Here is a 144,179-nt window from a genome sequence, read left to right on the forward strand (position 1 = left end):
GAAACAGGTCACCTTGGTGTTGTTCACTTAGTCTAGAGACCATTTTTTTGTCTTGAGACACTCATTTGGCGCAGAAAGTCAAATAAATCACCAGAACCTGAGGGATTAAATAAATCAACCCTAAGCAAAGACCCTACAACTTAGGAGAAACAAACTACTAAGGTTTGCAGAGTTGCATCTCTGGGACTCAGAGAACCTTTAAATATAAAAAGGAATTAAACTTTAGTGATAGCATTCTAGGCTTTGGCAGAAGTCAGCCCAGGGGAAGATGTAGCTGCCCCAGCTTAATACTCTGTCCCAACCAGGGACAAGGCCAGAACATTCAAATCAGGGAAGGGGGACTTCTAGTACAGCCCTATCAGATTTCCTCCTACTGCCAACCCTGGTGGTTGGAGATTTTATTTTATTAAGAAAAGCAGCGTTCTGGTGTCTTTCAGTTCATTAAAAGGCCACACAGTTAATTAATGTCAGAGCTGCCAACCCTCTGTACGTGGGAGGCCTGAGCCAGGCCTCCCAGGTAGACTCTTCTGGTTATTTGGAAAACACTTTGGCTTGAAGCTGGAGGTTCTGGAATTGCCGTAGAGTGTTGCTGCAACACAACAGGATAAACTCAGAAGAACAAGCCAGAGGCCAGCCTGTGGATCCACAGCCCTGCCCTCAGCTACAGGGGGAGGCTATAGGGGAAATGTGTCCTTGTCTGGCTTCAGAGAAGGAGTTGAGAATACTCAACTCTCAACTCTTGTGCCCACAGCTCAACTCTCATGGTCTCTAAAGGCCATCGGGCCCACAGCAAGGGTGGTGTGCTCTGTGCTGAGGATATTGAAATCCATGCTGAGCAGTTCCTCTTTCCTCACAGCCCCTCAAAGTCAGCCCTCTGGCTCCTAGAAGCTGATCACCTTCCCAGAGACAGCTGATGAGTGGGACATAGGAAGAAGAGAGGTGCTGAAGGTGAAGCCAGTCCTTGATAATTATTATCATTCCATCCCCTGCCATCATCTTGCTTTTCTCATATTGTTTATAGGATGGGAGAATGTACCAGACACATAGATCATGGTAGCTGTCATACACACCATTCCCGCCTAAGAAAAACTGCCCAGTCACAGCCCCCAAGGAGAGAAGTGTCCCAAAGTTGTCCCTCATTCAGCGTTTGCCTTGTTCTTAGCCATGTGACCCACACCTCCTCTTGACTAGCTGTGATTGGACAGGGGCAGACGCCTTGCCCAAGACCTCCTATCCAGGGACTAGTGGGGTTGTCTGATGTGGCCCAGCTTACCAACTCTGCCCAAATGATAATTCAAATTAGCAATTAGATCAACTGAATTATCTTTCCCTCTGCGAAAACTAATCTTAGGGTCTAAAGAGAATTTCTTTTATAGAAACATGATCTCACTGTGTTGGCCAGGCTGGTCACAAGCTCCTGGCCTCAAGTGATCTCCTGCCTTGGCCTCCCAAAGTGCTGGGATTACAGGCATGAGCCACCGCGCCTGGCCAGGAAACTGATTTTAGAGATAAAGAGAAAATGAGCCAACTGGTAGCAGAACAAAAGTCACAAGGAAACATTTAGAAGAGGTGAGTGAAGAGTGAAGGCAGAGAGTCGTATTGATGCCAGAGCCCTAGGACCAGTGGTTCTGAACCCAAACATCTCTGCACACACACCCACAGCGGCTGGCGGCATACCTTGCACAGGTGGCTAACACATTGTGCTCAAGGTAGAAAATGCACCTTTTGTTGCAACTGAGGATATGTATTGTTACAACAGTGCTTGTTGGACAGAATGTTGAGAAGAATACTCCTTGTAGAATGGGAGAATCCCAAACACACACATCGGAGGGAAGAGGTAGAGTATAATGACAAGTGTGTGCCAACACAACCAAGTTTCCCAGAATGTGTGAAAACTCTGTCTTGTGAGGACAGAAGAGAGCACAGTTGGGGCCGTAACAGTTATTCTCAAAGATATGGGCTTGCAGAGTAACCAAGTTAATGCTATAATAACCAGGGATATAATTTAATACCTCTAAAGGCTTGCCAAAAATTCTGGGATTTGAACATGTGCCATTGTATTAGTCAGGACCTTTTGGTTTCAAGTAACAGAAACCCAACTCAAAATTAACTTACAAAGGAATCTGATGGTTCATGTCATTGAAAAATCTAGGGATAGAACAGACTTCAATGATGGCTGGCTACAAATGCCCAACATCATCAGGAATTATTATTTCTCTCTCTCTTCTTATGTTTCTTTCCTCCAGTTGGCATTATTCTTCGGTTGGCAGGCTCTTCCGACACTCAACAAGGTAACCAATATTGGCTTCATGCTTCATATTGACTTCCTTCCAGCTTAGCAGCATCAGCAGATAAGGAGTAATTCCCTAGATCTGCAGCACAAGTCCCGGGGTAGTTCTCACTGGTCCACCTTGGAACATGTATCCATCCCTGAACCAATTAACAGAGCCAGGGAGAAGCTGTGATCTGATTGGCCTGGCCTGGGTCATATGCCCAGTTCTGGAGCCAGGGCATGATGTCACGCAAATCCTCGCCTGTCTGGTCACAGGCTTGATCCCACTGCCTTTGGTGCGTGTTACTATTATCATCTCTGCCTCTGCTGCCTCTGGGGTGCCATGTCCCTCCACCATGTTCCACCCCATCACCAAGAACAATCCCATGCAGCAGCTTCTCCCTCACTTTTCACTCTTCTGCACTGAAACCTCATCGTATTACATCCACTCCACAGAGCCTATGTCACGTGCCTGTGTCCTAGCTGCAGAGGAGTCTGAGTAACTGAGTTCTGATCTCCACCCTGGTGAGGTGGCACCCCTCACATGGCATATTTTCCAAATTTAAGAAGGTTCTTCAAATGATGATGGGCTGGCACCAATATAACTAATACCTATTATGCTACACCACCCTTCGAGAAGTCAGATCTTCTGCTTCTTCTGGGTTCTGGACAGACTGAGTAATGCAGCCAACTCTTTATTTTCACATGTGATATCCCAATAAAACCATGATTCTCTGTTCTTTGCAACCAGAAAGAAAGCCAGTTAACAAACACAATTGGCCAATGTAATTTGGACAAAATTTAGCCTGGAGACAGTGGTTTTCATCCCAGCAGGATTGGCTCACAGAAGCTCATGGCTTCTTTACAAGGAAAGGCTCCAGTGGGGCTTTTGAGGGTGTCTGGAAAGCATGGCCACATGGAGCCCTCCCAGGAGTACCAGCCCACAGACATTTAATAGGCCTTGTTCCAGAACTCTGCAAATGCCACACTGGGCTACCACTTAACCACAAGTCATCCCCAGTGATTAACAAGAAGCTGGGTTGCAGATAGGGACCCCCTAGCAAGGGTCTTGCTAGTCCAATAATTTCCCTTCAGAGTCTGAAATCCTCTGGCAGCGCTTCCCAGGGGACTGAACTCTCTGACCTTCCTCCTGTGGCGTCTGCTGCTCCATCAGGAGCTGAACTGTGGCGTCTGCTGCTCCATCAGGAGCTGAAGCCAATCAGTAAGAAATCATTTTTGAGTATCAACGATGTCTCAGGCATTGTGCTCACACTGGACATGCTCTGTCTCCAGGGAGCCTTCAGACAAGGAAGTTGGCCAAGGCTTAAATGGCATGAGAGGAGGCCAGGGAGGGAACAAAATGTTCAAGTGCTATTATCCAGAAAGAGATGCATTGTTTTCATTTCTAAGCAGATTTATTGATCAGGGTCACTATGGACAGCAAGGTCTTTGACCTAATATAGAAGTATAATCGTTCTATTTTCTGAGCAGGTCAACAACAAAGAAATTTCTCTGACTGGAGAATTCATTTGTGTAAAAGCCGTCTGAAGATTTCACCATTAAATACGTTTAGTTATATTGAATAAATGAAGAGAATAAAATTAGAGGAAATAGTGACCACTTCAGAAAATCTAGATGGTGCAGAGCCAGTTGGATATGCATACCTGGTTCGTCTTGGGTGAACATTAGAAAGCCCAGTCTTTCTTTTTTTCTTTTTTTCGAGACAGAGTCTCGCTCTGTTGCCCAGGCTGGAGTGCAGTGGCACAGTCTTGGTTCACTGCAACCTCCTCCTGGCTTCAAGCGATTCTCCTGGCTCAGCCTCCTGAGTAGCTGGGATTACAGGCATGTGCTACCATACCCGACTAATTTTTGTATTTTTAGTAGAGACTGGGTTTCAGCATGTTGGCCAGGCTGGTCTCGAACGCCTGGCGTCAAGTGATCTGCCCACCTACAGCCTCCCAAAGTGCTGCGATTACAGGCATGAGCTACCGTGTCCAACCTGGAAGTCCAGTCTTTTACCAATGGCCCCCGGCCCCACCCCTGACTCTCCTCAGAATACTGACATGTTTCACAAAGTGGGAGGGTAGATAGTTGTTCAAAATATGCGCGCTTACAGCAAGGGAAAAGAGGAAATGTCTGATTTGGACCCCAAATCTCCTCCAGGAACCTAGTCACCCCGTGGCCCACCGCCCTTGCTATTTCTGCAGAGGCGGCAGGTGCCCCAGGAGACCACTAGGTGTCGCTGTGAACCTGTGCGAGCGAGGCCTCACCCTGCGGGCGCACACCAACGCGGTCTGTTTTCAATCAACACCTTGTCAGTTTTTCTCCCCGAGGCCCCAGGGGTGTGCTAGGAATTTTTATTTCTTGAGAAATACTGTGATTCAGCTGCCCTTTGTTGGCCCTGCTGGAGAGAATGAAGGTTGTGCTTGCTCCTGCCAGCCCCCCAGGCAAGGGAGTCCCCTGCAAGCTCTCCAGGCCACCAGCCTCTCTCTATCTCCCTACCTCCCATTATTCCTCTTTATTCTCCTTTTTATCTTTCTCTCTCGGTGCCTGGTAACACCGATGTGCTGCTCAGGGAAAGGTCGCCATCCCGGAGGCCTCCTTCAACCCTTCTAAATTTCACCAGCTCCTAAATAAACTAGCTTGCAAATTCTGTCCTTATCCTCCCCTTCTGAATCTGCTCCCAGCCTTGCCCCTTTCTTTCAAAGCAACCACAAGATTGAGGCAGTGTTGGGGATGGGAGCAACAAGAGGCTCAGCTATCTTTTTAATTTCCTTTTTTTTTTTTTTCTGACACAGGGTTTTACTCTGTTGCCCAGGCTGGAGTGCAATGACACGCTCACAGCTTCCTGCAGCCTTGACTTACTGGGCTCAAGCAATCCTCCCACTGCAGACTCCCTAGTAGCTGGGACTACAGGCCTGAGCCACCATGTGCGGCCAATTTGTGTATTTTTGGTAGAGCTGGGGTTTCGCCATGTTGGCCAGGCTGGTCTCAAACTCCTGGACTCAAGTGATCTGCCTGCCTCGGCCTCCCAAAGTGCTGGGATTACAGGCGTGAGCCACCACACCTGGCCAAGGCTCAGCTATTCTTACTAGGCTTGTCAGACTCTACTCCTGGCACACAGGGGCTTAAAAGTCAGATCTGCTTTCAGATCCTACCTTCTTCTGCCACTTACTAGCTGTGTGACCTCCCACCCTTTCTGAGCCCCAGTTCTTCATATGTAAACTAAATTTACACATATAAATTCTACATTAAATAGAATTATAAATGTGAAGACCCCACGTGATCTGGCATGTAGCAGGCATTCCATAAATGTAAAGTGATTTTCCTTATGACTACAGGGATACTTACCCAGTTCTGAGCCCAGCTGGGTGCTGTCTTGGTCAGTGGCCATAGTTTGCTTGGCAAAATGCCAGGATAGCTGTCCTGGGCCCTTCAGGAAAAGGCCACCTGTGGGTGGGGCAGCCGCTCACTCCCTCCTCCAGAAGGCTTGGTGCCGCCACATTCCCTGGTTTCCAGCTACCACATTGCTGCTGTGGTATTTTGGGGTGGCCACAGGGTGGAATCTTGACTTTGGATGCCCTGTGCCTGCTCTCCTCAGGCATTGAGGCCACATACCCTGAAAAGCTTGGGAGAAGGTGGAGGGAAGGGAGACCCAGTCTTTTACCAGAGGCGTTTCTGGACCATTCACTGGACGCTAAATGGCAAATAGAGGAGTCACGCCCCTGCTGGCCAACATAGGTCACTGCAGCCCCTCAGCCTTTGGGAAGAGGCTGTCGCTGAGTGATTAGGATCTCTGCTTGGAAGGCACTTTACAGCCAGGATGAGGCTGCTTTTGTGGAGCAGCAGATATGTAGGGGATGTGTGAAGAACAGCGAAAAGAATAAACATTGCCTCTTGCATTGCCCAAAGCAGTGTGCTGGGCTTGGCAGGGGTGCAGGAGGCCAGGGGCTGTTGCAGACCCCTAACTCAAGCCTCAAAAGACAGGACATGCTCAGAACACGTTGCTCCTGCAGACACTGGTGTTGACTCTGAACCTGTGAAGATTTCTGCAGCCATGAGCAGCACTAGACTTTCAGGGTAGAGAGCTGTTCAACCAGAGGATCTATCTGGAGGTCCAGTCACCTGACCCCTTTTCGCATCAGAACACAAATCAAAGGCCATCAGGTCTCCTGATGTCCTTCCTGCCTAGGCTCAGAGGAGACACACTGGGTTGCCATCCTGGCTCTGTCACCTCTGGACAAGTCTCCTAATCTCTCCAACCTTTAGCTTTCTCATCTGTAAAGTGGATACAATCCTCAAGACGCAGACCACTCTCAGAGGCGTGTCATGAGGATTATAGATGGTGCAGGTGGAGGGCCCGCTTGTGGTAGGCATACACTGCCCTCATGAGGTTTCCAGAGACCTCTCTGCAGGCTGCTAAGGTGTGGCGGGAGCTGTTGCTGTTAACCTTGGTGAGGTCTGCCAGCACTCCAGACCAGACTCCTCAAACCAAAGCAGACGGGAGCTGGGAAGAGCTGAATGCCCCACACTGCAGCCTGGCCTAAGGGTGCCTCACTTGTCTGTTTGAAAAACTTATGAAACCCTTGAGCATTGCTTGTGGGAATTTACAATGGTGCAGCCACAGTGGAAAGCAGTCTGGCAGTTTGTCAACAAGGTAAATATAGTTACCACGTCACCCAGTAATTCCATTCCTAGGTATAAACCTAGGAAATAAGAACAAATGTCCACAGAAGAACTTGTATGCAAATACTCATTGCAGCATTATTTATAGTAGCCAGAAAATGGAAACAACCCAAATATCCATCAACTGACAAATGGATAAATAAAATGCGGTATATCCATGCAATGGGCTATTATTCGGCCATAAAAATGAATGAATGGACCTACAATGTGGATGAATCTAAGCCAGACACAAAAGGACAAACATTGTATGATTCCATTTCTATGAAATGTCCAGTATAGGCAAATCCATAGAGAGAGAAAGTGGTTTAGCGGTGCCAGTGCCTGGGGATGGGGAATGACTGTTAATGTGTGTGAAGTTTATTTTGGGGATGATGAAAATGTTTTGGAATTACATAGCAGTGATGGTTGCACAACTCCATGAATATCTAAAAACCACTGAATTCTATGGCATGTGAGTTAAATTGCAATAAAATTGTTATTTTAAAAAGGACCCTTAGCCTGCCAGCTGGAGTGTGCTCTGACCGTGGACCAGCAAATGAGGTGGGCCGTGCGGGGAGTGCAACTCTTATGAGCCTTGCCTATAAATCAGATTAAGCGACTGCCTCCCTCAGCTGCGCCAGGTTCTGAAGGGCTGCAGCAGCCACAGGCTGTCTCTGAACACCACCGTAATGAAAAGGCTGCTGAGGGCACTGCGGCTCAGAGCATGAGCAGCACGATGCTCACTCCAGGCCCTGGGCCAGCCTCACCCAGATAGCCCAGCTTGCAGTCACATGGGAAGAATCAGAGTTTACGAGTGTGCCCTGCCTCGGTCTCAACCCTGATAGGGATCATGTTTTCCATACCAGGCATCAGAACTGATTGTATGGTTTGTACCCATAGGGACAGTGGGATACCCCATTTTAAGTGAGATCTGCCTCCAGAAATTTGGGCATCAGGCTCCGGTTTTCCAGGACACACACATCGCCTTCTGTTCCCCCAAACAGACAAGTTTTCTAGGAACTTCAACTCTCTGGGGAGTCCTAGACAGAAGTCAGAGTTTCCTACAACACAGGTCTCCTGATGTTTAATCAGAACTGTACTTTTTCAGAGTAACAGCCAATCGAATGCATCGTTCAGCTTGAGGGCTGCCTGCAACCACCTTCACAGCCGGGCACAGAGTCCAGACCTCGAAATCACCGGGTAAGCCTGTTTCCTGTTTCCTTGGGGCATTGACTGGCATCTTGTTGGGAAGTGCAATGTGGCAGGAACACTGACCAGTCTCTTCACTCTACCCACACACTATGTGTGCACCATGACTGCCATCTCCTGCTGCAGACCAAGCATGGGGCAGTCACACTCAGGAGAGTCACTCAGTGTTACCTAAAATGGCTGTATCTGGTAGCTTCCACTGAGGGACGGGCTCATGCCTGCTGGGGAGCCTTGATCTCATACAGGAACAGGGCTTAAGAGAACTCAGGACTTCATTCATATCCGGGACACTCCTTCACAAAGGTACCACAAGGTTTCTACTGTCCTCCACCTCTGCCCCTTGAACCCAGCCCCCACCATCTCATATCTGGATGAATCCAACAGCTACAGAGCTGGTCTTTCTACTTCTACCCTTGTTCTCTCCCTTCCTTAAGTCTCTTCTCAAATCAGCAGACAGATGCTTTCAAAACATAAGTTGTGTCACTCCTCTGCTCAACACCATGCAATGGCTCCCATCATACTGAGAGTAAAAGCCAAAGTCCTTACAGCGGCCCACAAGGCCCTATGTGATACGCGAACTCCTCTCCACACACATCCCCCAACCCACACACCCCCACTCGCCACAACACACACACTCACCCGCCCCCGTCTCCCCACTGACCCCTCTCTGAAGTCCCATCCTCCAGCTTCATGCTCATCGCTCTGTTCCTCCTGCTGTTCTTCCACTTCACGTTGCCTTGCACTAACTGCCTGGAAGGTTCTTTCCTGTTATCTGTGCAGCCCCTGCCCCACACATCCACCACTTGAATCTCCCCTTACCACAGGGGCCTTCCTTGGCCACCTGTTTAAAGTGGCCATCCTCCATAACCTCTGACCCTGTTTATTTTTCTTAATGACACTTAACACCATTCACATATCTCATATATATATATACACACACACACTCTTATATTTATATATAAGATATCATATGTGTATATATATCTAATCTGTTTGTCTATCATCTCAGTGGGAATAAACAAAGACCAACCCTATGATAAAGTGAGGGCCATATATTCCAAGCTTGCTATATTAAGGGAGTCAGCAACTGGCACTTGCCTTTGGCGAGAGGCCCAAAGGCAGGCAGAGGAGAGGGAGAGCTTCATGGTGGAAACCGGGGAAGGCTTCAGGTGAGCCCTACTTACAGGCTGTTGGCAGGAGGAAGCTGGAGGTGGGCTAGAGGCAGGGCCGCCTATGTGATTGGTTAGGGTGCATATTTGGCTTTCTGGGTCCTAATTAGGACTCGGGAACAAAAATAGGGAAACTATCAGTTATTAACGAAGTTCTGGCCATTTGGGGCCCACTGGTACATGGGTTGTTTAGCTTCCTAGATTATCACTAGAGATAGCAGTTTGGCCTCCCGAAAGTCTGATAGCAGGCTGGTTTCGTGCATTGTTCATTATACTACCGTAATTATCTGTAATAATTGTAGATAAGGGAGTGGGTTTCCTGGGCAGGTTCCCTGCTGCAGGTTGTGGGGCAGTGTTCTGTTTTTATACAGAGTCCAGCCATCTCTCTGTGGTTCTGTTGTACATTCAGTCTTTTATACCTCATTAGAATATAAACACTAAGAATACTGTTTTATTTGCTATCGTATCCCCAGAGCCTAGAATAGTGCCAGTTACCTAGCAGGTATGCAGAAACTATCTGTTGTTGATTATGATCATGTTTATCTAGCTCTAGTTAGAAAAGTTGTGATTTTGCTACATGATGTGGAAAATAGGCCAACCACAAGCCTGCTTCATTCAATCCAGTTGTACAAATGTTTGTTGAGTGCTTGCTACATATCCAGGAGGCTCTGTGTTAGGCCACTCCAGGTTACACAAGACAAGTATTAGCTGAAAATGGATTGACGACCAGGATTCTAAATACTTTCGCCTTTCCTCTAAATTTCCCTTCAAGTTTAAATTCAACTTCACCTATAATACCACTGCAGGTTCCAGGCCCATTATTCTTTCAGAGGCTGTGCGGGCCCACGTCTAGTTTCTCCAGCACTCACTGCATGTGGAGCTCATTTAGCTCCTCTCAGAAAGGGCCTGTGTGGCAGCCGGTTGTCTTTTGAATGAGCTGATTATCTTCTCAGTTGGGTTATTCCCTGAGAGCCAGAGCCACACCTTGCCCCTAGTACAGGTGACACATAGGAGGGTCCCGGGGTGATGGGAATCTCCTCCACTCCCCATTTTTGACCTTTGCCCTGAACTCCAAATCAAATATCTCACTGATGGTTTGTACCCATGGGGACAGTGGGATACACCATTTTAAGTGAAATCCATCTCACTTTCATCTTCTGCACACAGAGGTCACACTGGCTCAGAGCTGCCATCTGGAGGTGCATTAACTGTCCTGATAGCCCAAGACTGGGAGCCCTACTTGGACATCTCAACTATTTTCTGACAAGGGCTTTCTGTTTTATTTTATTTTATTTTATTTTAAGGTTCTGAATTATCTCTTCCTCTGGGGAAAGATTCCAGGGATTTTATTCCAGGCTAATTTATCTTTCAAGTAGAACACTCAAGGATCCAAGAAGCAAATAGGCCAGGATGCAGCTGGAACTAGAATTCTGTGGAATAGCTTATCAGCAGGCCACATTCAGCTGTAGAAACAGAATGGAGGCTGCTGAAGGGCAGGGATGGAGGCTGCTGTGTTTCCTAATGAGTCAACGCTTGGCACATGGTAGTTGCTCCGTAGTTATTTACTGAATGAATAGGAAGGATAAACACACTCTAAGTTTGAAATGAGAAATCCCAAGTTTAAATAGCAATAATTTTCTTCAATGTTCCCTCATTTTGTAGCTTAATTTTCACAGCCGTTACAAAACACATTAAGTAAAAAGGCAAACAGTGAGAACCCCAGGTGTGAAAGGGGGCTCTGGGGAGCAGAAGTGTCACTTCCCAGTTTCTTCTTGTGGGCCACCCGTGCTTGCCGCACAGGCTGAGTTGCAGACCCTGCTTTCTACTGAGCACAACAAAAAGCTCCAATGTCACAATCTACTGTGCAGTTTCAAAGTCTTCAACAATTATGATTGCTACGTGATCTAATTCCTGAATGTATTTACCCCAGTTTTATAATGAATCAGAATGAGAAAAGTAAACATTGGCTATAATCAACTCATACCTGTTTAAGGCCTTGGGAGGAAGATGGGAGAAAACTTTCACCAGATCCACGATGGTTGCTGTCTTCATTTTATTCAGATAATTCTTTTTCCCCAAAACCTGGTCAACATTGGGAAACTGGCTGTCTGCAACCAGTCAGACTGATTGCCAGTCAAGCCTTCGTTGCAACGTTGTAACTTCACCTTAGCCTCTGATTGGTTGCTTTTGGCAACCAATCAGATGTTTGCACAGGTGTGTGCCCTTTGTAACTCCACTTCAGTCTCTGATTGGTTGCTTTCTGCAACCAATCAGACGGATTGTGGGCCGCCACTTCATTTCCATGAGGTGAGCATGAAGTGGCCAACAGGAGACCTCTAAGGGGTATATGGACTGGGAAGACTCTGCATCTGGGCCCTTGAGTCACTGCTCAGGCCTGTTCCCACACTGTGGAGTGTACTTTGGTTTTCAATAAATCCCTGCTTTTATTCTTTCATTGCTTCATTCTTTCTTTGCTTTGCTGGGCGTTTTGTTCCATTCTTTGTTCAAAACACCAAGAACCTGGACAACTTGCAGTCAAGACCCTCCACTGATGACACTTTGACTTCTGGATTTCGCCGAACCAAATAGCCAGATATACGAAAGAAAATGGGCGGCAGGTGTTCTCTCCTCCCGGTGCACTCTTGCCCCTATTTCTTGAGTTTCTCCGGGCCTGCCTTGAGACTAAGAAGACTCTCAGCTCTCCCTGCCCATCACCAGAGAAGACACTGAGCTCTTCAGAGAGGCCCCAGGCTTCAGGAAGTCCCTCTTGGTGCCTGACTTAAATCTCTTCTCTGGCCATTAAGCACAATTCCCTCTTGCCCTGTCATCACTGGAGAAGAAAGAACAGCTGCTTACCACTCTCCTTTTAATCTTTTTTTTTTGAAACAGAGTTTTGCCCTTGTCGTGGAAGCTGAAGTGCAATGGCGCAATCTCGGCTCACTGCAACCTCTGCCTCCTGGGTTCAAGCGATTCTCCTGCCTCAGCCTCCTGAGTAGCTGGGATTACAGGTGCCTGCTAACACGCCCAGCTAATTTTTGTATTTTTAGTAGAGACAGGGTTTCACCATGTTGGCCAGGCTGGTCTGAAACTCGTGACCTCAGGTGATCCACCTGCCTCACCCTCCCAGAGTGCTGGGATTACAGGCATGAGCCACCGCGCCCGGCCCTTTTAATCGTTCTTAATGGGCTTATAAGCGGTTATTAAGTCCCCCTTCAGCCTTCTCAGAGCCTCATTTTACTTGCATTGAAGCTGAGAGCTTCCGAGGAAAGCATTTGACTCCGGGCCCCAAAGATTTGCAATGTCTTAAATGGGCAATCAGCCACTTCACTCACTTTAACCTGCATAAATGAACAGTCCTGCCTTCTTTTGCAAAGTATAAAGTCATTCAAAGGAATTCCCTGGCAACCAACCCTTATTAATAAATCACGCCCAATCTAGGCCAGGACAGGGCATTTCGCAAATGCTTCTTTTGCTTGAGAAGTGACACTGGCACTAGGTACACAGTAAACAAGCTGCTGCTCTCTCTGAAGCTCTGCATTTGCTGGATGGATCCAGTCAGTCTCCCACAGGACCCTGTGGGCCTGGTAGGCTCTCACCTGACTCCCCAGTTGGGAAGGGAGTGCTTCCCCAATGAACTCTCACCTGGATCTTTCTTAGGGTTACTGGACTAGGGTCACAGCAGCTGGGCGCAGGGCATAGAGCTCGAGTGAGACTTGCTCAGGCTCTGCTAGGCACACATTGGAAAGTTTCATTTTCTATTCCGTCATAATACCATTTATTTCCAGTTCATTGTTCATGCCTACAGGTGAAAGTCTGAGTTGTATGTCTAGACAGGGCTTCCAGTATGTCCTCACTCAGAATCCCACAGTTCCTTCCGATCATAGGAAGTGGGAAGGAGCAAGGCAGGTAAGTTGTAAGGCTGATGGTGTTTCAGCTTTGAGGAAAAAGTGATTTCACTTCAATAGTAATTTTAACCAGAATGGCTAAAATTAAAAGGACTGACAATCCCAAGTGTTGGCAAGGATACAGAGCAATTGCAACTCTTAGTGTTTGCTGCTGGAGTGTGAATCAGAGCCACCACTTTGGAACTCTTTGGCAGCATCCAGCAATTGCTCCAGCAATCCCACTCTTAGGTATATGAGCAAAAGAAGTGAGTGTTTATGTTCACCAAAATACACATGCAAGAAAGTGCATAGTGTTGTAATTCACTTTTTTTTTTTTTTGAGACGGAGTCTTGCTCTGTCGCCCAGGCTGGAGTGCAGTGGCACAATCTCTACTCACTGAAGCCTCTTAGCTTCAAGCAATTCTCCCTGCCTCAGCCTACCAAGTAGCTGGATTACATGCTCCCACCACCACACTGAGCTAATTTTTGTATTTTTTAGTAGAGACGAGGTTTTGCCATCTAGGCCAGTCTGGTCTTGAACTCCTGACCTTAGGTGATCTGCCCACCTTGGCAAAGTGCTGGGATTACAGGCGTGAGCCACCATGCCCCACCTGTAGTTCACTTTTAAGTACATTTTTTAAAAGTAAAAAATTTGAAGCAGCTGCCACCCTAGTGTAGAATGGATAAATAAGTTGTGCTATAATCATAGAATGAAATCAGACACAACAATGAAGAGAACTGAAGTACTGCTAGACAGGACAACATGGATGAATCTTATATGCAGGATGCTGATCTGGACACACAAGAGCACATCTGTGTGATTCCACTTATATGAAATTCAAAAAAGGCAAAACTAATCTCTGATGATAAAGATCAGAATAGTGGCTGCCTGTGGGAGGAGTGTTGAACAGATCTAATGTGTTCAGTCATCTAGTTGAACACATTAGATCTGTGTACTTTGACTATAAGTTATACAGTACCACAAGAGAAAACAAAAGAAGGTGCCTACTGCGTTTTCTTCTTCCCAGATGACCAACTCTTAATGTATTCATCTGTTTTTTCACTGTTCTGCTTCTTTTGAAGAAGATTTGAGGTGACTTACAAAGGTATATGGTATATTTATAAGTGAAGAAATCTGGGTGATGTTAAAACCAGGGCAGGAAAATAAGGTGGAAACCAGATGTAAGGATGGTCTTCACTATTTGTGTCAGGAAGTCCTGTGAACTTCCTATGGTGAACAGAATAGAGCTTCCTAGCAGTCAATGCAAAGAAGAAACACAATTCCACACCCCAAAGTTAACAGTCCTGCTGATCAGAAGCACAGGTAGTTCTGAGATCTGATAGAAAATGTTCCTGTATCATTTCAGAACAGGAAACTATGTGATCAAATCCCTTTCTATTTGTTTAAAAATTTGTCAGATATCTCATGTTTGACCCTGGATGTCTGAATCCCCTCAGCCCACATTGTCCCACCTACGCCATGCCCACACTGTCCCCATAGAATTTAGGGTGAGGCAGCATCCCAGTGATTGACAGGCCCCTGTTTACTTTCCTGGGTGTGGTTTGGGGGAAGCCCTGTTAATGAAGGCTGGATTTCTGTTCTTTGGGGTGCCCAGCTTGCCATCCTCATTTCTGGAACCCAGACCAGCATCCTCAGCCCACGCTTTGCCACTCAGCTCATCTTTTCCCCGGTTGGCGCTTCTTAGTGGCCCCATCCCTTCCCCAGCAGTGACTCTGCATGGGGCCGCTCCCTGGGAGCTGAGCTCTTTCCATTTTGGCATTTGGGTTAGTGGATCTTTCCACTTTCTGGATCCAGTTTTTGAGTTGAATGCATATATTTCCCCGGTCACTAGTGAAGAAAAAAACACAACAATCACATAAACCAGAAAATTCCAATGACTGTCTCTTCCCCCACTTCTACCCCGCTCTGTTCTGACTCCCAAGGGAAGATGAAGCACACTAGAAGATGTGAATCACTGACACCGACAGCAGACATGTGAATAGCACTGCAGTCTCCAACAGCCTGCCCTTGTCACAAGCCATGCTGCTTGGACCACACAGGTAGCAAACAGCAAACCTGTCTGGATAGAAAGGCTTAGGAGCATCTCAAGGACATCTCAATTGCAGGATGAGAAGGCTGTGTAAATCTTGAACTCCATGCAAGCTTTGGATAAATTAGGTTCAGTTTCTAATGGGATTACCCATTACTTTCTGATTCGTTTTGTTTGTTTTAAAAGACCCCTGAATTCCTGCTATAAAAAGGAATTCACCAAGTGAGAAGGAAAAGGCTGATTTTTATTTATGTTAGGTTAGCAGCAATTTGTAGACACAGACACACAAATCTGGTCCCACTTGAGATGATGCAAGGAAGCCATTTTTATTGTGTCCAAGCCAGCAGACGCTAATTGATTTAGGCCAGTTGGCTCATGTCTTTCTTTTTTTTTTTTCTCTCAACTACACAAAAACACAAAAATCCTCCTCTGCCTTTTGCTCTGGAAGATCAGGTTTAAGGCAAGCCCTTGCTTCTTGTCATTTCCATACAGCATGAGTGGCCTCTCAGCTCAGGATCCCACCAGCACTTATGCTAATGTGGGCACATTATGGTAACAAGCACCTAATAATAGAGGGAAATTTAATTCCAGCAGCAGCAGCAGCGGCGGCGGCAGCCTCTCACTGGAGAGGAGCCATCCTCCTTAGGAGGAGGACCGGTGCCGTTTGCATATGAGGGTGGCAGGAAGCCAACACACTTGCCTCCTGAATTTGGTTTCCTTCCTTTTATTCACGTCTATAATTGAGCCTTTGTAAGTGGAGGGATGAGTGTAAAGGAGCTAAATTTGGAGCTGATTTCACGGGGGTGATGAGAGCTCTGGAGGCCAGCTCTACCTTATGTTCATCTTGCCGACCAAGAAGAAATTTTTGGCCCTGATCTAGGGAAAAAAGAAACTACACTTGCCATTTCTCTGTATCTTCCACTACTAATAAAATGCTATTAGAAGCATCCAGGAAGAATGTGGATGGGGGCGGGGGGCGCAATGAGTACCAAAAAGCAGGAAAAAACCGTGGATTCCTGGATTCACCAGTTGCCTCAGCTGGTTCGTAATTTAGGAAGGGAGGCAAGAAAGAGGCATGGCCCTTGAACGTGAGCCTTTAGGTGGAGACCCACTGAGGCCTCACGAGTGTGATCCTGTAATTGAGCATCTGCAAGCCAGCTGGGTTCACAGCTGATCTCACGTTGTATTAGCCTGGAAGAGTCAGCACTGTATAGGCGACATAGCCAAACGGATTGACAAAATGAGTTAAAAGCAGGAAATTGGATAAGGTCCTCCATGCTTCTACCAGTCTGGAATATGAAAAGCATTCTTACAGTGGTATTGCCACTTAATTACTTGGATTTATGACTTCTCCATCAAAGACTGTTCATCTGGATAGTTTCCTAAGGAGAAGACAGAGACGGCATCAAACATAACCCTACATTCCTCCGCCCAGGCAAAGCCATGCATCCTCACAACCCAAGTTCCTTACCCAAAGCCTTCTTGACTTCTAAGTCTTTAATAGGCACTGTACTAGATGCTGGGGACACAGCAGTGAACAAGGCAGGCATGGGCACTGCCTGTACAAAGCTTGCCAGTTACAAACAGGTGCTGCAATGCAGAGTGATAAGGCTCTGATGGGGAGATGTAGGCTGTCATGGGGCACAGGTAGGGGTAGAGGAGACATTTAAACCACACTTGGGGGTTAAGGAAGCATCCTGAGTAAATAAAATCTAAGTGTAGAAGGAAGAGTGGAAATGCCACACAGCATGGCTAAGACCTACATTTTGTCAGTGGATCGCTGTCAGGCATTGTCAAGGTGGACACAGGTGAGCTCCTAGGCATCTGTACCTCTGGCTCTGGCACTCCGGCCCTCCCCTGCGGCGGCCTCCCATTGCCTAGGCCAATGCAATGTCGCATCTGGGCCTCACCTAAGTCCTGTGCTCCAGGTCTCTTCTCTTCCCTGATATGTCCTCGGTGCCACCCTCCAGGACCTGACTTCTGCCTAATGCACCTGTCTCTCGTCCCCATAGAAACACCCCTTCCCTCACATGCTGCCCTCTAGAGGTGCCAAAGTCAGGGTCGCTAGCACAGTAGCAGGGATTGTGTTTGGAGTTTGGCTAGCTTTCCAATCCCCAGGTTTTATCACTTAAAGGATCCCCTACCTAGTTCCCCACAACTCCCCAACTCTGAAGAGAGAGGAAATGGGGATTACACAGGCTTCATCAATTTGACCAGCTAAGCAGCCCCACTTTTTGTGGTCACGGGTATTTATTTAATAGACTTATTTAATATTACATAGTTCTAGAGCAATCTCTAAGTGGCATCCCCAAGGGTACTCGCCTTAGACAATAAGACCCAGGAGACCAGAGACTGCCTCTTCTTCCTGTTTGTACACTGGCCAGAACATAGAAAACTTAGGGGATGGATGTGCCTGAAGCCAAAATTCCAGCGCCCTGCATTGACTTCCTCATGGGAGGAGCCATTGAATTATCATGCAACAAATTCATGAAGCTTGGACCATGACAAAGCCTTACTCATGAGGGTAGGGAAGAGCTGGAGGGAGCCACCTTCAAGTTCTTTCACTTCACTTCCCAGGGGGTAGATAAGGTTATGTCAGAGAGAGAGAGAGAGAGAGAGAGAGAGGTGGAGGAGAGGGAACTTTCCAGCTATCCTGTAACACTTTGCATTTGTGTGACACTTAACAATTTTCAAACTATTCCTCCATCTGTTATCTCAGGGCAGATGTCCTCACCCCCCATTTTACAGGCGAGGAACCTAAAGCTCAGCAAGGCGAGGGAAGTCCCCAAGGTGATAAGGCTAAGTGGGCAGAGCCAACCCCGGACCAGGCAGGGCCCTTTCTCTGTCGCTTTTCTGCATGATACTGGAAAAGCAAAGGAAATTTAAATCAGCTGGGTGCAGTGGCTCATGTCTATAATCCCAGTGCTTTGGGAGGCCGCAGTGGGTGAATCACTTGATGTCAGGAGTTCAAGACCAGCCTGGCCAATATGGTGAAACCCCATCTCTACTAATAATACAAAAAATTGTCCAGGTGTGGTGGCACATGTCTGTAATCCCAGCTACTTGGGAGGCTGAGGCATGAAAATTGCTTGAGTCGAGGAGGCAGTGGTTGCAGTGAGCCGAGATTATGCTATTCCACTCCAGCCTGAGCTACAGAGTGAAATTGTGTCTCAAAAAAAAAAGAAAGAAAGAAAGAAAGAAAATTTAAATATCATTGGAGGCTGAAGCACTAGTTTTGGTCTTTAAGCTTCACTCCCCCAACTCACTCTCGTGGAGAGCTGGTATAGATAATAAACACTACTACTCAATATTTATGAAATCCAGTTCTTCTGCAAATAGATCAGCAGGCATGTTCAGTGGAGGGAACAGATTCTATCAGGAGCTCGTCACACAGCAATCTGTTCCAGTAGCCAAATGCAAGCACCTCTCTGAATGATAAGCATGCCCACAAGGCTGTGTCAGGCCTGCCTTCGGGGGAGATGGGGCCCCTATCCCCCAGTGTCTATGCCCGGTGCCCCACTGCCCATACTCACCACCACAACGTCTCTCTTTGCAGTCTTCGTTTCTGCAGAGAACAGAACAGGCAGAAGTTAAGCTTCTTGGGCATTAAATTGACCTTAAAATTCCACCCCCACAATGGTATTTCCCCTAAATAGGCTTCGATCTCAGTCTTGCAGACACAGCAAAGAATTGTTCTGTCTGTAGATGTGTTTGTTGACAGCTTTCCATCTTCTCAGAAAAAAATGCATACACATACGTATATACACACACAACAGTAGGTTTTTTTACTCTTTTTCTAGCTTGTTATCAATGGACCTAGAAAACTAGCTTTTAAATGGCTTTTAAGATAAGAAAGAAAGATTGGATTGGATACCTCTTTTCATAAGGTGGGAGTTTTATGCATTCATTCCCCAAGCCCTTTTATTTTATTTCATTGTTTTATTTTATTTTGAGGCAGGATCTCACTCTTGTCGCCCAGGCTGGAGCGCGGTGGCACACTCACAACTCGTTGCAGCCTTGACCTCCCAAGCTCAAGCCATCCTCTCAGCTACCTCCCCAGTAGCTAAGACTGCAGGCGTACACTACCACACCCAGCTAATTTTTTAAATTTTTTTCTACAGACAGGGTTTCACTATGTTGCCCAGGCTGGTCTCGAACTTCTGGGCTCAAGTGATCCTCTAGCCTCGGCCTCCCAGAGTGCTGGGATTATAAGTGTGAGCCACCATGCCCAGCCCCCAGCCCCTTTTTAAAAAGTGGGATTAGAGACAGTTTGTGAAAATCTCATTTATTAAAATCATCACTCTCAATATGATCAATAACCACTATAATCAAATTTCTAACCCTGTTGAGACAAGCCTTAAGCATGTCAGACACATGCCTGTGAATGAAGTGATTAAAGCAAGCATTTTTTTTTTTTTTAATTAAAACACTGTCCAATTCTTTGTCCTGTCTCCCCAACACTCTGGAGTCTACTTGAGGCCGGGCCAGGACACCTCCTCAGACCTGGAGCTGCTCAGATGGACCTTCCCCGCACCCCCCCACAATGTACCCACTTCCCTGAAGTCATTCAGCTTTCTTGGCCCATCTCACCACCCCCATCTCCCCTTTCTCACTAGTCTAATCTAAATAATTTGTGGAAATGATCAAATCCATTAGAATCTGGGTATCAAGTATTATCTGGTTTTTTTGTTTTGTTTTGTTTTGTTGAGACAGAGTCTTGCTATGTCTCCCAGTCTGGAGGGCAGTGGTGCAATCTCGGCTCACTGCAACCTCTGCCTGCCAGGTTCAAGCAATTCTCTTGCCTCAGCCTCCCAAGTAGGTGGGACTACAGGTGTGTGCCACCATGCCCGGCTAATTTTTTGTATTTTTAGTAGAGACAGGGTTTCACCATGCTGGCCAGGCTGGTCTCAAACTCCTGACCTTGTGATCTACCCGCCTCAGACTCTCAAAGTGCTGGGATTATAGGTGTGAGCCACCACACCCGGCCTTATTTGTTCTTTCAAAAGAGGCCTGTGTCCAGCACAAAGCATTAGCTGTCCTCAGGACACCCTCCGTGGGCAGCAGTAAGCAGGTCTTGTCTACATTTAACACGCGGAGAGTTCTTTCCTCCTGTGCCATGCAGCAAGGGACAGACCTAGGTGTTCAACTGAGCTGATTGGAGAGGGCGCTAGGTAGGGCACAGACAGGACCAAATTGAGAGATCCAGGTGGGCCAAGATACTGTGCCTCTGCCCTTCCCATTCTCCAGCTGCAACCAACCTCCACTTCCTTCCATCCGCAGAAGATGTAGCTGAAAATGCTCCAAGACGTGATCGCAGCCTGATTCTCTGCCGAGTAGGAACCTTTTTATGTAGCACAACAGAGCAAGCAAAAAACAACAGACGAGGGAAACAGGTACGAACCGATTTCCTTTCTTTGTCCTATGCAGGGGAAAAAAGAGGGGATATTAATTCACTTGAAAGTATGCTGCACTGGCACGTACATGACACCATGGGGTTCTTTGGGCAACTATGGCCTTTGAGATACAGGGGTTGACTGAAAGAGGTGCCAGGGATAGGGACAAGAAAGACTAGACCACCACACCTGCTTCAAACAAAGCAGCTTCATCACTATTGGCTTTGGACTAGGGACGTTCTGAGAATTTGATGAGTTAAAAAGTATCCCCTTATAAACTTCAGGGAATACATTGTCTCTGATGAGAACACCTGGTGAGGACATGACTGCCCTAGTCAGACTGCCCAGCAAGTCTTCCTGCCCCATCCCTTTCTCCCTAAGAGCCAGCAGAGCAGAAGGCTTGGCTCACAGCAGGGAGACTTGAGAGCTGGCAGTTACATTTTGGTTTCCTGTCACACGAAGAGCTGGACTTGGACCCCACGACCCTTCCCACGATCACCTTGGATTCTATAACTCTGTAACTCTAATTTTCTTCTTTGCTCTTTGACAAAAGTTGGCTGTCATATGGTGTAACTAATTTCCAGAGAGGTTGAGTCTGAGTCTGGTTTTCTAGCTAGTTTTGCTTTTTTAAGTCAACCATGTTGAAAACAATTAATATTTACAACCTAAGTTAAAAGAACCAGCTTCAAGGTACATATTTAACATTTAGCCATAAATTACATGAGAGTTACAGTGTCTATTGGATTTGTTTCTTCAAGAACTTCTATCCAAATCGCATTACAGTACACCACCATCCTTACAAGCAATTACTCTTTTAGAGCTGTTTTTATAAAAAAATCAATTTGTGAATAGAGTTCAAACAAAAATGCCTTTTTTAATTTCAGCAGATGCTCGAGGATTTCTTACCTTGAAGTCAAGGTTGCCCATAGCAACAAACTTTCGCAATAAATATGGCAAAATGCAATGCACATCTTTATTCTAATGCCTTGTACTTTTATACAGTCTTTCATCCATACATTTTGTTATTTGACAGTTAATAGTTAATATTTAAAATGCCCTTAAAAGGCACACATGTCTCATCACCCCCTCTTTTTGCCATTGAGAGATCCTAGAACTCAGAGGTTCCAATACCTCAAGATACTTGGGCATAGAGCTAAACTTGGAATCTAGAATCCTGAACTCACTGGGACTCATCTGTGAAGAATAAGGAAACAAGATTTGTAAAAAATGTCTGGGTAGTGTACTAAGCATTTACTCTGTATCAGGAATACAGTTAAGTGCCTTGTTTGCATTTGCTCATTTAGTTGATTAATTTTACAAACAAGAAAATTCAAGCTCACAGAGGCGGTGACTTGCTCAAAGCCATATTCCAAGAAAACGTAGAGCTAAGACTCGAGCCCAGGCCCATCGAACTCCAAAACTCAGGCTCAGAACCCGCTAAGCTGTAAGTTGTTAAGAGCTACCGAGAATCAAGAAGCCTGGCTCTGGGAGAAGTTTGTGATTCTTTGGTGCTCTCTTCATGTCACTCTACTACCTCACTTTTAGCCAGTAAAAGACACATCACAGATTGGCACAATAAGAGGCATATTAGTGGGCAGGTGAAAATTGGAAAGAGAGAAAACAGGCCTGCGTTTATAACCCTTAAGAGTGAGAGACTGAGACCACATGCAAAACACTAATAATTATTTGGTCACACAAAAACCCAGCTGAGTCACTGGAGACACAAGCTTATTTCCCTCATTGGTTTTGTGTGCTTGCCTTAATTCCATACTATCCTTTAAATATTCTACAAATAAGAGCATGGCATATTCTATCACTATTCACAATAGGGCTTTTCTGAAGGTTTTATCCAGGTCAAGGTCATCAGAAGGTTGATGCCCCAGTCTCATTGAGAGCCTCAAGGACAGAGTAGGTTGCCAGGGAAAGCCAAAAGGATGGTTTCCTGGCCTAGCAGGTGAAAAAAAAAGTGCACCAGGACTGAGGGGAGCTGGGATTCCTTCCCCCATATCTCCTTTTCCTGCCTTCATTCCAGGCAACCTGCCTTGTAGAGAAATCCTGATTCTCCATTTTTCCTTCTCCTAATATCACCAGAAAGTGTCCTAAAGGAGGAGGGGAAGAGGGCCCAGCCCACTGGCAACTTACAGATGTTCCTTGTTCTTCCCAGTCTTGCAGGGACAGTGTCTGTGGATGCCTTTGGCCAATAGGACAACCAGGGACACCAGGAGACCCAGAAGCAATATGGAGCCCAAAGTGATGACAAAAGGCACGTACCATGCGGATGGAGAGTAAACGTTTTTCCTCAGGACCTGGTAGGTGACCCTGGGCTTGAACAACAGAGAGCAGGGAGGGTGAGTGGAGGGTGGTAGTGATTTTGACATTCAGCACTCTCTCGTGTTGAGTATATATTCCACTCTTTGTTATTGCTCTATAAATTGGACATCTGTGTGCTCACAGTTCTTGCTGCTTCAACCCATCACCTTATTTATAGTCTTTGCAGACATCCATTAGATCAAAACCCAGAAATTTTAGGGAACTGAAAACTGTAGGCCTAATTTTATTCTCTGTCTTCCTCTTCCCTAAAGCTAAAAAAAGTCCATTGGCTTTTTTTCTACCATATCTGGGCATAACCCAGGGACAAATATAGCCATTGTCTCTCACCAAGATGGCATAAGCCACGAAAGTTGTTTTTTTAAACACCTTGTAGGCTTTTCAGTGTTTTCTCAACTACAAGCTGCCACTGCCAGAGGAGTGGGCTGATATCACAGCAAAGCCTCAAGTTCAGCATCTGCTTCCTAGAGCTGGAGACAGGTAACAAACAAGTTATGGAGGTTTCAGGATTGGAGATGTCACAATTAGGTCATGCTCTGAGCCCAAGAAAGGTGGGAACTCCTCACTCAGGGGAGCCTACCAGCTCCTCCCACAAGGAAAGTCCTTAGGGTTGCCATATACCTCCATTCACTGGGGTCATATTGACTTGAGCACGGGAAAGAGAAGCATGAACCAGCTCCTGGGAAGACTCTGAGAAGAAGCTGGCCGCCTCCATAGGGGGTTCTCTAAGGTTCTGATTATCTTCCCTCTGGCATGCTGCAGGTATGAGGCTGCTGACCAAGGGTGCAGCTTCTACTAGGAGGAGGAGGAGGAAGAAGAAGAAGAAAGGGGACAGATGAATTAGCATAGATGCAAGCCAGTTCCTCTAAGGGGCAGGGGAGATAATCCTGTTGTCAGATTCCAGGCTCTCCCTTCCTTCTCCAAGCCGATTCTGTGATAGCACCTGGTCATTTTCTTCCTACCCTTTCCCACAGTCTGTATTTACTTTGTCAGTTTGAATACTTGCTTGTAATCTATCTGCCCCTCTAGATCAGTGGCTCTCAGACTTTAATGCACATTAGCATTCCCTGAAAGGCTGATTAAAAACACTGCTCACTGGGCCCCACCTCCAGAGTTTCTGATCCATTAGGTTAGGGGATAGAGTTGGGGATTCCAGCTTCCAGCATCGTTCCCTGGAGGTCATGGTGATGATCATGGTTGGGTGACCTATAACTTTAATAATCTAGGCTGCGCCCAAGAATTTGCATTTCCAAGCAGTTTCCAGGTGGTGCTGATTCTGATGGTCTAGGGACCACACTTTGAGAACCACTCACCCATACAATAAGCTTCCTGAGAGCAGGGATCATTTTTGGCTTGTTTGCTAAAGTGACTGGCACACTATAGGCATTAAATCGATATTTGTAGATTGGATGAATTTTTTGGAGTGGAGGTGGGGTGTAGGGTACAGATTGGTACATGGTGATTCTTCAAAAGATGTGGAAAAGGGCACCCAGCAGTAAGCAAGCAGCCTGATTTCATGGATATTGATTTGCAAAGACTCTTCTGAACATGCAGAGAGGGGCTGTGAAGGTAGCATCTGGCAGCATGCCCATGAAAATCGGTTCCTGTGCCACAAGCCACACAGGTGGTTGAGGTCTGATCTCTCACAAGTCTCTGCACAAACAATACACTCTTCTCTACCAGAACAGGAAATATGAGTGGTTTTATGAGTCTGAGGTCTCACCAGATTTTTGCCACCCTGTAGCTACTCCAGTCCAGCCCGTGGTTGCCATTTTTGGCAACATCCTAATACCGCAACTCTTCAGTCCACCCCACATATCTCCGGGCAGGGGAAAGAATTCCATCAACATAACTCACAAGGGAACATGCCTGGGGATTCCAGGTCCTAAAGCCCTTACCCTGGGGGTTGTGGTGATGACAGTGGTTGGGTGGGAAATGACTTTAATACTCAGTGTCACTGTTCCTGTCTCAACAAGAGCCTCAGTTTTCTTCCTGCCAGACAGCAAGTTGTCATCAGTTATGTAGACAGTTATGTAGCTTGTAGTCCCAGATCTTATCAAACCCACCAGCATAGTCAAAGGGAGATGTAAGCAGCAGGCGTGTGACGTTGGAACCAGCATTGGGAGAGAAGGTAAAATGATTGTTGACGTTACCTAAATGAGATTTGATGCAGGGGTGTTGGTAAAAGGAAGAAAAGAGAGTAAGAAATAAAGGTTTAGAAGAAAACTGCACTCAATCTTTTTCTCAAATGTCCACACCTCAAGTGTAGACTGTATCTGTGACACACCAGAGCTGGATTAGTTATATGCTACAGGCTTTAACTGCACCAGAGATGTCATTAATACAAAGAAACTCTTGCTCACAACCAGCGTGGCTATAAACAAGGCTGAGTAGAAAAGGACAATAGGACAACACCCTTAGCCTAGGTGCCATCTTGCTGAGTATTAAGCAGAGACTTTGTAACCCTGGTGCAGCCCTTCTGATTTCTCACCCGGCAATTATTTGGTAACAACACTGTAATTCACACTCAGACAAATGAGTGGGTGTCAAGAGGGTAGAATAGGTCACATCCCTAGCCATAGGCCAAGTTCACTGCATGCTTTTCATGGGACCCAGTGGGTCACACTGGTTATGGATGTCCCTGGAGTCCCCCAAAGGAAGGTGCCTCCTGGTTTTGCAGGAATGGCAGTCCCAGGTCCTCCTGAACCCACCCCATCACACCCCCAAACACACACGCAGCTCTGCTGGGGCTCATGGCTCAGCTCAGGGAGCCTGGGGCAGAGAGGCTGCCAGCCCAAGCACACCCCTGCGCATTCCTCCACTGGCTCCAGACTCATTACCAACTGAACACCAGTAAATGGAGCAGGAGATGATGCAATTTTTGCTCCCTTAACAGCAAAATGCTCCATAAAGGCCTTAGGGCTCTCAGTATGGATTATTTCCATCTTCGGCAACTGCAGTCTCGAGGCAGTTTCTGCCCCTGGGTTTTGTGACACAGCCAGCTCGAGAGGCTTCCTACTGTTCAAGTTCCTGCTCGGCCAAGGGCACAGCAGGCAGCAGGGATGGATTTTTACTCTCTCACGTGGAATTGTTCTGCTTGTTTGGGTTTAAATCTCTGGCCCCAGCACTTCATTAGATGAGCTATTTTGGTCTAATTTCCATTGAGGGGTGCTCTTTTTTCCCTAGAATGGTGTATTTTTAAAGAGAGATGAATGGAGCAGAAGAGAATTCCTGAGGACACATTTCAAAATGCACCTAATCTATTTAATCTATTATTATCCAGAGAGAGGACTGGGATTCCCTGCCCCCACTACAAGCTTTCAGGAAAAGAGGTGGTTGAAAAGTTGGACTGCATTTTTTCTAATGACGCTAATAGGCTTTATGACTCATACTGTAGTCAGGAATTAGGGGATGGGGTTCACCCTTTTCTTGGGCTTTTGAGCAGTCACATATGGGGTCTGGGAGGAGTAAGACGAGAAGGGGAAACCGAGAGGAGCATCAGGAAGCATAGGGGCTGCTAGATTCTGTATCTCTGCCCTTCTCATTCAAACACTTCCCCAGCAAGCTGGGTGCGGTGATGCATGCCTCTAGTCCCAGCTACTTGGGAGTCTGAACAGGAGAATTACTTGAGCCCAGGAGTTCAAGACTAGCCTGGGCAACATAGCAAGACCCTATCTCAAAAAAAATAATGCCCTCCCAACTCCCATCCCACTTTGCCCAGATCAGTGTGTGAGCACAGACCCCTACCCTAGACAACTTCAGGGTCCTCAGAGACAGGGTCAGGGTTGTCGACACCAAGTACTATACCTGGGCCAGTGGAATAATGGAAAGATCTGGGGCTGGAATCAAGGTCAGTACACGTCAGCTTGAAATTCTGAATATTTGTGTCAACTTTCAGATCCACTAGGAGGGCCAGGAAATAAGAGTTTGGAGTACAAATGGGCTTTTCATCATTTTCTTCAAGGATGTTCATGGTAACCTAGAGTAGCAAGAAGGTGGTCATTCTCAGTAGCTAAAACTCGTTGAGTGCTTACTGTGTGTAGGCAGTTTTCAGGCTAAGCACTTTTCATAAATTAGCTCATTTAAACTCACATGAGATAGATAACATGATTATTCCCATTTTATGGATGAGAAAATGGAGGTTTAGAGATAGTAGGTAATTGATCTAAGATCATTCAGCTAGTGAATGGCAGAGCTGGGATTTGAATCCTGGTCTGTCCTACTCCAAATCCTACGCTATTACTCTCTACCGCGTGTGCATGTGTGTGTACACATGTAGTGTATGCATACCTTGTCCCACCCACCCCCACACACACATGCACCTGAACACATAGGCTCACCTGCAGATGACACTGAATTGTTTTTCCAAGAAGGTATGGATTTATGGTGACTCCATGTGCTGCCTTGCCTGCTGCCCCTTGTGGATTGGAAGTTCTTTAACTCTGGCATATACAGAAATGGTTTTCAACCCTGGCTCTGCTTTCTTGGGCCCACTTCAGACCCAATAGATTGGAGGGTAGGGGTCAGGGCCCTCACTGATGTTCCCTAGCTGATTCTAATATGAGCCAGGACTAAGACCCACTGGGACAGAACAAGCAGGCCTGGTTAAGCTGGGATCTCATCTGTAACCTGGGCTATTAGCACTCTACTAAGCCCTAGGGCTACCCTGCCATAAACAGGGGCCAGCCTATTCTCTTTCATCGCTGTCTTCTATGCCTGCAGAATTGGAATATAACTTGGGATGCCTGCCAGCACAGAATCGTAGAACATCAGCCCCGAAAGGGACTTGTGTGATCATTTAGTTCATCACCCTTTTTAAAAAGCTTATGAATTTTGAGTCATATTCATACTACCTTTGAAATTTGGGATTTCAGCTATTTCTGAGCCCGGGAATAAATTGAAATGTTCACTCTAGTTAGCTCCCAAAGTAGGGTCCATTCATTTTTCTAAAAAAAAAAACAAAAACAAAAAACCCAGCCTAACAAACACTGTAATTATCTCCAACTTTCCTTGGGTAGCAATGCCAAACCTTGCACATCATTAAAAACATCATCCCATTAATTCGAAGCAAGCTATCAGAGGAAGCGGACCATTCAGGCACAGGGTTATCAGGTGACTCTCTATTTACGAGAGAGAGAAATAGGGACACCGAGATAAGCATTGCTCAGCCTCCCTCGGAAAACTGGGATCAAAGGTGAAAAATGAACTTGGTCTCCTGACTCTGAGCCAATCTTTGTCTATGGCTGCCTGCTGCTAACTGAGAGTTCATTTTGCCTCTATGCTTTTTTAGTTTACTAATGGGAAGGACCAGGGAATAGTTTGGTCTTTGTGGCTATCATGTTGCCCCTGGATAATCCAAACCACTAACAACAGGGACCTATTAGGCCCTTACCACTCGAGGTGTGGCAGGGGACCAGCAGTGCCACCCTACTTGGAACCATGTCAGAAATGCAGAATCTCAGGTCCCAGGCCCGCTGACTCAGAATCTGTATATAACAACATTCTCAGCCTCAAAGGTTGGGAAGCAAGATAGCAGCACAGCATCGTTTTAAGATCTACCCCATCTGGTGTGCGTAGAGGCAGGGTAGGAACATGGCATAACTGCTCCTGGGGAGGAAATGCATAACTCCAAAACCACACTCAACTTCTGGACAGTGTGCATTTCACCAACAGCCTTCAGTGAAGGCAAAGCGAGATTTAAAGGGCCACAAGAGGAACCTTGTCCCACAAAGTGGCTTTGTGGGTCCACCAGACATTCCAATAGCTGGCCACCAATTTCAGTGCTTTTCTCAGTCACCCACAGACTTGGGCCTCAAAAAAAGGTGGGGCCGGGTGCAGTGGCTCACGCCTATAATCCTAGCACTTTGAGAGGCTGAGGCGTGTGGATTACTTGAGTTCAGGAGTTCGAGACCAGCCTGGCCAACATGGCGAAACCTGTCTCTACTAAAAGTACAAAACTTAGCCAGGCACAGTGCTGCACACTTGTAATCCCAGCTACTTGGGAGGCTGAGGCATGAGAATCGCTTAAACCCAGGAGGTGAAAGTTGCAGTGAGCCAAGGTTACACCACTGTACTCTATCCTGGGCTACAAAGCGAGACCCTGTCTCAAACAAGAGAAAAAAATAAAAGAAAAAGAAAAAAAGAAAAACGTGGATCTTTATTTCCCAGGGCACCTTTATTTGTTTCTCACCACACCTGCAGGATGTGCCCCTGGGAAGTTTCCTCATTGCCACATCCACACTCTGTGGGTGCCAGAGAGACCCTGAGTCAACCAGTTGGGTTACCGGGACTATAGCAAGCAGCCCCACTCACAGTGACAGAGCTTGTGTCCTCGTTGTTGGTGGCCTGGATTCTGAGAATAGAGATAGGGGTTGTTTCGTAGTCTACTTTAGTTACCAGCTGGAGTTCTCCCATCTTGGGATTAATCCGAAATACGTTCGGGTACTGGAGGCTGGCCCCTCCGGTGGAGATGGAGTACACGAGGCTGCTCTGGGGGAGGTCTTTATCAGTGGCTTGCACCTGTCCCACTCAGGTTCTGGCTGGAGGAATAAAGTACCTGCAATAAGTCCTGCTTTTAAGAGGTAGGGAAGGATGATTCAGGAACCGATGTCCTCCCTGCCATGGGAAGAAGGACTTCTGGAGGTCTCCTTGCTGTCCAAACTCTGTTTTATAGCTTCACTTCTACTAAATTGAAATAATGCTAACCAATACCCGCTAGGTTACTGGCCCTATGATCCAAGCAGTCCTGTGAGCTGTAATAGATAATTTATGCCTGTGTGTGTGTGTGTGTGTGTGAGTGTGTGTGTATGCGCGCGCGCATGCGCGTGAGACAGAGTCTCATTCTGTCACCCAGGCTGGAGTGCAGGGGTACAATCTCAGCTTGCTGGAACCTCCACTTCCCAGGTTCAAGCAATTCTCCTGCCTCAGCCTCCCAAGTAGCTGGGATTACAGATGCCCACGACCACATTCGGCTAATCTTTTTGTATTTTTAGTAGAAACGGGGTTTCACCACATGGGCCAGGCTAGTTTCGAACTCCTGACCTCAAGTGATCCATCCGGCTTGGCCTCCCAAAGTGCTAGGATTACACTTGTGAGCTACCGCGCCCAGCAATTTATGCCTTTATATAGACTCCAGGGACACCAATCATTTTGCTATCAGAAACAACAGTACAAAGAACATACATCCTCACACATACATCTCTTTGCAGCAGTGTTTTCTAAAAGTCCCGTGTTTTTCAATTTTCTATAATGAGCATGAATTGCTCTTATAAAAATAAACAATTGTTAAAGAATTTAGCAATTGATGATTACAGATTATAGATTTTTAAGTCCTCTTCCATTTTGCAATTTTTACAAATACTGTTGGTGGAGCTGCTAGCATTCTGGCTTGCTTGTTTTATAGGAGTTCCTTCTCATAAATTACACTCCTCAAGGGCAGAAACCTTCTCTTGTTCAATTCTGTATCCCAGCACTAAGTGTGTGACCCAAAGTAGGTGATCAAAAAGAACTGCAGTAAGATCTGTGAATTCCCAGAAAGCCTATTCCTTTCGAATTTGTTATTGACTGGATAAGGTATAAGAAATTAAAAGCATTTTCTTTGGACCTTCATTTTGCCTTTTGCTTGAAAACTTAATGTCAGGAAATGGAGACCATCCTAAAGAGAATGGATCATTTTAGAGGGAGTGTTTTGGTTTTGGTTTGATTTGTTGTTGTTGTTTTTAATATGGAAAAAGGATCCATGATCTAAAGATGCAAGGCTGTGAGGAGTCTATTACACAGCACTTATAGTATTACCTTCAAACTGAGAGAGCGAGAGAGGCAGAAAGTGAAGCTGAAAGTGAGGAGTGAGTCTTTTCCTTAATGGGGGAAGAGCCTGCGAAAAGCAGGGTGTTGCAAAGGACAGAAAAATAGGCCTTCAGGGAATCCTAGTAGGGGAGAGAGAAAATGTCTTTATTTTGTTTATAAATGAAGGAAACATAGAAATGGGAAACCTTTTCTGTTTTTAAATTTTAATTCTCTGAGTGAGCAGAATAAAGCTCACAGTGGAGACCAAGAGAAAACTTAAGCTAGGAAAAGGGAGGATTAGCGGAATCAGGCAAACAGACAAGGAAGCAATCAGAGGCTTCCAAGAAATGCAGTTTAATCAACAGTTTTCAAAAGTCCAAGTTTCACCTGAAGGGCTCCTCAGCAGCAAGGAAAATTTAAAAGAAATAAGAGGTGCACTAAATACTAATCAGCTGTGAATCACTGTGCACAACAGCATGCGAGGCCTCCAGAAGGGAGCTTTCCACTCCGCAGAACACACGTTTGGACGGAGTCCTTTGAGAGCCCTCTGGTCTGTGTCTTGTCTGTTACTTACCCAGCCTTCTTTCTGACACATCAAATACGTAGGATGGCCTATCAAAAATGAGAGGAAACTCATTTTCTGGGCTTGTTAGGATATAAATGTAGATATTATCTAAAAATGGAAATAGAAACACATTCAATCACAAATCCATACTCATCCATTTGTTTATTCAACGTCTTTAAAGAATCTCCTGTGTATAGGCTTTGCGCATAGGGGATACCAGGTGACTAAGACACGGGAGCTCCTGCCTTTTAGATGCTGAGGGTGGTCACCCTTTGATAAGCACATGAGCGCACAGAGCCCTACAGAACCCAGAGGAGGAACAGCTTCCAGGAGAAAGAACAAGCTGAGCCTTATAAGGACAGAATTAGACAAATGGGGCAGGGACGATATTGGGGGGTGTTGCAGGCGTATACAAAAAATGCCAAGGTATAAAACCACATAATTCACTCTGGAAAACTTCAAGCTGTTTGCCCAGTTGGAAAAAAATGGGGGCTTGGAAGCAAGTAACAGGAGGTGAAGCCGGAGAATTAAGCAGCAACCAAATGATGAAAATTCTTGTATGCCAAGCCAAAGAGTTGGAACTTGAACTTGACAGCTACAGGAGATGCTCGAAGGCTTTAACCGAGGAAGTCATATGATGGTATTTGCATTTCCCTTCAAAGACTCTTACATGTTGCAATTCAGCCGAGAAAGAGGGGGTCCTTGCATGAGGGCAGTACTAGTGAGATGGGGGACCTAGCACAATACCGAGTATTGCCCAGCAGAGTTTAGTCATTGATACTCAAGAAAGACATTCATGAAATAAAACAAAATGATATGTGCTTTTATAGTAAGGGGGGCCACATCCTGCACCTGGATTATCACCGTATATTTATTGCCAGCCGCTAGGTTACTTGGATTTTCATAGTCTAGATCACCAATCAGCTAGACTAAAACAGAGATAGTAGATTATACAGATTAAACAATCCTATTTATTAGGCTGTGAGAGATATTTTCATATACTGCTAGTGGATATATAAATTGGCAAAACGCTTTTGGAGAACACTTTGCCCATAAAAATGAGGAACTTTAAAAAGTTATGACCATACCTTTGCTCACTGCTAGTGAACTTAATGGAAATGATTTACCAGGAGAGAGAATCTATGTACAAAGATGTTCATTAAGCACTATTGCTCAGGATCACAACTTCAGATTCGTTGAAGAAAAGCACAAAATTGAATCTTATATGCAGGGTTACTTCATTATAGTAGTCCCCCCTTATTATCTGTGGTTTTGCTTTTGACAGTTTCAGTTACTTGCAGTCAACCACAGTCTGAAAATAGTGAGTACAGCACTATAAGATATTTTGAGAGAGAAACCACATTCACATAACTGGTTTTCCTTATTCTTTTTTTAGAGATAGGGGTCCCCTTTGTTGCCCAGGCTGGCGTGCAGTGACTATTCACAGGTGTAATCATAGCTCACTGTAGCCTCAAACTCATGGCCTCAAGTGATCCTCCCATCTCAGCCTCCTAAGTAGTTGGCACTATGGGTGTGCACCACCATGCCCAGTGTCACATAACTTTTGTTATAGTATTTTGGTATAATTTTTCTATTTTATTATTATTATTGTCAATACTTACTGTACCTAATTTATAAATTAAACTTACCATAGGTATTTATGTATAGAAGGAAAAAACATAACTTATTTAGGGTCTGGTACTATCTGTGGTTTCGAGCATTCACTAGGGGTCTTGGAACATATCCCCGGTGGATAAGGGGGCACTACTGTATTTAAAATTCATATGCAGGCTGGGCACAGTAGCTCATGCCTATAATCCCAGCACTTGGGGAGGCCAAGGTGGGAGGATTGCCTGAGACCAGGAGTTTGAGACCAGCCTGGGCAACATAGCAAGACTCCATCTCTAGAAAAACCTAAAAAATAAGCCAGGCACGGTGGCACACTCCTGTAGTCCCAGCTGCTAGGGAGGCTGAAATGTGAGGATCACTTGAGCCTTGGATTTCGAGAGTTTGAGGCTGTGGTGAGCTATGATTGCACCACTGTACTCCAGCCTGTGTGACAGAGTGAGACATGGTCTCTTAAAAATAAATAAATAAAAATAAAATATACCTATGCATATATGTATAAATAGACATAAAATATATCTATAGAAAAGAGACAAGAAGGACATGTACCAAACTATTAACACTGGTTATCAGTGAATGGTGATGCTTTTCTGTGCTTTCTATATTTTCTACAATGAACATGTATTAATTTCCTAAACAGAAAAAAAAATAGAAATTATTTTTAAGATGGCACTATGAATAAAGTGGGTGAGATGTTCTTGGGGATTGAAGAAGGGTTTGGGATGGGAGGTGGAGAAGAAAGCTGGGTGAGGGGAAGGGTAGTGGGTTGCTGGCTTCCCTCCCTGAGGCTGCTGCTTTCCCAGCCCTTTCATTTTTCTCTTCTCCTTCCCCACCACCTTCCAGCAGGAACTCTGTAAGGAAAGGTCTAACTCCGCTCATTGGGACCCACTTTTCACGTCCATCCTTCTTCCAATGCAGCTTTTGTCCCTTGGAGTTGCCAGGGAGGGGGCTCCCTACACATCCTCACTGTCTCACTCTCCTCTGGTCTCCAGTGGTTCCACGGTGTGGAATTTATCCAGACACACTCAAGGTCCCGGCCCTGCTTTCTATCACCTCACACCTCTATGGGCCGGGAATGAGCACTCAAATAAACAAAAGTGCCTGAGCACAGAGGGTACTGATGTGTCTGTGAAGGCATGCTAAGCAGGCACACAAACTGCATGCTATGCAAGAACGAATCCAGTCCTTAGCAGCCCAGGCACAACTATGTGTAACAAACGATTCCTGGAACCGGGGTAAAATAAAGAGCGGTTGGGGAACACAGACTCACTATTAAGCCTGTCAGTTACAGTCGCTCTGAGAGGGGGTTACCTTGGAAATTTCTCTCTATGGGGCAGCAAAAGCACGATGCATGTTGGACCAATTCCCGATGCCCTTTTAATGATGCAATGACCATTAACTGACCACAATTTTCCCAGAGCCAGCTGGATCCTGTAAAAATCTGCCGCCGCTCCCCACTCCAGATGGCATGGTGAAGTTGAATCTGTTGTTTGGTGCCTCACTGTCATCATCAAAGCAGAACTTGTTCAGGTCAAGAAGCAACGTCCCCTTGGCTGTTCTTTCCAGCACCATAATGCTGGTGAAAAGACACAATCCAGTATTTCCCCCAACAAATGGTAATCGACTGTTCCTTCTCACATAGGTCCTGGGCTAGACACCTCTACTTTAACTGCAATTCAAAGTGAGTCCATGGTCATTGCAGTCACCTCCTAACTGGTCTCCCTGATTCTGCCCTTGCTACCTTTTGGGCTATTTTAAACACAGCGGCCAGAGGGATCCTGTTAACATGTTGTCAGATCATGTCACTCCTCTGCTCCTAAGTCCCAAATGGCTCCTCATTTCACTCAAAGTCCCACTTTTGATCTGCAGGATGCTTCAGGACGTGCCTGCCTTTTCCTCTCTGAACTCGTCTCCCACTAGCTCCTCTCCTTGTTCACTCTCCTCCTGCCACTCTGGCCTTCTGGTGCTCCCTGAACTCTTCATGAGGCTCTGGCCTCAGCATCACTGCACTAACTGTGGCATCCTCTCCCCGCAAATACCCACGTGACTCACACTTTCAGTTTCTTTCATCTATCTAATCAAATGTCACCTTATCAGTGAGGCTACCCGATCTAGAATGGCAATATTCCCTGCCCCGTACTTCCTCTCCTATTCCCCTCTTTATTTTTAATTCCCAGCACACATCATTATCTGATGTACCATATATTTCTCTCGTTTATTCTGTTTATTGTCTATTTCCCTCCTAGAAAGTAAACTCTATGAGGGCAAGGATCTTTGCTTGTTTCTTGGCACATTCAATAAATATTTGTTGAATGAATGAACAATAGACTTATAAGACTAGCACAGCTGTGAAGAAGAATAGAAGAGAAATACAAATTTTACCTCCTGCCTGAAGGAGTTTCTAATTGGGCTAGGGAGAATCCCTGTACCCCTCATCTCCCATGCTTTGAAGATTGAGAATTCCTTGACTTGTGTTCTAGTGGCTTCAATGGCCTAGAAGGGCCTCCTAACACCTTCGTATTATTCATCCAAAAGATGTTTATTAATGGTCAAATTTGGGAGTCTCAATCTCAGTAGACTCCAGGGTTTAGGCAAACAACACAAATGAATAAAGCTACCCCCAAACTCAGAGCCTTCCCATCAAGCCCAGCTTGCTGTAGGAGGCTTTGAGGGAGACCAATGAACACCTTGAGGCTTCAAATCATTGAGGGGCTTTCTCCTGTCTCCAGGTTTCAGTTCCTCCATCTATAAAATGGACATAAATGATATCAAGTAGTTTTTACTACATAACACACCATCCCCAAACTGAGTGAATTAAAACAACAAGCATTTATGATTTCTCACAGTACTATAGGTTTTCCCACAGTCCTATTGGTTTAAGTGTGGCTCAGCTGGTCTCTGTGGTCACTGACAGCTTGGCTGGGGCTGGATGGTCTAGGATGGCCTCACTCACATGCCCAGTGGTGGGAAGGTGCTTGGTTTCTGCTTCTTGTTGTTCTCATCTTCTAGAAGGCTAGTCTAGGCTCATTGCATGGAGGTCTCTGGGTTCCAAAAGTAACAAGAGAGGGCAAATCCCAATGCACATGCATTTTCCAAGCCTCTGCTGTGCCATGTTTGTTAATGCTCCAGTGGTCAAAGCAATTCACATGGTCAAGTTCAGATTCAAGGAGACCCATCTCTTGATGGAACAGCAAAATCACATTGCAAAGGAGCATGCATGCAGAGCAAGCAGGGAGGAATTTGTGGCTTTTCTTTCTTTTTTGTTTGTTTTGGCTATCTATCTTAATCATATTTTGCCTTGGTAGAATTTCTTACAAAAATATATCGTGGCTGTCATGAGAATGTGCCTGGAAGACCTTCAACCATGAGAGCATAACTGACCATCGGCCTCAGCTGCTGGGCTCTGAATCCATCACTGTGTTTGTGGTGAGGCCACGTACCAACAACTGGTCATGGCAAAGATACTAAGGCTCATTCCTGTCCTGTGTCAGCTGACACTGACTCCAGGACCCCCAATGCCCTAGCTGAACACTCCTTAGACTGCATGGCAGCCTAGAATATGTCCAACTACCTTTTCTCCCTCTTTCCTTTACTCAGATCAGCCTTGCATCATGATCTGATGACTTGCCCAGCCTTGTCCATCTCTCTCCCCATTTTCTGCCACAGGCATCTCCCCTAATAATAGCCTTGCGCACTTAACCCCATCTTAGCATCTCGTTCTTGGAGCTGCCTCCAGCAGCCGCGCTGACCCCACCGGCTCTGCCACCTGCTCTCAAGAACTCCATAGCAGAGACCACGCCCACAGCCTCTGAGGAGAGAACAAACATTCAAGAGCAAGTGTCAGAGACTGTGGCAGAACCACTGCCATTGTCACTTTGTTCTGTTTGGACCTGCTTGTGTGCTTGGCTTTGACATAGTCTGGCTGGAGAAGGTATCAGGCTGGGAGGATGGCGGGTGCTGCAGGTTAGGGCTTCTCAGCCCTCTCGCACCCACCCTTATGCAGCCTTGGGACGCGGGGCTGGGCTTTAGGCTGAAGACCTCCACCGCTGGAACTGCAGAGGAGGCGTCCCTTTCGTTGCCCTTCCTTACATCTTGGCGTTCATAGGGTGGCTGAGAGGTCCTCCCGCTAGAAGAGCCCAGAGAAGGGACTTGAGCCTTGGTTAGATTATCTTCAGTAATAAATGCAGTTAGTCCAGTTATGGATTTCACTTCGGCCTTCAGGGCTAATCTGGAGGGAAGATTATCAAGAGCAGGACTCTGTTTGGGCTTGCCTGGACAGTCTAGGATATTCAAATTGCAGTTTCACCAGCTAATATGGAACACAGTCTGCAAACTATCCTCCCATACCCCAGGGGAATCTGGACTGCAGGAAGCCAAATATACAATTAACAGATATGCACTGAAGAGAGAAAATGGACAAGGAAGGTTTGAGACAGCACAGCACTCTCCAGACATTCTCACTTCTTAACCTTCACCCCCTACCTCTTAGGGCAGAGAAACAAGGAAGAGCAGGAGGACAGAAGAGGGCAGGAACTTCCCAGGATGTACTGGAACCACCCAAGAGTGCTAGCACAGATTTAAAATGTCAAATAAAGTGTAAGTGTGATGCTGCAAATTGTCTTTACTCCATCCCCAGGGCCCAGACATCTCTCAATTTATGCATGTAAAGGTGTGGAAGTCACAATCCTAACTACCCATGCAGCTATCCCCACCCATCTGGTGGACTTGTAGGGCTTAGGTTAGGATAGGAACCTACTATGTGCTCAAGATTGTGACTGACGTTATTGGGGTGTCAGCAGGAAGCAGCTGGTGAATTAAGATCATTCTAGGAGGGGGTCAGTAAAGGGACTATGAAGAAGGTGCTCACAGAGTATATGGAAATCTCATGGGACAGTGCAATATCTCAGGGCTCATGAGAGTGAAGCACCCTTACCACCTCTAGGCCCAGGGGAGCCAGTGGAGGAAGCAGGCCCTGCCACCAGGGACAGAGAGCTGCCTATGGGAATGGAGATATTCAGGCAGGGGAGGGATGTACCCAGCTCACAAGGAGGGAGACTGACCCTCCTTTATCCCTCTTTCCAGGACTCCCCATTGGCCAACCAGAAACTGAAAGGCAAGGGAGCTGGTTGGTATCTGATATGGTTTGGCTGTGTCCCCACCCAGATCTCATCTTGAATTCCCACATGTTGTGAGAGGCACCCAGTGTGAGGAAATTGAATCATGGGGGCAAGTCTCTCCTGTGCTGTTCTTGTGATAGTGAATAAGTCTTACAAGATCTGATGGCTTTATAACGGGGAGTTTCCTTGCACAAGCTCTCTCTTTGCCTGCTGCCATCCGTGTAAGACATGACTTGCTCCTCCATGCCTTCTGCCATGATTGTGAGGCTTCCCCAGCCACGTGGAACTGTAAGCCCATTAAACCTCTTTTGTAAATTACCGAGTCTCATGTATGTCTTTATCAGCAGTATGAAAATGGACTAATCCAGTGAATTGGTACCAATAGAGTAGGGTACTGCTGTAGATACCTGAAAATCTGGAAGCAATTTTGGAACTGGGTAACATGCAGGGGTTGGAACAGTTTGGAGGGCTCAAAAGAAGACAGGAAAATATGAGAAAGTTTGGAACTCCCTTAAGACTTGTTGAATGGCTTTGACCAAAATGCTGATAATGATATGGACAATTAAATCCAGGCTGAGGTGGTCTTAGATGGAGATGAGGAACTTGTTGAGAACCAGAGCAAAGGTAACTCTTGTTATGTTTTAGCAAAGAGACTGGTGGCATTTTGCCCCTGCCCTAAAGACTTGTAGAACTTTGAACTTTAGAGAGATGATTTAGGGTATCTGTTAGAAGAAATTTTTAAGCAGCAAAGCATTCAAGATGTGACTTGGGTACTGTTAAAAGCATTCAGTTTTATGAAGGAAGCAGAGCTTAAAAATTTGGAAATTTTGCAGCCTGACAATGCGATAGAAATGAAAATCCCATTTTCTGAGGAGAAATTCAAGACAGCTGCAGAAATTTACATAAGTAACAAGGAGCTGAATGTTAATCACCAAGACAATGGGGAAAATGTCTCCAGGGCCTGTCAGAGATCTCTGTAGGAGCCACTCCCATCACAGGCCCAGAGGTTTAGGAAGAAGAAATGGTTTCATGGGCCAGGCCCAGTGTCCCTCTGTTGTGTGCAGCCTAGGGACTTGGTGCCCTGCATCCCAGCTGCTCTAGCTGTGACTAAAAGAGGCCAAGGTACAGCTCGGGCTATTGCTTCAGAGGGTGGAAGCCCCAAGCCTTGCCAACTTTCATGTGGTGTTGAGCCTGTGGGTACACAGAAGAATTGAGGTTTGGGAACCTCCGTTTAGATTTCAGAGGATGTATGGAAATGCCTGGATGCCCAGGCAGAAATTTGTTGCAGGGGCAGCCCCTCATGGAGAACCTCTGCTAGGGCAGTGCAGAAGGGAAATGTGGGGTTGCAGTTCCCACACAAAGTCCCTAGTAGGGCACTGCCTAGTGGAGCTCTGAGAAGAGGGCCACTGTCCTCCAGACCCCAAAATGGTAAATCCACTGACAGCTTGTACTATGCACCTGGAAAAACCACAGACATTCAAGTGCCAGCCCATGAAAGCATCCGAGATGGAAGCTGTACCCTGCAAAGCCACAGGAATGGAGCTGCCCAAGATCATGGGAACCCACCTCTTGCATAAGTGTGACCTGGATATGAGACATAGAGTCAAAGGAGATGATTGTGGAGCTTTAAGATTTGACTACCCCGCTGGATTTCAGACTTGCATGGGGCCTGTAGCCCCTTCATTTTGGCCAATTTCTCCCATTTGGAACAGCTGTACCAATGCCTATACCCCCATTGTATCTAGGAAGTAACTAACTTGCTTTTGATTTTACAGGTTCATAGGCAGAAGGGACTTGCCTTGTCTCAGATGAGACTTTGGTCTGTGGACTTTTGAGTTAATGCTGAAATGAGTTAGGACTTTGGGTGACTGTTGGGAAGGCATGATTTGTTTTGGAATGTGAGAACATGAGATTTGCAAAGGGCTGGGGCAGGATGATATGGTTTGGCTGTGTCTCCACCAAAGGTTCATCTTGAATTCCTACATGTTGTGGGAGAGACCTGATAGGAGGAAATTGAATCATGGGGGCAAGTCTTTTCTGTGTTGTTCTCGTGATAGTGACTAAGTCTCATGAGATCTGATGGCTTTATAAGTGGGAGTTTCCCTACACAAGCTCTATCTCTTTGCCTGCTGCCATCCATGTAAGATGTAACTTGCTCCTCCTTGTCTTCTGCCATGATTGTGAGGCTTCCCCAGTTATGTGGAACTGTAAGTCCAATTAAACCTCTTTCTTTTGTAAATTGCCCAGTCTCAGATGTATCTTTATCAGCAGCATGAAAACAGACTAATACAGTATCCATCCAGGTCAGTGTCTTGGAGCACAGAGCAGGGTGGAGACTGAATCTGAAGGGACAAGTCAGTGGTGCGTCCAGAACAGAGTTTAACCATTTTGATATCAGACTCGAGGCCACATGGATCCTTTAGCATTACGCTGGGCATGCCATTTGGGAGAGGGAAACATTCATGAGTATAGTAAAGGAATTTCTATTTCCCCTGCTCCTCCAAGGCAATCCTGGTCTAGGGTCCTTTGTCCTCTGCATGTATTGGGTCTATGTCCAGAGTCACCTGGAGAAAACTTACAAAATGACTCAAAGATAAACTCAGGAGACTCACCCCATGGGGACATCTGGAACTGAGACCCACCCTGGTCATTAGCCTTGCTCCAGATAGAGGGCTGTCTTTTAGCAAGGGCTACTGTGGAGTTGCTCCCCACAACTCAAATTCCTCCCAAAGAGCCCTCTTCAGCCTCTCAGGAGACCAGAGACTGGCTGGAACAAAACCTTAGAGATGAGGCTTATGTGAGAAAGTACTAATCATGTGACTCTGACAAAATAGTAGAAAGATAATATTGTTTTCAAAAAGCATATTAACCCAGAATCACAAGCGACTTTATTGTAAAATAATAGCAAATAGATTGTGGGACAAAGAATGAGTCAAAATATACAAAATCACTTGTATCTCACTTGTACCTGCATTTTTTCCCTTTCGGATGTCGTTTGTTTATATTCAATTAAGTTGTGTAAGGTGAATTTGATGCTTTGTTTGGTTTTACATAAGTACTTGGTTTGATTTATTCATCTGGCTGGTGGTGTGTTTCTCTGGGAGTTCCTATTCACTGATCCTAAGTCTCAAACATCTATTATAACTGCTAACTAACAGCTCCATCTTGCCACCCGTGGCAATAAACAAAAACAGGCACGGTCTAGAGAGGGCCTAACAAGTCCCTGTGGTCCTTTTCACCAACGGAGATGAGCAGGATATACAAGGGAGCAAAATAAAAAATAATTCTTAAGAGTAAGAAAGTGAACAAGGGAGATAATGAAGAAGAAGGAAAATGAAAGAGAGGAAAGAAAAAAGGATGACAACAAGGAAACCTGTGGACAAAAGTGAACAGTTCACATCGATTTATTCTACTAAGCTGTTTCTCCAAATGCTTATAATTCTTCAGGTCCTCCTGAGAATATACCAGATAAGCCAAAGGGTGGAGGACCACCAAAGAGGTAGAATGTCCAACCCAAGTTTCGAAGTGTGCATACCTGAAGGTGAACCTGTGGCATGTGGCAGGATTGTTGCTGATGTCTTCCACAATGAAGGTTATCTTGATGTGATTCTCCTGACCCCCATATGGTCTGTCCTTCACTAGAACTTCCAGGGAAATGGTGGGATTTTGTCTCAATTCACCTGCATCTCGGTGTATCATTTGGGCCACTTGGATTGTACCAGTCACGAAGAAAGCAAAGGTTAGAATGTGACCCTTTGAAGAGAAATGAAAAGGAATACAGAAAGTTGGAGAAAACTGGAAAAGACCATTTTAACATGAGGAAGAGCTTATGTAGAGCATAATCTCTATACAAATACATTTTTGAAAACCCATTAAGTTCCTCTGTTAGACATTTATTGGGGTATCTGGCCTGACCCTTCTAGGATTTTTCACACTGCACTCCAGAGTTGGGTCCCTGGTGGCAGCCCTTGCCCAGAGTGGACTGGACTGGTGAATAACTGACTCCAGCTTGACCCACAGGGCTCTCTTATTGGAGAATTTGTAACTGAAAGGCACACATTGGAAGATCACAGGCTAATTGTGGAGCTACAGAGCCTAGGTCCCTGGAGCAGCACTGGGTCACATCCTTCGTATGCCCCCATCTTTTGACATTTTCTTAGGAGATGCCCAGAATCCTGTTGATAGATGTCCCTGCCTTTTTCTTTTATTTTTCTTTTTTTTTTTTTTTTCTGTTAGCTTGGTTTGCCTTAGTTTCTGTTACCTGCGACCAAAGAATCTTAATAAATATACTCAACAAAAAGAAAAAAAAAAAAACTCACTCTGCTTGTTAAAAGTTGAATTTTGCAACACTAGAGTGAACAGAACTCTCAGCCATGGTTATCCCTACACTATCAGCTGACAGGGCATTAGGACGTTTTCAGAGGCAGTGCACAATTACTGCCTTTGCCTGGCTCTCCTGGGAATAGGTATCCTTTGCCCGAAAGCCTAAGGAGCCAATAGCACATTTTTTGGGGGGGATTGTCTAAGGCTGGAAGTCCTTTTTGGTGATGCGATCAGGACTTACAGGAGTGGGGCAGTCTGGCAGTGGTTAAGAAGACAGGCCCGAGGAATCAGGTGGCTTAGGTTGGTACTTGAACTTCACGACCTACAAGCTGTAAGACCTTCAACAAATTGTTTAACCTGCCTGAGGCTCTCCCTAGGCCTCAGTTTCCTCATCTGTAAAATGTGAACGATGATAGTTCATTCAGTTGCTATCTTGAGTACTTGAGATGAGATGTATGTGAATAATCACTCAGCATAATGCCTGGTGTGTACTAAGGCCCCAGGAAAAGATGGTTATAGAAGTGCAGAGAAGGGGAATTCGTCCCCTTCAGAGATATTCAGATGGGAAAATAACTCCCATCGGTCTGGCAGATTGAGCAAAATGACACTGTCCCATGCAGTTACCACTAGTCACATGAGAGTTATTGAGCAATTAAATGGTGCTAATCCAAATTGAGATGTACTGTAAGCATAAAACATACAACAGTCTTCCAAGACTTGGTACCAAAGAAAATGATATGAAATATCTCATGAATCACTTTTTTTTTTTTTTTTTTTTTGAGACAGGGTTTTGCTCTGTCACCCAGGTTGGAGTAGAGTGGAATGATCATAGCTCACTGTGGCCTTAAACTCCTAGGCTCAAGAGATCCTCCTGCCTCAACTTCCTGAGTAGCTGGGACTATAGGTGTGGATCACCACACTCAGCTAATTTTTAAACTTTTAGTAGAGACAGGGTTTCACTACGTTGCCCAGGCTGGTCTCAAACTCCCAGGCTCAAGCAATCCTCTGGCCTCAGCCTCCCAAAGTGTTGGGATTACAGACATGAGCCACCACGCCTGGCCGTGAATAACTTTTAAGTATTGATCACGTGTTGAAATAATATTTTATACATGTTAAATAAAAATGCCTAATTAAAATTAATTTCTCCTATATCTTTTTACTTTTTAAAAATGTGACTACTAGAGACTTTGAAATTATATAAGTGACTTGATTCTATTCTTATTGGACAGTACTGATATAGCCCCTCTCTTCAGAGGGTTCGGGGAACCCTCAGGATAAGTAACCCATCCATCCTTACACACCTGCCTTTGAGAAAAAGGTGATGGGATTCAGGACACATTATCCCAAAATATGGCACCTTGGCATTTGAGAAAACAGCAGAAGCAGGAAGGTCTCTGACCTTCTCCTGCCCTTCTTCCCTGAAGCAGCCCATAAAAGAGCTATCTGGCTTTCGTTTGAAGCAGTCATAAGACCTTCATTCCAGCGGTATCCTACCTATACCTGGAGGAAAGGAACATCCTGTTCTGGAAGACAGAGATGCCAGGAAAAATCTGAACAAACAGACCTTGCTAAATTCCCCAGGTTTATTATCGTTGGGTCATACCCTTTTGTCCTGCAATCATACTTCTCCATCATTACTCACTTCATCAAACTGAGCATAAAAACACATGGATTTCCCTGTTTCTTTGAGTCTTCATTTCTGAAGACTCTGGTGTAATATAAAACTTAACATTGAATAAATTTGTATGCTTTTCTCCTGTTAATCTGTCTTTTTTTATAGAGGTCTCAGTCACAAATTTAACAATGGGTAAGAAAATAAATCTCTTCACCGCCCCCGCCCCATCCCCCACAAAGGTGAAGAGTGACATAGCTGTCAACCCTATTTAGTTTGCCCAGCCCCCATGCCAGCTGCTTTTAATACATCTATTACCTTGGTAACCAATGATGACCCCAGACAGAAAGACATGCCCCATACCAGAAGATAAGAAAAATATTATCAGCCCTCTGTATCCATGGGTTCTGCACCTCAGATTCAACCAACTGAGGATTAAAAATATTCAGGAAAAATAAATGGCCGGTTGCATCTGTACTAAACATGTACAGACATTTTTTTCTTGTCATTATTCCCTAAACAATACAACAACTATCTACATAACATTTACATTGCATTGGGTATTATAAGGAATCTAGAGATGATATACAGTATATGGGGGGACATGCATAGGTTATATGCAAATACTATGCCATTTTATAGGAGATACTTGAGCATACATGGATTTTGGTATCCATGGTGCGTCCTAGAACCAGTTCTCATGGGTGTCGAGGAACAACTGCATTGTAAAACAATTCAAATGGCTGAATTAGAGGATGCACTTAAGGATGGAGGTGAGTGCCTTACACTGATTTATCATGAAATATTTGCTAACAGTGGTAATGCTGTAGAGGAGGTGGCTAGGAAAACCTTCATCATCAGGATTCTCCGCTGTGATGTTGGCCATGATGGTTCCTGGACTCAGTTCCTCCAGGATCATGTACACTCATGTCTGACTGGAACAGAGATACAGCAGACACAGCTAATTTTCAGGGGCACGGGAAGGTAGCGTCTAGGCGATTGGTATTTTGGTTAGTGCTAAATATAGTGCAGAGCTGTTCAAGTTGTATCAACATGCTCAGAGGGAGAACACAGCAGTGGAAAGGAGGGGTGGCTGGCTTTTGTATTCCCAAAGATCACATCCCTGTGGATGTGAAGAAAGTACCTGTGAAGAAAGTATGCTGTTGTTGCAACAATTTACATGGGCCACAGTCTCTGACTCTACGCACACCTGCCTGATGTCATTTCAGATTGGCTTTGGCATTAACGTCTTTTGAAATAAGGATAGGTGGCCCAGCCAGCTATCTTTTCTCATTTTCCCACTTTTTGTGCAGATTTCCCTGAATTCGTTTAGAAATCAGTGTGTCCAGAGTTACATGCCAGGGTCATGTCCAGAGTTGCGGGTTCCCTCCCTTGTTCCTGACTCCTATCCCATGGCTGCCACCAGAAGCCAGAAAAATTGTAAAGCTTCTGTATTCTCATGCCTTTGCTCACTTTTTTTTCTTCCTTTTTTTTTTTTTTTTTGCCTGAGGATATAGAATTTATGCACAGAACTCGTGCACCTTTCCAAGTTGCATTAATCATGAGGTCAGCTTTCTGAACTGAGAAATAGGTCCCCTGGCAGAAGACCAGGCCCCATCATTGTCCTCCTTCTTGGAAGATAACCCCAAATCACCAACTTACCCATCTTCCTCAGACCTCCGCCAATGCCTTTGGAACAGGCCAGTAGTGAGACTGATAGGTTGGGAGTTTTAACTAACTATACATTGAGTAATTTTGAATGCTCTAAGGGAGGCTTATTGTTCAAAATAACTCTGCAGGAATATGGGGCAAATAGTCACCTCTAATTTCCCAGTTTCCCAAGTGGAGGTCTTCCCATATGGGATCTTCAAAAGGGGTATAGTACTTCTTAGATCTAAGTGACTGCATTCCTTTCATGAGCTTGGAATATTTCTGCTGTGCTATCTCACCATCCCTATAAGGTAGGTAGGGCCAGAGGAAGGAGAAATGGCAGGAAATCAATAGCTAGAGTCAGGGACAGTCAGAGAAAGGCAGGAATTAGGGCCTCACCCCAACCCTCCCTACCAGGGCTCCTCCCTGGATCCAAGTTCCCCCCACATCCATTCACAAGGTGGTCTTCTGTGGGTATACTCCATTGCTGGGGGACAGTAATCATGTTCAGCCTAAGGTCACTCCAGGGTCCCACTGAAACAGGCCCATTCATCCTTTCCCTTACCTGACATACCTCCTTCTCAGGGAGTCTGTGATGGAGTCTGTGATGCTGCCCCTGATGGGTCTAGGAATAGGCAAAGGGGGATGGGGCCAAAGAGATGGGGTGGCAGGAACCGAAACCAGAACCAGGAGGGAAGGAGATGGCCCCAGCTCCCTAGGCTGGGCCAAGCCCCTCAGTCCCTTCTGTGAGTGCCCCTGTTGCTGATATAGTATGCTTTTGCTTTGGTCATCATGAGTGAGTTCTGTTAACTTCCAACAAAGAGGTCACTAAGATGCCTGTGCTAATCACACAGCTGTGCACTACTGCTCCAAGCATGCTCCTAGTAAAAGCATCACCAAGGAGCTGGTTAGACATGCAGACCTCAGGTCTGCCCACCCCAGCTCTCCGAACCAGGATTGGCTTTTTCACAAGATGCCCAGCAGATCTGTATAGGCTTTAACATTTCAGAAGGAAGATTATAAGATGATGCCACAGGTAGCAACCACAGGCTCCCAGCCTCCCACAGGACAGAGAGAGGACACAGAGGAAAAGCCCCTTCCTCCCATCATCCCTCCTTCCTTCTCAGGCAGTGGTTCTCAGCTGGGGGGTGGGGGTGGTATCTGAACACATGTTTGATTTTCACAACTAGAGGAGAGAGCTGCTATTGATGTTTAGGGGACAGAAGCTGGAGATGCTGCTAAACATCCTCCAATGCACAGGACAGCCCCTCTACAAAGGGGTACCTGGCTCAATGCCAGCAGTGCTGCTGTTTAAGAAACTCTGCTCAGAAGGCTCATCTAGTCCATGCTGGGTGCTCCAGGAACCCAGATCCCCGAGAAGGGAACTAGTCAGGCTATTGGCCACGACACAGCTGCTCAGGTGAAATATTCTCTCCTTGGTTAACCTGACATTGAGCCTGGCAGGAGATAAAATCTTTAGTCTATTTGATTTTTGAATCCAAGATACAGGTATATATAAAATATCATTCAACATAGACGACAGTTAAGAGCTATTCAAAGCTCAGTGAAGCCAGGTGCCATGCAGCCACCCTGACAGAGTAAAGCTCTGCTACCACTTGTATTCCCACACCCTTCTTCCCTGTAACACATGACCCCCAGAGCTTGGGCCAGCAGCCACACTCATAGGGAAGGGTGTGAATGCTGGGAAGCCATGGATGGCTTCACCACTATGAGTATTCAGTAAGTGCCCAAGGTGTGCATGACACTGCCAGGCACCAGGTGGAAAAGGACTGAGTAAATACAAAAGAAATGGGCAGGAGAGGAGAAAGACCTACCTACCCAACTCTAAAATAAAGTGCTCTGCACACACAGCAAGCTCTGTGCACAGGAAAACAGTAAATATGTCAGGTGCTTTTTTTTTCTTCTTCTTCTTTTGAGATAGAGTTCTGCTCTTGTTGCCCAGGTTGGAGTGCAGTGGCATGATCTCAGCTCACCGCAACCTCCGCCTCCTGGGTTCAAGCGATTCTCCTGTCTCAGCCTCCTGAGTAGCTGGGATTACAGGCACCCGCCACCACGCCTGACTAATTTTGTATTTTTAGCAGAGACAGGGTTTCACCATGTTGGTCAGGCTGGTCTCGAACTCCTGACCTCAGGTGATCCACCCGCCTCGGCCTCCCAAAGTGCTGGGATTACAGGTGTGAGCCACTGCACCCGGTCTGTCAGGTGCTTTTATAATAAGATGCTCAACTTCAATAATGGCAGACTCCTGGATCATGCATCCTGTGTCTATAAAGCTTTCTGACATTTGTCACCAACCAGGGGTAAAATGGGGAGACATTCTCAAGAACACACATAGGACTTGTTTGGTTGTGTTAACTACATGAGTTTAACAAACAGTAAAGATAGACAGGCTGTCTGTACGTTTTACATTTGTATTTCACCCTCAAACTCAGTACACTTGAGTCTGTTTGAGGATTTAATTTTGTTAATCCTGAATTAAAGAAGTTATCATTAGTGCTAGCACTGATTTATGGGAAAAGGAGGCTCAGAAGCTCAAGGGAACCATGAAAGCCCCCGAAGTCAGCATGTAGTTTGAAACCGAGCAAATCCTTTCAAATGGCGATGGCTGAGGGATGAGGTTGACTCTCATTGACTGCCCCCACTCCTTTTGGAGTGAGGCTCTAGCAGACCCATCCTCACCTTCAACCAAGGAATGCTGTTTGAATAAAGTCGACTAACTTAAAAAGCAAACAAACAAACAAAAGACTGTTACACAGATCATGCTGTCTGCCTGGGGATGGAGCCCAATATGTTCCTCTTTCAAACCTAAAATGAGAACCAGAGAGCTCCAGGCTGACCTCGGGGTGCATCCTAAGCCAGCAAGGGTCATGTTCTCTCTCAGCTAAAGTCAGTTTCTGTATTTTGGAAGATGTGGTCCAAACCAGATGGTTTATAAGCTCTGCCCCTGGGGAGGACTTACTATTTTTCGCTTTGCAACCCCATTAACCTTCCTCCCCTCCTCCCAGTTGGGACTTGTGGGGAAGGTGTCAAAGAATGCATCTGCTCCAGCCCTGCAGCCATCACCTTCCTCTGGGGGTTCTTGAAGAATGCAGAGCTGTGTGGGCCCATACCTGAGCCTGAGTCTGGGTTGGGATGTCATAACTGTTAATAGGCTGCCTGGACTTTGCTCCAGGAGCCACCTGTCAGCCCAAAGGCACTGAGCTCTCCTTCTGAACCTAATCCAGCATCAGGTGCTGATGAAAAGCATTACATAACAATTTAATAACAGCAGATAAATTGAGGGTCAAGGTTTGAAAGAGGAACATAGCAGGGCTCTATCCCCAGGCTGTGGGGGTGGAGCAGATGCATTCTTTGACACCTGCCACTGGACTGTAGACTGTGTTAACATCCAGAAGTTGTGCAACTGTGGTGTGTTTGCCAAGTGGCACCAGGTTAGTCTGAGAGTGAGGTTGCCTTAATACCTCCCAATCTTGGAATACTTTTGCAAGCCCTCTACCCACCTGAGGCCTAATGGTCTTTTATTGGTGGAGTATCCTGTGCTGAATCTATTCATAGCCATTCATGCTGTTAAAGGTGATTTTGCCACTTTCCTTGTGGCTGGCTCCTATGCCCATCTCAGGGACTGGGGCAGGCAGAGGCTCTGTAAGCAGTATGTCAGGCTGTTTGCAGTGCCATCTACTAGCTCAGAATCCCATCATCTCCTCCTAAATCCCCATCTACGATAGGCTCAGATCTTCTTTTGTGTCTGGGATAGTGCCAGGCACATTTTCACAAACTACCCTCCACCCAATGCATTTACCCTTCCCACCTCTGCTGGACACAGGAGCTGCCAGACACAGCCGGATGACTTTTTTGGATCCATGATGGCAGGAAGAAACTTTAGAGCAGCCAGTAAAGGGCAGGCACCCTGAAAATAGCCCTCTCCTCAGTGCGAGGATGACATGCTAGGAGCGGGCATTAGGGAGTCGTGAGTGATGGTGCATGCTCTGGGACTCTGCTGTTACTAACGTGCGGCACTTTATTTTAAAAGCACCCTCTGCATGTGCACAGAGGCAGGCCACACCCCGGGGCATGTGTCCGCCCCTCCTCCACACCATATCCAAAATCCCATGGTGCATGTCAATGTCAGGGTACAGGAGGTAGAGGCAGCAAAGGTGGAAAACAGCAGTCCAGAGAGTCCAGAGGCCAGGATAAAGACTCTGAAGAGCTCATGCCTCTCATTTCTCCTGCAGGCCACAGCAAAGGGCATCCTTTTGCCTTGTATTAAATGTGCCAGAGGAGATGAGACCACCTAAGAAGGAAGTGCCTGCGGCCCAGGGAGTCCTGCATGCCCTCAGGCCTACCTGGTAAAGTGAGGGGCTTCACCTGGAGCGCTCTGGAGGCTTTGAGGCCTCTACTGTCCCTCACCTCCACGATGAGATGGAAACTGCCAGGGAAACATTCCACGTAAGAGAATCAAGCTTTGCTGGCACTATTTCAAAACAGGATGGGGAAGAATATGGAGTAGGAGGAGTGAGAGCAGAGCCTGTCCTTTTGGTGGTGACCCTCTCCGTAATGCCCCCACAGTCTCAAGGCCTGCAGGGCGATCTTTCTCCCCCCGTCTCCGAACCCACTGGCTGCTTCTCATTCTGCAGGGGCTATTCACCACCATCGTCCCACCAGGTCAGCGTCTGCTCAAGCGCCATGCTGCATGCTCTATCCCGGTGTTTCTCACAAGACCCCTGGAACGTGCATATCACTCCCACGGGAGGAAGCGAGGCTCCCATGGCTCACATGGCTAGCTCTTGTTCCCACACCTGGCGCAGAGCCAGGAGTCTCACCTCCTTCACCCCAAGGCCAACATGTTTTCATCCACAAAGCCTGGACTTTCCCCAAGGCCTGCTCACCCTACTTTATTGCTTTCCCCTCATCAGCCCCTTTGCTTGGATGGCTGCCTCTCCCAAACAAGATGGGGTTGGAGAAGTCTTGTATAGATCACCCTTGACATTAGTGACTCCATCTTAGAAAAAAAATGCCATCTTACATTTCAAAAGGCATCAAGCCAGCAGGGTCCAGCTGTTCACCTAATCAATAGGGACAACACTCAACCAGATAAGGGCATAATCCTTTACTATCAGTCTTCACCAGAGGACTCAAGGGCCATAAAATGAGCAGGACTTCACCAGCTTGACACGGCCATCTTGACAGACCCTGTCTTGCTGTCACTTGTAATCAGCACCCAGCATCTGCCCAAATCAAAGACTCGTCCTTGCAAGACATTGATGACCATCTGGATGTGGCCAAGACACTCCCCTTGTCCTTGGAGAGTCAGACCTTAGACATCACTGTCCTTGGTCTGGTTTATTAACCTCTTTTTTCTATTCCCTTTTCTCATGATGTTAAATGTTACTTTGTTTGATGTAGAATGTTTAATTTATAACATTTATGTGCTGATGAAGTATACTATGTATGGTTTACAATATTGACTGACCTGTGGAGTGGCTTGAGTCTGTGTGCTCTGACTACTGAGTTAGCAAGAAGTCTAAGCAGAGTTGCCTCCTTGGGAATTCCATGTAGCTCATGGCTTTTAGGATTGAAATAGCATCAGTAATGGCCGGGCGTAGTGGCTCACGCCTGTAATCCCAGCACTTTGGGAGGCCGAGGCGGGTGGATCACGAGGTCAGGAGATCGAGACCATCCTGGCTAACAAGGTGAAACCCAGTATCTACTAAAAACACAAAAAATTAGCTGGGTGTGGTGGCGGGCGCCTGTAGTACCAGTTACTCAGGAGGCTGCGGTAGGAGAACGGTGTGAACCCAGGAGGCGGGAGCTTGCGGTGAGCAGAGATTGCGCCACTGCAGTCCAGCCCGGGCGACAGAGCCAGACTCTGTCTCAAAAAAAAAAGAAATAGCATCAGTAAAAACCTGACCTTATGGAAAGACACAAGTGTGCATGAACCTGGTTATATCTGACCTTGCACTGCTCATGATACTCCTGTACTTGGGCACCCTTTCCCATACTGTCATTCTTGTTCTCTGGAGATCAAAAGAGACCTCCCAGACAATTGCCCATCCGTCTCTGGGGTTCACTACCATCTGAGCTTACAATGAGGCTGTAGACTGCTCAAGGGCCCCCACCCAGCTACCCTCAGGTTGCACTGTGACCTATTCCTTATGTTTTCCTTGACCCTCAGATCAACAGTACTTCAAGCAAGGTCAGTAGCAAGGCTACCTGCTGTGTCCTGCTTCAAAGTCCAGTTCTGTTGTGGAGAAGAGGGTGCCATTAGCAGACATTCTGAAGCTCTTTGAGGGAGAAATCAGGAAATACTAAAAAATGAGAGGAAAAATTTGGTAAGATCAGCCCACCTACCCACCCTTCCCCAGAAGATGTGTGTGCTCATTTCCTGTTTTATATTCTCAGCCCTTGGAACATTCTCAATGCATCAGGATGCCGTTCAAATGAGCAGTTATCCAATTTAATTGCTGTTGAATCCAGAAACTTCTGGCTCTGTTGGTCTGAGCCCTGGTTGACCACACCCTGAAAACCTGGTGAGTGGATCCTGTTCTAACTACAGAAAGTATGTAAAAGGCCCCTGTCCAGGCAGGCTCTGCTTCTGAGTCCAGTCTTCTTATCCCTATCGCTGTGTTCTCACTTCTTCTGGACAACTTCTGATTTTGATTCTATGCCTTCGCTCTAACCAACACTGTTTAAATACACCTACTACCCACTAGGTAATAGGACTATACCAAAATGAGTAAGATCTGTCACTACCCTTAAAAACAGCTTACAATATAGCAGGGTGTAAAATGCACGAGCATCACTGATTGAAATGACTAAAGGAACAAGGGACAAAGGTGAACTGAGAATGAAACGTAGCAGGGCTTACAGTATAGCTCAGAAGCTGGTTTAGGGATACAGAAGAGCTGTTTTTATATCTAATCCCTGGCATGTGGCCATTGGGAAAGTCCTTCCTACATCTCTGGGTAGTTGAGAGTCTTTGTAGTCCTTGGCTCCCAGCCCAGCTCTCTTGATGACACCCTGCCCGGAACTCCTTGATCTGATAGGAAAAGACAGGTTTATGTGTACAGCCCACTGAGGGCCAGCCCATAGGAGGACTGTGCCTATGCCACCCATGGCAGCTTATCAAGATTGCTCTGTTTCTCCCACATTGGAGTCAAGAAAACAGGGGAAGAGCCTGGATCAGAAGAGCTGGGTTCACGGTCCAAGTTCTTTTTTTTTTTTTTTTGTGAGACAGAGTCTGGCTCTGTCACCCAGCCTGCAGTGCAGTGGCGCTTTCATGGCTTACTGCAGCCTCCGTCTCCCAGGCTCAAGCGATACTCCCATCTCATCCTCACGAGTAGCTGGGACTACAGGTGTATGCCACCACACCTGGCTAATTTTTTTTGTATTTTTTGTAGAGACAGGGTTTCACCATGTTGCCCAGGCTGGGCTTGAACTCCTGAGCCCAAGTGATCCACCTGCCTCTGCCTCCCTGAGTGCTGGGATTACAGGCATGAGCCACTGCGTCTGGCTTAAGCTTTGGTCCTCACCACAAGGTCTGGGACAAGTGCCTTTCTTGCCTATAACTTAGGGCTGATACAACCAATTGCTCCTTCATGTTATTGAGGATTAAATGAGAATGCATGCCGTAAAATATGACGGATCGCAGCAACGCTAGAGACTTACATGTTTATATTCATTTCTTCCAAAGGGCTTTAAGGTTAGAAGGTTTCATTATTTCCTGCTAGGATGAGGGATGTTCTATCCTCAAGGCCTTAGATCTCCGGATCAGATCATCAGTGGAGGTTTTGCAACCACAGCCACAGCCCCTGAAGTCTAGAATCAAAGGAAACACCTGCCAAGGTTTCCAACCCAGCGATTTGCTGTGTTATGAGTGCTGCTGAGCTTCCAGTACAAGAAGCGAGTGTGCACAGAAGATAGATGAAAGGCCTCCTTTGAGGCCAATATAAGGTTTTCAAGCCATTTTTAAATGTTTCCTTTTGTTTATCATTTAATAATGTTTTTCTAGTTGTTATGAACATATTTTATGCAAAACCGAGGCAGACAGAAAAGTATAAAAAATAAATGAAATATGCCACCTATTAAATCTCATTTTGGTGATTAGCCTTCTGTTCTTTCCTATGCAAACGTATACCCTCCATAAATAGTTGGATGATGTTATCATCAAAATTATAATATCTGTTCCTTGCATTTATATCTTGAGCATTTACACCTATTCTTAAGTCTTATTTTACAGGCTGGTTAGTTAACGATGGCACAGCATCCTACTACAGGGGTTTATTTTACTAAGTCATTCTTGCTGATCATTTAGGTGTTTTCTGCTCATTTTTAAGGGGAAATATTTGGGTGATGCCACAGAGCACCCTTCTTCCAGCCCCACAAATTGTGCAAGTACCTTGGCAGTACTCCCAGATGTGGGGTTTAAATCCCAAGCTCCCCATTAATATGCCAGCTCATGGCCTGGCAGCAATTGCCTAGGCCTGCAGCTGCCCACACACAGAGCCGTCCTGTGTCTTTGAGCAGAGGCTTCCCTACGGAGAAGCCTCGCATATCCATAAATCAGAGCCTGAAGCTACATATGATAGAACAACTGGGTTTTAGAGACTCGTGGGTTGGGGAGGAGATTTACTACATGTATCTGAATCAGAGTGTCCTTCCACATGTGTTTTGAAATGCTCCAGGAGCTGGGTCTCCAATTCTGGTTGGTCCCAAGCATGATAAGGTCTTGGGATACAGAGAAGACAGATAGGCCCTACGCTCCAAAATCTTATGGTCAACCGAGGGAACAAAGGTTTGGGGAGGTGCTCCAAAGGGGATACATACAGGATATGATGGGAACTCAGAAGGACTTTTAGACTCATCTGTAATACAAGAGTCACAAATTAGGGTAGTAAATTAAGTTTGGTAACTCTGGAGCCAGAATATCTGGATGTGAATCCTGGTTCATCACTTTCTAGCCATGTGAATGCCTACAAAGAGTAATAATACCAGGGCATGCCTCATGGCTTATCATATAAAGTGCTAGAACAACGCCTGGCGCATAGCAAGCTCTCAATAAATGTTAACTACTGCTGTCCCCTTAGAAGGGATCCATGAGGGAAAGGGCTTCATTTTATTCACTCCTATATCCTCAGTGACTAGCATATAATAGATGCTCAATAAATATTTGTTCGATGTTAAATATTGGGGTTTTCTTCTTGTTCATTTCCCATCTAAGTAAGATCAACATTCCCACCTTAGAGAATCTTAAAAAAAGCAACAACAAAAAAACCATCCTGCAAAACATTTTTTAAAAATCTATTTGAATGTGATAACGCTAGACTTGGCTATAAAATCTTCTCCAGTTGGGCCCACAGTCTCAACAACTCATGCAGAAAGGAAAGAAAGGAAAAAAGAAAAACAGCAGCAGATAAAAAGGATGTGGAGAACTGTAGAACTAGGCACACGAGAATTTTCTTTTTAATTTCGATTAAGAGGGTGATTTCCTGGAATCTTGATATTTTTTTTCTTTTTAACACCAGGCTAATTTCTTTTTTCTCTGAACCTAAGAGCTGTGTTAATGGGAATAGCAGTTTTGTACTTAGAAAGGAGATAATATCCAAAGACTAAAAATATTGTGTCATGTGGCCATTTGCCAGCAACTCAGCAAGGCTCTCTGTAAAACCTGGCATTTTCTCCCCCTTTTTAAAGGCTTGTTTAATCAAAGCTGCTCCCTTGATATTCATTCTTGGAAAACAGAAATTAAATGGAATGAAAAGCAACTGCAGCCCCTCGCTGCCCCCAGTCCTGGCTAAGAAAAGTCCTGAGTAATCAGATCAATTCAGTTAACAAATGCTTGTCAGACAAGCTCTCTGGTTTTCCTGCTGGGAATATTTCTTTACCACCACCCCAGGTTTCTCTATTTGCAGCCCCTTTGCAGCTAGGTTTGCTCTCAGACACAAAAGCTTTAGTTTGGAAGACAAGAAGCCCATCCTTCCTGTCCCATTCACCCTTGATCGTGCCTTGGTGTAGGGAGAAAGGAAGGTGGGAGGGAGCTGGCCCAGTTTCCAGAAATGTCAGGCTCCCTGGGGTAACAGGGGAATGCCACCTCCAGGCTCACTTCCCCACTGCAGTCGGAGTCACAGGCCAATGATTCAACCTGTGCCATTTTGCAGCCATCAGTTGCTTTCAGGCCTGCAGTAGAAACAAACAAGAATTCAGCCTCTTGTCTTTTATACAATAGAGGAGTCAACTACCAGGCCACCGCAGGCCGAGTTTCCAGAGGGAAAGACCCTTATTCTGCCCACATCCAGGGAGTGTCAATGGCTCCACAAGCCACTGAGTACATGGCCCCAAACCCACCCCAGAGGGCCAGAGCACTCAGGACTGTGGCAAGTTACAAACATGTTGCCACATTCCTATATTTTTCAATGGAAGCTGAATATTTTGTAAAAGCCTCAATTCCTCTCTTTGTTTTCTCCTATTCCACCCTTGTCTCAGCTCAGAGGTGGGACGTGGAAGAGGAAGGAGGGAAGAGTGCCTAGAAGAAAAAGACTACCGTTAAAAAAAACTACCCACTGCAAGCCCTTAACGTGGCTCCTGCTTGTGGTTCATTGTTCTGAGGATGAGCTAAGTGGGTTACAGGCAAGTACTTGAATGTTTTTAAGAAGAGACACGATGACAAATGCAAAACGCTGTTATTAATGTAATCCTTCACCGATAAAGCTGCAGATCCTATGCCCTCACACTCTGTCATTCTTTTTCCATAATCGGCCTGGGTTCTGTGCTGCAAGATTCAGGCTTTGCTAATCTTAATAACAATGATTCCCATCTATTTGAGAGTGTCTCTCTCAACATACAAACAGCCAGCAGTGACCACATATTTGGAGTGGGAATTGTCCAATACCATTGCTTTTTCCTTTTATGAGCATTTTAACAAGAACCTGGAGTAGAATGAGGAACGCCTTTTGCTAAGACTTCAGGTGGTGACTCCTGAGTTGGCAGGCAGACACCAGGGCAGCTGAATGAGTGGGGCAGGTGGGGGTGTACGGTGGGGACAGGGATGCTGTCACTCAGAAAAGAATGGGGTGGGAAGCCAGTGACAGAACTTGCCAGAACAGAGTAGAAGGGAGTTGGGTCAGGAGACCTGGGTTCTCACTGGAGTTACCTGGCCCCTCAGTTCCCTCCCTCATCCAGAAATAAAGTACTGCTCAATAGACCTGAAAGATCCCATCCAGCTAGGACCCTTGACAGGGCCAGGTTTGGCATATGATGACCACTTCATTCACAGGAAAACAAAAACTCACAACCGGCTGCCACTTCCTAGAGCCATGAGCAAGATGAAAATAGAAAGAGAACAAGGGCCCCTGCTGCCCTCCCAAAAGTCCAGGTAGTAGCTAGGTTATTGCTCTTTTAATTTAATCCTTTGTCTGCCCTGGTGGAGACAAAGCACATTGCATTTTATGCAAAAGCCCTTCTTCAATGGAAAGGCCAAGAGAAAGCCCCTTAATGGAGAAATTGCTGCACTAGATCATTTTGCCTCCAGCTGAGAGATTGATTAACATCCTGGGAGTCTCCAAGGAGGCTCTTCTGCAGTCACGGTGGCCATTTCCAAGCAGAGGGGGAAGCAGAGAGTGTGGGAGTTGATGGGAGGAGGGTGGTCTCAAAGAGCCTCCTTCAGGGAGTGGAGAAGAGGTGGGGGAGTACCCAAAGAAGAAATGCCAGTAAATATAATTATTCACATGCAGATCATCCTTCTCACGTTCTGAGCCCATTATTAATGCATACCTCCAAGCTCTACCCGCATGCCCACCACAGCACAGAAGGTACCCAGGGAGGGGTAACCAATGCTAGATCTAAGCCTGTGCCCGGCCAATGCATTAGCCACTACCCTCATGTACGTGTGACTATGAGCATTAAAATGTGGCTGGTCTGCACTTAGATGATCTGTAAGTGTAAAATGCACATGAATTTGAACACTGAGTATGGGGAAAAAAAATGCAAAATATCTCATTAATCATTTTATGTTGACTATGTTGAAATATTTTGAATATACTGAGCTAAATAAGCTATTAAAATTAATTTCACTTATTTTGTTTTACTTTCAATGTGGCTACTAGAACATTTAAAATTACATATGCAGCACTCATTTCCGGCTCACGGTATAGCTTCATTGGACAGAGCCGGTGCAATATCGAACAGTGTTGGTCCAAACAATGTACCAGCACATGCCTTTTAAATTTCACTAAAAAGAAGGGAGCAAATACAAGTGGCTTCCAGATTAGTACCTATTTTACATTTACTGTGATACAGTTTCATTTTATTAAGCTGGAGAAGAGTTGTAAGATTTGTCATTTTAAAGGGGTTGAGGTTTCAAAATGCATCCTATAGCTATTGTTAAAAATCCATTATTCATTCTCTAGTTGCTGCCACCAGCAGGGTGACTCGTAGACCCCACCAGGTTAAGATGACAGACACAAACCAAGCCTAGTCACTTCAGGCATGTGCTTTGGTGTGTTGTTAAAGTCTGTCCCTGTTCGTTCAGTCCAGTGGTTCTCGAAGTACATGGTACATCAGAATCACCGGGGAGGTTTGCATTCAAACTCAGCATTCTCATGCAATGTCCAGGAATCTGCATTTTTAAAATCAGCCTAAGTATGTTCTAATGCCTGAACACACTTCTAAAGCCTGCAAAACACTTTAAAACCAGTGTTTCCATTGGGTGTGGTGGCTCACATCTGTAATCCTAGCACTTTGGGAGGCCAAGGTAGGTGGATGGCTTGACCCCAAGAGTTTTAGACCAGCCTGGGCAACACAGCGAAACCTTATCTACAAAAAATACAAAAATTAGCTGGGCATGATGGCGGGCACCTGTAGTCCCAGCTACTTGGAAGGCTGAGGTGGAAGGATCACCTGAGCCAGGAAAGTTGAAGCTGCAGTGAGCCGTGATTGCACCAGTGTACTCTAGCCTGGGTGATAGAGGTGAGACCCTCTCTCAAAATAAACAAACCAATGTTCCCAGCCTTTTTCACCAGAATAATTGCCTCAGATATTTGCCAAATATGCAAAATTGTTCTCAGACAATGCAGAAATGCAGACTCAGACTCGAAAACTCCAGGAGTGGGACTTGGAAATTTGGGGAGATGATGTCACAAACCAGCAGTCCTTAACCCTGGCCATGCATTAGATTCCCTGGGGGCTTTATAGTCCTGATGCCCAAGCCATATCCAAGTCCAATCACATCAGACTTTCACTAGGTGGGATTTAGACATCTGTGTTCTTTGAAGTTCTCCCAGTGGTTTCAATTTACAGGCAAGGTTGGGAAGCACAAGTTGGTCAGTAGCAAATTAACCCACCTCCCTTCTACTTTTACGAAGTTAACTATGTCATTTGCTTCTACTTAGTACCCCCAAGCGCCCAGAATAAAACGTCTAAGTACAAAGGCCATAATATGTTATGTCCTAAACTGTTACTACCTTTTTCTAATCTGAGAAAGTTTTCTTCCAGATTATGTCCACCGCTCCTGCAGGCTGGCTGTTGACTTTCTGTACAGCTGTTAGTTCCAGCACAGGTGTTAAATATTTCATTAACAATTTCTGCTGCAACTCTGAGTACCCCCTCCCCAAACAACTCCTCAACTCACTGCAGAAGCCACAAGCCCCTGCAGCTGCTCTCAGAACGCTTTTGATGGCACCACATTTTTTTTTCTGAAGGGAGCAACACCTGCTGCAGTTGCTTCCCACCTGGGCAGCTTTCCTTCCTCTGAAAGGGTAACTGCCTGATCGATGAGGTGTTTTTAAAGGGGCCATGACCTTATTCTGTCTGCATAATTTGGAGAGATACATTTAAAGTGGAGATTTAAAAACAAATATATATTTGTCTTCACAACTGAAATTCTTTCCAATTTGCCCCCACTGGATCCTATACAAACTTTACAGTAATTGTCATACTGAATTATAATTAGTGTATGCATGTGTCAGAAATCAGAACATGATACCCCAAAATATGGCGTCTTGGCAATTGAAAAAAACCTCAGAAGCAAGAAGCCCACTTTCTCCCGACTTTCTCCCCTGAAGCACGATCATAAAGGAATTCTCTGACCTACCACCCCTAAAAGAAGGTCATAAGAACCTGATTCTAGAGGATTCCAGACCCTACAACCAGAGACCAAGAAGAATCTGAACAAACAGGGCCTTGCTAAGTTCCCTCAGTTTATTACCTTTAGGTCATACCCCTTTTAGTCCAGTTACGATTCTACACGACTGCCCATTCTTCATCGAACTTCAGCATAAAAATAGTTTTCCCTGGGAGTCTTTGGGTCTTCATTTATGAAGCCTCCCATGTCATGTAAAACTTTGGTTAAATAAATTTGTTACACTTTTCTCTTCTTGTTAATCTCTCCTTTGTTATAGGAGTGTCAGCCATAAAATTTTTGACAAGGGAGGAAAAGCTATTCCTTCTCCCCCACGCATAAATCTCTGCCATTCAGTTTACACTTCCTGAGGTCAATGTGTCCTACTCAACTCTGTTTCCAAAGTCTCTAATAGGATGCCTGGCACACAGAGAGTTCTTTGTAAATGTTGAAATCAACTAAATATGTAAGTGAGGTGCTATACTTTGGGTTTCTGACCTTATCTCCATCCAGAATCCTGGGTCACCAGTAAGCAAAAGTGGCCATAGGGCACAGTTCTGGCCAGTGAGATGTAGCAGAAGTCCTCTGGGTAGGGCTTCCAAGAGTTTTTGTTTTCCTGACAAAAAAAAGGGACAGATTGGGCCTGTCTTCTCTACCCTGTATCCCTCCCTGCTTGCTTCTTTCTTCTTCCTGCATGGAACTCAGAAGTAAATCCTGGAGGTGCAGCAGCCATCTCGCAATCATGAGGTGAGAAAAAGAGGACAGTGCCAACAAACATGCTCTGGTTAGAAAAACAGAAGCATAGGAAGAGCCCAGGCTCCTGATGGTAGCAGCTGCACCAGTACTGAACTGCCTGCCTGCGTCTAGACTTAGTAGAGAAGAAAAAAAGTTCCCATGTACACTCCCATGGTTAAGTTTTGTTATTTGCAGACAAACATACTCCTAACTAGTATGAGAAGGATGTTAAGAAGTATGCATTTCAAACACCTAGGATTTCTCTTAACACATAGACACCCATTAAATGTTTGCATATTCATTTATTCATACAAATATTAACATGAATGAATTCTGAATGAATGAGTTAATGAATGAATGGGTGATTTTTTTTTTTTACACAAGATCATCTTCTAATAAAAACAGACTATTCCCTTACTTTAAGTTGTATTCAACAATTTTATAACAGCTTTGTTTCAGAGTCTGTAGACTATATATATTGGTCCTAGCATTCCCGAGGCTCATTTCTTCCTGTTAGAAAAAGTAGTCCAATTGAAGCTGCAAATCATACAACAAACAGTAGAAACAGCCTCCTGGTGTTACCAATTCCCCGAGTGTCATATTTCAAGTATTCTGTGTAAGGCAGGGTGGGCAGAAGGGTTTCCTGCTCCAAGATTAGTCGGGTGGGATTCGCCTTTTTTTTTTCCTCTCCAATCTGGGCAGCTCAGCTGCAGTGTGTGCACAGGGCACGTTAGTGGGCAGAGCCAGGAGCTGAGGCATCCACTCCCAGGGACCAACTAAGAGGCTTCACCTGAGGATTGGTGGTTACAGTTGCCCCACTAGTAGCTACATTAAGAAAGCTGATTAAGAAGGGAGAGAAGAGACATTCGCTGTCTCAGATTGAACCATGAGGCAATTCCCAGGACCCAATCTCCTGCTCTACAGCCTAGAATTCTGTGGACTCTTTAATTTTTTTTTTTTTTTTTTTTTTGAGACAGGGCCTTGCTCTATTGCCCAGGCTGGAGTGTAGTGGTGTGATCATAGCTCACTGCAGTCTCAAATTCCTAGGCTCAAGTGATCCTCCCACCTCAGCCTCCCGAGTAGCTGGAATTACAGGCACGCACCACCATGCCCAGCTAATTTTTTTATTTTTTGTAGAGATGAGGTCTCACTATGTTGCCCAGGCTAGTATCAAACTCCTGGGTTCAACCCATCCTCCTATCTTGGGATTACAGGCACCAGCTGCCGCATCTGGCCTCTTCATTTTTTAAACTTGGCTCTAAGCAGCTTGGCTTCCTATCTTGAGAAAGGTATGTAAATGCTTGGATTTGGGGTGTACATTTTATGATTTTAAAATAGAGCTGGTTTTTATCAGCTTCGATTTTTAAAATATTGAGCAGTTTTGATATACCAGGCACTGCGCTAAGTGGTTTTACATGCATTGTCTATGTAATACTCACAGCTTCTCTACTGCGATAGGTGCTGGTACTCTTCTTGGTTTACAGATGAAGAAACTGAAGCTTAGAGAGGTAACAAATTGGCCTAGATCACACAGAGCCACAAATCCACTCTAGAGTGGCCCCAGAGCCCCTTTATTCATTCCAACTATCCCGCATACACTGGTTTGGAAGTGGACAGCACATTCCCCCGATTGCTACCCCAAACCCACCCCACCAAGACTCAGGACAGCAGGCTCCTGTGTCTAACCTAACACGGACAAACACCACCTCTTCCATATAAGGACACTTACACTGAGGGGAATTTTTCGGCTTGTGTCTTCTGGATCAAAGGCCTCAACCTGGTAAATGAATCCAGGGTTTGCTCCTTCTACTATGTAGAGGTGTAGACCTATACCAGTGTCCAAAGTGGAATCAGAAACATCTTATTAAAGCAAAAATGGGGAATTCCAAAATCAGGGCAGCTGTACACAACCAAGGGAATCAAGCGCGTTGGCATCGTGGGGCCAAGAACGCAATAAAAAAATCCATGAGCAAGACCACGGGCCAACTGTCCTGCATGGATCCATTTAGGGGAATTCATAAAGTGCTAGGGTTGGCCAAGCGGGTACCGAGTCTTCATTCATGTCCTCTGTCGAGAGGTGCTCCAGAGTGATGCTCTTTGAGTTGGGGGAAGGAGGAGGTGATGAGGCAGAGAGCTGGAAAGTGAACCCAGGTAGGAACCTCCGGTGTGAGGCTCCCCATGTGCTGAATCCGCTTTAACGTGCAAATCCCTCCTCAACTGTGCTAAGTTACTCCTTGAAGGACACTTGGCAGCTCCGCAGAAATGAGCCGCTGAAATGAGGGACCTTACAGCGGAACAGAGATAGACAGAATAAGTAGGGGAGGGCTACAGAGGCTCAAGGGAGGAACCAAAAATTGATTTCATCTGTTTCAGAGTTTTTCACGGTGATGCGGGAGGAGGGAGGAGCAGGCGGTACCAGCACTGACCGAGGGGCCACAAAGCTCTCATTCGGGCATTTTTTTTTGTCTGAGCGATGACGGACAATATGAAAAGTAACTTGGCCGGGCGCGGTGGCTCATGCCTGTAATCCCAGCACTTTGGGAGGCCGAGGTGGGCAGATCATGAGGTCAGAAGATCAAGACCATCTTGGCTAACACGGTGAAACCCCATCTCTACTAAAAATACAAAAAACTAGCCGGGCGTGGTGTCGGGCGCCTGTAGTCCCAGCTACTCGGGAGGCTGAGGCAGGAGAATGGCGTGAACCCGGGAGGCGGAGCTTGCAGTGAGCCGAGATCCGGCCACTGCACTCCAGCCTGGGCGACAGCGAGACTCCGTCTCAAAAAAAAAAAAAAAGAAAAAGAACTCACTCTTTTGGGGGCACCATGCTGAGGACTTAACATACATTTTCTATTTTCATCTTCATAACAGTTCTGTTAATATAAAGCAGCTATTGTATTTATTCTTTTAGTCTAATTAGTGCTTTTCAAATGAGAACACTGAGACTCGGGGAAGCTATGAAGTTGTCCTAGCTAGGACATGATAGAATCAAAATTCAAATCTAGATGCCTTACATCTGAGCTTGAGCTTTCACTCACTTTTTGTCAGTCTCATGCTTCATTTAAAAAAAAAAAAAAAAAAAAAATCTACTGAGGGCTATGTCCAGACACTGATCTACACACTGGGAATACAGCAGCTCACAAAACAGAACCTTACTCTCATGCAACTTCCGTTTCCATGGGAAGATATGGATAGCAAAATAATTGAGTAAAATCTGTGTATATTAGTGAGAAACATTATGAGAAATATCGGGGAAGGAAGTGTGAGTTGGGTTACAATTTTAATAAAGTGGCTATGGAAGGTTCACTGTGGTGGGGAAGGGCATGACACTTGTCAAGATATTTTTTCTTTTTTTTCTTTTTTTTCTTTTTTTTTGAGGTAGGGTCTTGCTTTGCCACCCAGGTTGGAGTACAGTGGCACAAACACAGCTCACTGCAGCCTCGACCTCCCGGGTTCAAGTGATCTCCCACCTCAGCCTCCTGAGTAGCTGGAACTACAGGTACCTGCCACCACACCTGGCTAATACTGGTATTTTTTGTAGAGATAGGGTTTTGCCCTGTTGCCCAGGCTGGTCTTGAACTCCTGACCTTAAGTAATACTACCACCTTGGCCTCCCAAAGTGCTGTGATTACAGGTATGAGCCACTGCACCTGGCCTTAAAGAAATGAGGAAGAGCCGGGAGATAGGAGGGGAGGCAGAGGAATCAGCAAAAGCAAAATGCTGAGGTAGGGTCATGTCTGAGGCATTCACAGGTCAGTAAGGGGGCCAGAGGCTGGGTCACAGGGACTGAGGGGAAGAAGGGGAAAGGAGGAGGGGTGGGAGGGTAAGGAATGTAGGCAGCTTGCCAGATTTAATGGGTTCTTAAGGAGACTCCCTTTGAGTGAGACGGGAATTTCTTGTAGGGTTTTAAGCAGAGTGCCTTGATTTAACTGATGTTTTAATAGGATCCCCCTGGCTGCTGTATGGAAAACAGACGGCAGGGGGGCTGGGAGGCCAGCTGCCAGCCATTGCAACAATCCTGGTGAGATGGGATGAGTGGCTTGGACCATGGTGGTAGTGATGCAGACACTAGGGCGGGGTCAGGTTCTGGGTATATTTAGAAGCTGGCAAGATTTCCTAATGGATTTCATGTCAAGTGTGAAAGAGAGAGGAGTCAAGGATGACTCAAGGCTTGGTCCAAGCAACAGGAAGGATGGAGTTACTGCTAACCAAAATGGGAAAGATACAGGAGAAGCAGATTTGGGTGGGGGTGCAGGGTGGAGGGTGGAGAGGAAGCCAGGAGTTTGGTTCAGAAGCACATTAAGTTTGTGCTGTCTGTTAAACATCCGTGGAGATGCTGGGTGAGAAAGGTGGATATTTGTGTTACGACTGCCACAGTTCAGGGCAGAACCTGGACTGAAATGACTTCAAAATTGTCAGAATAGAGATGGTGCTCAAAGCCATGAGCTGGAAGGAGATCCTGTAAGACGTTAGTTACTGTGTGCTTTGGTCCCTTACATTGTCCCTATTGTAGCAGACACACACTGCCCTCAAGGAGTGAGAGTCCATGGGGAGAATGAACAAGCCAGTCAGTGACTGGGGTGCACAGGGATGAACCTAGGGGCGGCTCAGCCAGGTTCCTCCACAATGATCCACTAGCGGTCTCTCTCCGAGCTTCAGTTTCCTGCCCAGGACCGGGAGGGGACCAGGAGAAACCCTGCCTGTGAAGGGCTTTGCGTTATGATTGGGAGTGTTGAGCTGGAGGACGTTTCATTTATTCCCTGCTCATTAAGCAGCTGCCTTTTCCAGGGAAACAGCTGTTTGTTTATTTACTTTTTCTGTTTCTCTCTGTCCCCCAGGGCCCTCCCTGATGCCACCGGCTGGGCTGCAGTGCACATCCTGGTGTATCCTATCTTCCGCCAAGTTGCCTTGAAACTGGGGTGGCTCGTTCACATCTGTTACCTGGACGGTCAGGACTTGCAGGTCTGTGACCCCAACCTCATCCTTCACATAAATCTGCAAATCAAGTACGTTTGGTCCTGTTTCAAAATCTAGCTGTTCCTTCCCAGTGGTGACAACCTAAAACGAAGTGCAAAATTCTTAGTAACCATGTGAAAGAAGATCTGTTTTGCATGCATGCACTTTGCAAAGGAATATTCCTAGGAAGGAAGCATCTGGCGTCCCAGAAACCAGCATTCTTTCACTGTCAGAGGAACCAGTTGTTTTGCCTTAGTCCTTCCAACATAAGCTCTATGATACTTCACTAAAGGGACTCCTGCATGTGATGCTGCGTTTCCTAGGAAAGAAAAATAGGAGACATTCTCATGCAATTGACTGGAGATGGAAAGCCTGATAATTAAAAAACAGAAAGCCCTCCACTACTTGGGGGTAGGCTCCTAGAAAAATCCTTTAGCTACCCTGAATATAGTTGGATTTCCTCATTGTTAAGAAAGAATACTGAGCTTTCCTGGGATTGCCGTTAAGTGATATCTTGACTCATCACTTCATTCTAATTTTCCCAGAGCCACATCCAAAAATAAACATCTACGTAAGTAATGATATTTACTTAATCAACAGACTGTTCACTTTCTTTGTGCCTTTCCACACATTCTTCCATTGTCGGGAGCTTTTGTTGTCTGCACTATCTGTATTTTGGAGATGTGGTAGGGATGCGAGGAACCAGGGCCAGAGAGACATCACCAGAATCTAGAGCTATTGCCAGCAGGAACTCTGGCGGTCTGTGTTGGGAGGGTCCTGCTCAAACCAACAGGAGACCAGCCTGTGACTGTTCGTATCTATAGGCACAGACTCCCAGCAACTTAGAGCCTTGAACTCCCAGAAAGCCTGGAGCCCTTCGGGACACTGAGGACTAAATTCCATGTATGTCCTTAATTATGCCAACAGAACCTTTTGGTTATTAATATGATTGGGGCCAGGTGATGGGACACTCAGCATCTTGCAGTGAAGACAGAACTTGGCTCTAATTCCATTTCCACCACTGAACTTCTGGGTGGCCTTGGGAAAATCACCTTCCCTTTCCCTGAGTTTGTTTCCATGTGATTGTAACTAGGGAAATAATCGTTGCCCTAGTTAAACAGCTGAAGAATGATACAAGGTATTAAAAAGCTAGGTTAAGGTACTATGGAAACTGAAGGAGAGAAAAGTTCACTGTGAACTGTGTTTAGCTGGGGAAGGCTTCGTGGAGGAGTTGGTAGGTATTGTGTTGGACGTTGCAAGTTCTAGGTTGGTTAAGAGGAGAACAGAGCCACAGATGTGAATGAGTACTTGTGGTGAAGGAAGAGGGCATGGAGGATTGTTGAGCAGGGGGAAAGACGTATTCTTATGTCTACCGGTGAACAGAAGCAGCCTAGGAGGCACATAAGTGGAGATGAACTGGTCTCTATGCTGGGCACATGGTAGTGAGGGGCAGCACAGGGGTCAAACACATAGACGCTGGAGCCAGACTGACTGGCTTCAAAGCCCAGTCTTCCCATTGCTTGACCTTCCTGTGCCTCAGTTTTCCCATCTGTAAAATGGGGATAATAACACCTACTTTTTGGGTTATGAGGATTCAATGAGCTAATCTATGGGAAGTACTTAGAAGACTGTCTGGCACTGAGCAAACACTCTGCAAATGGTGTCTTTTCTAATCATTAAGTAGTCAAAAACTGTTCAAGGAATACATGTCCACTAAAGTAGGTGGAATTCTGTTGAGATGATCCGCTCTCATGATTTACACCCTGGCTTCCTGATTTACACCCTGGCTCCCTGCTAAGCCTGGAGCCCCCTCCTGCACGCCAAGCTTGGATAGATCCTTGACCTCAGTGTTACCTGTTGCCAGCCTCTTCTCCTTGGGGAGTAGCTCTCACACCCCAGAGCAAGGAAATAGAACAGTGAAAAAATGGTCCAAAAAAGTTGTATCTTGGAACCAGAAGAATGGTGTTGCTCTCAACACAAATGGAAAAACTGTTCTTGTTCTTGTTACCAGCGTTTATTGAACATTTTTGTGCCAGACTTGCCAAGTCATTTTGTGGAGCATTTCATTTAATTATCACAATGACCATAGGTTGATAAAACTTCCTCCATTTCACATTTAAGGAGATTAACTAGGAGAGGGAGGTGAAGGAGCTCTCCTAAGGTCATAGCTGGGAGTGATGGAGCCTCAATTTGGTTGTGGGCAATCTTGCTACAGAGTTTTAGTGAAAGACAGTAAGTTTTGCTTTAGGCATGTTAAATTGGAGGTTATTCTGGATAAGGCCGAGCACATTTGTAGGCCACAGTGCTCACGATGGTAGATGGGAAAAGAGAGGAGTCAGGCTCAGAGATGGACAAATGAGAGGGGCAGGTGCTGGCCTCCAGAGGATCTCAGAGAGCCCCTCTTTCCACAGCTGGCTGGCAGTCACTCCTCCCTGGCCTCTTAAGCTATGCTTCTGGTGCTGCTCCAAGAGAATACCCTTGACGACCCATGATTAGCTACAAGTGGCTAAATGAGGATCCAACATCCCTCTTGCTGGGCAATAGCAAACCAGTGCAGCATGAGGGCTATGAACAAGGATTCTTGGAGCAGCCTGCCTGATTGCAAATCTCAAGCCTGCCATCACTCAAGCTGTGTGAACTTGGGCAAGATGCTCAACCACTCTATGCCTCAGTTTTCCCGTCTTCAGTGTGCAAATAACAGTACACCACTTCACAGCATTCTTATGAGGATTAAATGAATGCCTTCACAAAATATTTAGGGAAATTGCTGGCATATGGTAAATGCCTCGTTAATGAAATGTTAGCATTCTCCTCCTCATTATTATCATTACTCCTCCTCACCACTCCCTACACCACCAGAAGTCTCAATAGCTGTGTCCCAAAGCAGGGAGGCTTGGCCTCTTGCATAATTTGGAGTTTACCCTCAGAAAGTACAAATGAGTCACAAGAAATGGTAACCTAGACTCGCCATCCTCCAGAATGTCAAGGCTATCCAAGGAGGGGCCAGGTTCTGCCACAGAGATTTTCATGTCTGGAAGGCTGCAGGAGTAACTCTTGTGAGTGATTTCGGTTGGAGAGTAGGATCTTCTTGAAGGGATGGTAGATGATGTTGGGTAGTTTCTGGGGAGAAGCAATCAGTTCTTAAGAACAGTTTCATGAGTTGTGAAACTGTGGCCATCTTAGTACCAACACAGGGTTGTACGCAGCTGTGGGGTGTGGTGCAAGGAGCGCATATGACTAGGACAGTACACCAAACACTTGAGCCTAGCTGAGTTGAGGTGCTAAGCAATCTGCCCTTTCTAGAGGTTAGGAACAGGATGAAATTCTTCCTTGATTGACAACACTGCTTGAATCCCATGGAATGTGGGAAGAGCAAGTCCCATGAAGACAGAGTTGAGAGCTCACCCAAACAGCGATAGATGTGCATGGCAATGTGACAGAAAGCCTAGGACTGGAAATCAGGAGACTGAATGAAGTTCTTATTTCACCTTTTACAGCTATAAGATCTCAGATAAATTGTTTAAACTTGCTGCATCTCTGTTATATCTAAAATAGGAATAAAACATTTCTAAATAGTGATGATATTAATGTTAGTTGTAACAATCAGGAGATCAAATCGCCTGTGGTGGTGCAGTGCCTGTAGTCTCAGCTACTGGGGAGGCTGAGGTGAGAGGATCACTCGAGTCCAGGAATGCAAGTGCAGCCTGGGCAGCATAGTGAAACCCCATCTCAAAAAAAGAAAAAAAAAAGATCAGGTATGTGAATGTGCCTTGGAGCCTCTATGCAAATTCAAAGGAGCATGGTCATTTTCATCAGTAAAGGCTGTGGACCATAAATGCTGAGGAGGAGAACTCCCACATGGAGACAACCCACATGTCTGTCAATTGATAAATGAAAAAAAAAATATGGAATATAATATAATTCAGCCATAAAAAGCAATGAAGTACTGATCCAGGCTACAATATGGGTGACCCCTGGAAGTTTATGCTAAGTGAAAGAAGTCAGTCATTAAAGACCACATACTATAATGATTCCATTCATAGGAAATGTCCAGAATAGGCAAATCCATAAAGACAAAGTAGAGTAGTGGTTGCCAGGGATTGAGGGGATAAGGGAATAGGTGAGTGACTGCTAATGGGTACAGGGTTTTGTTTTGAGGTGATGAAAATATTCTAAAATTAGATTGTGGTGATGCTTGCATGACTGTGAATATACTAAAAACTACTGAATTGTACAATTTAAATGGCTGGACTATATGCTGTGTGAATTATACTCAATAAAGCTGTTTTTTAAAATGAGAGCACTGGAGCCAGACTGCCTGGCTTCCAATCTCAGCTACCTACTAGCTGTGCAACCCAGGGTAAATTATATAACCTCTCTGTGCTTCATTTTCCCCATCTGTGAAAAGGAGGTAATAAGATAGATACAATCCTTATGTTTTGAGGTGAGAAAAGCAAACACATGCAAAGCACTGTCAACAGTACCCAGTATACACAACTCGCTGTATAAGGGTAAGAAATTGACAAGGCTTACAGGAACCGAGGAGCAGCAGCAGCTGTTAAAGACAAGCTGGATGTCTAGGGAGTCGGTGGACAGGGCAGTTCAGTCACAGAACCAGCATCTGGGACCCAGGAGTATAAACCGCATGCTGCAATGTAGACTGACTGTGTGCTCCTTACCTCCCCGAGGGCTCCCCTGGGGTGATGAGAATACCAGAAATCTGGGCTCTGGCCTTGAGTCATGGGTTCCGCAGGTCTGCTACAGGGCCCCAATATGCATGCTTTTTCCAAGCTCCCCTAGTCATTAATGATAAGCTGAGTTTAAGAGCACCTGGTGGGAACCTCAGGGAAGTAACCCTGACGCATGACCCAGAGGAATGGCAGGTTGGACCAATGGCAGAGCTGATGATAACAGCAGGAGGTTCCCAGGCCAGTTGAGGAAGGAGGTAGGGGCAGGGAATACGGAAAAAATAGGCAGATCCAGACATGGGACCCTGAAGATGCCTTAGAAGTCCTCTGCAGTTACCAGTGGAAAGCATGCAAGAAGCAGGCTTGTCCTCGCTTTAGGGAAGTGACAACTTTGGAAAAGAGTCAAATGACAAACTAGAAAACAGAGCAGCAGAGGCATGCCTCTTGAATGCCAATGGTTGGCTCTGAATTATCCAAGAGGAAACATTCACATGGTAGGGCTGGACAGTTAGACTTATATTTTTATTAAAGGGTGTATGGCTTTTTAATTAAATAAGTCTCCTCTTAGATGATCTTCTGAAAAAATCAGACTCATAGGAAAGCAGAATCACTAGACACAAGTTAATCAGGGCATGGCTTTTAAAGAGATCAATATCCAAACTACTCCACCCAAAGAATTTAGATACTGTAGGCACACCTAAAACCTGATGTCATGTGAGGGGTGGAGGCAAGAAGAAGCAGCCTTCTATTTGCAACACATTGAGTATAATGCTTATGTGAACTGTACGGAGTAGAGAAGGTCCAAAGGCTACACAGGCATCTTAGCACAGAAGGCCCTGGGATATCTCAAACAGGACTTCTGGATCTTACAAGGGGGAAGATTAAACCAGAATGGAGGAATTAATCACCTATCTGGAATCCCATCCACCCTCATTTTCAGGATCACCTCTTTGCAGACAACACCCATGTTGGTAAGTTGTTGCTTACCTCAAAGTAGGTGCCTGACAGCTGAATCACCCTGAAGGCTTCAGTGAGGGGATTTGAGTTGATTATCTGAGGAAATCCTGGGATCACAGGTGACAGTGATGCTGATAACTTCACAGAAAACTTGTGCACTGAAGTCCCAGGTGGAGAATTCTCTGCCACGTTGCCTATAGCAGGTAAGAGGATTAGGTGTAGTGCTTCTCCCCCTGTGGAGTAAAAAGGGTGCAGGATGACATGAACGCAAAGCCTTTTGCTGGGAACAGGGACTTAACAGCTTGGTTTGTGGCTTCAATTCGTAGCTCGGGGTGACGATGGGAGCTGGTCACTCCCCAAGAACAAATGCTCTTGCCAAGTGCTGGCAATGGATATGTGAGATCTTCTGGGAGCCAAGAAAACAACCACTACCAAACAACCAAGAAATCTGCTTCTGCCACTCAGTAAATAAAGCTGCTGCTTTTCTCTTGTCTCCCTGCTTCCCTTCTCTTTTCTCCCAGCCTTTGGGAAGAGCAGGGAAAGATAACTGTGACACCTTAGGAGACAGACGTTGCCTGAAAATGTCATCTCTCTTGCCAGGACCCTGTAGCTTACAGGAGTTTGTTTTCCTTCTCCGTGTCAGTGATCTAGAGGTCATCTGAGAATTGAGTGTGCATGACTGGAGAACACCAAAATCATGGTAAATCTCTCCACATCCATTAACAATCTCAAGGACAATTTTTGGTTATTATTGGACTCTGCAGGCATCATGCAGAGGGCCAAGCAGTACTTCTTGGTTGGTAAATTAACAATCGTTCCACAGAGGAGAAAACAAGAGGCTCAGGGACAGCATGTGAATTTGCCTTGGGCTGCCTTACAGGCAGGGAATTTTGCAATTTAAGAGAAAGCACATTTCTTCCAGGAAAGCCTTGGTACCATTCTAAGGTGCATGACACTGCAAGACTTTGCCAGTGCAGATAAAAGGAACAAGCTGTGTTCTCACATGCTTCCGTAATGATAGTTACTGTTGTGGGTTGAACAGTGTACCTAAAAGATTCATGTCCACCCAGAACTGAAGAATGACCTTATTTGTCTTTGTTTTTGTTTTTTTGAGACAGTCTCACTCTGCCACCCAGGCTGGCAGATCTCAACTCACTGCAACCTTGCCTCCTGGGTTCAAGTGATTCTTGTGCCTCAGCCTCCCAAGCAGCTGTGATTACAGGTGTGCTCCACCATGCCTGGCTAATTTGTGTATTTTTTTAAAATTAATTAATTTATTATTATTATTATTATACTTTAAGTTCTAGGGTACATGTGCATAACGTGCAGGTTTGTTACATATGTATACTTGTGCCATGTTGGTGTGCTGCACCCATCAACTCATCAGCACCCCTCAACTCGTCATTTACATCAGGTATAACTCCCAATGCAATCCCTCCCCCCTCCCCCCTCCCCATGATAGGCCCCGGTGTGTGATGTTCCCCTTCCCGAGTCCAAGTGATGTCATTGTTCAGTTCCCACCTATGAGTGAGAACATGCGGTGTTTGGTTTTCTGTTCTTGTGATAGTTTGCTAAGAATGATGGTTTCCAGCTGCATCCATGTCCCTACAAAGGACACAAACTCATCCTTTTTTATGGCTGCATAGTATTCCATGGTGTATATGTGCCACATTTTCTTAATCCAGTCTGTCACTGATGGACATTTGGGTTGATTCCAAGTCTTTGCTATTGTGAATAGTGCCACAATAAACATACGTGTGCATGTGTCTTTCTAGCAGCATGATTTATAATCCTTTGGGTATATACCCAGTAATGGGATGGCTGGGTCATATGGTACATCTAGTTCTAGATCCTTGAGGAATCGCCATACTGTTTTCCATAATGGTTGAACTAGTTTACAATCCCACCAACAGTGTAAAAGTGTTCCTATTTCTCCACATCCTCTCCAGCACCTGTTGTTTCCTGACTTTTTAATGATTGCCATTCTAACTGGTGTGAGATGGTATCTCATGGTGGTTTTGATTTGCATTTCTCTGATGGCCAGTGATGATGAGCATTTTTTCATGTGTCTGTTGGCTGTATGAATGTCTTCTTTTGAGAAATGTCTGTTCATAAAAGAGCCCGCATTGCCAAGACAATCCTAAGTCAAAAGAACAAAGCTGGAGGCATCACGCTACCTGACTTTAAACTATACTACAAGGCTACAGTAACCAAAACAGCATGGTACTGGTACCAAAACAGAGATATAGACCAATGGAACAGAGCAGAGTCCTCAGAAATAATACCACACATCTACAGCCATCTGATCTTTGACAAACCTGAGAGAAACAAGAAATGGGGAAAGGATTCCCTATTTAATAAATGGTGCTGGGAAAATTGGCTAGCCATAAGTAGAAAGCTGAAACTGGATCCTTTCCTTACTCCTTATAATTTGTGTATTTTTGAGAGAGATGGGGTTTCACCATGTTGGCCAGGCTGGTCTTGAACTCTTGGCCTCAAGTGATCCACCCGCCTCAGCTTCCAAAACTGCTGGGATTACAGGTGTGAGCCACCATGCCCAGCCAAGAATGATCTTATTTGGAAATAGAGTCTTTGTGGGTGTAATTGGTTGAGAGGCAGTCATACTGGATGAGGGTGGGTCCTAAATCCAGTGGCCAGTGTCCTCATAAGAAGACAGGACATGCACAGAAGGGAAAAGGCCATGATATAATGGAGGCAGAGACTGGAGTGATGCAGCTGCAAGCCCGGAATGGAAAGCAAACGCAGAAGCTAGGAGGTAGGCATGGAGCAGATATTCCCTCAGAGCCCCCAGCAGGAACCACCCCTGCCAACACCTTGATTGGAGACTTTTGGTCTCCTGAGCTGTGAGAGAATAAATTTCTGTTGTTTTCAAGGCACCCAATTTGTGGTAATTTGTTACAGCAGCCCTAGGAAATGAATACAATGATCATTTATCCAATGTTACAAGTAAGTGCAAAATGTAAAATCCTGTATTTCATTTACTCCTCAAACACTCCTCTCAGACAGGTATTAATGTCATCATTTTACAGATGGGGAAACTGAGCTGAAATTCACACAGCAAATGATAAATAACAGAGCCAAGATTTACACAGGTCCCCCTTCCCAGCCAGCCTCCCAATCTTGGCTGCCATCAGACCCTGAGAAGAAAACCCTGAACAAGTAGGAGGCACAGGGTGGGTAGGGACAGTAGAAGATTCTGTTCTGCTGAAAGGTATAAATGTTCTAGGAACAAACAAACCAGGATGTTTTATTTCCGTTGGTGTGTGGTGGGGTGAATGCAGAGGAGTAAATGGAAAAGGAAAAAATTGAAATATAAGCACATTCACTGATACAAGCTTTTATAAATCTAAAGTCATCTTATTTAGTTTAGAGACTAAAATGCATAATGCACAAGTTATTGTCACTCGCAGAATTATCAAGTTTTATGGACAAGGACTGTGCAAGGACTCAGAAATATCAAAACAGCTGAAGTTTAGGGTGATGCGAATATGAATAGATTTTTAAAAATCTTTTACAATTGGCTTTAATATTATAGCATTCTTATGATAAAAACCAGGAAGGAAAGAGTATAATTGAAGTATTTGAGACAAAACTCCCAAAAATAGTTTTTCAAAGTGAGCAAAATAATCTATTGCTTTGATGGGTTGGGTATTTGGGGCATAATTCCCTCCCATTCTCTTTTCTCACGAGTGAAAGTCACCAGGGCAGCTCTCTGAGCTGTTCATGAGAGTGTTCCCTCACTGTTCAGCAAGACAAGCACAGTAGTACAGGAAATGGAAGGTTGGCAGTCTGTCTCATGGGATGCCCACCTTCTCACCCATATTCTTCCCTTGCCCCTTCCAACCCTCCCCAGTGACTCGTGCCCCTCCAGGCAACAAGCAAAGTTAGAACTTGCTGTGTTTTTCTCAATAATAGCCTAGGGTAAGGTAGTGCCTAGCCCAAATGAATAGACCACTTCATTTACCAAGCACCTGCTCAGCTAGCATCATGCTAGGAGATCCTTGACTGCCTGATCCCCTTAATCCCAGCACAATCCTCCAACACAGGTATTGCTGTCACCATTGCGCACATCTGAGATTATACGCTCAGGAAGCGGTCATGGAGGGCCCTGGTTCATGGCATCTGGATCTTGTAGCTGACAGACTACACATACCTACTACAGACAGTCGGTCACTCCATGCCTGTCACATGACCATGCACATAGGATGCATCGTAGTTATTCAGTGACCCTGGGACACTGCAACAACATGGCTGTGGGAGCTGGTAAAAAATTGACCTTCAACCTAGATGTTAGATCTGGATGATGTGATTTGTAAGAGGCTGTTTTTGGAACAACACGAAGAATTGAGCTGCAGTGTGAGCGTGGTGTGAGCTTGGGTAGGAGGGACTTGCTAAGCTCCACTCAGGGCTCTCCACAGCCTCACCCCAAGTGGGGAGTTCACGGTGGCTCCCAACCTTAGTGCATCTCCTTTGGGGAGCTGGGCTGTAGAGAAGCTATACTCCCCAGATATTGCCTGGTGATAGTTCCTGGTTTGCTTTGCTAGAAGTATATCCACTGATTTTCTTGAATTGATCATAACTTTGATAATTCCTGGATCTGAGAGACTAATTCTATGAAAGATCCAGCATTCCAATCCTAGGCTTCTGAATCCAAGGACAGCTCCATGATGTCTCCTTAAATCAGAGTTTTTCATCTTCCTCCTTGAATGGTCATATTTTGAATGGCAGTGAGGGAGATACTTTTGAGAAGTTGATATAGCCAGTGACTCTCAAGCCATTTTTATTGGGAACTGCCTGTCCCATGTATGGCGAAAGCCAGACTGTCCTTGGATATGCCCTTTCTGCCGATATTCTTGCTAGAAACGGTCTTTTTTTCAGGGTAGCCTGTCTTCCCAGGGCAAGGCCATGTGTGCCAGGGTCATGCAAATGAATCCTTAAAACTTTGAGGCAGACGTCCTAGTGACGCTAATTTTTTTTTTTTTTTCCTTTTAAACGGAGTCTCACTCTGTCGCCCAGGCTGGAGTGCAGTGACGCAATCTCGGCTCATGGCAACCTCTGCCTCCCGGGTTCATGTCATTCTCCTGCCTCAGCCTCCTGAGCAGCTGGGACTACAAGCACCTGCCACCACGCCTGGCTAATTTTTTGTATTTTTAGTAGAGACAGGGTTTCACCGTGTTAGCCGGGATGGTCTTGATCTCCTGACCTCGTGATCCTCCTGCCTCGGCCTCCCAAAGTGCTGGGGATACTGATTTTTTTAAAAAAGATAGCAAAGCTGGGTTCTCCTGACCTTAATTCAAAACCCAGTTTCTCCAGCTCTATTGCTATTTGTAAAAGAAGTAGTAGTAGTACTAATAGCAATAACAAGAATAATAAGTGACTAGGGTCCATACCCTAAAAATAGAGTAATTAATAAGATACAATATTCACAAAATGTTAAAGCCATCTGTTATACAGGTAAGCTTAAGCAGTGTATCCAAAGGCACCCATCTGGTCAATGGCAGAGGGAAGATTAGAGGCCAGGTGCCAGCTCTCCCTAAAACACTGCATACTTTCCTTCCATTGCTGGTCTTCCAGGCTTTCTTTGGTGGTCTGAGTGTTAGAGAGCAAGAAGCAGGCTCTAATGGAATTTGACTTACACATGCATCTTAATTAAGAATCGAACTAGAATTGCTTGAAGCATGTACTTTGGAAAAGAAAGAGCATGCAAAAGATTTATTGTCAGCCACGGGGCCCACTGAAACATCTTGCTTGTGGCTGAGATCTGGATGCATGATGTGCTCATTTGTCTCCCTTGAATCACTGCCTCTCCAGAAATGGACCAATGGGGCCTCCCTGGGAGCTTATGTTGGGATAATTAAGGCTTCCACAGTCTCAGAGAGGAGGAAGTTGGCCACCCTAGATCTCTGACACTGAAAGTGGAGATGTGGGTCAAGAATGTGGGGTGATGCCATCTTCTTGGGGTGTAGCTGCTCTAACATAGAGCTCTGCTTTCAATACACAGAGCAGGACTCACTGAGACCATCACTCAATAGCTACCTCTTCATTCTCTCTAGTACCTAATCAAACGGCAGTGAATAAGATCAGTTCTGTGAAAAGAACAAGAGATTTGGAATCAGACTCCTGGCTTCAAGCCTTAGCTTTGCCACTACTTGACTGTGTGACCTTAGGCTGGTCCCTTGACTTCTCTGGGCTGTGGTGCTACATTAACAGTAGCCACTAAACAAGGTCCCATTGCTAAAGAAGACTCATGGGACCCAAATGACAATGCTTACAAATCTACAGTTTTATTACACAAAACGGATACAGCATAGCAACAACATGAAAGTAAGGATACGCACTACAGCTGAAGGCTGCCTTGGCAAGAGATCCACAGAGGCCAGGTGCAGGCTAGGCTCTTACTGTTGTCTTTTCTCTATGGGACGGAAGATCGCATTTTCTTGGATCACGAACCGCCAATGTATGCACAAATGTCTTGGAATTATGGAGTCTTTGCTGGGATTTTCTTTCTGTTTTGCTGTAGGTATATTCTTGTTATATAACTGGCCTCAACAGCAGAACCCACGGAAGGTCCTCATCCACACCAGGTGCAAATAATCCATCTCACTGTTGTCAATAAACAATTCTTACAAGCTGCTACAAACCATTCAGAAACTCCTAGAACCATGTTACAAAGCAACACTATTAATCAGCACGCTTCATGCCTTGACCAGGGGTTAGTGTGATGCAAGAACTTCAGCAGAAAAGTTCAGGCTAATATCAGGCCTATGGAAACTTATTCTTATAGCACAGATACCACATAAGAAAATGCATATGCTCAGCCGGGCACGGTGGCTCACGCCTGTAATCCCAGCACTTTGGGAGTCTGAACCGGGCGGATCACCTGAGGTCAGGAGTTTGAGACTAGCCTGGCCAACATGGTGAAACCCTACCTTACTAAAAATACAAAAATTAGCAGTATGTGGTGGCAGCTGCCTGTAATCCCCACTACTTGGGAGGCTGAGGCAGGAGAATCACTTGAACCGGGAGGTGGAGGTTGTAGTGAGCCCAGATTGTGCCACTGCACTCCAGCCTGGGCAACAGAGCAAGATTCCGTCTCAAGAAGAAAAAAAAAAAAGAGAGAAAGAAAGAGAAGAAAATGCATATGCTCAGTAAACTATAGAGCATTGTCAAATGTTGTTTCAACATATGCAACTTTTTCCTATTTCTTTAACTTCCACAATATATACCCCTTCCTGAATGGGATGTTCGCCCACCCCCTTTTTTGGGGGGAACAAGGGACAATCCAGGTCAAGCAAGATTAACAGAAAAGAGCCCTTTATAAGACATAGAAGAAAAGGTGATCCAATTAGTGATTCTGTATGTTGTATTAGGTTGGTGTAAAAGTAATTGTGGTTTTTACCAAAACTGCGATTAATTTTGTACCAGCTAGGTCATAATTGGCAAGAAACAGATGTGTTTATCTTAGAACATCACTATGGGGTGGGCCTGAGAAAGGCTTGTTTCTTTCAAATCTCTTCCAACTACACAGAGGCGAAAGTGGATGGATTCCAGTGACTGACTGACAGCTTGGGCTGGGGGTAAGGTTGCCATGGGCAAGGAAGAGCTGAGAGAAGGGACTGTCTTTTGTTCTTCTGAGGTGACTGAACAGGAAAGTGACATGATGGAAAAAGTAGAAACCTCTTGCAACATTCTTTGGGTCCTATATATAGGGTTAATTGGCTGATAGAAAGACTTTCTAGAAATGGATTGCATCTTCCAGCCTTTTCATATATGAGAGCATTGAGAAGCATTTACACTTTAATTTCCAAGAATAAGAAACTCAGTCTCAGGCCTTTGATTTCCCAACACTGGCTAGCAGAGAACCCTGGCTAGCAGGTACAGACGATGAGCTGAAGAAAGCTGTGATCGCCTCTTGCCCAGAGCTTGTGGACAAACTCAGTTCGATGGGTTTGATACCTTTTCATGTCCATGCGAATCTTCTAGCTCCCGAGGATCCCTTCTTTCATTAAATACCCTGGCATTTTTCATTTCCAGGAGGGTAATACAAAAGCTGGTTCCTTGGATACTTCTTCAAAACATAGACAGCTTCCGCATGCAGTGGATTTTAAAATACCAAGGGTCCTTCTCTAGGTCCTTCATCTTCTGGGACTCACACGTGATCCTTTGGGACTGATGGAGCCAGAATACTGCTTTGTCTCAACTCTTCGCACTGGGGCAGTTGAGAGTTTTGTCTAGTTTGTATTCTTGTAGAGCCTCCCTTTGTAAGCTGTTGGTGGAATGGGCACTATCGCTTCACAAAGGGAAACTCATCTTCATAGGAGCTGGAAGAGACAGAAGCTAATTTAAATGTCAATATCAAGCAGGAAAAAGATCTAAAGCTCTACATTTGGGGTGTATCAGTAAATGTGGGGAAAAAACCATACCAGACTCAAAAAGTAGGAAAATAAAAACAGCAAACATGTATTGGATACCCTCTAGATATGTGGCACACAGGGACAATGAGCAATAAGATATATGAAATCTGTTATTGCAGGGCTGACATTCTAGTTGAAGAGGCAGAAATGGCCATATAACAGATGAATTACAGTATGATAGCTCATGCTACTTTTGGCTGAGCACTGAATCTGTATCAGGTGCTGGACTGAACTCTTGGCATGCAGTCCATGTGCAGGCAGGAGGAGCTCCAGGGTGCAACAGCAGGAGCACTCCCCAAGAGCTAGGTCAATCCAGGAAGGCTCCATGGCAGGGATGGGACATCAATTGGGCCTTGAAGGAAGCATAGGAGTTAGACCCCATGAAAGGAAAGAGGATACTTTATGTTACTCTATTTATTTATTTATTTATTTATTTATTTATTTATTTATTTGAGATGGAGTCTCGCTCCGTTGCCCAGGCTGGGGTGCAATGATGCAATCTCAGCTCACTGTAACCTCTACCTCCCGGCTTCAAGCGATTCTCCTGCCTCAGCCTCCTGGGTAGCTAGGATTATAGGCACCCACCTTCATGCCCGGCTAATTTTTTACTGTGTGTTACTTTATCTGAGATTATTATAGTGATTCCTGCTTCCAACACCCTGAAGGGGTGCTGATGTGGCTGCCCCGCTAGAATCCTCTGTAGCCCAGGTGTTGGAGTGTGAGGGTAATGACCAGGTTCTCAGACTCACAAAAGAAGATGAGAGAGAAACAGTTTGCGTCACAGCAGCCCTTCCAAAAAATAAGATTTAACCTAAGGGATTCTATTGTGTGTTTTAAATAAGAAATCTCAAGTATTTCTTGCAAACCTTTGTGATCTATCCCTTTCACACTTCTGATAAAGTTCCAAATGATAGTGTTCAGTGTAAGAAATTGGATTCTTCCTAACCTCACTCTTTTCCCAGTGACAATAAAAGTCACCTCGACTCAAATGATTATGGCCCTAAAAGCCCATATTTCTGGGGGAAATCTGAAATGTTTACTTCAAGTGACAGTCTGAACTGCTTATGGCCCACTTCACATTCACAGGTTATCCTGCCTTCTGCTGAGTTGAAAAGCCCAAGATAGAAGCGGGCTCAATATTAGGAAACCCAGTTATTTACTTATCTTATTAGGAGATCGAAGAGGAAAATTAAATGGTCATTTTCATAGATCTTGAAAAAGCGTTTGATTTAAAAATCCATTTTTATTTAGAAATAAGTACTCAAATATTCTTACATTTAGTTTTATTTATTTTATTTTTATTTAGAAATAAACACTCTAATATTCTTATGTTAACAAGAATAAAAGCCACCTCCTTAACATATAAAACATTTCGCTCTCACACCAAAAGTTAACATCATGCTTAATGGGAAACAAGACAGGAATTTATACTCTTGTCATTATTTAATAATGATCAGAATGTCCAGGCCTGGCAGTTAGATAAGAAAAAAATAGGAGCTATAGAAATAGGAGAAGAAGAATATAAATGTTCATTTTTTCAAACATGGAAAATTCATGAGAATCACCTGAAAAACCATGCCAAATAGTAAGATCATCTGTTAATAGATTTCCATACATCATACAATAATCAGTTGAAAGATGTAGGGAAGAAGAGATTCCATTTACAAATGTAAAAAAAGAAAAAGTAAAATAACTAGAAATAACCATAATCAGAATGTGCCAAATCTCTATGAAGGAAACCTCAAAATACTCCTAAGAAAAACAAATGAAGACTCAAACAAGTATCTAGAACCCTGTTCTTGGATTAGGAAAACTCAAGATCATAAATAATACTCACTAACACTTACTAAGCATTTACTATGTACTCAGACACTCTTCTAAGTATTTTACTACATAATTCATCAAAGATGTAAATTATCCCTAAATTAATTTGCAAATTTAACATAATTAAATTCCATACATTATGCATATACTACCTATTCAGAAATAACATTTAATTTTAAAAGCTCAATTTCAATAATCCAAGCTGACATAAAAAAGATCATCTAAGATTCTTGATGCCCTTGAATGAGGAAGAGGGAGTAAAAGGATCACTAGATTGAGTCTTTGGCCCTTCTATCAGAAGGTGCTTTCTTTGTTCAAGAGGAAGACACCCCCTCAGTTGCTCACTTTCCTCACAGGATCGCTTGTTAACCTCAAGTTGCCCTACGAGGCTCCAGAGAAGGGCCAGAATCTTCATAAAGACTCACTTGACATACACACAAAGCTCTGCTACCAACACTATTTTCCCACCCTTAGATCTCAGGAGGACTACCAAATGCAGGCCAGTTAACCCAAGAGGGTTACCACCAACATAGATTAGATTAGGCTCTTTAAGCATCTCTCTTCTCCAGGGCTCCTACCCGGTCCCCCAGGGCCCCCTGGAACTGCATCACCTCATTCATTATTGCAGCTAAGCCTGCAGTTGAACAAGCCTCCCAGGGGCAATTTCCTTTTTGGGGGACATTGTCATACAATGGTATTATGCAGACCAAGTAGGCAAGCAAGGTTCCAAAGCAAAATTGAGTTCCCACCTGACATGGCACCCAGGAGAGCCAGGAGAATGATTGCTTCTTGCATACTTGATGGTCATAACTGTGTGTGCTTCCAGCACATTATCCATAGCCTGAATCCCATCTGCACCCAAAGTTTATTCCAGATGCCACTCAGCTTCTCCTCCTGGTTTTGTTGCCATGTAAGAAATCAAACAGAGGCTTTGATGGTAGCCAAGAGGGACTCCAAACACCACAGGACTGTTTGTTCTTTGATTACCTGCTTCTGTGACTGCATGGTACCCAAGAGACCAACCAGCCAGTCCTGGTCAGCTCAGAGTTCACCTTAAAAGTCCACACTCACCAAGTGCCTCAACCAAGAGCTCCAAAAGAGAAGGCAAAAGAGAAAGCCGAGACACGGAGACGACAGTAAGAGCTGGACATGCTTAGTCCGCCCACAATGGTGTCAGTCGCCCTGCAGCCAGGCTTGTGATCATTCCCAGAAACAGGGCTGGGAAGTGGGAGTTATTCTGCTGTCCTGAATCAATGAGTAGAACTCAGACTTGGGAATTAACTGGCACTTGTTCTAAAGACAAGATCTGAGAGCTGGGATAGACCCTCCTCGAGGCTGACCTGAGGTGGAAGACTCTGTCCTCTGATTCCACCCCTCACCACTGCCCCTCCAGCCCTCGAAGAAGCCTGTGAAGGAAGATTACTGGAGTTGGGAGGCTTCTGCCCACTGGGGAGTGATGCAGGTGTTGCCCTTCACGATGTCTTTCTGTTCCACACAGCCCTGTGCCAGGGCCCAAGATGTGGCATGTGAACAAATGCAGGCGGGTGTCTAGTCTCCACTGAGAAGGAGCAACAGCAGAGCAGACAGAGGATGGCCGAGGACTGGCCTGTCCCCTTGACATGGTGCAGTGAGAGAAGTAGTGTGCACAGTGGAAGGCAGCTGGGCTTGGACCATCTCTCCCGTTCCTCTGCCAGCTAGGGGAGGAGAGCGCAGCAACCCAAGGCTGGGGGCAGGAATGCAGTGAAGAAGGTGGGGAGTTGAGTCAGAACCTCCCAGTCTGGACGAGACCCTACAGGCGCTCTGAAAACTACACATACGCCCCACAAGTGAACCAGCTTTTGGCACCTGCTACATGGAAGTCACCAACGAGGGATAGAGGGAGACAGTGTTGTGGAACCAAACTGGCGTCTGCTCACCCGGTGCAGTAAAACCAGATATCCACACCAACGTTTTTGTGGCAATAGAAAGGAAGGCATTTATTTGCAAGAGTACCAAGCAAGAAACGCTCAGAGAGTGAGGGGTTTGACCCAGGCCACGCCGCCTGCCAGTGTCCCCTGTGTCCCCTGCGTCCCCTGCATCCCAAACCTAAGGTGGCAAGGCTGCCCTTCCCTTCCACCACATCCAAACATTTGACAAGCCCTTTCCAGCCTCCAAGTGCCTCCTGCCAGACCCCTTCCCAGACTTGCTGCTACTGCCCTGGCTTAAGGTCCTTGCCTCTGGCCTGGGCTCTGGCCCACAGCACATCCTACAGAAACTTAGGTTAATTTCGCCAAAGTACAATTTTTGTCATTTACTTTCCTGCTCAAAATAACGGTTCCCTTAAGAAAAGTTGACTTTTCCTGTATAAAGCATGAAGGAAAGGTAGTAAGATTAGGAAAGTTAGTCTATAGTTCTCTGTTTGAAGCACAAAGATGGTAACAAAAAAAAAAAAAAAAAAAATGGAGTTTTGCTGTGTGACCTTAGGCAATTTACCTAACCTTTCAGAATCTCAGTTCCACTCACTTATGTAAATCAGGGAAAATAATACCTGCTACACAGTATCATCTCAAGCAATACACAAGAGAAAGAAGTGAAAGAAACTGGCCCATGCTATGTGTTTTTAAAAATACTTTTTTTTGTTTTTTAGTGTTTTGTTTTGTTTTGTTTTGTTTTTGGAGACAGAATCTCACTCTCACTCTGTCTCCCAGGCTGGAGTGTAGCAGTGTGATCATAGCTCATTACAGCCCCAATCTCCTGGGCTCAAGCAATCCTCCCACCTCAGCCTCTGGAGTAGCTGGGACCACAGGCATGCACCACCACACCAGGCTAATTTTTAAATTTGTTTTGTAGAGAGGAGGTCTCCCTATGTTGCCCAAACTGGTCTCAAACTTCCGGGCTCAAGCGATTCTCCCACCTCGGCCTCCCCAAGTGTTGACATTACAGGAATGTGCCGCACTACTGTTTCCTAATAGGACCCTGGCAAGGGCCGAAACATAGCAGATACTCAATATGCATCGGCCAAATAAAAAGAGAAATAAACAACAGTTGCCAAGCTACTAATTCTCACCTCTCAGTTTTTCCTGACATGTGAGTTACTGTAAATAATCCATTTCATTATGCATAATTAAAGCTGAAGCGATGGCTCAGATTAAGTTATGGAAAACGTCAGAATAATTAAACTTTTGCATTAAAGAAACTCACATCTGTTTAATTTTCAGCCTGACTGCACAGCATTTTTCATGCTGCCCTGTTTTTACCAGGATAGCATGCCTCCCCTTACTTCCCTTCCCTGGTTCTAGGGAGCAAAAGGGTCATCTTTTGGAATTGGTTGTGGGTGTTTTCTCCTGTAATTACAGCTTCTGTTTCCAGCCCCGAGGTTGCTTCTGCCATTGCCATGGGCTGCTGCCCATGTGTCAATTCCCATCTCCCTCTGAAATCACCTAGTCCTAGCACCAGAGACCCAACTGGGCCTGAATCACACCAAGGCTGAATGGGACCTTGCGGTCTCTGGCTCTCCTGTCCCTGACTGCCAGCATGCTGAGCTGTCCTGGGTCCACCAAGGTCTCAACTGGATGGGATGAATGGGTCTCTTAGGCAGGGCAGGCACCCCTCCAGCTTCACATGAGACCCAGGAGCCTTTTCCTACATGCTGTCTGGCTCAGCAGTGATTCAGGTCCTTAGAGTATTTCAGGGGACTTCCCTGGGAACTAGCTACTGTAAGGGTCTAATTTGCTAGCAAAGGAGTTGAGGTCCAAACATTTTTTGACTTGGAACTTGGAACGCAATTACCCTCACATAATCTAGTCATGCACTGCATATAGTCATGCACTGCATAACGACATTTCCATCGACCATGGACTTTGTACACAATGGTGCTCCCATAGATGATAATGGAGCTGAAACATTACTGTCAACTAGTGACGTTGTAGCTGTTGTAACATCATAGTGCAACACGTTACTCATGTGTTTGGAGAGATGCTGGTGGAAACAAACCTACTGCACTGCTAGTCATGCAAAAGTCTAGTGCGTACAGTTATGTACAGTACGTAATACTTATGATGATAATAAATGTATACTTGGCATTTTAGAGTATACTCCTACTTATTAAAAAAAATAAAGCTGGCCAGGCACCATGGCTCACGCCTGTCATCCCAGCACTTTGGGAGGCTGAAGCAGGTGGATCACAAGGTCAGGAGTTCGAGACCAGCCTGGCCAACGTGGCAAAACCCCATTTCTACCAAAAATACAAAAGTTAGCTGGGCATGGTGGTGGGCACCTGTAGTCCCAGCTACTTGGGAGGCTGAGGCAGGAGAATCTCTTGATCTTGGGAGGTGGAGGTTGCAGTGAGCCAAGATCACACCATTGCACTCCACCCTGGGTGATAGAGTGAGATTCCATCTCAAAAAAAAAAAAAAAGCTAATTGTGCTAATTGTAGAACAGCCTCTGGCAGGTCCTTAGGAGGTATCTAGAAGGAGGCATTGTTATCATAGAAGATGACATGTGTGTTATTGATCCTGAAGACCTTCCAGTGGGACAAGATGTGGAGGTGGAAGACAATGGCATTGATGATCCTGACCCTGTGCAGGTCTAGACTAATGTGTGTTTGTGTCTTCATTTTTAACAAAAAAGTTTTATGAGTTAAAAAAAATAGAAAAATATTATAGATTAAGGCTATAAAGAAAATATTTCTTGTACAGTTGTGCGATGTCTTTTAAGCTGTTATTACAACAGAGCCAAAAGTTTTAAAAATATAAAAGTTTGTAAAAATGTTACAGTAAGATAAGGTTAATTTATTATTGAAGAAAGAAAATTTGAAAAATAAATGGAGTGGACTAAGTTTACAAACTCTACAGTAGTGTACAGTAATGTCCTAGGCCTTTACATTCACTCACCACTCACTCACTCACCTACAGCAACTTCCAGTCCTGCAAACTCCATTCATGGTAAGTGTCCTATAGAGGTGTACCATTTTAAAAAATCATTTATGCAGTTTTTTTTTTTTTTTTTTTTTTTTTTTTGACAGAGTCTCGCACTGTCACCTAGGCTGGAGTGCAATGGTGTGATCTTGGCTCACTGCAACCTCTGCCTCCTGGGTTCAAGGGATTCTCCTGCCTCAGCCTCCCAAGTAGCTGGAATTACAGGCACCCGCCACCACGCCCAGCTAGTTTTCTGTATTTTCAGTAGAGAAAGGATTTCACTATGTTGGCCAGGCTGGTCTCAAACTCCTAACCTCGTGATCCACCCGCCTCGGCCTCCCAAAGTGCTGGAATTACAGGTGTGAGCCATCGCACCCGGCCTTATGCAGTGTTTTTACTGTACCTTTTCTATGTTTACATATACAAATACATGCCATCGAGTTACAATTGCCTACAGTATTCAGCACAGTAACATGCTGTACAGGTTTGTAGCCTACGAGCAATAGACTTTACCATAGAGCCCAGGTGTGTAATAGGCTATACCATCGACGTTTGTGTAAGTGCAGTCTATGATGTTCACACAGTGATGAAATTGCCTAGTATTGCATTTCTCAGAATGTATCCCCATCATTAACTAACTGTACTTGTCTGTACTTTAAATATTGCAGCCTTAAGATGAGACACAGAAGTACTGTGCAATGGCTGGGCTCTGTTAGCAGCTCCACGGGCGTTGGTGGGCTGGCCTACAAGCCTCCTCTCCTTTGTATCTGCGGGGCAGGTCTGTTCATGGTCCGTTCTTTCAGGACTGAAACTATGGGCTTCCAGGAACCCAAAACTTAGAACAGAACACCCAGGTTCCACCATTCGAGCACCTCCCCCATCTCAGGCCTCCCTCAGGAAAAGCACTCAGGGAAGACCCCTGCTCACAGCAATGGTGCCATGCAGATGGCACAAAGCTGCTTGCAAGAATGGAAACACATCCCTCCCCGTGTCTTCTTTGTGGGCCACTGCCCTAGCACACACACTGCTTTAGCACCACATCTCATGGATCTTTTGTACATCTGTCTCCAGGCAGCCTTGGCAAGTTTTCCAGGACAGAGCGGCTCTTATGCTTCTTTGCACTCCAATTGCTTCACATTTAACACTGTGCCAGATGCAGAGCAAGTGCTCAAAAAACATGGAATTACTGAACTTGCTTTCTACTTCCTTGCCTTGAGCCATGCTCTCCTCTCACACCCACCCCAAACATCGACCCAGTGAGAGCCCCCCAGCTCTTGCAGGAATAGAAATAAAGAAGTCCCACAGCCCTTCTCACTTCTAGAACCCTGGAGCTGCATTCCCCGACTGGCCTTGAGGACTATGGGAGGGGCTCCTCGGAAGCCAAGGCTCTCAGGACCCACTGCTAGGGTCCTTCTCCTGGCTTCTCGGGTAGAAGAGTGACTGAGAAGACGTCCTTGGGGCTCAGCCCCACCTGACTCCAGGGCACATTCTGTGAGTGTGGGCTGGGCTGCCTGCCCTCTGGGCTCACATCCCCAGATAATTCTTTTATTTTTTTTCCAAACAGTTTGTGATATAATTCACATACCATACAATGCACCCAGTTAAAGTGTACAATTCAGTGATTTTTAGTATATTCATAGAGTTGTGCAACCATCATCATAATCAATTTTATAACATTTTCATCCCCCCTAAAGAAAAACCTCTTCAATCCTTAGCAGTTACTCTCAATTTTCCTCTAACTCTCGCCCCCAACCCTAGCAACCACTAATCTACCTTCTATCTCTATAGATTTCCTTATTCTGGGCATTTCATATGAATAAAATCATACAATATGTGGCCTTTAAAAAAATTTTTAAAAAATTTTTGAGATGGAGTCTCACTCTATCACCCAGGCTAGAGGGTAGTGGTGCGATCTCAGCTCACAGAAACCTCTGCCTCCCAGGTTCAAGTGATTCTCCCCTGTCAGCCTCCTGAGTAGCTGGGATTACGGGTGCATGCCACCATGCCTGGCTAATTTTTGTATTTTTAGTAGAGACGGGGTTTCGCCATGTTGGCCAGGCTGGTCTCGAACTCCTGACCTCAGGTGATCTGCCCGCCTTGGCCTCCCAAACTGCTGGGATTACAGGCATGAGCCACCACACCCAGCAATATGTGGCCTTTTGTAACTGGCTTCTTTTACTTGCGTAATGTTCTTTGGGTTCATGTATTTTGTAGTATGGCTCAATACTTCATTCCTTTTTATTGCTGAATAATACTGGGTTGGTGCAAAAGTAATTGCGGTTTTTGCCATTACTTTTAATTACTTTTGCACCAACCCAATATTATTCCATTTTATGGATATACCACAATTTAATTTTCTTATTAATTAGTTGATAGACATTTGGGTTATTTCAACATTTTGGTTGTTACAAATAATGCTGCTACGAACATTTGTGTACAAGTTTTTGCATGACATAGGTTTTTATTTCTCTAGGGGAAATACCTAGAAGTGTAATTACCAGGTCATATGGAGACTCTACCAGGTCATTCTTGTGGGCAAATGTCTAACTGCTTTGAAGCCAGATCCTTCTCCAGCATCCTTCATTGGCTTCCTGGAGCCCCTACCCCAAGCTATGGGTCTTCTCCTAACTACCCTCTCTGCCACTTTGTTCAAACATCTTCATGCTAACTGATTCCTTCTTCCCCTTCTCCCTTTAGGTGGCATTTATTATTCACTCAACAAATATTGACTACCTACTGTGTGTCAAGTCCTGTTGTGCATGCTAAGGTTATAGCAGAGAACAAAAGAGACGAAAATGCCTGGCCACAAGCAACAAATGCTGTAGAAGCACCCCTCCTTCCATCCATCCAGTCAGCCAGCTGTGGCTCTGCTTGAAGCCCACCACATGGCAGTGCTGTGCTTGCATCAGGGTGGAAGGTCTGCTATGACATGGTTCTCCCATCAAGGAACTCAGCCCCAGTCCAGAGACAAACCAGTAAGCCCAGGATTACAACCAAGTAATCCAGGCATGCCTCCACTGAACTCCAGGCATGCCTGAGGCTGTGGGGCATGGGAGAGTGGAGGGAAAGAATCAAATTCAGGTCAAGAGTGAAGCTGTCAGAGAAGGTTTCCAAGGGCAGGAGTGAGCTGAAGAAATGAAGGGTAAAGGCAAAAGGAATTAACAACATAGAGGTATGAAATAGCATGGCTCACCCTATGGCATTATGCCAGCTGATTTATCCTTAGGGAAGCTCAATTTTTAAGAAAAAAAATTATTTTTGAATAGGTAATACATGCACACAATACAAAATTCTAAATCTTCAAAAGAGTAAACAATGAAACACATGTCTTCCTGTCTATCTCCTTTCCCCAGAAGCTGTTTTCCTCCTCAAAGAGAGCCATTATTGTCATAGCCTTGTAATCCTTCTAGAAACAGTCTATGCATATACAAACATATACTCAATAGCATAGTCTCTGCTTTATGGAAACATAGTCTGTGCTTCATGCTACTAATGGAAGCATATTATATCCTCTCTGCTTTACTTGGTTTTTCCTCTTACTATATCTGGGACATTGTAACATATCAATGGTGCATACATAGTGTCAGTGCATTCTTTTTAGTAACTGCATAACTGCATAATATCCATTGTATGGATGTGCCACATATTTATCAAGTCTGCTATTGATGGGTGTTTTCTTTGCTCTCAATTTTTTTCTGTTACAAGTAATGCTGCAATAAACATCTTTGAATCTATATAAAATCATACCAGAGTATATTTGTAGACTAAATTTTTTAAAATGGACTTGAATGGGAGAAAACATTAACTTTTTGATAGACATTGCCAAAATACTCCTCAAACAAGTTGTTCCAATTTATACTCCTACGATTGACATGTGAGAGTGTGAGAGAATCCCCCAAATCCTCACCAATATAGTGTTATCAAACATTTTACTTTTTGCCAATCTGTTAGGTTAAAAATATTGTATCTCATTTCAATTTGCATTTCCTTCTCATGAGTAAAATTGGGCATTTCTACCATTTTTCTACTGGGTTGTTGGTATATTTTCTACTGGTTTGTAGGAAATCTTGGTATGTTAAGGAATTTAGTCCTCTATCTGTAATATGCATTGCGAATATTTTTTCCTCTTTATCATTTGATTTTTGACTTTGTTTCTAGGGATTTCTGCCATAAAAATTTTTTTTAATTTTATATAGTCAAATGTATCACCTTGTGTTCTGTGGCTCTGTTTTTGCTCGCTGCTTAGAAAGGATTCTTTCTGAGATAATAATAAATACTTTCCCATTTTCTTCTAATACTTTTATGGTTTTGTTTTCAAATATAAGCTTCTGATTTCCTTGGAATGGTTCTGAAATGGGAAAAGTTCCTTGTCCCCATTGCAGGGCGTGCAATGGGGGTGTGGCTCACTTCAGTGCCCTGCTGCTCAAACCTCTTAGGGGAGCATACACACCAGATGGGCAGGCTGTGGGGCTCCAACGCCACCACAGTGTCTAGGGGTAAATGTTTACAGCTGAAGCCCCAGGGGAAGTGTGTTATAGTGTGCACTTTTAGTTTAGCCGTCCGTAGGTGGCCTGTGTTAGCTCAATTAGAGCCCTGCCTGATCACAAGGACAGATGGCTTTCTGTATCCGGGGTTTCTTGCCTTGGTGTACCAGAAGAATCAGATCACACGTGGGCTTGGAGAAGGAGGGCAAGGTTTTATGGAGTGGAAGTAGCTCTCTGCAGATGGGGGAGCCAGAAGGGAGATGGTTTTCCCCCGGAGTTTGGTGGCTCGGAGGCCCCGCCTCTCCTCCGACTGCCCCAGCCAAATTCCACGTGTTCTGCCAGCATGCCAGTGCCTGTCAGTGCTTGCCTCATGACGTCCAGCTGCCCATGTGTTCCTCCGCTGCTGTGCTCGTCTCGACATCCAGCTGCTTGTGTGTCTGCCTGCTAGGGTCTCAGGGTTTTTATGGGCACAGGATAGGGGTGTGGCAGGCCAGGGTGGTCTTGGGAAATGCAACATTTGGGCAGAAAACAAAAATACCCTTCTTCACCTAGGTCCATCGGCACAGGCCCCAGTGTGGAGCCCTAGCCAGGGACCACGCCCTTCTCTACTCAGCACTTCCCTGCCTCCTTCCATATCATTTAAAGGGACCATGCCCTTCCCAGTACTTCCTTCCATATCAGTTCCTTAAGGTGTGAGGTGGGATCCAATGGGAACTTCTCTTTCCAACAACTGCTCTTTAGCCAACTTAGCCAGAGTGCTAATCGTCTGCTCAAAGAGTTGGGGATATGGGAATACTTTTCCCTTCACATTCAAAGAGTAGTTAAGCTTAGGATAGAACTATCAATCAGAGGAAATGTGCCTCTAGCCTGTTTCACACAGCACCTGGAAGAAAAGAGGAGCAAAGTTTCTTTTAGCTCACACCATGCCACTCAAGAGAAAGCTGGAACTTTCCCCCTGTGTGAAAGAATCAATCCAAGACTTGCTTTTCCTGGCCTCAGTCCCCTCATTTGCGTAGATGTGGGTGACCCAGTGTTCTGTGTGTATCAGCCCTCTGCTTTGTACATAGTAATCCAATCCTGCACAAAGCAGTGGGTGAAACACATCTCAGCGTGGGTGCCAAAAGTAAGCCTGATTCTTCAGGCTAAAGTACTCAGTGTTCTCCCTCCTTCCCTGCCTTTGCCTAAACTGGAAATTATGTCTTTACTCACCTCAGCTCATGCAACAAGACCAGAGAGAGCCTCATGACAGGCAGCAGGTCCTTTTGACCTCACAGTCTTCTAGTTAGCAATTCTGACTATTTTGATATATTTATTTATTTGTATTTTCCTCCTCCCAAAAGAAAGAACTTAGCCAGTTTTGAACTTTTCTCTGAAACCCTTCTTCCCATTTTCTAGGTTTTCTGTTATTTAGAATTAAATATCTCCTTGTTTCTACACACAAATGAGGGATATTTATTTAACCATCAATATTGTCAATACTTTTATATTTATCAAAATATTTAATAGCTTTCTTTATGCAGCTTTTCTTCTTTCAATTGTTTTTTCTAGATTTTTCTTCTTTCTTATATCCTGTAGTAGTTCTTTCATCCAGAGTGTATAGTCAGTGAGTACTTTTAGTTGTGTGTGTCTGGAAATCTTTATTTCATCCTGGCATGTGTATAATAGTTTAGCTGGGTATAGAAGTCTAGGTCAACAGTTATTTTCTCTTCATTTCTTGAAGATATGTTCTCCCTGTCTTCTAATATCTATTTTTACCCATGAATAGTTTGCTGTTGGCCTAACATTGTTTTTGGTATTTGATTTCAGAAAGCTGTCTTTTCTTTTTTGGTAGTTTTTAAGCCTTTCATTTATCCCTAATGTCTTACAATTTTAAAATTCTAATTTTGCTTTGAGACTATGAGGTTAGCTGTTCTTGAAGTCCTATTGTAACTTTCTATTTTTTGAAAGGATAACAAGTTTATAACTTTTTAAAGCTCAACTGATTTGTTACCAATTGAAAAACAAATTCATTGAGTGGATGGTATTAGTATCAAAGTTTTGCTTTGTTATGTTTTCAAAACCGTAAGTCTAAATAGATTTGATAGAAGTGCCTATAAATCAGGACTTCTGCTGAGTAATGTCAGATAACCACAGTCTTACTGTATATGAAACATAACATTAAAATAACAAAATTTTCACAGATAACATTTCACATGTAACAAATCATTTTTGTTATTTCATCATAATCCTTTACAGGTATGTTTAATTAAAACCAATCTCCAAAGGAAAATAATCTTAATTTTCAAAGCAAATAATAACATGAGTTCTTGTAAGACAAAAATTTAGAGTTGCATTTATTTGGTTTGGTTTTGCTTAGCTTTGATGACTTAAGAGTCTCTTCCCTTTTTTAAAAAAACTGGTATACTCTCTTCATGCAATCAAAATATTTCAATTCAAAAAAATTTAACTTAATATCTATCTTTTCAGAAGCTTATTATATCTTAATAAGAGATTCTTCTGTTTGTGTATGTGTATGAGTGTTTGTACATTTAAACCTGCATTCTCAAATAAGTTCCAACTCAAGCAGTTGGACTTTTAAACAGCTCTTGGTGCTCCTGTGGGCCCTCCATACCCTGCATTTAAAGTCTCTACTATATTAAAAATATGAAAACTTTTTTCCACTGGGCTCCTAATAGAGCTGCCAGTCATGAAAAGTTTTCTGGACATCTAGTTGATTATACTCATAGCTACACAAGCTTTGCATTTTCTAGATAAGAAGACAGTATAAATGACTTGCCCAACTCACAAACCAGTTAGCAGAGGTCCAAGAACGGATGCCAGTCCTCTGGCTCTTCAGCTCTGCTGTCTTTCTCCTACTTTAAAAGTGTGGTTAATAATAATAGGACGAACATAGAAGCAGCAGCCAATGACTGATCTGCATATACTGCTTTACAGAAAGCACTTTCACATGCAGACAACATCTTCCGCTATAATTGCTTCATTGACCATCTCTTAGAACTTGCCAATCAATCTTCCAAACTGCCACCTCTGTCCCTCAACAGATAATGTGAGAATATAGATATTATCTGACAAAAATCTGGTTGTGGAGGACAGTGGCTACTGAACAGGCAAATCACCATGGCTGGACAGAGTCCTGAGGAAGGGCCTGAGGAGTGGGAGTGGATGGCCACTAGCTATTTGGACATGATCATCATTGTCATCACAGAACTCCCAAGGGCACAACACATAGGGAGGTGAGGTCCTCTGCTTTGGGGAACTCTGATCTGGAAGATGATAGATAGAAAGTGAAAGCTCTGCCAGCAGTGCTTAACGTGGCCCTCAAATATATCTGTGTGTGGATCTACACATGTGTGAAGGTATCATGATTTAATGAGGCTGGTTTTTAAATGTGTACATCTCTTTGAATACTGTTCTTCCACAGAGGAGATGCCCTATACCTGCCTTTTTGCTTGTGGGTATAGTTGGAAGTAGGGAAACCCTTTGGAAAAGTGGGATGGTAGAAAAGGAGCAGTACTGACTTCGCAGTTAAGTGGACGCAAGTTTGAATCCTAACTCCACAAACTACCGGCTATGTGCTTGTATGAGTGTTACTTAGCCTCTTCTTAGTAAAAGGAAAGAAAATGGGGCCAACTTCTATCTCACCCACGTCCAAGATAAATCTTGTCCAACACAGAAGGAAAAATTGACCTATGGGCATCAGAGAAAGCTAATCTTGACTGTGGGAAATCAGTTTATACTTGTTTTGAAGTTTAGTATTTTCCCAAACCTATTGCTTTTCTTGAAAAAATAACTGATGGAGTAAAGCGGGAATGGATGGATGAGGTAAGCAGATATTTTGACCCAGAAATAGTAGCAATACAATATAGGGAAACTAGAAAGGAAAAGCCAGACTGCTGCATCTCAGGTGAGGACCAACTGTGCTTCAGTCTTCTCTTCCAAGAAAAGTCTTCCAGCCAGAGAGAGCTGAACAGACTGATGAAGGAGAAGGTGAAGCCAAGACTATAGAAATGACAGTGAGAAAGCAAAGTAATGAAAGTAATGATGCAAACACCATCTACCTGGGGAAGGAAAGACCCAGGAAGGTGTCCTGAGTTCAGCTTCTGCAAGGAAGCCCAGTGCTAGGCTCTTGACATGTGGCTTAAAATTCAATGGGGTAAATACTGTACTAGGCAAAGGCTCCCACCAATCCTGAGAATATGTTTTAGAATTGTATAGGTATAGACACAAATCTTGGCTGTACTGATGATTAGGAGGGTGACTTTAGGCAGGTAACTTAATCTGTCTAATTTTATATATTGTGAATAGTAATATATACACATAAAATCGTATCAATTAAATGACATGATATCCATAAAGTTCTTGCTATAAGGTTGGCATTCAATAAGTAATAGCTTTTATAACAAGCATTAATTTCATAAAACACAGACTTAATGTGGGCAAAAGATAACTTTATTTTTCCTGTTTCCGGCCTTACTTTTCATCTTGAGCCTTCTCAAACCATTGTGGAAAACTCAAATTAGCTATTTTCAAGTAAACCCAGTCAGATCCAGCAACTTCCCAGGCATCTGGTTTTAGAACTGAGTTACAGTTCAGATTTTCTTCACCCTCTTTCCTTGTATCTCTGAGGTTGACACTGATGTCCGGCTGAATTCCCACTTGCCCACACAGTGTTGAGGGCTGGGTGAGGGCGTGGGGAGAGGGCACCCCCTTCTTGGTGCTCTGCTGGCCTGCTGCTTCTGGCACACCATCACCCTGCCTGAGACCTGCAGGTCTCCATGGCATCCTCCCAGGCTTCCTGTAGTCCTGACTGTGAGCTGTGCCTCAGGCTTGCTGTCTCCCAGGTATCTTCTGTGTGTCCTCACTCAGGAGACTTGGGTGTTTTCTGATGGCTGACACACCCTTTTAGGAATATGGAAAACTCAGGATAGCCTCTGGCCCCATGTGTGGTGCCATCATTTCTACCCACTGCTGACACAACAATGGATCAGATGTAGACTCCCTGGAGTTTATCCTCACATTTAAAGGTGTTCCCCCAGACACGCCCGCCTCTGTGAGTTGGCTGCTGTCAGAGGATGTACGCCTTCCATGTTGCATCTAACTCTCTTACTCCCTCTTCAACTCTCCTGTCTCCACTCAGCCTGAAGGCTTTATCTGTTAGCCCAGAAGCCAGGGAAGATGTGGATGGAGAGCAGGCAGGTAGAAATGGGTGCTGCCTGCTCACATCTTCTTTCAGGTTTTTCTTTTGTCTATGCCCGGCTAATGCCTTCTGCAGCCTAGGAGTCTGGTGTCTTGTTCTCTGTTTCTGTACTGTTTGGATTATGGAAAGCTATATTTGTTCACTAGAGCAACTATAACAAAGTGCCGCAAACTGGATGGCTTAAACAACAGAAATTTATTGTCCCATAGTTCTTGAGGATTGAGGTCTGAGATCAAGGTGTTGATGGTGTTGATTCTTTTTCAAGGCTGTGTGGACAATCTGAGCACACCTCTCTCCTAGCTCCTGGTGGTTTGCTGTCCTCACCCTGGTCTCAACCTTCAGTGAAGTCATGGCGTGCTTCTCCCTGTGTGTGTTTCTGTCTCTGTGTCCAAATCTCCCCTTTCGTAAAGACACCAGTCATATTGGCTTAGTGCCCACCTTAACAACTGCATTCAGACTTAACTAATTCCATGTGCAAATAAGGTCACCGTGATGGTTAATTTTGTGTGTCAACTTGGCTAGGCCATAGTACTCAGATATGTGGTCAAACATTGTTCAGGATGTTTCTGTGAGGTCGATTTTTACAAGAAATTAATATTTAAGCCAGTGGTCTTTAAAACAGATTTGCCTCTATAATGTGCATGGGTCTTATTCAATCAGTTGAAGGCCTCAATAAAACAAAGATTGACCTTCCCTGAGCAAGAAGGAATTCTGCCAGCAGACTGCCTTTGGACCCAAACGGCAACATCGGCCTCTTTCTTGGGTCTCCAGCCTGTTGGCCTGCCCTGCAGATTGTGAACTTGCTGAGCCTCCATAATCACATGAAACAAACCCTTAAAATAAATCTCTCTGTCTGTCTGCTGTCTGTCTGTCTGTCTGTCTATCTATCTATCTATCTATCTATCTATCTATCTATCATCTATCTTCCCATTGGTTCTCTTTTTCTGGAGGACCCTAAAACAGACACATTCTGAGGGTTAGAACTCCAACATAACTTTTGGGGGGACACAATTCACTGTATAGCAGACACTATTCAGCATCCAAATGAATGAGGTGCATGAGGATGGGGGGCATGTCCATTGATACAATACGGTTACCCCAAAGTCGAGGATTGCCAGCACTACCAACAAGCACCATTGTACAATCCCTCTGACTATGCATGAGGGCTCTGTACATTGCTCCACATGGCTTCTCAAGTCTCTTAATCTGTAGGTTTCCCCTCTACTCTTTTTCCTTTGTAAATTATGTGTTGTGAAACTATTCCCACAGTCTGTATTTTAATAAGTATGTTCCCATGTATTGTTTAAAATGTTTCTATTTTCCCTGTCTTTCCTGTTAATTATCCCATCCCAAGCAACTCACCCCACCCCCGACTCTCTAGCCATAGCGGCCTCTGTCTCCTCAAGGACACCACGCCGTGCAGGCCCAGGGATTTTGCCGCACGGTTTCCTCTGTCTGGAACATCGTTCCCTCAACTTCTCCCAGCTGGCTCCTTTTCAACTCACAGATCCTGCTTTAGAGGGACATCCCCTGACCCCACTCCTGATCATCCTCCCTCCGAGTACCTCCTTCCCTTGATTCATGATTTTATTGATTTATTTATTGAGACAGGATCTCTCTTTGTCACCCAGACCTGGAGTGCTTTGGTGCAGTCATAGCTCACTCACTGCAACCTCGAATTCCTGGGCTCAAGCAATCCTTCCACCTCAGCCTCTCAAGTAGCTGGGACTACAGGCACATGCCACCATGCCCAGCTAAATGTTTAGCAATTTTATGTAGAGACAGGGTCTCACTGTGTTGCTCAGGCTGGTTCCTAACTCCTGGGCTCAAGCGATTCTCCCGCCTTGGCTTCCCAAAGCACTGGGATAACAGGTGTGAGCCACTGGGCTAGGCCTATTCATGATTTTTACCACATGTTTTTACTATGTATTTCTTCAAGAAGTTATTTGTTTACTGCCCCTCAGATTGTGAGCTCTGTGAGGGCAGGGACCATGTGTCTTTGTGCATGACTGAGCCCAGTGCAAGCCACAGTGCCATTAACTTGTTAAATAAATGAATGAATCAACGAAGGCATGTTGGCTCTGAACTCAAACTGGTGGCAGAGATTCTGCCTAGCAACCCAGTTCCTAAATCCCAGATGGAGGCTATTACAGAGAAGACAATAATAAACGAAACACCAGTTGTAAGCACATGAATCAATTAAAGCCCTGTTTACATTTTTTTTGTCAAACATAATCAGTTAGCATTTGAATTAAGGTCAGACTCATTGTTTATAGCCTCTATTGCTTCTCAAAAATGGATATGAATTCCGTGTGCTTAAAAGGCTTGATATCCAGGTTAAATTGCTTGCTATCTGGGCAACGGGGCTTATCTTTCCTCATCCAGATGTGAAGAGTCAGAAGGTACCACTTGCTCTCATTTTTACTCTGCAGAACCTGAGGCTTAGGTGGTCTGGAGGAGGTGGTCCGGAGTCTCGTCCAATCATAGGGTAGGCAGTTGCAGAGCAGGAAGCATGTGGACTTTGGCATTGGACTTGGCCTTGAGCCCCGCTCCTCCAAGCACTTGCTTTGTGACTCTGGGCAGGTTACTTAAGCTCCCTGATCCTGCTTCGCCATCTGAAAAGTGGGGGCAAGAGTGCCTCTCCATTGCAGAACAGATTGTGACAATCAAAGAGGATCATCTGGGTGAAGCAGTGAGTCCTGGCACATGGTAGGTGCTCAAAACAGCATTCTCGCATTCCACAAAAAGTTACAGGGCACCTCCAGCATTCTCATTATTTCAATCAAGGTCTCCTTGTTTATGGTTTAAGACGCTTTCCACTATCCCATAAGTGTAAACATACAAGCAAAAAAGGGCAGCTTTTCCCTTGAGATAAAAAATTATAATCCTCTATAAAAGAACTACAAGACAGACCCTAATTGATTAATTTTCCAGTGACTGTTGTTGTTCAACTACTTTAAATATCTTTTGGAAGTAGCTGAGCATTCATTATAAATAAACTATAAATTAGACTTGCTCTCCACTTATAATACAAACTATGATAACCAAGTACATAGTGACAGAAACAGAAATATTATATCCCAGCTATCTATAATAAGAGCAAGCATTTATACAGTGCTTTCCATTGCCAGATACTGTTCTACGTACTTAATATAGAATAACTCTTTACTCCTCACAACAACACTGTGAGACAGTTGTACTAATATCAACATCCCCCATTTTATAGGTGGGGAAACTGAGGCAAAGAGAAGTTAAGTAACTTGCCTAAGTTTATAAATCTAGGAAATGATAGAGACAGGATTCAATCCCAGGTGATTTGGCTCCAGTCTGGGTTCTGGCAGCCCCTCTGTCCTCAATTATTGCACTATTCAGAGCACTTACATACATAAATAGCACATTTGTCCATATTGTACACAATAAATATATACCAAATGTTGTCAATTGAAAATTAATTTAAAATAGATAAGTAGGCCGGGCGTGGTGGCTCACGTCTGTAATCCCAGTACTTTCGGAGGCCAAGACGGGCGAATCACAAGGTCAAGAGATGGAGACCATCCTGGCCAACATGGTAAAACCCTGTCTCTACTAAAAATACAAAAATTAGCTGGGCGTGGTGGTGGGCGCCTGTAGTCCCAGCTACTCGGGAGGCTGAGGCAGGAGAATCACTTGAACCTAGGAGGCAGAGGTTGCAGTGAGCTGAGATCGTGCCACTGTACTCCAGCCTAGTGACAGAGCAAGACTCCATCTCAAAAATAAATACATAAATAAAAAATAAAATAAAATAGATAAATAAAACAGCACATTTGTCCTCTTAAATAGAATGGTGATTCCATCACCTAGTGTTGCTTCTTATTCCTTCCCCCATATTCACTGGAAAGAAAAGTAACTGGACAAAGGTGTTTATGTGTGGCAGAGGTGGAGGAGAAGAACCTACAGAACTGAGAATTCAATCTGGTTCCATTTTGTTCCTCCTTTGGTTCATTTGTGTGCTGCTATAACAAGAAATCCCACTGTCAATCATTGAGCAGGTGGGGTGGGAGGGGCTGGTCATCAGGAAGGAACGGGGTCTGGGTGCTCTTGGCTGTCAGAGATGGGGGACACCATCTTTGGTGTTTTAAGCTCAGGGGTCTCTTTTGGGGGCTTTGGGGAGAATAAAAAAGCCCCAACCCCCAGGGGATTTCTAGGGAAAGGCCTGGGAAGAGGGATCGTGAAGGCAGAATCCTAAATCAGCCCTGACCAGTGCCTCTGAGGCAAGAGGACCGCTAAGGAAAATGGCTGATGACTGGGGAAGTGGGGTGAGCAGCAAGAGTGTAAATGTCTCACCAGTCTTGGAGGAATGGGCTCAAGCCAGTTCTAGGTGACATTGTCATGTCCGAGTATTATGGAGATACTCAAACCTGGAACCCATGTGGTGCAAATGGCAGACTTTCCAGCTCTCCAACCTCAGTAGAAGGGCCAAACCAGGAACCCACAGTCCACGCCCACCGTGTTTGTCCCATCAGCTGGGGGCTGCCTCTGATGTCCCCAGGGAGCCCTGTCCGGCCAAGGGGCCATGAACACATATTGCCCCAAACCAGGGCTGCCCATTGTCTCCCCCTGTGAAAAACAAGTGCAGAAACATTTCATTTATCCGGTCTCCCTGAGTGAGAGGAGGTTAGAAAGCACCACTGTCAAACTCTCATTTCAGAGCATTCTGGTTCTGTACTTTGGGTGCTCCACGGAGACAAGAAAATATGCTGCTTACAGATTTTGCTAGAGTTCCCTCTTCTTCACCATGGTGTAGCATGGATTCCATTCCAATTTACTTTTTTGTGTTTCAGAGGCTCCTGATCTGAGGATCTATGGGAAACCTACAGGGGTTTGCCAGTCACAAAGTCCCATCTTAGCGTTAGGGTTCCAGGAGCAGGTCAGGATTGGGGAAGACGAGAAGCACAGGACTCGAAGGGAGACCATAAATCTGAATTAAGGGGAAACAACAGAGTGAGAGCTCGAGAGACCTACAGAGCTGAAGGAGAAGAGTAAAGCTCTAAGTAACAGGCAACGGGCTCAGCACCAACTGGAAATAGGAGAGAAAATGGAGAGTGAGGTGAGTTTGGGTTTGGGTGGAGGCCGTGAACAGGGCAAAAATGTCTGGGACTCATTTGTCAATGGGGCCAGCCATGGGGCAGGGGCAGTCCTACTGGCCTAAGGATACTTGCCCAAGGCAGTCAGATTGAGGTAAACTGAAAAGAGGAATGTGTTTATTTGGTCCTTGAGTTTTAGACATTTCTCCAATAGGCTTTTAGGAGAGAATATTCTAGCACAGATGTCATCATTATTCTTTGAAGTCAATGAGCTTTCCAGGCATCTGAACTTGAGAGGAGCAGGAGTGGGCAGTAGAGGTCAATGTAGGTTTGCACTCAGGTGTTGCTTGTTCCTACCCCTAACAAGGTGGGGAGGGGGTGGTCTGAGTAGGATCGGCAAGACTTTTCTCTTCAAGCATTTCTGAGGTTTCTCATTAGGCAAAATCCGGTCTGCCTGAGGTATCTCCATTTTCTGTGTTTCCTCTGACTGGGGATAAAGGCTCTGCCCCTGTTAAAGGGATAGGAAGCCAGAGGGAAAGGACTCCAGGGACCGGAGAGAGCCTCCCCTAGGCCTGGACAGAGTCCTGTCGCTGCCCTAGGCAGAAGGGACCAGCTCCTACAAACTGGACACAGGACTCTGTTTGCTTTATTGCCATGCCTGCTTACAGATGCCTGGCTGATAAGATTAGTTGACACACCAGTGTCCCTGGGAAATTTAAGTGATGCAAACAAGCGTGACAGGAAACACTGAGAACAATATGAGGTTTCTGTGCACTCAGGCTGGAGGACAGCTTTGCTTTCATGAATCAAATCCCTGGGCTGATAGCCTATGCTGTGGTCTAGTTGCTACAGTTGGGATAGAGGCCAGAGTTTCCTTGGAGAATTCACCATAGACTAGATTTGGTCACGAGTTACTTGACTCACAGCCTTCAGCAATATCTATGAGGGACGGACTGTGCCATTCTAGCCATGGCTACTGGGTGGTACCCAGGTTGGTGGAAGTGGCCATCACCAGGAAAGTCAATTCTGACCTCCTTGAATTACAACTGAGAAGGTGGTATTTGTAGCAAATGGAGTCTCAGAGAGAGATAACAAGAAGACATTTCTTTATGAGCTGAGTCTAGGAAACCACCTTATGTGTACATTTGAATATCATAAGTTAAAAATATAATAATTTAAATATATAGCCTTTGGCAGTAATTCTTGGATTGGTTTAATCAACTATGCATGGTATACATGTGTGTACCTGTGCAAATCAAGGAATTTTCTGGAAAGATGCTGTACTCCCAGTAAGTAGGACTGCGGCATGGTGGTGATTAGAGCCTCCCTATCTTCATCTTTTTCTGGGGTAATTTGTCCTTCTACAGTCCCAAGGAGGACTCTCATTTACCCTGCTTTTTTTTTTTTTTTTTTTTTTTTTTTCTTTTTTGAGACAGTCTCACTCTGTCACCCAGGCTGGAGTGCAGTGGCGTGATCTCAGCTCACTGTAGTCTCCTCCTCCAGGTTCAAGCAATTCTCCTGTCTCCGCCTCCCAAGGAGTAGCTGGGACTACAGGCATGTGCCACCATGCCTGGCTAATTTTTGTATTTTTAGTAGAGAGGGGGTTTCACCATGTCAGCCAGGCTGGTCTCAAACTCCTGACCTCAAGCGATCCATCCACCTCGGCCTCCCAAAGTGCTGGGATTATAGGCGTGTACCACCATGCCCAGCCTCATTTACCCTGCTCTTATCACACCCTGTCCACAGATGACTGAACACTCTAACCCAAAAGACCCCAGGCCATGGGCAGGGCTGTGCCTGTCACACTTTCTCTTTGGTTTTTTGTTTTTTTGTTTTTTTGGGTTTTTTTCTCTTTTAAGACATTGACCTAAGAGACATGGTGATGTTTCAGTAATGATGAGTGCTCCAACTCAATGGTTATATAGACTCAGGAGTGGGGAAGTGTGCCAATGAGGAAATGGAAAAGGCAGAGAGAAGAGGAAGACAGAAGCAGACACACAGACAAGCAGAGAAAAGAGGAAGACTGTGGCCTCATGAGAGAGGCAGGGAATGTTTGGGATCCCAACATCCTCGTTCCATTCTGAGCCTTCATTGTCAGCCTTGGTATCTGGATGTTGCCTGTCAAATCTTTGGATCCTTACAGTAACCCCCATTAAACTCCAACTAGTCCAGGTACGTTTCTGTCCCTTTCAACCAAATAATCCATAAGACAGCATGAGTGGACAAGATCAGAGAGTAAGCATCTAAGATCCCAAAGACAAGCATATCTAAATGAGAGCCATTTAGATGTCTCCAATTTACTTTAAATACTCCAGTGAGGTAGAGACAGGGATATTATGTGTGTGCTGGTTCATTTCTGCTTTTACTCTAAGGGCAGTTGCTCTAATGGAAAATTCTACTCCAGGGTAGTGAGCTGGTATTTTATCAGAAAGGACACACTCCAGAGGCAGCCACTTTAAGTGCTTCTTTGATCGATGTCTCCCTGAATACCTGAGGCTTTGTTAATTAGCACAGTGAATGTCAGAAATGGATTTTTATTGTTTAAATTAGTTCATCATTAATAAGTACAATGAATATTAGAAGTGGACTCTCCTTTGTGAAACTAAAGGTATTCAAGATGTGTGGATTGGCCAACATATTTTAGATGTGTTACATTCTACACTGTTACATGAGGAAAGATGTCACTGGAAAGGGGTCCCAATCAAGACCCCAAGAGAGAGTTCTTGGATCTCACACAAGAAAGAATTTCAGGTGAATCCATATAGTAAAGTGAAAGGAAGTTTATTAAGAAGGTAAAGGAATAAAAGAATGGCTACTCCATAGGCAGAGCAGCCCCAAGGGCTGCCAGTTGCCCATTTTTATGGTTATTTCTTGATTACATGAAAACAAGGGGTGCACTATTCATGAGACATATAGGGGACCTTCAGACCATATAGGGGAACTTCCTGACATTGCCATGGCATTTGTAAACTGTCACGGTGCTGGTGTAGCAGTGAGGATGACCAGAAGTCACTCTCATCACCATCTTGGTTTTGGTGGGTTTTGGCCGGCTCCTTTACTGCAACCTGTTTTATCAGCAAGGTCTTTAAGACCCATATCTTGTGCTGACCTCCTATCTTATCCCATGACTTAGAATGCCTTAACCATCTGGGAATGCAGCCCAGTAGGTCTTAGCCTTATTTTACCCAGTCCTTATTCAAGATGGAGTTGCTCTGATTCAAACACCTCTTACGGTGTGGTAGATACATAAATATGTGGCCCAGAGCCCTCCTTCAAGGAAGGACTTGCTACCCTGCTGTGGAGAGTACCATCAGGAGATAGCTTCAGCTGCCTGATCCTTCAGGGTTTGCTTTAGATGCAGAGAGCCTCCTCACCCACAGCCCTTATCTGCTGCCTGAGCCAGGTGGGGGATAAAGACCCAGCCATTTGACCCAGTGCAAGATAATCCTGATGGCTAATATTTGTAGTGTGAGGCATCCCCCGCCAGGTTGCTGAGGGACGTGTGTCTGCTTCCTGAACCCTGCAGGCCAGGCCATGAGCCAAGGCCGTGGTATCCAGCTGAGGAGCAGGTATCCCTGAGAAACCGAACGTCCCAGACAGTATCTGCAAACCTACCAAGGAGAACAATCCCAACACACATACACACACACACACACACACACACACACACACAGAGCAAAGAGCCAGAAAATTAGCTTAAAAGCAGCTTAGGGTTGGGGGGCAGTTGGGATCTCTAAAGCTGCCCTGCTGCTGTCCAGGAGTTCCTTGTATGTAAGTCCTAATAAACTCATTTATTTGCTAGGCTGGACTTGTTTGAGTCATTTTTTGGTCTCTCCACTCCCCCCCAGTTTGGGAGAAGGTTTTTCTCATTACAATATTCACTCCAAAATTCAACATTGGGTTGGTTGAGGCTTTGTTGGACGTGCATTATGGTTCAGCTTTTCCCTCTGCCCAATCTAGATTCCTTCCCTTTTTCTTTTTTTAACTTAGCTTAAACTTTATTGAACTTAAATTCTTCTAACAGAAGAGAATTCAAATAGACCAGTAAAAACAAACAAACAAATGCAGAGCAGTTATTTACCATGAATAATTCCCTTCACTTTGTAGATTATAAAGCTCCATCAACATGGAAATAGATAAACTCCTAATCATGTGCTTTTGGTAAACTAGCCAGAGAAAACAAGTGTAATGAGTATAAATGAAGTTTAAAGATGGTCTATACTCTTTGTGATATTTAATTATATGGAGCTTTTTTTTTTTAAAGCAGAACTAGCTAGCCATGTATGCTTTTTTGTTTTGTTATTGTTTTCGCTTTTGAGATGGAATTTTGCTCTTGTTGCCCAGGCTGGAGTCCAGTGGCATGATCTCGGCTCACCGCAACCTCTGCCTCCTGGGTTCAAGCAATTCTCCTGCCTCAGCCTCCCGAGTAACTGGGACTACAGGCATGCGCCACCACTCCTGGCTAATTTTGTATTTTTAGTAGAGACGAGCTTTCTCCATCTTAATGTCTGTCTTAGTATCTGCTTCCAGAGAACCTAAGTGGCTGGGAAGTCCAAGATTAAGGCACCAGCAGATTCAGTATCTGGAGAAGGCTGTTCTCTGTTTCCAAGATGCTGCCTCTTCCTCTGTGCTCATATGGTGGAAGGCATGAACGGGTCAGGCAGCTCTCTGAAGCCTCTTTTATAAGGGCATTAATTCAACTCACAAGGGTGGAGCCATCAGGACTTAATCACTTCCCCGAAGCCCCACCTCTTAATACCATCACCTCGGAGTGTAAGTTTTAACTTACAAATTCTGGAGGGACACATACATTCAAACCAGAGCACTAATTTATCTTAATCTTTCAACAATGATTTTCAACTAAAAAGAACTTAAGAGTGGTGCATCATGACCAAGTTGACTTATGTCAGTTCACCATAATGGTGATACGTGGTTTAGTTGTAGCTGAGGGACTCTTACATGACTCATCCCCTCATTTCATTCGAGTCTGTCTGTTCAAATGTCATCTCTTCCAAGCAGCCTTCCCTAATGAATCTAACTAAATGAAAGGACACACACAAACACACACACACACACACACACACACACACACACCCACCATTACTTGTCACTGTGTCTGAATCCTGCATTACTTTTTGTATTATCAAACCTGAATTATATTTAGTAATTTGTTTATTTGTTTCTGTTTCTCTCCTCCGCAAGCATGTAAGCCTTATCAGGGCAGGGACCTTGTGCAGTGCTGTATTCCTAGAGCCTGAAAGCGTACTGGACACATGTCAGAAGTTAATTGTTATCTGTTGATTGAGTACATGAATGGAACTATGCAAAAAAATCTACCTCTGTCAAGTGGCAACTATGCAGCACTGGGGCTTTAAGGCATCTACACAAGTGGCCAGCAGTCAAATTTGGGTCCTGTAACTCTGCTTGGTGACCCTCTTCCCCTTGACATTCCCACCCTCTTGACCACCTTGATTCCTGTTCTTTCCTGTAAGTTCAATTCATGGTCACCAAGAAACAGTTCATCTGACCAGCCCGATTACATAAGTTCAGCAAATGTTTGTTTCTGTGTCAAGTGCCATGTTTTGACTCTCCATGGGTCCCTGGTGTCTCAAGAGGAACACTTCAATATGATGACAGGTGACTAATTAAAAGGACAGGGCCTGGGAGTGGGACTGGTTACTAAGCAGAAAGCACATGCTAAATAAATTGACAATGCAAACACAACTCCGGAGTAGATTTTCAGTTCACATAGAACAATACTGTTTTCAAATATTGCTTAAGTAGATAAGAAGCAACTACTTATCTACCAAAAGCAGTGATGTGTGGATACAAACCGTTCTTATCTATTCATTAAAGCAATTCTCGCAAGTTTCTATACCAGGCAGCAGTTTGTTAATCTAGTTGTAGCATGTATTTGGAAAAAAATTGAAAGGATGTATATCGCTAACTAGATCTCTCCTCCCAGAATTAGTCTGAATGAGGGTTTAATTTTCAGCACCAAGGAAAACAATACCAACATGAGTAAGTCAATTAGTTGTGGTAGTGGTGGTGATAGTGGTGGTGGTGACGATGGCAATGGTTGTAGCAGTGGTGGTGGTGGTAGTGGTAGAAATAGTTAACACCACTAGCCTCTTACTATGGGCCGAGCTCTGAGAGATAGACTGTTAGGACCTCCCGTTCACCAGATTTAGCTTCAGTCTTCTCCTCCACACAAGCCTGGGTTTCATAAAATGTGTTGGGATTGGCAACTGCGCACTGTTGACCTTCTGTCCACAGGGCCTCGCCAAGTTTAGATTTGGAGAAATGTTGCCATCTAGTGCCCCGCAGGAGTCTTCACTCTTCAAGCAGCCAAGCCAGTCTCCCTCTGCTTAGCTCCCCCACCTCCCTCCCAGGTAAGAGGCTCGGCATGCTGCAGGCCAGAAATGGTGAGTATGCCCCTTACCTATAGTAGAAACCATGGAAATGTCTCCAGAGGTTGTTTCAGTGTTTTTTTTTGTTGTTGTTTTTTTAAAATTCCTTTTCTCTTTACAAAATGTACAAAGAGAAAGAGCTAGACAGGGGCAAAGAAACAGCAATAGAATTAAGAGTTGGTAATGAGTTAACATTTGCCACGTCTAGCAAAACTCAGTGAGGAATGGGAGAAAGATGTTCAGGAGAGCTCCAGATATAGTAGTGAAGTATGTGAAGAGGGCCATTGACATGGACTTCATTGGCACTTTGGGTCACCTCCAGGTGATCCACCTGGATTTATTCCTCAGCACAGCAAGTGCTGTAGACTTTCCCACACTCACCCATCTAAAGCCCTCAGTCTGTTCTCTCAAGTTCATCCTCTTGGCTTTCTGCAGCAACAGCTAACTAAACCCATCAGCTCCTTTGTGTTCTGGGTGTGTTGACCCTCCTGTCGGGTAGAAGAGGGATGTTTTCAAATGGAAACTTTCAAAGACTGAACAATGATTAGTTATTCTATAAAGGGGCAAGAGGCAAGCCAGGTGGGGAGGGTAGATGCTTAGGGCAGTATCTCTCCAACCCCAGACCCACTCAACTTTCAACCATGATTTTGTCTTTCATGGTGTTGATACCTCTTGATTTGGATTTACATATTCATTTGTTTAATGCCAATCTTCCCAACTGGTCTATGAGCCCCCTGGGGGTTCTGTTCACTGCTGTATGCCCAGTGCTTAGCAGACGGCCTGGCACACAGGAGCACTCTGATGAATGTTAGACGGAAGAGTTGGTGCACATCTTTGGGGACATTTGGGTTAGTGAATGGAGACTGAGGCACACCACACCGGCAGTGTTCATTCGGAAGGGACAATGAGACTTCGTCCAGACTTGTGATTTTCGAATTGTTTAACTTTGGATCCCTTGATTTCCTTGAAATGCTATGTTGGAGCCCCCTCCTGCTTTTTTTGAAGAGATCCCTTCTCACCATCTCCCCATCCACTTCCACTGGGCCCCACCAGGCCCTCGAATGGCTCCAGGTAGCAAAGTTTGAAAACAGCAGATCCAATACCTTCATTTTACAGAAAAAGAAACCCACAGAAGGTGAAGAAATGGGGAAACGTGACAAAGGTGAGAGACAGGGGTAAAATGTGTATGTCAGAGAAGGGAATTGCTTTGTCACATTTTCCCATTATGGCTCTCCACTGTAATTCCAGAACACTCCGCAAGATTTGTTCTTCCTCATCCAGGAATTCACAGTGTGATGCATCCAGCCTGGGCCAGAAACAAAAGAGGCCTGGAGAGAATGTCAGGGGCGTGGTGTAGAAGTCAAACCTTGCTGGGTAGAGGCGGTGGCTTTGAGGACTCTGGCGATGGAGAGGGTGTGTACACCTTTAAGAGCCCATCTGGAAAACCACAGCCTGTGGAGATGTTGGGGACAAAGCCTTTTTGTCCTTTGCCACCCGTAAGGCAGTGCTTTTCTGAGCAGCTCTAATTATAAATCCCTGTCCTGCTAAGATGGGTAAACTTGGCAGCATTCGAGATCTGCCTTGTGTCTTAACTATTTCTCAGTTGGTTTGGGCTTGGCAAAACCCCAAATGCATTTTGCCAGGCACTCTTTCCCTTAATTTCTAATCCCTTGAGTGGCTTAAAGGAAATTTCATCCATATGCTTCTGAGTCACTTACTGTGAACTCATTTTTTGGTAAAAGAAATATGTTCTCAAGCCAGCACAGTCCAGAGAAAAGCACACTTTTAGGCTGAAATGGGTCATGCTTTCTTGAGGAAGAATTTCCTGGATTTTCTGAGTACAAGGAGAGAAGGGGAGCAATAGTTCCTGTCCCCACATTCTTTCCCCTTTCTGAATGTACTTTTTGGGGCTTACCTGAAAGCCTCCTCTATTGTTTACGAAGCTGGTAAATGCCATATCTGTGTTTGGATCTAAACAAACTCTGTGGGTTTGTGGTTTCTTGAAAATTCCCATTTTTAACCTGAGCTGGAAAAGAAACAAACAATTATTGAACACATAGTACATGTCAGGTGCATCTTGGCAGCCTGGTAAGATAGACATTATCCTCGTATACAAGGAATCTGAGAAGTGGAGATATGAATTCACTAGACAAGCTATGTACTTCATAAAAGGTGAAGTCAATTCACATCTAGAGCTGTCTGACTCCCAAGTTCATGTTCTTTCCACCTGGCCGTGCCCATTCCCTTGCACAGACAGGAAAGGAGGCCCAGCACATTCTAGTTGACAGTCATGGGTCTAGTAGTGGGCACACATTTTTTGCAAAGTGAACAGAAACTGAACTTGGCATTGCTGCAAGAGTTATCCTTTTCTTATTGACTCAGAAGAGTTTGGGATGCTGCCTTATTCACTGTGGTAAGATGTCAGACGTAGAAATTGCCAGTCTCAGAAGTGAAGTTTTTGATATTGCTACTAATAATGACAAGCGTCTAGGTATAAGCATCAGCTGATAGGAATTACAGGTAATTACAGGAATTCTGGGTAATTACAGGAATTACAAGAACATGTTAAACGATACCATGAGGATGCAATCAGCAAAATGCAGAATGGTAAAAATTCTGCAAAACAAATAGCTCAGTTTCTTCAATCAATAAATGGCAAGAAAACAAGAGGGCAGGGAAGTCTACAGACTATGAGCGACAAGAGCTCTTTCAGCAGAATGCAATGCGTGGGTCTTATCTGGGTCCGCATTTGAACAAACCAAGAATAAAAAGGAGATAATCAGGGAAATTTGAGAACTGACTGAATATTTTATAATATTAATGAATTATTGTTATTTTTTAGATGCAATGGTATTGTGATTATGTTTAAAATAAGAGATTATCTCTTATAAATACTGCTGAATTATTTACAGATGAAACAATATGATGCCTTGGATTTGTTTTGAAGTAATCTCAGGTGGGGTGAGGAGGAGGGTGAGCATGATTGGGGAAAAAGATGAAAGGATGAAATAGAGACTGGCAAACTCTACTGAAGGTGAGTGATTAGTACAAGGGGTTCATTGGATTAGTCAGACATTTACATGTTTGGAAGTGTCCACGATAAAGGAAAATTGTTTTAATTATGATGATCAAAATTATTCTAATGAATTTAAATTTCTTTCTTCCACATTTGTATCTTAATCTTTACAACAACTCTTTAGAAGTTCTGACATGAACATGCTATAGATTTCTGTAGTGTTGGTGGTGGTGGTGACTTAAAAGGAGGAAGGAAGAAAGGAAGGAGGAAGAGAGGAAGGGAAAGAGGAAGAAGAGAGGAAGGGGAAAGAAGAGGAAGAAGAGAGGAAGGGGAAAGAAGAGGAAGAGAGGAGGGAGGAAAGGGAAGGCGAGAGAAGAAAAGCTGAGCCAGTGGAGGAGGGAAGTAATTTCTCATCAAAGAGAGCCAAGTTCCCAAAGATTCAAGTCCCAAAATGTATAGTTCACATGGGTTCAGACTTCACCCCTCACTTCCCTGATACCTGGATTTCTGAGCTGAAGTGTAGGTGCGGCCTGGGTGCCAGAAGTCTTCAAAGGTAAAGAAACACTTCACCTTGACCTCTGTCCCTGACTCCATGGAGTTGCACTTATGTTGATGCCTTAATGCTGCTCTGAATAATCTGCACCGTAACGTATATTGAACAGTGACAGGCAGGCATACTTGTGAGATTCTTTTTCAAATGATAACTTCCAGATGTTCTGAGCAATCTTAGGCTAACGGTAAAGTGAAGGTACACTCTCTGTCCAGAAACCCATGAAGATATGAGAACTTCATTAGGCGTTATGACATCTTATATCTTCTTTGTAACTTTTTTAAAAATTTAAAATTTTTAAAATTTTTAATTTTCATTGTTTTAAAGATAGAGTCTCACTCTGTCACCCAGGCTGGAGTGCAGTAGGACAGCATGGCTCCCTGCAGCCTCGACCTCCTGGGCTCAAGCAATCCTTCTTTCTCAGCCTCCCAAGTAGCTGGGACTACAGGTGTCCACCACCACGCTCAGCTAATTTTTTAAAAAATTTTTGTAGAGATGGGATCTCATTATGTTGCTCAGTTTGGTCAAGAACTCCTGGCCTCAAATCATCCTCCCCCCTTGGCTTCCCAGAGTAATAGAATGACAGGTATAAGCCACTGTAGCCAACCTCCTTTTTAAATGGACATGTTTAAAAATATACACAAAGAGAGGCGGTGTGCCCCATGAAACCATCACCCAGCCCCAACAATTGTCAATAGCCATCTTGTTTTGCCTACGCCTTTCCTATCCCTACTCCTGCTGGATTGTTTTAAAAAAATTCCAAATGTCATTAACATTTCATCTGTAGAACTTCTTTATGAATTGCTACTTTTTATTTCGGATTCATGGGATTAAGAGATGAGCCTCTGATGGATTTGGAGAATGAAGAGTCCACCCAGAGATAACCAGAGTCTGTCGGATTTGGAGGTCCAAGGAGGAGATGGGGTGGCAGGTGGCAGAGGCTTCAAGGAAGAAAGGTAGCAGGTGCTTTGTGAACAAGGAGTGGCGGACTGGAGCTGAGACCCATGCAGCAATGGCTGCAGTTACAGGAGGGCACTCCCCCATCCAGAAAGGGGGAATGGGCTGCTTATGGAAGATAGCAGAGAGGGTCTGGTTCTGCCTCCATGACTGTCATTACCCCAGAACTGTCCTCAAGGTCACTATGCCAGGACAGTGAAGGTTTGAGATCCTGCACCTTACTCACTTAAACAGTCAAAACTTTTATTTCTGCCCAATTTGATACAGACCTTTCTAAACCACATTACACACTTCTCTGCCTTTTTCAAAGAGTATTGCATGGAACATTCGGCCTTTTCTTGATGGCTTAAAGGCACTACCATCAATGACTGTTTCGCATTGACCTCAAATGTGTCATGCCTCTAGAGCTTCTTGAGAATGATTTTACATGGGTGCTCCTGAAACAAATAGCTAGCTGCTAGATCTTTCTATTTATTTTTCTTTCTTTTTTTCTTCTTAGAGACAGGGTGTCACTCTGTTGCCCAGGCTGAGGGTGCAGTGGCACCATGATAGCTCACTGTAGCCTTGAACTCCTGGGCTCAAATGATCCTCCCTCCTCAGCCTCCCTTGTAGCTGGGATTATAGACATGTGCTACCACACCAGGCAAATTTTTGTATTTTTTGTAAAGATGGGGTTTCACCATGTTGTCTAGGCTGGTCTCAAATTCCTAGGCTCAAGCAGTCGTCCTTCCTTGGCTTCCCAAATCACTGGCATTACGGGCATGACCCACCATGCCCAGGCTCGTTTTGATTTTAATAGGATAAAGTGAAGATGAAAAGGATTGTCTCTTCTCTCCTGTCAGTTGTCCCTTTTTATAGCTATCAATACACCTGACCGTAAGGGCCATCTTTGTTCTGTCTTCTAACTTGGTGCTTCTAACCAAGCTGTGAAGATGTTACACCTGTGTCCCAGGTGAGAGGAAATTGACTGTGAGTGAGACTCCAATGGGCTGGCCTCTGAGGAAAGTGTGTGGATTTTATGACATCCATTTTGTGTCTTCAGGGTCTCTTTGTGGCTTACTTTTCGTTATTAGCTGAGTCCTACACAGTTAAAGCTGCTGAGTAGGTGATCTATTTCTTCTGTATTGCTCACAGGTATTTGACACTGGCTTTTCAGAAAATAAGCTAAATTAGGTCTCAGCATCTCCACAGATAAGAAAATATGGCAAAGATGTGTAATAAGTAGTCTGAACATACAAACACATCATGGTAAAAAAAAAAAAAAAAAAAAAAAGAAAAAAAGAAAAGAAAGAAAATTCTCCCAGATATCCTTGGGTCTTGGCAAGAGAGAAGTTAGAATGGAAACAGTAATTTTTAAAAGTATGTTTTACTCAAAAGAAGTACATCTAACAAAAAGAAACACAGAACTTCACGTTAAATAAGAACGTATTCAACTACATCAAAATCAGTAAGCCTGGGAGCAAAAGATGCTCGTCTGATGAAGTGGATCAAAAATGCGTTCCCAAAACATAATATGAACACATCCATTTCTGCATACAGATAAGAGGGCAGGACCAAAGAACATCACCTCCTTGGCAGCTACTACACATTTCATTCTCCTACAAGAAGTCATTCTTCCAGTTATCCACCTGGAATGGCAGTCATTTTTCCCTTTATCCAACTGATAACTCCCTTGCTCAGAAAGGAGACCTGGTGTTTTAGATTTCATTTTGTCCAACAGGGAGGTAAGGTTGGTGTATTGAAAAAAGACATCGTTGGTGAGTGTTCATGGTGTTATTGGGTTCCTAATTACGAGAGACTGAAATATGGTGCTGGCAGACAAAGGGCCTGGATGTTAGGAATGAAGGTTTCAAACTGAAGGGAAAAGACAGAGACATTTTATGAACTGAGCCAGTGAAGCATTGAATCAACACTTACTGTGTAGCAAAATCATCTAGGGAACATTTAAAAAATTTCATTCTCCTTATTGATATATAATTTGTAAATTTCATATGTAGATATTAAATATACAACACTTAAGACACCATTTGAAAATGGGTTTTGATAAATGCCTATGCCTTGTAACACCCACCATTATCAAGACATCAGACACATCATTCCAGAAAGTTCTCTCTGGCAGTTTCCAGACACTCATAGATGCCCTGTCTTAGAGGCAACCTCTGCTCTGGTTCTCTGTATTTTAGTTTACTTGTTCTAGAACTTTATATAAGTGGAATTATGTAGTAGGTGCCCTTTTGTGTGTGATCTCTTCCACGCAGCATCATGTTTTCCAGGTTCATCTGTGTTGTCATGAGAAGCAGTCGTTTGCTCCTTCTCTATTACTGAGCTGTATTTTATGGTAGTGATATACCACAATTTGTTTATTAATTTTCTAGTTCAGGAACATTTGGATGGTTTCCAGTTTGGGCTATTATTAATAAAGCTTTTAAGTCTACTAGTTTGTGCCTATTTTCATTTATCTTGGGTAGACACCCAGAAGTAGTGTTTTTGGTCATTGGGTAGGTGTATGTTTCACTTTATAAGAAACTGCCAGACTGGTATCCAAAGTGGTTGTACCACTTTATACTCCTACCAGAAACAAATGAGAGTTCCAGTGGGTCTGCATCCTTGCCAACATTTGATGTTGTCATTTTTAAATTTTAGCCATGTTAGTAGGTTTTAATTCACATTTCCATTATGACTAATGATGTTAAGTGCCTTTTTGTGTGTTTACTGATCATTTACAAATTTTCCTTTGTGAAGTGCCTGTTCAAGCTGTTTGATCAATTTCTTCTTTTTATTACTGAATTGTAGCAATTGCTAATCTATACTGGTTATAAGTACTTTGTCAGATATATGTGTAGCAAATATTTTCTGCCAGTCTGTGATTTGTTTCTTTTTCTTAACAGTAGCTTTTGGTGAACAGGAATGTTTAATTTTGATGCAGCTCATTTTAATACTTTTTTTCTTTTATCATTATGTGGAGAACCTAAACATGAGAGATTTTTTATGATTAACTGGAAAACCATACCCTAGAGGTTTGATTTCTCCAATCATTTTAATGTGCAGCCAGGGTTGACAACCCCGTCCCTAAAACAAAATATGACTTAAGAAGCAGAGAGCTCTAAAAAAATGAAATTCTGAAAATATAATAAGGCATAATCCAGATGAACACAAGGGAGGGGGTACTTAAACTCCTGAGCTGTGTGTCAGTGCAGGGAGCATTTCACTATGCAGGTAGAGAGGAGCATAGACAAAGGACAGCACAGGAAAGGCTGGGTCATGGTCACAGCTCTGACCTCAGGCCTGTGCAATGCTCAGATGGCAAAACATGGACCTTGTAAAATTGTGTTTCAGGTAAGAAGATGAACAAAGGAAGGCGCTGGCCTGGGGTAGATGGTGGAACAGATGATGGCACTGCCCAGCTGCAATTTTACTCTAGCCTTGCCATCTGGAAGCAAAATCTTCAATATTAGTGGAGCAGAACACAGATGGTTAAGAGAGAACAGAAGCTAAAGATGGAGGGACAGAGATTTAGGCAGCCCTGAGCAGCCCAAATGAGTTCAGGTCTCCAGGTCCCATGAACTACAGCCCAGGGAACAGGAAGACCTTTCAGAGGTAATTGAGGAATCACACCGTAATCTCTGGAAATCACTGAGCAAGTGAACAGTGCCAGAAAACTCAAGATAAGAAAATGTTCCAAGTTTTAAAAACGGGGCTGTCAGAAACTGTCAGGCCACAGTAGTGTCCAGCATCTGCCCCAGGAATGTGGCCCTTGAAGCCTGGGCAGCCCCAGGCAGCTGTCAGGAAGTTCAAACTCTCTCTAGCTGCAAATAAACTGCGTTGACTACAAGTCCCGTTGACATGCCTCTCCTCTCTGGGAGAAAGCTTGTGAACACAGGCCCCACCCAGCCCTGCTTCACAACACTTTTAGCTTCTTTTACAATAGTTGCAATTCTGTCACTAATTATTATACTTATTGAGCACATACTATATGCTTGGCTAGTTATCTCTCAAATTCTAAAACTCTTGAGTCCTCAAGAATACATATTCAGCCCAGATCTCCAAAGGCCCCAGTTTCAAAATCACTGGATTAAAAGTTAAGAGTTGGTAAATGAATTTTAAAAACTGCGATACATCCAGACAATAAAATACCATTCAGTACTAGAAAGAAATGAGTTGCCAAGCCATGAAAAGACATGAAAGAAGCTTAAATGCATACTGCTAAGTGAAAGAAGCCAGTCGGAAAGGCTACATACTGTCTTTATTATCCCAACTGTATGGCATTCTGGAAAAGGCAAAACTATGGAGACAGTAAAAAGATCAGTGGTTGCCAGGGATTGGGAGGGGGAAAGGATGAATAGACACAGCACAGATAATTTTTGCAGCAGCACAACTACAGATACACCTTGTTTTATTGCACTTCACTTTATTTCCCTTTGCAGACATTGCATTGTTTTTTTTAAAGGTTTGTGGCAAGCTTGTGTTGAGCAAGATCTATCAGTACGATTTTTCCAACAGCAGGTGCTCACTTCATGGCTCTGGCTCACATTTTTGTAATTCTTGCAATATTTCAATATTATATCTATTATGGTGATCTGTGATCAGTGGTCTTTGATGTCACTATTGTAATTGTTTGGGGGTGACACAAACTGCACCCATATAAGATGGTAAACCTAATCAATAAACGTATGTCTGTGCTTCCTGCTCCAGAAACCAGCCATTTTCCCATCTCTTTCCTTCTCCTCAGGCCTCCCCATGCCCTGAGACACAAAAACATTGAAATTAGGCCAATTAATCACCCTATAATGGCCTCTACCTTTTCAAGTGGAAGGAAGAATCACACATCTCTCACTTTCAATCAAAAGCTGGAAATGACTAAGCTTAGTGAGGAAGGCATGCTCAGAGCTGAAACAGGCCAAATGCAGGGCCTCTTGCTCCTGTTAACCAAGTTGTAAATACAAAAGAAAAGTTCTTAAAGGAAATTAAAAGTGCTACTCCAGTAACCACACAAATCATAAGAAAGTGAAACAGCCTTGTTGTTGACATGAAGAAAGTTTTAGTGGTCTAAATAGAAGATCAAACAAGCCATGACATTCTCTTAAGCCCAAAGCCTAATTCAGAGCATGTCTCTTCAGTACGATGAAGACTGAGAGAGGTGAGGAAGCTGCAGAAGAAAAGTTTAAAGCAACCAGAGGTGGGTTCATGAGGTTTAAGGAAAGAAGTCATCTCCTTAACATAAAAGACATCTTCGTGCACATAAAAGTGCAAGATCCAGAAGATCTAGCTAAGATCATTGATGAAGGTGGTTACATTAAACAACAGATTTTCAACATAGACAAAACAGCTTTCTATTGGGAGAAGATGTCATCTAGATGCCACCTAGAACTTCTATAGCTAGAAAGGAGAAGTCAATACCTGGCTTCAGACTTCAAAGGACAAACTGATTCTCTTGTTAGGGGTGAAGGCAGCTGGTGACTTTAAGTTGATGCCAATGTTTATTTACTATTTAAGAAATCCTAGGGATCTTCAGAATTAGGCTAAATCTGCTTTGTGCTCTATAAATGGAATAACAAAGCCTAGATGGCAGCACATCTTTTTACAGCATGGTTTTACTGAATATTTTAAGTCCACTGTTGAGACCTGCTCAGAAAAAAAAGATTCCTTTCAAAATATTACTGTTCATTGACAATGCACTAGTTATGTAAGAGCTCTGATGGAGATGTATAAGGAGTTTAATGATGTTTTCAAACTTGCTAACACAACATTCATTCTGCAGCCCATGGATCAAAATATAATTTCAACTTTCAAGTTTTACTATTTAAGAAATATAATACATTTCATAAAGCTATAGCTGTCATAGACAGTGATTCCTCTGGTGGATCTAGGCAAGGTAAATTGAACACCTTCTGGAGATGATTCTTCTAGACGTAATTAAGAACATTCGTGATTCATGGAGGAGGTCAAAATATCAACACAAACAGGAGTTTGGAAGAAGTTGATTCTAAACCTTATGGATGATTTTGAGGGATTCAAGACTTCAGTGGAGGAAGTAACTGCAAATGTGGTAGAAATAGGTAGGGAACTAGAATTAGAAGTGGAGCCTGAAGATGGGACTGAATTGCTGCCATCTCATGATAGAAATTGACAGATGAGGAGTTGCTCCTTATGAATGAACAAAGAAGGCGGTTTCTTGAGATGTTATCTACTCCTGGTAAAGATACTGTGAACATTGTTGAAATGACAACAAAGGATTTAGAACATTATGTAAACTTAATTGATGAAACAGTGGCAGGGTTTGGAAGGTTTGACTCCAATTTTGAAAGAAGTTCTACTGCGGGTAAGATGCTGTTAAATAGCACTGCCTACTTCAGAAAACTCTTTCATGAAAGAAGAGTCAATCAATGTGGTAGACTTCATTGTTGTTGTATTTTAAGAAATTTCCACAGCCACCTACCACCTTCAGCAACAACCACCCTGATCAGTCAGCAGCCATCAACATCGACCAGCAAAAAGATGACAACTGGCTGAGGGCTTAGGCGATCATTAGCACTTTAAACAATAAACTATTTGTTCATTAAGGTGTGTATGCTGTTTTTTAGACATAATGCCATTGCACGCCTAATATAACATAGTATAGTTTTAATGTAACTTTTATATGCACTGGGGAATAAAAAATTCATATGACTCACCTTATTGCAATATTTGATTTATTGTGGTGGTCTGGAATCAAGCCATGATATCTCTGAGACATGCCTGTATTCTGTATGATTCAATAATGATAGATACATGTCATGCTACATTTGTTAAAAACCCATGGGATATTATAACTACAACATCAAGAGTAAATCTAATGTAAACTATGAACTTTGGGTAACAATGATGTGTCAATTCTGCCTCATCAATTGTAACAAATGTACCACTTTGGTGCAGGATGTCAATGGTGGGGAATGATAATACAGATGAAGCAATGGGGATAGATTATAAACTACCACGAGAGAGAGTTCTCTGTATTGTCTTCTCAAATATGATATTAACCTAAAACTGCTCTTTAAAATACATGTAAAAAAGGTTAAGAACTTAAGATAAAATTTTTGTGGAGAACTTTTGGACTCCCAAGAGTACATTTGTGAATCCAGTCAGAGAAGCAATGTGTGAGGCATGTTGTATGCCTTATTTCTAATCTTTACAATCACCTGCAGGATACATATTATTATCCCAATTTTAGAGATGAATTAACTGGGGCGGGTTGAAGTAAATTGCCCCAAATCACACTGCTAGTAATTGGGAGGACAGGATTTAAATTCAAATCTATGTAAGTGAATGAAAAACCCATGCTCTTGACTGTGATATCCCACTGCCTCCCATTTGGAGCTCAGCTTACCTGCCATGTACTTACCTGGCTTCATGTCCATCTCAGCCATGGGTGTCCAATCTTTTGGCTTCCCTGGTCCACACTGGAAGAAGAATTATCTTGGGCCACACATACAATATACTAACACTGCCGGGCCTAGCAGCTCATGCCTGTAATCCCAGCGCTCTGGGAGGCCAAGGCGGGCACATCACTTAAGGTCAGGAGTTTGAGACCAGCCTGGCCAACATGGTGAAATCCTCTCTCTACTAAAAATACAAAAATTAGCTGGACATGGTGGCGAGCACCGGTAATCCCAGCTACTCTGGGGGCGGGGGCAGAAGAATCACTTGAACCTGGGAGGTGGAGGTCGTGGTGAGCCAAGATTGTACTACTGCACTCCAGCTTGGGTGACAGAGCGAGACTCCATCTCAAAAAAACAAAAAACAAACAAACAAAAAAACCATACTAACACTAACAATAGTTATGAGCTTAAAAAATCACCAAAAAATCTCATAGTGTTTTAAGAAAGTTTACAAATTTGTGCCAGGCCACATTCAAAGCCATCCTGGGCCACATGGAGCCTGCGGGCCGTGGTTTGGCCAAGATTGATGTAGGCTCTTCTTAGCCTGGTTTTTTTGGTGTGTGTGTGCTTCTCCATTCATTCCAGCTGTGTTGCTGCCAGAACCCCTGACCTACCCTCAGCCCAGTCCTCAGTCTTAATTCCTATCCCTGCTCACCCAGTTCTTGCCAATCTTATTCTAGCTAGTTATCCTCCTAACCAGCGTTATGGGTACCTCCAGTGTTTGATTCCACCCCTACCTGTGTAACCAGGTGCACTCAGCCAGGCCTCACTCAGCCCAGCCCAGAGGAATAAGTCAGGGCCCTATCCTAGTATAATTCTGAGTCACAACAGTTTGAGCCATGAAACAGAAAAACCCATGACTCCTTCCGCTGCTGCTGGAGGAAACCATGTCTTCTCAGGGAAAACTGGTCAGCTACCCAGCTGGGAGTGAGAATCGCTGGGCAGAGCTCCAGGGATCTTCGTGGCAGCTGTTACATTTTCTGTCTATGAAAGTGAAGCAATGCCTTCCAGAAGTCAGGTGGGTGCTATGGCATAGTAAAAATAAGAGGCCATTAACTGAGCTCCATGTCCCCAAGTCCTAGTGACAGTCTACTCAGGGGCCTCGGAGAACTTGGGAAGGGTTGAGGCATTCTCATCTGAGTCAAGGCTAACACCATGAATGCCAAGGCCAATAATGATTCTATATTTGAGAGTTGAGAGCATGTTCAGTCCTCAGAAGCTGTGGTCCTGATTTCCTTCTCCCTGATGAGCATTTCCACCAGCCTCACAATTATACCTCTGAGCTGGTGCAGGGCTATTGATCCCATGGTACCCACCCATCACCATCCCCCCATAGCCCCGCATCAAAGAGTTCATCAAGACCAAGTTTTTAGCAATAGTTTATTATCCATTCATCTCCTTCAGTCCTCTCTGAAAAAATAAAACCAGGGAAGTGAAGCTATGAAATGGCTAGAAGGCTTTCAGTGATAGAGTCGTGCATGACTGCTGCTCATTCTTAGCATGTTCTCTACTGGATTCACCTGCAAAGGCCTTACACTTGCCCAGATACAAAACAGGTAGAAGCAGAGAGAATAACCTTCTGGACTCAGCCTAGTCACAAAGCAAGGTTTCTATGTTTGGCAAATAACAGTTTTATTACAATTTGGCTTCATACATAATTATCCACAGTTAAGAATGCACTAATTTGTGATCATGAATATTTCATCCTTGTGACAGTTGTATTTTTCAAAATAAATTATTTAGTCATCCTCCACTGTATAAAAGGTGTATTAATTTCCTAATGCTATTGTTACAACTCCCACAAACTTAGCAGGTTCAACAACATATAGTTATTATCTTAGAGTTCTGTAGGTTAGAAGCCCAATACAGGTCTCACCAGGTTAAAATCAAGGTGTAGACAGGGATATATTCATTTTGGTAGCTCTGCAGAGAATACGTTTCCTTCTCTTTCCCAGCTTCTAGAGCCTGTCTGCATTCTTCGGCTTGTGGTCACTTCCTCTACCTTCAAAGGCAACAGTGTTGAATCTCTCTGACCCTTCTTACATTGGTTGCATTTTTTTCTGTGACCACAGCAGGGAAAAGTTCTCCACTTTTAAGGACTTGTGTGATTACATGGGTCCCACTGGGATTATCCAGGATAGTCTCCCCGTCTCAAAATCCTTCACTTCCTCATATCTGCAAAATCCCCTTTGTCATATAAGGTAACGTATTCCCAAATTCTGGGGATTAGGAAGTGAATATCTTTGGGAGGTCATTTGCCTACTGCAAAATTAAAGGATAATCTTAATGCCATTCATGCTTTAAGTGCCTCTCATAATGCCAGGGCTTGTGAATTAGAGTTTATGAGACTGGTATCATATATCTCAATTTTTTAAGAGAAAGACCATCTTTCACTTATTAGGCTTATCAGCAGCACAGAACCAATTATTTGTCAAAGAGTATCTGCTGAAGCCTACACTACGAGACAGGTCTACCATGTAGAGCACGGTAGCGCATGATCTTTTAGGGAAGAGGGTTTGAAGTGTACGCTAATTTCACAGTGCTCCATCCAGAAGGCCCTGTCATGCTTCTGGATTTACAGGTTAAATACAAAACTGTCGAAGTATATTTTTAACTGGTGGAAGTCAAATTCTGGGCCATGTCAACTTCAAACATGGTATCCAGATGGGTCAACACCATGCTCTGCAATGTGCCCCTTGAAGATTAGGCGGCCCCAGGTGCCAATTCTTCTCCTACAAAGAGATCTGGATTAGTGCTGTCCAAGAGAACCTTTTGCAGTGATGGAAATGTTCCATAATCAGCACTGTTCAATACAGCAGCCACTGGCTTTATGTGGCTACTGAGCATGTAAAATGTAGCTAGTGTGACTAAGTAACTAATTTTTAAATTTTGATTAATTTAAATTTAATATAAATAGTCACATATGGCTACTGGCTACCATATTAAATAGGGCAGATTAAAACCCTTTGGGAAAAAGAGAACTTGGCTTGGCCATCAAGGTCATGTTTTGATCCTGTTGACCCTGTCTAGAGGGATGCAGAATCAGGCATTCCATTCTACTGTGCATGAGTCACTGCAAACTCAAGCATTTCCAGGGTTCTGAAAGCTCAACTAAGCACCAAGCCTACTCATTCAGCATCAACACACACAGCACCCTGAGTGTCCAAAACCACAGGGTTTATGTTCTAGACCATAGGACTGGCTTGACCTGGCCCTGCTCAAGGCAGCAGGATCAATGGACAAGAATGTACAAGAATTTACAACTCAGCCTTGCCGTCCTTTGCATCTCTCAGCAGAAAGCAGCAGGAAAAGGCACAGACTATAGCATGGCTTGGCCTCTGTGTCAACCACAGAGGCCAAGTACCCCTAACAGCCAGATAGGGTAATCATGCCTTACTTCTTAGTTTATTCCCACCATTACATTTTGTAAACTGGAACTCCTAGGAGATTAGAAGGATATGCTGATCAAAAAAAGGGGACATATTCAAGGAGTGTCCCTAGGTCAACTCTTCATTCAGTCTGTCATATGCCTAGTAACTCTGAGTGATAGGTACACCGGTATAATCCTGAGCCTCCCAAGGTACAGCCTTTCACTACTATTCATCATATTGGCTAAGGTGTTCACCAACAGAGCTCATTTTCTATCAGACCTACAAGAAACCTACAGTGGCTACAGCTGCCCAGATGTGCATATGAAATGCATTTCATTTTTATGAATCCTCCTAATCGGATTGCTTCAGTAATATAGCCCCAGTTTATGCCCCAATTTTTGCAAAGCCAAAGCTAAAGACAATTTGTCTTTATGCTCTACTGCCACCATCACTAAGCTCTCACTGCTCCTTACAGCTATATTTTCCCTAATACATCCATCTGTTTGGCTACATTTACTCTACTTCTTCCCAGCCCCCAAAATCTCTTAAAGCCATCAAGGTAGTAATAACTACCAGTACGAATGTCCTGTTGACAGGCCAATTTATACCTTATCTTTCACCAGATCAGATCTACCTATAAGATTCAGTTGAATCCCTGGAGAACCCATCCCTGTCAGTAACCTAGTAGAGATACTCACCAAAATCCTCATTTCACTCAATTCATCCATATATCCCAAACTCTAAGTAGATGAAAAACACTTCCCAGTCTTACTTTTGTTGCCTAGGTCATCCATTCTGGTGGACTGGAGCCACAGGAACTCTTCATCTCCCAAGTCCACCCCCTCCTTCACAGCCCCTTCCTCTTAGCCACCAAGATTGATGTCATGTCACAGCAATAGTCCTAGGCTACTTCCTATCCTCATCAAAGAAGCCAGTGAATTCCAGGCAAAAAAGCTTCAGTTCACTGTCTGAACTACTATTGTGCCTCTGACATACCCAACCTTCCAATAATAATACCCTTTTATCACCATTAAGTATCAGGACCTAATAAACCGGGCCTTGAATAGGGGAAAATAATGCTTCAAGATACAGGTCTTTTAAGAAAAGGCCATCCCTCTTTAAAAAAGGGCTGTTCTCTCATTCATATTGAATGGATGAGTAGATGGACAACTGGATTCAATAAATCTTTTTGCTCACCTCCATATGCCAAGCTCTGTGCTAAGCACTAGGGATCCTAAAATATTTTCTGGGCTCTCATGGATCTCACAATCTAGAGAGGAGAAAAGCAGATATATCTATCATTCCAACACAGAGCAATTATGTTCTATGAAAGAAGTAAGACAAGGGCATTCAAAGGGCACGTTTCTCATAATGGGGAGCAGGCTGTGGTAGACAGAGGAGACATACTGAGTAGAGCAGCAAGTAGGTGAATGGGAGTTAGGTGAATGGGAGTTAGGTGGGAGTCAGATATTCTGGCAGCAGGAGTAACATGTCCAATAGCACAAAAGAGCATTACGATCAACCAGTAGACAGACCACCAGAGTCTGAGGCATGCAAGATGAAGCAGGGGAGCATCCCTAGGAAGGGGCAGGTATCCCATACTGAAGGGCTTTATTTTATTCTGAAGGTGCCAGGAAAACCACTGAAGACTTTTTAAGCCCGAGAGAGATATGATCAAGTTTATTTCAAAATAAGGGCTGTAACCACAATACACAGACTGAGTGGGAAGCCATGTCTGGAGGCTAGAGGACTTGTGATTCAAGAGTGAGATGACAAGAGTCAAATTATTTTTGACAAGAATGCAAGACCATTCAATAGGGGAAAAGACAGTCTTTTAAACAAGTAGTGCTAGAAAATCTGAATATCCACATGCAAAATAATGAAGTTGGATCCTTAACTAAGAACATATGCAAAAATTAACTGAAAATGCATCAAAGACTTAAACACAAGAGCTAAAAATGATAAAACTCTTCAAAGAAAACATGCAGCAAAGCTTTACAACATAGATTTGGCAATGACTTTTTTGGATATGACACCAAAGACATAGGCAACAAAAATTTTTAAATAGACATGTTAGACATAATGAAAATTTTAAAATTCTGTGCATCGAAAGACACTATTAAGAGTAAAATGGCAACTCACAGAACGTGAGAAAATATTTGCAAATCCTGTATCTCAAGAGGGATTCAGATGCAGAATATATAAAGCCCTAAAACTCAACAACAAAATCACCCAATTAAAAAATGGGCAAAGGACTTGAATAGACATTTCTCCTAAAATATAGGCAAATAACCAATAATCACATGAAAAGATGCTCAACATCACTTATCATTAGGGAAATGTAAATCAAAACTACAATGAGATACCACTTCACACCCGCTAGGATGGCTAGTATCAAAAAATTAGAAAATAACAAGTGTTAGGACGATATGGAGAATTGAAACCCTTGTGCACTGCTGGTGGGAATGTCACATGGTGCAGCTACTGTGGAAACAGTATTATGGTTCCTCAAAAAATTAAAAATAGAATTGCTATATGATCCATTAATCCCACTTTTCAAAGAGATATTTGTATGTCCACATTTATAGCAGCATTATTCACAATAGCTAAAAAATGGAAGTAACCCAAGCATCCATCAATGAATAATTGGATAAACAAAATGTGATATATACATAAAATAGAATATTATTTAGCTTTTAAAGGAAGGAAATTCTGACATATGCTACAACATGGATGAACATGTTAAGTGAAATGTTAAGTAACACGTTACAAGATATGTTAAGTGACATGTTAAGTGAAATAAGCCAGTCACAAAAAGAAAAGTACTGTATGAATGCACTTATATGAAGTACTTAGAATTAGTCAAAATCATAGAGATAGTGGAGTGTTGGTTGCCAGAGGCTGAGGAAGAGGAAACTGGCCAATAATTGTTTAACGGGCACAGAGTTCCAGTTTTATGAGATGGAAAGTGTTCCAGAGACAGATGATGGTGAGGTTTCACAACATGGTAAATGTATTTAATTCCACTGAACTGTACACTTAAAAATTCTTTGGGAGGGTGAGTCGGGCAGATCACCTGAGGTCAGGAGTTCAAGACCAGCCTGGCCACCATGGTGAAACCCCATCGCTACTAAAAATACAAAAATTAGCTGAGCACTGTGGCACGTGCCTGTAATCCCAGCTACTCAGGAAGCTGAGGCAGGAGAATTGCTTAAATCCGGGAGGCAAAGGTTGCAATGAGCCGAGACAGTACCATGCACTCCAGCCTGGGTGACAGAGTGAGACCCTGTCTAAAAAACAAAAAAACAAACAACAACAACAAAAAATTCTTAAGATGGTAAATTATATATATTATTTATATTTTACCACAATAAAAAAATTGGGGTGGCAGGGAGAGAGATGACAGTGGCAAAGGTGATAGAGAAATGGGCATTGAGAACTATTTGAGGTATAAATATTAGAGGTAGGAATGATAGGGCTTGATAATTCAAATGGCTATGGGGAGACTGAGGGAGCAGCAGGACTCCAGGAGGACACCAGGTTTCTGGTTTGGACAACTGGGTAGTTGGCATCATTTGCTGAGACAGGGAATACAGCTGTCTCATCAGAAGACCCGATGAGGCCTCAGTTCCCCAAGACCATTTCTCACCCTTGACTTACATCAGCTTCACCTCCTGGATCCTTGGGCTTTCATGGTTTCTACCATAGTGTATATTAATCAAGCTTCAGCCTCCAGCCTTTCTCTGCCCAGCTGGCTGCTCTCTGAAGAGACATCTACTCTGATTCCATTCTTGTTCTTTCCCTGCCCCTTGACACCTTCATAGGGTGGATTCTTCAGTTCACCTCACTGACAGCTAGTCAATTCCCTACCCTAATTAGCCAGCCCAATCACCTGTGCACTTAACCAACCCACCCACCTCATCACTGAGGCCTCTATTCACTATCCCTGCTGGCCTTTGCCTTGCCACCACTCCAGGCTCCACACATCCCAGCCTGAACCCAGCCCCTTTCTGAGTCACTCAAAGCTCAGCCAAAATGTAAGTTTGATATCAATCCACAGCAAAGTTCTTGCACAGACTATAAAAGAGATATTTTCTGAACCCTAAGAAGAAAAGGCGATGGTATGTAGGAACTCACATAGGTTTGCCAAGAATAAAATTGAATACTTCCCTTTTTGAATAAGCGTAGTGGATTAATCAGGAAAATGCTGTGAACAGAAAGGCATTTGACCAATTTTCATGCCATTATAGACAAGACTGAATGATAGTACAATCAGGTGTGTTCATATTTGGTTGAATAACTGTAGCCCAGGAGTATTAATTGATTAATTCCCCTACAAGTGCTCAAAGACTCTCGTTGGTCCTACCTTTAACAAAGCTCTTATCAAGTATTTGGACAAAGAGAGGCATCACATGTATTAAGATCTGAGAATGACATTGAGCTAGATAATTTAATTGGTGATCAAACTGAAAGAACTGAAAGATATACATAAGTTGAAATAATGGGTCACAATTAACAAGAAAAATAATGGAGATAGATATAAAGTCCTTTTAAGACCAAGAAACACATGTGCAAGGATACAAAATGAGTGATATCTGAACAAGTTTATTTAAAACAAACAAAAAACTCAGGGTCTAGGTGCTTCAAGGTCAAAAGAAACCTACTCACTGCTGCAAGCCCACAGTGCAGTTGGAGGCAGCAGTCACTGCAGATGCTGTCCAGAACAAAGGAGGCGAAGACTCCCCTCTGCTGTGACTATAACCTCCAGCTTGTGGTGGTGGGCTTCAGAGGGCCTTCGCAAATTTGGCAGTGGCAGCCTCTAGAGTAGAATTTTAAAAGGGAGGGTTTTACTTTTATATACCTTGACTTAATGCATATTTAGCATTTATTATTTTGCATTTAAAAACAAAGAAAGAAAAAATCTGAAGCATAACATGTTAGTTGAGGATGTAGAATTTGGAGTCAGATGGAGTGTTCAAATTTCTATTTAGCTACTTAGCTGTGGGAGCTGGGGCAGGTCATATCATTTCTTCGGCCCTTGGTCTTCTCATCCCAAACACTGGGAAGATAGTGGCACCATAAATTTCCCTCAAGAGTTTATCTAAAAGACATGTCTAAAGCACCTGGCACATAATCAACACTCTCACTCCAACCATAATCAGAGAAGGACCTGGACTAAGGGTCTGGAAAAGGGAAGAGAGATCCTGAGAAGGAAACAATAACTGCTTGAGAGGTTGAAGTATTTGAAAGGTTATTATGGGGAAGGAAAATAACTTTTTTTTTTGGTATTGCTCCAACAGGCATAATTGAAATCAACAGGTAGAAATTCTTGTGGTAGAAATGCCTTTCCACTCATCACAAGGAAGAATGTCTCAACTCAGGCCACTCATAAAAAGTGGTGAGTGCCCCATGGCTGGAGGTTTTACAGTGGAGGTTGTACAACCACCTGCCAGAGATGATATTCAAGGAGGTCTTACCCTGGGAGTCTGGTTAGCTTGGTGTTCTGAAACTGGATTGATCATCAGAAACATAAGGAGAGCTTTTCCAAATGCAAGTTCCATGGCCACACGCAGTCCTAATGAATCAGAATGGCTGTGGGGGCAAAAAGAATATAGATTTTCTAAAAGTTCACCAAGAGACTGATGAAAAACCAGGCTTGGAAACCACCAGGTTATAACCTTTCTGTTTCCTTGAGTTTAAGAATGTACAATTTGACATATGTGGTACTGAATTTTGAACAGTAAGGTAAAGTCAACTAGGACCAGGGTGTCTTTGAAGGAAACAGGAAAGGAGAAAGAGTGTGAATAAGTGAGTTACCCTATCCCTGCGACAACCCAGGCATGACCAGGGTACAAAGACTCCTTGTCCAGGCAACGATATGAACCCATGGGGACCCTGCTGCCCTCTGATAAGGGAACACTTGGATATATGTCAACTTTCTGCAAACCACCAGCATAAATTTTCTTTAAAACCAAAGTCACAAATAATCCCCCCCCCCAATGGAAGCATATGACTTATTTTGTTTTCACGCAAGCTCAGTCTTAGATAAAACAGGAGACAGAGGCCGGGCGCGGTGGCTCAAGCCTGTAATCCCAGCACTTTGGGAGGCCGAGACGGGCGGATCACGAGGTCAGGAGATCGAGACCATCCTGGCTAACACGGTGAAACCCCGTCTCTACTAAAAAATACAAAAAACTAGCCGGGCGCGGTGGCGGGCGCCTGTAGTCCCAACTACTCGGGAGGCTGAGGCAGGAGAATGGCGTGAACCCGGGAGGCGGAGCTTGCAGTGAGCTGAGATCCGGCCACTGCACTCCAGCCTGGGCGGCAGAGCGAGACTCCGTCTCAAAAAAAAAAACAGGAGACAGAGAGAGCGATGTCAAGATGTTACAGTCAAAGAAGGAAGCAGAGGAGAGGTGCAGCCTTTGTTACTTTTTAATTGGAAAAAGATCTTATTTCAGACAGCAAGACATTTAAGAAATGCCATTAATTGTTTGTTGCTGTCACCAATGAGAAAAAGGTGAACAGGTAGGAAGCAGACTTCTAAAATTAGCTATCTTTAAAAGTTGAGGAGTCCTTACTTCTAGCAGAGGCAGGTTACTGTATTAAATACTACAAAGTATGAGTTAACAATGACTTCTGTAGTCCTCTTAACTGGTTAACCTCTTAGTTCTAATAAGATACTGGTTTATTGTCAGGGCACAATTTCCTAACCTTTGTGCAGAGGACACTTAAGGAATCTAAGAATGCAAATATGCACCAAATAGGTGTGGCCGGATAAATTGGTCTCAAGCATATTTTTTATTGCTGTTTTTGAAATTTATGTAGACACTGAAATTAAAATACATATTTAAAAAGCATTACTGAATTCACAGCAGCTTTTCATCGGCACAAACTGTCCCAATCAATGGGTACCAAAGTACAAGTCGTATCATCTGGGCATGCACGAACCTTTTCCTGCTGGAAAGAGTGAAAGCTAAGCTCAATAGCTTAGGAAGAGCCTATTTGGGTTCTTTTTGCTCCCATGCACACTACAAATAGCTTTTCCTTAATTCATACTGAGCTGGCTCTTCAGGAGCAGACAGGAAACGAGACGGGAGTGCAGGGAGAGACTGGGAGAAAAGAGCAATGATTTAGCTGCTCTTCTCGTTGTGTGGGAGAGGTCGACTTCCCACCTATGGAAATCTTCATACATTTTTTTCCTGCAAACAGAGTCCTCTGGGGCTGCCAACATCAGTGAAATAAAGGGTAATTTAGTTTATCTTGAAAACAAAACAACCCCAAACCCACTGCTATTATCAAAACTGAAGAATTACTGGGAGGAGGGATTCCCTGAATTATTCATTGCCCTCAAGCAGTTTACAAAATAGTAGGGATGCCACCAAAAAAGAAATGGGGAAAAAATTTTATGCATGCTCAAAAGTTGGACACAGTAATTTATTAGTTTATATTAAATTAAATTATGTACAATTTGTAAACTTTTTTTAAATGATGAAATTCGGTACTGTCAAATTGTTGAAAACGTACACCCACATCCTGCTGGTAGCAGTGTAAATTGGTACAATCCTTTACCAAAGCAATTTGATACTGCATTCAAGAACCTTAAAATGTTCACACCCCTTGATCCAGTAACTTAAAGGAAATTTATTTTAAGAAAATAAGTCAAGGCCGGGAGCAGGGGCTCATGTCTGTAATCCCAGTACTTTGGGAGGCTGAGGTGGGAGGATCACGAGGTCAGGAATTCGAGACCAGCCTGACCAACACGGTGAAACCCATCTTTACTAAAAATACAAAAATTAGCTGGGCGTGGTGGCAGGTGCCTGTAATCCCAGCTACTCTGGAGGCTGAGGCAAGAGAATCATTTGAACCCGGGAGGCGGAGGTCGCAGTGAGACAAGATCGTGGCATTGCACTCCAGCCTGGGCGACAGGGCAAGACTCTGTCTCAAAAAAAAAAAAAAAAAGAAAAGAAAAGAAGTCAAAGGAAATTAAAAGTTACATGCAGAAATATTTTTATTATGTACAATTTCTAATATTGAAAACTTAGAAGAAGTGAAAAGGCTTAATAGAGGAATATCAAAATAAATTATAGTAAGGCTATTCAATGAATGATATGAAATACTCTGTAGTCATTAAAATGTCAATAATGAACTATAGAAACATGACAAATGCTGAAGATAGTGAGTGAAAAGAAAATGCAGAGTATAAAATTATATCTACGCTTTAATTGTAGTTGAATAAAAATATATTCCTTATATTACCGAAGAATAAGGACTCACCAGAAACACAGAAAAATCCAAACTATTTTATTTATGATTCAAAATTGTAGGTGAGTTTTATCTGTTTTTGTCTTAGAGTACATCTACATCATTATAAAGCTTGGTGCATAAAAAACATCTGAACATGAGTGCAAAAAGGGTTATTATTAGGCTCACCTGTTATCACTAACTCCTGATCCAAACGTATCTCTCCCTGGCTTATGAAGTTATTCTTCAACTTACCCTCAGGTGAAGGGAGAAAACTGAACTTACAGTACGAGATACAGCAGTACTAGGACTTTCATGCAAATAAGACTATTTCTCCTTTCCGGCCTAGAATGAGATGGAAAGAATGGAATGATGACTAAACAGGGTCTGACACTGGTAAAGCTGGGAAATTGGCTGCCTCATGTGTGCCTTCCAAAAACCCTCTGAAATGGTGTTCTTCACTTAGGAGAAAACATACCCAGAAGGGTTATGTGGTTTGCCCAAGGACACACAGCTAGTTGGTAACGGAGCCAGTTTTCAAATCCTGGGCAGATCTGATTCTGAAAGCCTCCTCATTCTGCTCTACATCCCCTCCCAAGCAAGTATGGGAGAAGATGAAGACACATTGTTCATGATATGGGTCAAGTCAGTTTGTACCAAGGTCATTAACTCATTTGGCCCTTGAAGATTCAGGCCACTGTTTGAAATCCTGATGGTATGTTAGACTCATCCGGGGATGTATTGAAAATTTTTTTGATGCCTGGGCCTTACCTGCAGAGATTTTGATTTAATTGGTCAAGGATAGGATATAAAACTCTCCAAGGATAGGATGGCTCAATCAGGGCTGAAAACCACTGGTTTAGGCCCTTTGCATTTCCAACCTCTATCCTATAAACCTTTCAATTGGTCCCATAATGGGAGTTAAAACAACACTCCATTCACTCTTCTAAAAATTGTTTGATTGTGATAAAATAGGCATTACATAAAACTAACTTTTCTTTTTTTTTTCTTTTTTTTGAGACAGAGTCTCACTCTGTCGCCCAGGCTGGAGTACAGTGGCACAATCTCAGCTCACTGCAATCTCCGCCTTCCAGATTCAAGTGATTCTCCTGCCTCAGCTCCTGAGTAGCTGGGACTGCAGGCATGTGCCACCACGCCCAGCTAATTTTTGTATTTTTAGTAGAGATGGGGTTTTACCATGTTGGTCAGGCTGGTCTTGAACTCCTGACCTCAGGTGATTCACCTGCCTCAGCCTCCCAAAGTGCTGGGATTACAGGCGTGAGTCACCGTGCCCAGCCAAAACTGACCATTTTAAAGTGTACAATTCAGTGGTACTAAGTACATTCACAATGTTGTGCAACTATCACCACCAACTGGTTCCAGAACTTTTTTTTAATCACAATGGGAAAAACCCAATGACTAGTCACTCCCCATTCTTCCCCTTCCCTCAGTTCCTGGCAACCACTAATCTGCTTTCTGTCTCTGTGAATTTGCGTATTCTGGTCATATGATATAATCATACAATATGTGGCCTTTTGTTGATGGCTTCTTTAGGTGAGGATATTTTTTTTTTCCAACCTGAAGCAGAATGGATAGCATAATGTTTTCAATGTTCATCTAGTTGTCGGTGTATTAAAACTTCATTCCTTTTTATGGGTAAATAATATTCCATTGTATGGATATAACACAATTTGTTTATTCATTCATCAGTTGATGGACATTTAAGTGGTTTCCACATTTGACTTCCATTCACTCTTCTCTCAGATCTGAGGTTCCTCAGGACACACCTTTACAGAAAGAACTAGAGAAGAAGAGTTTTATAAGCTAACAATGGGACTGTAGAGTGAATCTGTGATTCTGAAAGTGTGATCTCCCAACCAGCAGCACCCACATTACTTGGGGACTTGTTACAAACGCAAATCCTTAGGCCCCACCACAGACCTACTGAAGGCACAAACTCTGGGGATGGCGCCTAGCACTCTGTGTTTTCATAGCCCTCCAGGTGACTCAGACACAGGCTGAAGTTTGAGAACTACTGGTGTTGGCCGGGCACAGTAGCTCACACCTGTAATCCCAGCACTTTAGGAGGTGGAGGCGGGAGGATCACCTGAGGTCAGGAGTTTGAGACCAGCCTGGCCAACATGGTAAAACCTTGTCTCTACTAAAAATACAAAATTAGCCGGGCGTGGTGGCACATGCCTGTAATCCCAGCTACTCGGGAGGCTGAGGCAGGAGAATCGCTTGAACCTGGGAGGCAGAGGTCGTGGTGAGCCGAGATCACGCCATTGCACTCCAGCCTGGGCAACAAGAGTGAAACTCCATCTCAAAGGAAAAAAAAAAAGAACCACTGGCGTAGCAACACTAGCCTGGGGCTCCAGCTCAAGGCGTTTCTGTGGCTTTCTCTCAGGTTGACTCCGCCCACACTGCAAACCAAGCACCTCCAGAGCAGAGCAGTGTCCAGCCCCAGGCAGCCTCCCTGGTAGTGCAGTCATAATACTCTCATCTGCAGGATCCAGGATGTTAGTGTCACTGAATTCAGCTGGTGCATGAGACGAGGTTGACACGACACCCTCAAGTGATCACAGCTCTCTGTAATAAACAAACACATGTTGTAAGAAAATAGTCTTAATTACAGAGCTGCATCCTAGCAGTTTACATTGTTGAGTGTCTTACACTCAGAGAACCACAATCAACTTGTTCACTTCAGAATTGCTACCAGAAGACAATTGGCAGGGTCTCCATTGTCTGGTTTCTGCTTCTCCTTCTGGCCTGGTGAAGATCCTGCTGTTCCCCACCAGCCTGGATTACTCCTACTCACTCCTCCAAGCCAGTGGGTCATGTGCCAGGCCACCTCCCTGCCTTTGCTCAAGTGGTTTCTCCTCCCTGTGATACCCTCCTACTCTCTCCCCGCTCATCACATCCTCCATCCCTCATACTCAATCCACCTTCACCCCTCTCACGAGAGCCCCATGGGGCCATCCCTGCCATCAGCCATCTCCTCTTCCTTGCCCTTATTTTTGGTACCACCATTCTTTGCTTGATCATACTATTTGGGCATCTCTTGTTTGGGGTCATTTTTGTTATATTGTTATTTGGTCCTTACTTTTTTAGACTTAATTCCTGACTATCAACTATTCTGTAAGCTTCAATACACATATTGTAGCAGTGGGGGAATGCTATTTAAAGCCATGACTGTGGCCACTTTCACATAATAGGACATACATTCTCTTATAGGGAATAAATAATACCATGAGCCTTGATGGGACTTGTAGGTGAGAAACGCAAGCTCTGGGTATAGCCTAGGAAGTAACAAAAATGAAGAACAAGCTGTATTGTACTCTGGTGGGAAGTAACCCGAATTTGGGGATTGCAGGAAGCCGTTAGTTGAGTAGACAGCTGCCCCTGGAGAAGAGCAAAGCCCAAGAAGGTAATGGCAAGGCAAGGCCTTAAGGGGACGTGGTGAGTGGTTTGGCTAAAGGGCAGGACATTAGGCCTTCTGCGATTGCCCCTATGATGCTGTGCTCCAGTTCCTCGGCATTCAGCCAAATGCAGCCTAAGGCAGAAAGGATAGAGAAACTGGGGCCCTGTACAGCAGGGTGACATGGCAGGGAAAGGGCAGTCACTGCCAGGATGCTGGCAATCCTGGACCAGGAGACTGAGTTCTCAGAGACAGTTTCAGGACATACTGAGGAGGACTCGGCTCTCACAGAAGAGGAGTGGGACTCTGCTCGTTAATCTGGGTACACAGGAAGAGGAGCCCAGAAGACTGGATGGCTTAAAGTCCTGCTGTGTCAGAATTATAAGTATGCAATGTCTACCACGCAGAAATAGCACAATACTGTATTTGCCTTTCTGGAAAATTCTGCTGGGATGGTGGTTATGGGGTGAAGACTTTGGAAGTGTTTTTTGTCTGATAGTTTGAGGGTCCAATGTATTAGGCAAAATCACAATAAAAGTGATGTGCATTAAGTATCCTATGGGTATCATATATAAAATATATATTACATTTATATATATATACACCGGCCTCCCTTTCTCCCCTCCAGGCCCCAGAAGCAATATCAGGACTGCTGGGGTTTAGGGAGCACCTCAAGCACAGCTCTGCACCCTGAACCATGCCACTAGTTACTCCAGATGAGTTATGTCATCCCATGTGGTCCTCAGGGTACTTCCTGCGTGAAGTGCTGGATGTGCAGATGTCTCCACATGTCCCTGGAGGAGGTAGCAAAGAAGACCCAGGCTCTGGAGTCTCTATATTATATATATTATATATTTTATATATATCATGTCATATATATAATATGTATTTTTTATATATATATATATATATATATGTATTTTGAGACAGAGTCTTGCTCTGTCGCCCAGGCTGGAGTGTGGTGGTACAATCTTAGCTCACTGCAACCTCCGCCTCCCGGGTTCAAGAGATTCTCCTGCCTCAGCCTCCCGAGTAGCTGGGACTACAGGCACCCACTGCCACACGCAGCTAATTTTTGTATTTTTAGTAGAGACGTGGTTTTGCCATGCTGACTAGGCTGGTCTTGAACTCCTGGCCTCAAGTGATCTGCCCACCTCGGCCTTCCAAAGTGCTGGGATTACAGGTGTGAACCACTGCGCCTGGCCCTGTTCATTATTTTTTTTAAAATAGCCAGAACAGAAACTTACTGCCTTAAAGACTTTTTCCGATTAAAATTATGGCAGCCCTGATACATGAACTGTGGATTCTCAATCATCCATTTGTCTGTGCACTGGAGTGGACTGGGGCTTACTTTCTAGGTGCACTTTGGCCTTGCTTCCCTATTTGCCCACCGCCTTTTCTGAACCCAGGTCATGGATCACCTTCAGTTCAAGTGAGAGCCCATACTGGGATCCTGAGCGGGAGTGTGTCGGTCCTATCCCATCTCAGCCCACAGGTAAAGCACACAGCTCCACAGTAACTAGCCTTCCAGAATGGTGGCCCCTCAGGAACTCATCAGGATTCACACATTTCCTTAAACTCACTGCTGCCCAAGATTTGTCAAAGACTCAGCTGTCAAGGACAGCCTTTATGAAGGACTGCCACAGGGATATTCGGCCCTCACCAGTTTTCCAGAGAGGGCAGTGGCACAGGCTCCAGAGCCAGCCTGCCTGCTTTCCTGCCTGCCTGGAGATCATGAGCTCAGTAACCTTGGGAAGCTTTCTTAGCTTTTCTAGGCTTCAGTATACTCATCTGTAAATGGGAATGACCATATTACAATCTCATATGGGTGTTGTAAGACTTCAGCAAGGAGATCCATGCAGAGGGCTTAGAGCTGTCACTGGCCCTCCTGACGCTCAGTAAGCATTTGCTGTTGTTGCCCCTGGTTAAGTCACAGACCCTGCGAGCACTGTGCCTGGACTCCATGATGCTGGCTCTCAGGAGTGGTTTCTATTGTCTGATGCTGTGGCTTGTTGCCATTAGCCTCTATTAAAGGGAAGCCGTTGGTACTTATCACTGGGTTTATTCTGAAGAAGTTGTTGAGAACAGTTTATAATGTTGCACAGTGCCCTTCTCAGAAGGCCTCTAAAGAGCTCTTTCTGAGCGGTTGCCTCTCCTGAGCCCGGGAACATTGTGAATGATTTAATAATCAGGTTTCTCTCATCACACTGGCCCTGACAAAGTGCGTATGACTTCATGGTAGGTATTTTTGTATGGACCTCATTCTTGGCTCTATTTTATGACCCCACTCCTTGATTTATTTCTGTTAAATCATTCTATGCCTTGTAATAATAATAATTATCCACTGAGCACCTCTGTGGTCCAGGCTAGTGCTGGGAACTTTACGTGAACTGGTATTAATGTCTACCCTAATTCTACTGGGAAGACATCATTCCCAGATTAGAGGCAGAAAAATCTGGTGCCAGAAAGATGCTGGCACTTGTCCATGGTTCCTGGGAAGGAGAGAAGGCGAGCTGGGATTGCAGCCACACTGTCACACACACACCTAACTGATGCACTCTTCCTGTACGTGAAGCATTTCTGTATCCTGTCATAAATGCTTTGGGGAACAAGGCAAGATATAAATAAATAAATTACACTTTAAATGATGTCTTCCCTTGCTAGTTCTCTTATTTAACAGGAAGGACTATGGTTGTGGTATCGATGCTCCAAGCCCCCAGAGGGTCCCAGGACACCATGACCAACGGCCCTGGGCTAAAATGAGGAACAGCTCAGGAAGCAGTAAAAGCACACATTAATTCTGCTCCTGGTGTCAGAAACATGATTTTGTTGATCACAGGGCTGCCTTCTTCTGTCCCCCAAACACCAGCCTCCCTTTCTCCCCTCCAGGCCCCAGAAGCAATATCAGGACTGCTGGGGTTTAGGGAGCACCTCAAGCACAGCTCTGCACCCTGAACCATGCCACTAGTTACTCCAGATGAGTTATGTCATCCCATGTGGTCCTCAGGGTACTTCCTGCGTGAAGTGCTGGATGTGCCGATGTCTCCACATGTCCCTGGAGGAGATAGCAAAGAAGACCCAGGCTCTGGAGTCTCCTGCTTACACTGGAATTCAGGACGCCTTCCTCTCTCCCTGCCTCAGTCTCCTTTTTATAAGAATATTAATACTAAAACCCCCTCCTAGGAAGATGGTTGAAGGTACCAGTTAAGAGCACAGAGCTACATGATCACAGTTTGAATCCAGGCTCTGACACTAGCTGAATATAACCCGAAGCAAGTGATTTAACCTTTCTGAGCCCACATCTAACCTTTCTGTAAAATGTAGGTAATGGTAATTACTACTTCAGAAGAGTATGAAAGAATAAAATTGGTTGAGGTATACAAAATAATTTAAACTATGCCTGGCACATAGTAGGCACCGTTTTATGTGTTGGCTGTTACTGTTATTATACATGCAAAATGCTTCTAGTGACCATCAATTGATGTTAGCTATTATCTGCGCCCCCGTCATCCCCAACCCTCCCCCACCAGTTATGAACACAACTGCAAGTAGCGCCCTGGGAAATGTTGGTCTTGTCCAGTATATGCAAAGGGCAGGAATTCCGTGAGTAGCTCTTTGCATGAGAAACTGAATCATCCCAGCCTTTCCATCCTTGCTGAAGCAAGAAGGGAGGAAGAGAGTGAGTACAAACCATCTTAGATGCAGCTGAGCTGTGTTTCTCAGCTCCTTAAGACAAAGAGAACCTCATCCTTTAAATTTCAAATAAAATAAATTCCCAAGCTTAACTCTAAGCTGCATGTAGACAAATTAGCTCTGAGGCCTAATCACTGATGATATGTTTCTTAAGTGAATTCACATGAACAAATAGGAAACATTCTTCTTCCTTTTCTAAGTAACAGCCTGGGAACAAGAAGTTGACAGAAGCAGGGATGAGCCTGTGTGTGCACATGGAGCCTGGAGCTCCCAGGGAGAGGCCAACACTCCCCTTCCCCTCTGCCCACTCTTTATAGCTGTTTTTCTGCTCTTTGCCCTCCTGAATCATTTTATCTTACTGTCATGTTTTCAGACACTGAAAAAAACTACCTTGGCAAATTCGAGATGAAGTCAGAAATAGACTCAGAGGCGTTTATTAAGAAGCATTTCTAAAGGGAGAAAAACAAATTACAGAAGCAGAAGCTGGGGTTGAGCAAGAAGAGATCTGGAGGTTTCAGGTAAAGAAACAAGCATATGATAGATTAAAAACACAAATAGGAGACAGGACCTGAGAATCACGAAGTATTACATTTATAACTTAACCTTCATTAAATGTTCACTGCATCAAGCATACATGCATCCCATTTAATCTCTGGAGGAAAAGGGGTAGCTACAATGATGTTTATCTTTTTATAGATGAGGAAACTAAAGTATATAGAGGTTTAGGGATTTGCCGGCTTACGACTGTGCCCCTTGTGAATCAGGAAAGATTGGAGAAGATTCAGAAAAGATCCAAAAAAATAAAGAAGGGATCTAAAACCCAAGATTTTTGGCCAGGCATGGTAGCTCACACTGGTAATTCCAGCACTTTGGGAGGCCGAGACAGGCAGATCACTGAGGTCAGGAGTTCAAGACCAGCCATGGCCAAAATGATGAAACCTGTCTTTATGAAAAAAACAGAAAAATTAGCTGGGCGTGGTAGTGTGCACGTGTAGTCCCAGCTACTCAGGAGGCTGAAGCAGGACAGTCACTTGAACCTGAGAGGCGGAGGTTGCAATGGGCCAAGATAGCACCATTGCACTCCAGCCTGGGTGACAGAGTAAGACTCCATCTCAAAAATCAATAAATACAATACAATAAAATTCAAGACTTTTATGAAGAGTTCTGTTAAAAGTCCTAGAATTGTTTAGCACAGTGCAAAAAGAACTGAGGATGGGAGGGGTAACAAAAGACTTTATTCCCTAGTCTCCCTGGCGACTACCCTGTGTGCCAGCCAATAAGCTGTAAGCAAAGGATTATGTGGTACTTCCAATGAGTCTCTTTAAAAGAGAAGAGGCAAAGCTTTCTTCTGCCCCTTCCTCCTGCCTAGAATGCAGATGTAATGGCTGGAACTCTAGCAGTCATTTTGGACCTTGAGGTGACCTTGAGAAAAGGAGCCATACCTTAGGACGTGGAGCATCAAGTTAAATGTTTGGGTCCATGACATATTGGAGCCACATACCATCCCTGGACTGCCTATCTCTGGATTTCTTTTATATGGAGGAGAAATACACTTCTATCTTGTCATAGCCACTACTACAGCACACAGAGTAAACTTAATCCTAACAGATGGACCCAGACTTCTGCTGACAACCATCTTGCAACAACAAAGGAAGCTAGACTTGGAATAAAGCTGATACCACAGTAGCAGAGCAGAAACAAAAAACCCAGGTATTTCCATATGTCATGAAACTGCTGGGTCAAGCTTCTCCTGAAGCTGACATTTTCATGAGACTTTCCAGTTACATGAACCAATAGATTCACTTTACTTTTTAAACTAGTTTGTGTTGGCAGTTTTGCTACTTGCAACTGAAAGCATCATAGTTGACATGGCATTTCATTTCTAATGAAAGCAGTATAAACAGAAGTATATTTAAGTGCATCTAGGCTTTCCTTAGAGTGGAGTCATCAAATGCATACATAAGATCTGAATGATTTTTTAAAATTACAATTATGCACCACGTAACGTTTCAATCAGTGATAGGCCACGTAGACAACAGTGGTCCTATAAGATTATAATACCATATTTTTACTGTACCATTTCTATGTTTACATGTTTAGATACATAAATATTTCACATTATGTTACAGTTGCTGCAGTATTCAGTACAGTAATATGCTATACAGATTTGTATCCTAGGTGGGTAGTAGGCACCTAGGTTCGTGTAGGTACACTCTATGATGTTTGCTCAATGATGGAATCACCTAATGACACATTTCTCAGAACATATCTCCATTGTTAAGTGACATTACTGTACTTAAGATTCATTAAGTCCCTAGTATGTGCCAGGTATTTGACACAAATTATCACTCATCTAGGCAACAGTACTGAATGGCTGAAATTGTTATTCCCATTTTACAAATGAAGAAACTGAGGCGTGGGGGGTTACATAAGTTGCCCAAGGTGATACAACTAGTAAAGACACAGCTAGCAGTAAAACCCATGCCTGCAGAGGTCCTACAGACACAATCTTTGCATTACACAGAACCCTGGCCACAGCTATCTCCTAGTCCTAATGTTCTGCAAGTCCTGCTTTTTAAGCTCTGCTTTTGTTTTGGTTTTTGTTTGTTTTTTGGGTTGTTTTTTAGACAGAGTCTTGCTCTATCGTCCAGGCTGGAGTGTAGTGGTATGATCTCAGCTCACTGCAACCTCCACAACCAGGTTCAAGTGACTCTCATGCCTCAGCCTCCCAAGTAACTGGGATTACAGGTGCACACCACCATGCCTGGCTAATTTTTGTATTTTCAGTAGAGACAGGTTTCACCATGTTGGTCAGGTTGGTCTTAAACTCCTGACCTCAAGTGATCCACCTGCCTCAGTCTCCCAAAGTGCTGGCATTACAGGTGTGAGCCACTGTGCCTAGCTTGTTTTGGGTTTTTTTGTTTTGTTTTTTGCATTTTTTGTAGAGATAGGGTGTCGCTACAATGCCCAGGCTGGTGTCAAACCCCTCCCACTTTAGCCTCTCAAAGTGCTGGGATTACAGGTGGGAGCCACTGCGTCCAGCCTTAAGTTTTGCTTTTGGAAACCTTGCAGCGTGGCCAGTTTGGAAGAACATTTGTATCAGTCTCACCAAACAAATGGACCTGCAGTTGGGTGACACAGCATATGTTCATGGTCAAAGACACAAATGTTCCCTCTTTCTTGCCCACACCTGCTCTCTCTCAGAGCTCTTTGGCTCTCTCTGAGGAATGGCTCATTTGGGTACCTTGACTGTTTCTTCCTCTTTGAGATGGTACACACTGTCGAGGACACACATATTAGATATTGGATCCGGCCCACGTTCGTCTTAACAAATTATGCTGTCTCACTAGTGTTTGTTCTTCTACTGCTGGGCTAAATGGTTGAATTCCACTTTCATTTAAGATTTAAGGCTAGACGTTATACTCAAAAATCATTCCTGGCCTTTATTGATTAGCACTGATATAGTGCATCAAAACTGAAGATATTTGACACACAAGTCACACTGGGTTTTCAGGGCCTGTTTTTCATCTATGAATAAGCACACTGAGAGAGTTTTGTTTAATATTATTGAAGTTGAAGCATGTCATGTCCATTTACTGATATGTAATTCATTATAAGCAAATGTTGACTCTAAATGTGAAGTCACATGAAGCGTACTCCCTGTGATTCTATGCTATTTAGAAATGATCCCTTCTGTGGCCTGGAGTGGTGGCTCACGCCTGTAATCCCAGCACTTGGGGAGGCTGAGGCGGGCGGATCACAAGGTCAGGAGATCAAGACCATCCTGGCTAACACAGTGAAATCCCATCTCTACTAAAAAATACAAAAAATCAGCTGGGTGTGGTGGCGGGCACCTGTAGTCTCAGCTACTCGGGAGGCTGAGGCAGGAGAATGGCGTGAACCTGGGAGGCGGAGCTTGCAGTGAGCCGAGATCACACTGCTGCACTCCAGTCTGGGCGACAGAGTGAGACTCCATCTCAAAAAAAAAAAAAAAAAAAGAGGCCGGGCGCGGTGGCTCAAGCCTGTAATCCCAGCACTTTGGGAGGCCGAGACGGGCGGATCACGAGGTCAGGAGATCGAGGCCATCCTGGCTAACACGGTGAAACCCCGTCTCTATTAAAAAATACAAAAAACTAGCCGGGCGAGGTGGCGGGCGCCTGTAGTCCCAGCTACTCGGGAGGCTGAGGCAGGAGAATGGCATGAACCTGGGAGGCGGAGCTTGCAGTGAGCTGAGATCCGGCCACTGCACTCCAGCCTGGATGGCAGAGCGAGACTCCGTCTCAAAAAAAAAAAAAAAGAAATGATCCCTTCTGCTAAGTATTTTTTAATATTTCAAAGTACAAAAAAATTAACCCCAGATAAATAAAATAAAAATGTTTGCTCTTTACCAAATTGCCATATTCCATCTTATTTGGATAAGTCATCAATACTTCACAATCATCAATGCCAGATGCCAGTGAAAGTGGTGTGGATGGGGTATATAAATAGTGGTCATTAATATTTCTTAGAATGCTAATGACATTTTGTCTTCCCAGATAAGTCAGAGTCTGAATACATAAGTCACCAAAGCACAGTTTGTCATAGAATTCTGACATAAAATGCTATCTCCAAGCAAGTTTCCCAAATAAACAAATTATCTGGAGTGTTTACTACTCCCACGATCCACTTAAGAGCTTCACAAGTAGCCAATAGGAAACAGCAATGGGGATCTTTCTGCACCCAGGAAATAGGTATTTGCCAATAAGAATGAGAGCAACTTGAAAGGGACAAATTCTGTGCTAAATATAATTTCTATGCCCATACAACATCTAACAGAGCACTGTCAGAACAGTGTATATTCGAGAGAATGAGAAGAAAAGCTACAGACTGGGAGAAAATATTTACAAAAGGCATCTAATGAAGAACTGTGACCTAACATACACAGAGAACTCTTAAAAACTCAACAGTAAGAATATGAACAACCCAAGTGAAAAACTGGCAAAAGATCTGAATAGACACCTCATTAAAAAAAGACAGCTTATTGTCGCCTAATTCGGCTCCTGGTGCTTTCAGGGGTGAAGACTCTGTGTGAGTTCCTTGGTGATAGAGAGTCTTTGTATGGTGGCTTTCTTTCTCAGCTGCTGGTTGTAGCAGCAATGTGCCCACTGTTTCCTGTGGGGTTAGAATGGCAGAGGTCTCTCAAAGCTTATCTTGTTCTCCAGTGGTATGCACTTTTTAATTTTTTCCCTAGCACTTTATTTACTGGGTTGAACAGGTTGAGCTTCCAGCCAGAAGGGGAGGTGTCCATAGGTAAAAACCGATTGTGGTGGCCGGGCACAATGGCTCACGCCTGTAATCCCAGCACTTTGGGAGGCTGAGGCAGGCAGATTGCTTGAGCTCAGAAGTCCGAGACCAGCCTAGGCAACATGGTGAAACGCTGTCTCTACCAAAAGTACAAAAATTAGCCAGGCATGGTGGTGCAGACCTGTAATCCCAGCTACTTGGGAGGCAGAGGTTGCAGTGAGCTGAGACTGCACCACTGCACTCCAGCCTGGGTGACAAAGTGAGGCCCTGTCTCAAAAAAAAAAAAAAAAAAAAAAAAAAAAAATTGTGGCTAAAGCAAGTGGGTAAATGCAATACCCAGTTGTGGGTAGAGGTCCCAGCCCTAACAGAGGCAGCTGAGGGAGCTCTCAGTGAAATGCACTGAGGTCTTCTCAGAAGGAAGGGAGGGACACCTCAGCTCCTCTGAAAGTGATCCACCTCCTAGTCACACTCCTGACCCAGTGTCCCAGCTATTCAGATCAGACGGACACCTCTTTTCATCTGCAGGAAGGCTGATGTTCCATGTTGAGATGGATTGTGACTCTACCCCTCATGCAAGCCTGAACCTGGAGGGCATGCTGCCTGTGGAGAGGCAGCCCCGCTGAAGTGTTCAGGAAAGGCTATCTACAGGTGCACCCCATGGAGCACTACTCAGCCATAAAAAAGAATAAAATAATGTCTTCTGCAGCAACTTGGATAGAGCTGGAGGCCATTTATTCTAAGTGAAGTAACTCAGAAATGGAAAGCCAAATACCATATGTTCTCACTTATAATTAGGGGCTAAGCTATGGCTATG

The 144,179-nt window shown here is 44.3% G+C and overlaps 1 protein-coding gene and 2 long non-coding RNA genes across 3 annotated transcripts; 2 read left to right on the forward strand and 1 right to left on the reverse strand.

Moving 5' to 3' along the window:
• Nucleotides 1-14,381: 14,381 nt before the first annotated feature.
• Nucleotides 14,382-79,103, reverse strand: CDHR3 (cadherin related family member 3). The gene is given in 23 exon segments (XM_031665853.1): nucleotides 14,382-15,047; nucleotides 16,585-16,613; nucleotides 16,615-16,631; nucleotides 18,783-18,814; nucleotides 20,508-20,668; nucleotides 22,785-22,966; nucleotides 24,869-25,000; nucleotides 25,002-25,123; nucleotides 26,778-26,949; nucleotides 29,283-29,509; nucleotides 31,330-31,428; nucleotides 32,143-32,160; nucleotides 32,163-32,244; nucleotides 34,351-34,522; nucleotides 41,599-41,788; nucleotides 44,785-44,929; nucleotides 47,842-47,864; nucleotides 50,013-50,095; nucleotides 51,880-51,974; nucleotides 62,244-62,343; nucleotides 65,406-65,569; nucleotides 71,143-71,405; nucleotides 79,013-79,103. Coding segments are annotated over 23 exon segments (2,904 nt in total). The 3' UTR covers nucleotides 14,382-14,742.
• Nucleotides 64,212-65,372, forward strand: LOC116274495. Its single transcript, XR_004183180.1, has 3 exons — nucleotides 64,212-64,236; nucleotides 64,456-64,532; nucleotides 65,350-65,372. It is a non-coding gene; the product is annotated as an uncharacterized LOC116274495 (long non-coding RNA).
• A 19,229-nt stretch (nucleotides 79,104-98,332) lies between the features above and the next one.
• Nucleotides 98,333-103,254, forward strand: LOC110742885. The gene is made up of 3 exons (XR_002521132.2): nucleotides 98,333-98,657; nucleotides 100,769-101,034; nucleotides 102,937-103,254. It is a non-coding gene; the product is annotated as an uncharacterized LOC110742885 (long non-coding RNA).
• Nucleotides 103,255-144,179: the final 40,925 nt, after the last annotated feature.

This window comes from Papio anubis, chromosome 4, assembly GCF_008728515.1.
Source record: "Papio anubis isolate 15944 chromosome 4, Panubis1.0, whole genome shotgun sequence".
NCBI classification, from domain to species: Eukaryota; Metazoa; Chordata; class Mammalia; order Primates; family Cercopithecidae; genus Papio; species Papio anubis.